The 110,125-nt window shown below is 37.4% G+C and overlaps 6 protein-coding genes across 9 annotated transcripts; 2 read left to right on the top strand and 4 right to left on the bottom strand.

Annotated features, from left to right (window-relative positions):
- Positions 1–4,763: 4,763 nt before the first annotated feature.
- On the bottom strand, positions 4,764–8,043 carry nefla (neurofilament light chain a). The gene is made up of 4 exons (XM_081390902.1): positions 6,870–8,043; positions 6,670–6,794; positions 5,713–6,047; positions 4,764–5,622 (listed from the first exon to the last, which is right to left on the bottom strand). The coding sequence occupies exons 1-4, from the start codon at positions 7,908–7,910 to the stop codon at positions 5,030–5,032; spliced, it is 2,094 nt and encodes a 697-aa protein (XP_081247028.1). The 5' UTR covers positions 7,911–8,043; the 3' UTR covers positions 4,764–5,029.
- Positions 8,044–9,174: 1,131 nt separating this feature from the next.
- Positions 9,175–10,868, top strand: pgam2 (phosphoglycerate mutase 2 (muscle)). The gene is made up of 3 exons (XM_081390903.1): positions 9,175–9,744; positions 9,874–10,054; positions 10,459–10,868. Exons 1-3 carry the CDS (start codon positions 9,328–9,330, stop codon positions 10,626–10,628), a joined length of 768 nt encoding a protein of 255 aa, XP_081247029.1. The 5' UTR covers positions 9,175–9,327; the 3' UTR covers positions 10,629–10,868.
- Positions 10,869–17,390: 6,522 nt separating this feature from the next.
- Positions 17,391–23,046, bottom strand: crkl (v-crk avian sarcoma virus CT10 oncogene homolog-like). Its single transcript, XM_081391537.1, has 3 exons — positions 21,726–23,046; positions 20,451–20,922; positions 17,391–19,059 (listed from the first exon to the last, which is right to left on the bottom strand). Exons 1-3 carry the CDS (start codon positions 22,034–22,036, stop codon positions 18,925–18,927), a joined length of 918 nt encoding a protein of 305 aa, XP_081247663.1. The 5' UTR covers positions 22,037–23,046; the 3' UTR covers positions 17,391–18,924.
- A 3,828-nt stretch (positions 23,047–26,874) lies between these two features.
- On the top strand, positions 26,875–41,724 carry med15 (mediator complex subunit 15). Its single transcript, XM_081390150.1, is given in 19 exon segments — positions 26,875–27,004; positions 27,823–27,910; positions 28,021–28,072; positions 28,171–28,194; positions 28,296–28,454; positions 28,567–28,814; positions 30,616–31,040; positions 31,042–31,111; positions 31,315–31,458; positions 37,175–37,282; positions 37,743–37,861; positions 37,949–38,082; positions 39,670–39,804; positions 39,888–39,951; positions 40,035–40,101; positions 40,203–40,363; positions 40,911–41,077; positions 41,162–41,260; positions 41,404–41,724. Coding segments are annotated over 19 exon segments (2,469 nt in total). The 5' UTR covers positions 26,875–26,936; the 3' UTR covers positions 41,541–41,724.
- On the bottom strand, positions 40,683–47,021 carry ccdc74b (coiled-coil domain containing 74B). Its single transcript, XM_081390151.1, has 7 exons — positions 46,905–47,021; positions 45,574–45,621; positions 45,356–45,470; positions 45,040–45,259; positions 42,773–42,873; positions 42,009–42,065; positions 40,683–41,927 (listed from the first exon to the last, which is right to left on the bottom strand). The coding sequence occupies exons 1-7, from the start codon at positions 47,017–47,019 to the stop codon at positions 41,792–41,794; spliced, it is 792 nt and encodes a 263-aa protein (XP_081246277.1). The 5' UTR covers positions 47,020–47,021; the 3' UTR covers positions 40,683–41,791.
- Positions 47,022–47,335: 314 nt separating this feature from the next.
- Positions 47,336–61,104, bottom strand: smpd4 (sphingomyelin phosphodiesterase 4). 4 transcript variants are annotated; one of them, XM_081390147.1, is made up of 20 exons: positions 60,973–61,087; positions 60,543–60,611; positions 60,369–60,455; positions 59,688–59,824; positions 58,873–58,948; positions 58,581–58,677; positions 58,394–58,446; positions 58,137–58,288; positions 57,922–58,054; positions 57,124–57,195; positions 54,207–54,296; positions 52,653–52,801; positions 52,372–52,462; positions 52,125–52,225; positions 50,492–50,655; positions 50,139–50,344; positions 48,915–49,145; positions 48,260–48,391; positions 48,044–48,172; positions 47,336–47,935 (listed from the first exon to the last, which is right to left on the bottom strand). In XM_081390147.1, exons 2-20 carry the CDS (start codon positions 60,579–60,581, stop codon positions 47,615–47,617), a joined length of 2,460 nt encoding a protein of 819 aa, XP_081246273.1. In that variant the 5' UTR covers positions 60,582–60,611; positions 60,973–61,087; the 3' UTR covers positions 47,336–47,614. The 4 variants fall into 4 exon arrangements, with proteins under 4 accessions (XP_081246273.1, XP_081246272.1, XP_081246275.1 ...); XM_081390146.1 differs by having other exon boundaries at positions 58,873–58,951; positions 60,973–61,084; XM_081390149.1 differs by lacking the exon at positions 54,207–54,296 and having other exon boundaries at positions 60,973–61,104.
- Positions 61,105–110,125: the final 49,021 nt, after the last annotated feature.

Genomic DNA, 110,125 nt, shown 5'->3' with positions numbered 1-110,125 from the left:
AAATAAACGTTTTTCTCCAAAACATGTTGGCCACAATTATTGGCACCCCTAGAATTTTTTATGAGTAAAATATCTCTTAAGTATATTCCCATTAATATTTACCTTTTTTAGCACACCAGGGGGACTAAGAACATGAAATTGTCTAGCTATGACTTCTTGTTTCACAGGAGTATAAATATGAGGAAACACAAAGGCCAAATCCCCTTAATCATCCATCACAATGAGTAAAACCAAAGAATATAGTTCTGATGAGCAGCAAAAGATTGTTGAGCATCACAAAATGGAAAGTGGCTGTAAGAAAATAGCTAAAGCATTGAAAATCCCCATTTCCACCATCAGGGTATAATAATTAAGAAGTTATAATCAACTAAAGATGTTACGAATCTGCCAGGATATGTGTCTATTTTGTCTTAATGGACGGTGAGGAGGAGAGTTTGAGTGGCCAAAGACTCTCCAAGGATCAGAGAAAGAGAATTGCAGAGATTAGTTAAGACTTGGGGTCAGAAAGCCCAATTATTATATTTTTTTAAATCAAACAACCCCTACATCACCACATGTTGTTTGGGAGGGTTTCAAGAAAAATCCTCCTCGCTCATCCACAAACAAACTCCAGCATATTCAGTTGTCAGACTAAAAAACTAAAAAAAAAATAGCTTTTTGGCAGCAAACCCCGAAGCCATCATAAAAATACCCCATGCCCACATTTAAATATAATAACTGTGGGCCTATTCCTGGAAATATTGTTCAGATACATGGTATCAGGGATTCTAGCAAATACCAACAGATAAAAAATCAAAACCTGAAATCCTCTGCTAGAAATCTTATAATGGGCCGTGGTTATTATTGGTTAGCCAATAATTATGGCCAACGTGTGTTGGAGAAAAGCATTTATTTCATAATGTGATTGTGAATTCATAATGAATTTCAATTCATTTACTTCAATGAAAGGTTAGAATTTTGCAAATTTTTGAATGAAATATCAAAAGGTTAAACAATGCAGATTTATTTTTACAGCCATCTTTGATCATATTTATCAGGGGTGCCAATAATTCTGACCACAACTGTATGTATATGTACTGTGTGAACTAATATAACAATTTATTTTACAAAAATAATTTCCAGAGATTAAACAATTATATGGTGGTGGTGTTGTTGTTTATCTTTACCTCATTTGTGTTCTACTTATTGAAGAAGAGTTTTGAGACTTAAAAGGCAGAAGTGAGTGTTAACTTTAATGATTATTCATTGTATGGGTGAATTCATCTGTTTTTTTTACTTGAAGTTTGCTAGTTAATCATTTATTTCTTTATTTGTGGGGTTAGTAGGGAGGTGGGTGCCATTTATTTTGAACTTGACTTTTTCTCCTGTTTATGTTCGCAAAGGAATTAGCTAGGAGTTAACTTTCTTTCATGAAATATTATGTGGTTATTTGGGTTGTTGTGAAACAATTCTGGCTCTGGAAACGGGGTGGCTTCATGCTGTTGCACATTCATTTCACCACCATCCATTTTTGCTGTTGCTTTCCTCCCCTAGGCCAATCAATAAATCGTAACTATGTCTAATTATTTATCACTTCACACATAAGACATCAGCTACACCACAAGCTACTTCCTTTAACTGTTGGACTGGTCAGGTGTTAAATGTGACAGTAATGCTGATTTTTCATGAAACAGGTCATGTTTATTGTTTGTCGCTGTTGTTAAAATCTTGATAGCAAAAAAAAAAAAAAATGTATATGATTATTGTGATTCATCAGATTTTTAGTTTTATTCAAGATCAACAACTTAAAGATCTCCCTAAAATTATTTATATCACTATGTACATTTCGTTGTCATTTTTATTGAATGCTTTATAGAATCATCAGTGTAAGTATCTGCTGTGGTATGCTTTTAAATCAAAGTAATAGGCATAGCAGCTGCGTGTGAGACTTTATAGAGAAAATATTGCATAATGTTGCTGCATTGCAGGCAGAGTGCCTTAACAGAGATACATTTACACATTTGGCAGACACTTTCATCCAAAGCAACTTGCATTTCATGTCAAGGAAGACATTTACGTTCTTATCAGTTCGAACCCATGACCTTGGCATTGCAAGCGCCAACACTCTACTGTTTGAGCTATATGATATATATTACTCACAAACAGTATTGGGGTAACTCATTACAAGTAACTTGAGTTACATAATCAGATTACTTTTTCAAGTAACTAGTAAAGTAACTTTAAAAAATTAAATATCTGAGTTACTTTTTCAAAAAAGTAATGCAAGTTACTTTGTTTTCTCATTTATTGACTGACAGCTCTCTTGTCCCCATGTTGAGACAAATCGAAGTGCAGAGGCATAAATGTTTTTAAATAAAACACAAATTTGTATGCATTTAATCTCACTTTATTGACCAATGTACATGCTTCTGACCTTCGATGATTCAGTTAAACCATGAGCAAAAATTACTAGATTTTTTTTGTTTTTATAGGTAAAGTAAGTGTTAAAGGAACACTCCGACTTTTTGGGACTTTAGCTTATTCACAGTATCCCCCAGAGTTAGATAAGTCCATACATACCTTTTTCATTTCTGTACGTTCTGTAAGTGTTATTTAACGCACCCACCGCTAGCCTAGCTTAGCACAAAGACTGGATGTAAATGGATAAGGTAGCATACTAATCCAAATAAGTGACAAAATAATGCAAACATTTTCCTATTTACATGTTGTGATCTGTATAGTCACAGCGTGTACAAATAACAAGGCTATATGAGACAGACCATTTTTAATCGTATAAATACTGGGAACTATATTCTCACTAGGCGTAGGAGCACAGCTACTTGGGCGGAGTGGCTACTTGGGCGGAGTGATTAGCGCAGCACACGAGACGCCCTGTGGTGAGGAGCAGAGAGTTCGCTCAGAGTCGGAGTGATAGAGTCAGCAATTACTAGATAGTAAATTTATAGTTTACAATCATGGGTGTTCGCTGTATCTTGTCTTACAGCTTCCAAAGTTTGTAACTCCTCGTCTGTGTATTCTGGCTCAAAACTATATGGTTCTGGATCTTGGTTTGATACCCAGTAAAATTCCTCTGACAATTCCTCAAAGTCAGCCATGATCACGAGTCACGTTCGCTACTAGCTAGTTAGTCACGTTTGTTTTGTTTACGGAACCATCAACAGGGCGTCTCGTGTGCTACGCTAATCACTCCACCCAAATAGCTGTGCTCCTACGCCTAGTGAGAATATAGTTCCCAGTATTTATACGATTAAAAATGGTCTCTGTCTCATATAGCCTTGTTATTTGTACACGCTGTGACTATACAGATCACAACATGTAAATAGGAAAATGTTTGCATTATTTTGTCACTTATTGGGATTAGTATGCTACCTTATCCATTTACATCCAGTCTTTGTGCTAAGCTAGGCTAGCGGTGGGTTCGTCAAATAACACTTACAGAACGCACAGAAATTAAAAAGGTATGTATGGACTTATCTAACTCTGGGGGATACTGTGAATAAGCTAAAGTCCCAAAAAGTCGGAGTGTTCCTTTAAACTTTTTTCTCCTACATCCTATTCTTCTGTTATCCAGAATGGCAGCACAGCTGAAAGGTTTGTTTGAGCTGCACCCTCTACTGTGCATTTCCTTCAGCCTGAGGATTATTATTTCACTTTTGGTATGAAAGGGTCTCTACATTTACCAAAAAATATAACTTTTTTGTTATATTTTGTTATAAAAAAACAAGCCCAGACCAGGTGAAAAAAAGGAACGTAAAAGTAACGTAACGCATTACTTTTCTAAAAAGTAACTAAGTAACGCAATTAGTATATTTTTTAAGGGAGTAACGCAATATTGTAATGCACTACTTTTCAAAGTAACTTTCCCCAACATTGCTCACAAATAAATGTGATTTCAATACAACATTCATATTGGACTGCTCAAGGCATTACTTATATAAAATGGGACATGAAATATGGTGTATATCATTCAAAAAAAGTGACAATGCTGTTAAAATCTAAGTGCTTCTGTCTATTCAATAACTTTTACAGAATTATGTATAAAAACAGCTCAGGGTTTAGTTCCCTGATACTGCTAAGGGCTCATTAAAATGTGTGCCTCAAGTACTACAGTAGTTTTTGTACTGTATCTGATTTACTGTTAAATTTAAAGGAAAAATGCTAAATTTAACTGACATTAATGACTATGACTTGCTACATTGAACTTGGTGTCTTCAGAACAGAACCCAGGTTCCCATTTGACATGTTTCTATGTACTATTATTTTATTCTTACTGTCAATTCTATCTCCTGATCTATGTGCATGTTTATGTACATATGTTTTCTGTAAAACACTGTTTTAAAGGATTTACTTTTTTTAGAGGTACTTTTGAAACCTTCTATTGTGTGCAAGAAGGTGTGTAAAAGTGCAATGAACGGTTTAATGATCACATGATGAGTAAGGCTATTAATAAATGTCTCATTGGTGTTTTCAATTTATGAAATTTGCTGCATAATTTAAATTAAAGGCATCCATTAAACTAAACAGACCTAGAGATCTTAATAAATGCTATTTTCTCTTTATGAAGTTTCCCCAAATTAGGCATTCTGCATCTACTTTTTTTCCAATGAAATATAGGCTACCACCTTTTTTGTATAACATTTACAAAAAAAGTCTAAAGGTATTCAGCAAACTAAACAGACATTAGGGTACTTCTGCATAAGGAATCTATTAAAAATGATTACACCCACAAAAAATGTCAATGAAATAAATCAGCAAAACATTTTGATCATCAAGAAGCAAGTTTTTATTGCACTGGCAGCAAAGATTCACTTATTGCATTCTATTTCAAGACTGATGATGCTACATTCAAAAATATAATCTACTTCACAAGCATACATTCACTCAGGTATGTAGATCATCTCAGTAACATCAGACAAATATTAATCTGTTTTAAAAGCTGATAAGTTGACTTTAGTTTCAAACATTGTATTGCATTTTGCTCTGAGCACCATTGGCTATTGGTATTTGTGCAGTTATAGATACAACATTTTTACTTCTTTCCCTTGGGTTTCTCAGTCTCCTCTTTTCCCTTTTCCTGCTTCACACTTTCCTTTTTCTCACTCTTGCCTTTCTCACCATCGTCTTTTACCTTAGGCTTTTCTGACTCTTCCTTTTCCTTTGCTTTTGGTTTCTCAGGCTCTTCCTTGGCTTTATCCTTTGACTCAGGTTCTGGTGCAGGTTCAGTTTTCTCTTTGGCTTTCTCTTTGGCTGGTTCAGGTTCTACTTCCTCTTTGGCTTTTTCAGGTTCTACTTCCTCTTTGGCTTTTTCAGCCTTAGGCTCAACTTTTTCCTTCTCTACCTTGTCTTTTTCTGTCTTAGTGTCTTCCTTGTCCGTCTCAGTCTCCTCTGTGGCCTTATCAGCACTTGTGTCAGCTTTCTCCTCACTTTTCTCTGTCTCAGTATCCTCCTCTGCAGCCACTTCCTCCTCCTCAGCTTTCTCTTCCTCTTTCTGCTCACCCTCTTCCCCGTCTCCCTCTTTTTCGTCACCTTCTTCCCCTTTAGCATCTTCCTTTTCTTCTTCTACCTCATCCCCCTTTTCTTCTTCCTCTGCTGCAGCCTCGCCTTCCTCTTCCTGTTCAACACCTGTTTAAACAGTAATGTAGTTATGCACTTCTTGTCAACATTTAGAATAATAAAAATATTTGTATTTATAATCTTGCATCTGAATCTTACCTTCCGCTTCCTCCTTTGTTTCTTCTTCCGCTTCCTCTTCCACTTCCTCTTCCGCTTCCTCTTCCTTTACCTCCTCCTTTTCTTCTTCCTCTTTCTCCTCTTCTTCTTCTTCCTGGGTTGGACTGGCTGTAGCTTCTTGAGCTTGACTGGATGTGATGGCCTCATCAGCTGAGAGGGATGCACTGACCAGGCGAGAACTAAGCATGTAGGGGACTCCAGAGCTCATGCTGGACATTGAGAACATGGGCCGGGAGTAGACAGGACCAACCGAGTAAGCACCGACCATACCGCCCATACCCACATTGAAGCGAGACTCCTCCCCCTCAAGCAACTTCCTGCAAAAGATTACGTGACAAATCAGAAGCATTAAAGGGATACTTCACCGATTAGCAATAGGCTTTGTATTAGTAGAAACCCAGTAGTATTTTCGAATGACTGTGCTTCCCTCCCTCATGTCCCCCTGAGACGAGAGATTTCTGCATTGTGTGTCTGGAAAAAAAACTCAGATGAAGCAAAAATCGTCATTTTGCTTCATTAGAGGCTTTTTTGGCCAGAGGCTAGAGACAGCCAGTAGTAGGATCTAGTTCCGCATGTTTTCAACCCGCCCATAGAGGTGGGATCTCACGATAAAACGGCGTCTTTTCAGTTTCGAGTCAACTAGTAGCCTAGTTGTATCGTTTCTTCCGATACTGCCCTCTGTAACTGGTAGGCGTGGCTTGGGAGTGGTCTCGTAGGGCAGCGAAACAAGTGCATTCTGGGAGTTGTTGTCTTTCATCCACATGAGCCGAAAATACATTTTCTGGCTTTTCTCAGTCTAGAAGGTACCAACTATTACTATAAATAATTTCACATTTCTACCACATAAATGACCCAATTTAAATACACATTAAACATTCCAGCTGTGAAATATCCCTTTAACATGAATCGAAATGTCTGATGTTATATTAGCAATCATACCTGTAAGCAGCTATCTCAATATCAAGGGCCATCTTGACATTGAGAAGATCCTGGTACTCTTTAAGGTATCTCGCCATTTCACCCTTAGTGGCTCGAAGTTCATCCTCAAGATCACTGATTGTATCCTGCAGGAAAGGATGGATGTTAAAAATATGGTTTGAGAGCATAAGATAACTAAAATAGAGGTTTCTAGTACTAACCTGCATGGCAGCAACCTCTGAACTCTGCTTGTCCTCCACTTCCCTGAGCTGCCTCTCCAGAGACTCATTCAGGCCCTTGCAGGCATCGATCTCAAGGACACATGCCTGAAGCTGGCGGCGATACTCTCCTGCTTCATCCTTGGAGTTCCTCATTGCGTCACTGTGGTGCGCCACGCTCTCCGTCAGGTGGCCCATCTTCCCGCGGAACCATTCTTCAGCTGAATGGATGTTCTTGGCTGCCAGCTTCTCATACTGGGCTCTGATGTCCCGCAGGGCGCTGGACAAATCGGGCTTGACGGTCTCCGCCTCGACGGCGATCTGAGCTCCATATTGAATCTGGGCCTGCAGCTCTGAGATCTCACCCTCATGGATCTTCTTCAGGAACCCCAGCTCATTTAGCAATGTATCAACCTTTTTCTCCAGCTCCACCTGGGCCAGAGTGCTGTCGTCGGCCTCCTTGCGGGCCTCCAGAAGCCTGCCTTCGCTGTCCTCACGGGCAACCACCTCTTCCTCGTAGCTGGCCTGCAGGCTCCTCAAGGCATTTTCCATGCTCTCGCGGTGGCTCAGCGCGGCCTGCCTCTCCATGCGGGCCTCCTCCACGGCGGTTCTCAGAGAGCGGACCTCCTGCTCGTACAGGCCCCTCAGGCGGGATGGCTCAACGTGCCTCTGCCTCAGCATTAGCAGCTCAGTCTCCAGGGCACGGTTCTGCTGCTCTAGTTCATGGACACGCTCAATGTAACCGGCAAAGCGGTCATTGAGCTCTTGCATCTGGGCCTTCTCCTGAGTTCGCACTGTCCGGAATTCGGAGCTTACCTGGGCGGCGTGGCTGATGTCCATTTCCACGGAGCGGCCAGCGCTGCTCAGTAGGAGACCGGCGGAGCTCCGTCCGGGGGAGGCATAGTGGAGGCGAGAGGAGAGAGAAGGGGTATGGGTGGAGAACGTGGTGCGAGAACGACCACGCTGAGATACCCGGGGGCTGCTCTCCACATACCAGCGCTTGTAAGAGGACGAGAAGTAGGGGTCAAACCCGACGGCACTCATGGCTCCAAGGACAAGCTGCTCTGTGCCTCGGTACCACAGTCAGCTCGAACTGCCTTCAAACACTGATCTGCTGCTCCTACTGCAGTCAGTGCAGCTTATATAGCCAGAAAGAAGCTCTGACGCAAGTGATTTTCTAAACTCTGACAATGCAGTATCAATAGCAGCGTGAGAGAGAGAGAGAGAGAGACAGAGAGAGAGAGCTATGCGCAGATGTATGTGAAAGTACAAGTATAAAACGATTTTGTTAATAAATTGAGGTTTTTGCTCTGAAATTATCATACATTTTTATAATTATATGTTTAAGTTCACACTCTGTGACTGCCACCAAGGTCAAGAGGCTAAAATTAAGCAAATTATTATTTGCATTGTGCATCGTCACATTATTTTAACAGAATTTAATTATGAAACAGAGAGGTTAAAAATAAATACAAAAGGCACATGGTTTCCACTGCAGATATAGAGATGAAAGCCGGAGGAAGAGAGGAAAGGGGAGGGGGGAGGGGGGGGGGGGTTTGGAAAAGAGGTGAGGAATGGTTACAGCTCTATTTTCAGTGCTTTACCTGTGGAAACACACCATTGCCTCAGCTGGATTTGAGAGGTATTACACACAATACAAAGAAGTCAATGTTTTTACTTATGCAGACTCAATTGTTTTTTAAATGGCAGTTAAGATCATGGAATGTTTGATTATAAACATACACACGTATGTAAACATTGCATGAACATACATTCATTTCCTTAATTAAAATGTAATTCCAATGCTGAATTACAACAATTAAAAAAGATGCAGAGTTTATATAATATTGATAATATCACAAATAAACAATTGTGTGTGTGTGTATATATATATATATATATATATATACTTTTTTTTTTATAAGTTCATTATAACTAACATTACTTAAATCCTCAGGGGGTATTTCAAGTAAAACATATTTTAAGCCATAGAAAAAGCTTGAAAACTCCTGCTGTACTGTACATTATAGAGCCTCTACATGCTCTCTCTTTACATTTGAGCTACAGTATTTACTGATGGCCTCTTACTAGCCTCTATCTCACCTGACTCTGATCTTTGCACTTTTACTCCACTCCTCTCAGATTAAAAGTCATGTTGCTATTTCGAATCCTTTCATGACCTCTGGCCTTCGAGCAGTATAGATATCCGGTCCGGCCCCTTACACATAAGAGTCAATAGGAATGTTCAGCTGTCATTCTGAGAGTGAAACATTGTGATTGGTTCAGAGCAGGAGAGATATGACATTCATGACGGGCCACATACCAGACTGCTATAAAAAGAGAATAGCACAGGCACGCAGGGCTCACTGTCTGTCACAGAGTGTGTGCACAACAGCAAGGAGGGCTGTGTTTGGTGGGCTTAGTCTGGAAAATACTGTAGTAAAACACAAATTCTTTCAAAATGGCTGCTGCTCATCGTCTAGTGATCGTACGCCACGGCGAGAGCTCCTGGAACCAGGAGAACCGTTTCTGTGGCTGGTTTGATGCAGACCTCAGTGAAAAGGGTCTGGAGGAAGCAAAGCGTGGTGCTCAGGCCATCAAAGATGCAGGCATGAAGTTTGATGTGTGCTACACCTCCGTTCTGAAGCGTGCTATCAAGACTCTTTGGACCATCATGGAGATCACAGACCAGATGTGGCTGCCCGTAGTGCGCACCTGGCGTCTGAATGAACGTCACTATGGTGGTCTGACTGGTCTGAACAAGGCAGAGACAGCAGCCAAGCACGGAGAGGAGCAGGTCAAGATCTGGCGCAGATCATTTGACATTCCCCCTCCTCCTATGGATAAGGACCATTCATACCATAAGATCATCAGTGAGGTAAGACAAAGGAATCAGATTATATATATATATATATATATATGAAACTTTGCTTTTACGTCACTCATGTGAACACCTATGTGGGGATGACTGCAGGTTTGATGATGTTCCATTCCTCTTTTTTACCAGTCAAGGCGCTACAAGGGTCTGAAAGAGGGTGAGCTTCCCATCTGCGAGAGCTTGAAGGACACCATTGCTCGTGCCCTGCCTTTCTGGAATGAGGTTATTGTACCTGAGATCAAGGCCGGCAAAAACGTCATAATCGCAGCCCACGGGAACAGCCTGCGTGGTATCGTCAAGCACTTAGAAGGTGAGTATCATCCCACAAAGCATTTAGTTAAACGACTATTCAGGGACTCAAGTGGGCGAGTGATGTGTTATATAATAGAACTGCATGTTAGCTAAGCATGTCAAGCAACAAGACAGGAACAAGGACATCTAGCATTCAAGACATAGAACGTGTCTGACCACCAGGCTTCAATGATCCCCAATGACACAGAGACTATTTATAGCCCTCATTCACACACAGAAGAGATGAGAAGGGGGTTAGGTTCCTGTTACGGGCACAACCTTTCAGCAGAAAGGTTCTGCATTCTCCCTAGAGAGCTAGAGAGAGATGGACTTTAGAAAGTAAAGGTCACAGAGGTCAGGAAAAGTCAAGGCTTAGAAAACTTCAAGAACTATATTTGACAAGATCTTCACCTGTGTCTACAGGCATGTCAGATGCAGCCATCATGGAGCTCAACCTTCCCACCGGAATTCCCATCGTCTACGAGCTGGATAAGGACCTGAAGCCCATCAAACCCATGCAGTTCCTGGGAGACGAGGAAACAGTGCGCAAAGCCATGGAGGCAGTGGCCGCACAGGGCAAGGTCAAAAAGTGAAGAGCTGACACAAAACCAGAGACTGAAACACTCCAAAACACAAAGGAAAGGAGCGCACTACTGGATCCAAGCCTGTTTGACGACCACCGACTGAATAAAAGTGAACACATGACATGGACATGACTGTCACCCCCCCCCCCCCCCCCCAAACATTCTCACATTACATCACGATTTGTAAACCCCTTGTGTTGGACTGCCCCACTCTGACACAGCAAATAAAAGTGAGCACCATTTTGTGTACCTCCTTTTTCGCTTGAGTCATTCCTCCCCCTCTTCTTCCCTCTCTGCATTAATTCAGGGATTTCAGCAGAACGGTACGCTGCTGTGTAAGCTGACCCAAAGGGCACACCAAAGAGGTTGCTGAGTTCATTTTGGCAGCCGTCCCGCACTGTGGTGCAGTGGCGGCTCAACTAGCCATAGTTCTCAACGAGAGCCCGCTGCACAGACGGCCCATTATGGCTACGGCATCCTGCCAGCACCACAATTAGCAGCAGCTCAGGTTCTCTGGTGACAAAAGGACAGGGGTGTGTGTAGATGTGTGACGGTCTGTGATTGGAAAAGGACGAAGTCAGAACTACACGGTCACAGTACCCCAAAATTGCTCAGGGAGGGACTTATTCATAATCTAGGAAGACTAATTTTAGGTTGAACCTTCAGCACTGACAGCATGGAGTAAGCTATAGCATAACCATCTCTCAAAAAATGTAAACTTATTTTACTAAATATATTACTTAAAAAATACACAAAGTAGGCTAATATTCAAATTTACCAAAGGATTAGTATCCTGTGAGTGTGTGTATACCGTATTTGCATTTATTTAACCTGATTTCGATATTTATGTTGGTTATTATTGCTGGTTTGATCGATCATGTTGCCATGTTGTTCAGCAGTCTTTCTAAATAAGCTGGGTGCCCAACTAATAAGTCTTGAAGGGTCACTATAAGTAGGCTATTTCTTAACACAAATGAGGATATGAGATAAGACACAAATGAGCTATCAGTGAGCCATCAAACTTTTAAATGCATATTTAGCACTTAGTGCCATAAAGGGGAAAGTATAAAGAGCAAATACTACTCTGTTAAACAGTGACAGTGCAATGACACATTTTTTTTTGAGTAGCCTATAGGTAAGTCCGCTTTACTAAATCAACCCAATACTGCCATCTAATGTTTAACATATAGTATTGCACAATATTCTGGACTGCCATAGAAACTACAGACAAAGTAGTAAGTTGATTCTAAATTTTATTTTAAACGTTTTATTCCAAAGTCTTGGTTTATAGCGAGGGCAGTTACACTACTGAGCCCAAACAAACACTAGCAAACGGTGGTTAATTGGCAAGCAACAAGAAGTGGCGTCTACCCAAATACAAAGTCTAGCCTACTTCTGTTTGAGTCTTACGAAACTACATTTGTTAGGCCAAATAATGTTTGTGATTTGTTAAGTACGTAATCCAACACAGTGAGGATGTTTTCGTGGGTTATTGTTTGCATAGAAAACCACAACAGTTCTTACTTCCTCTTGATAAGTTCTTACTTCCAGTCAGTTCTGGCCAAAATATCTTACCGTTCTTGATAGGTGGAGTCATTCATGTTCAGGACATGAATTTTCTCCTCAGGGCTCAGGCACAGAGAGAATTCCAGCTCTGTGGGTCAGGTTGACTGATTTCAGGAGTGGTGACTGGTGAGGTGTTTCTACATGCTCCTCTGCTGAGCTGATTCTTGGAACTCATTCGCTCAGTCCTGTGTGAAAGACAGATATCCTATATATATCAAAAACAAAACAATACTGACTAAAGAACTATTAAAAGGTGCAGTAAGCACAATATTTTTTAGATTACCACACATAACATGTCCAACTTGCATTCCTGCACTACCACTTACTGTACATGATAGCCATGAAGACAGTATTCTGTCATGTTTATTCAATTTAAAGTATTGAAACAAATATCCTGTTCTAATATTGTACTGTTAGAGAGATTTTAATTCACTATAAATTCCAATTATTAAAGTAGCAAAAATATTAATAGAGTGAATTCTTGCAATCATTTAGCACCATTCTATAGACAAATCTTTTGAATAAACTAATAACCAGTAGCCTATTGCTTACCCGATGACAGAGAAGGAGGAGCAATCGAAATGGAAATACAGTAGGCTATAAAAACAGATCATCACGCATGATAGCTTGTATAAAATATCACTGCTAACTGATGTAGTTTACTTTCATTTTTATTTTCTGTTGCTCATGCTCAGTTAAAGAGAAATGCCCCTTATAGCACAAGTACATCTCGGAGACATCTATTTGATGTCTGCATTAACATCTGCAAGAGTGTTTGCTCATCTGCAATACGTCTCTTGGACGTTTCTTGTTAATAGGCATTTAGAAGATGTCTTTAAGATGTTTAAGATTTAGAATGTATGTAAAACTGCCTTTTCTAAGACGTTTATCAGATGTTTTTACACAGCAGATGCTTTCCAGATTAACAGATCTTTAGCAGACATCTGAAAGACATGTGCTATCTGGATAGCTGTAAAAACAGAGAGCCAAATCTTTTCAGGCTATCCTAATAACAGAGAAAGTATCTAGCCTAATATTTTATTTTTATGCCATGGAAAGTAATCGATTGATTATGCCATTGCTGTGGGTGCTTTGGATGATTATTTTGTCTGGGTCATGGTTGCCATGTCCGCGATTTTTCTCCCGCGGGTTAAAGGTTTGACATATTTCATAAATCTTATTTGTCTGAAATGCTTGTATTGAAATATTGTATATTCTGCCCATGATAAAACTGTGCTAGATCACTATATACGAAATAGTGGTTTTCATTTTGCATAACAGTGACTGTAAAATATGTGATTTAGTTAGGCTATGTCAATGGCATGAGTTTTGATATTTGGGATATGGTTATTGGGCTATTTATTTGATTGGCCATTAGGATAATTTTGTTACAGGAGATGAGAGAAGCTGAGCGATGTTGGACGCTCGATGCTTAATATAACTCTTAGGATATGTAACAGAAATTATAGATCCAACCAAATTTTATGATGACAAATCAGATGTGGTGCAAAAATGTTTTAGTCAAAAGAGTTGTAGTAGGCTAATCATGAATGGAGCATGTTAATTTACCAGTAGATGGCGACATTTCTAAAAGATTAGTCAAGCAGTAGAGAAAAATGAAACGTGAAAATAGCACGATTTGTCTGTTTTACCTGTGAGCTGGAAAAATGTTTCTATATATAACATTTTGCTTGACATCTTGAGTTACCCCAGCCAAACTTTGACCCCCTGCTAAAACATTATTCATGCTCTATGACAGGCCTCAAAATCCCATTAAAAACAGTTGGTTATGAAGATGTTAGCATGATTTAGGCCTATTTGTTCATAACTCAAATGTTTTATGATATTTAATAACCAAGGTTAAGTGATTAAATGTTATGTTTAGATTAAGAATTATTTTCAAGATAACAAAGATGTTGTCAGTTATTCTACCACAACTGATGATGCCAGATTGCCAGTTGATCCATCATCAGACTCCCATCAGACTGGGCCTGTTATTTCTCCTGTTGCATACATTATACAGCATTAATGTATATGGTTACTGGCTATCTATGTATTATACTGAATAGTAGATAGCCTAATAGTAGGCTGCAGATTGTGAATTATAATAATAGTGCTTTAAACCTACGCATTTTAGTTTCTTACTAGGTGAGGGCACAGGGTATAGAGAGAAGAATAAAGCCCCGGTTCTGACTCTAAATCTGACCCAGATCCTATAGAGAGCCAGTGGGGAGTCACCATAACTCAACATGGCCTCATTTCCACAGCAGAAGGCAGCGGCGTATGTCCTGTAAATGTTTAATCGTCAGCACCACCAAATGGAGTGTGAAGATTCTGGAAGGGCTCAACACAAAGACAACATTCTGATAACATTTACTCTGCTACAGAAGCAAGATGATGATTTAACATTATACTGTTCAAATGTTTCTCATCATGTGTCAGAAATAGCCGAAGAAGTAAATTATGTTGGTTTGGCAAATGTGTGTCATTTCTGTCCAACTAGCAACAGAATTGCAAACATTTTTCCATAAGTTTGGTATTTTAAAAGTATTTAATAATAAAAAGTAATCAATATAATAACAATAAATGCATATTTTGCAATTTTAGACATTTTCAAGCTTCTACCATCATTTCAGTTAAAATTAGACAATAGCCTACTAGGATGCATATACTTTTTTGGTTGTTCCAATTAAAATGTACAGATGTGGCAAAGGTTCAGCTGACTGAAACTCATCAAAAGACTAAATATAGGAGCATTGCTTCTGGCTTTCTGCACACACAGATTGTTTTTGCAGATTGCCTGTGAGATGAGGTTTACCTTGCAGCAACTGAATAGAAAAGAGAAACTGATGTATTAGAGTGGGTGATTTTAGAACAGATCTTCATGTTTAGTCTTTACATGTTTGAAATGTGCCATTTTTAGCTGATATTTAGGCTGTCACTTTAAGACTGGGCCACCCACTCATTATGGTGGTTCAATCTATAGCAACAGAATTAGCCTTGGGACAAGCTAGTAATGGGCTAAAATAGGCCTGCATTGACCTCTGTTTCAGAAACCCAGTGATTGTTCTCTAAAACAATCCATTTCCATCAGTTCTGACGAGTGGGTATTTAACTTGCAGATGAAGAGGGATCCTCAAGTAAGTGTTGTTGTGGTCAAACTGTATCAAGCTTTTAAGATAAGCTTTCTAAAGCACAGTGAGCATGAGAGTTATAAACATGTTTTCTACAAAATATTCTCTTTGCTGCAAACGAACAGCATTACGTATTACACAAGCAAGAATTGTCAAATCCACAACTAGTGTTGAGAAATGTCCAGCTTTTCCAAATATAATAGTATCAAGCCTTTAACATCACCTGCTCTGACTTAAAACAACTAAAAGTAAATTATATAATACATCTGGTGTCTTAGCTGCAATTTTGGCCATTCAGCAACAACAACAAAAATAATTTAATTTTATGCATTGCTAATTTAATCTTGAAAAAATTAACCTTTGTATCTCTGATTCAACTGACAATATCCAACGGATATCAAAGTGAGCTCCTCTACATTTCTCCCTCTTCAAGCTCCCTAAAATAAATATAAATATCAAAGCCCAGCAACAATTGCGCAATTTGGTTTATTTTTAGCTCCTCGATTGCAGTTTCTGTCAGGTTTCCAAAACGCATACAGTCCTGGGGTAATGGGTTGATGCTGTCAAGCTTATCTGCATCTGTTTGCAAGAATCTTTAGAGACCAACAAAACCATTTAAAAGCCATGAGCAAACGCCTTGCAATTTAGCTGGTTTTGAAGAGTGACTGCATTTGTCATTAGCAAAACCCAGTTTAATACATTTGCATTTGGAAAAATCTCTAAAAAATGTCCGTTTTAAAATTTAATTAAAAATTCAATATATTTTTAGGACTGCTTACATAGTTTAAATGGAGCAAATTGTGCCCATGCACTTCAAAGGTGAAGTATATTTCTGCACCACCATAACATAATTTCATTCCTCCCATATTCCATTGGTCGAGTCAATGTTGTTATGTCCGTCTTGCGTAGTCACTCTTTAGACGATCAGCATCAAGTCTGGTCCAGTTTGCAGCTTATTCAGACTAGGAACATGCGTTTAGAATGAGAAATACAAGATTTGGAATCTCGAACTGTAAATGCGACAGCTTAAAAAGACTGGAGTCCTATTTGTTGCTGCTATAGAGGCACAGAAATGACACACTTTACCTTTAAATAATTATCTGGCCTCCAGGTGATTGTTTACAGACTTCCCCCCAAATATAACCTTGTCACCAATAGCTACAGGCAGCTGAGGCAGACTGTCATGATGAATCCATGCCAACACAGCCTTGATTCACAAATTCTCCCTTTCAGACTTGCAAAATACATGTGAAAAGAACCTGTGCCATGCATGAGGAACCTTTCTTGCACTGAATCACACAACCGTTCTGTTCAAACTGATGGGATAAGTTTATGTTTATGCATGCATTACATCAAGGTCACAGAGCCAAATAACCAAAATGATGGGATCCTGATTTACTGAATTAAAAAAAATGCAAAGCTTGACCTTCATAACTTTCTCTAGGTCATCGTTGCACAGGGTTTCTTTTTTTGGACACTTCATTAAAATTCTTTTAATTATGTCTTCTCTCCAGGGCACAGTCACAATCACAACTGGTGCTAATAAAAAATTCAAGGGAGATGGAGTAACCAACCTCTTGTTCCAGATACTGAACATTGTCTCTAAACAGGGTGTTACATCACTGTTTTATTGAACAAAATGTCTGTTGAAACATGGGCTTCAAAATGACCCACTTTAGGAGTTAGAAGTCTCCAGAATGATATTTGCACTTCCCTTTACAGGGTTCCCATTCTATTTGACTAGTTCATTTAATGAGCAGCCATTTGTGATTTCTAAAGTTTTATTTTAGGAATGACTATAGCAGAAATTGCTGTGGTGGATTTTCATTTGTACGTCATGTACCAATCTTTAAATAGATGTAAACAATAAATCAATTGAGAGTAAAGTAGAACTGGAAAAATTAGTATTCGCTAAAACTCCCAAAACATTTTTAAAATTTTATTAAAATTCATAACTTTTCCAGATCTGGATATATCACAAATTTCAACCCCTAATATTTCCAGGTTTTCTATGACCATGGCACTCCTGCGACTCCTTATACACAGGAAGCTGGTCAAATGCACACAGAGATGTAGACATAAATTTTATTTACTCGTTCTGTACATAATGGGTAATACCAGCAAAGGTGTTAACCATGGGAAATATTATTAACATGTAAATGGCATAAGAAAATAAAAGGCACAAATTTTCATTTTAAACAAACGAGACCACATGGATATTTTGTAATGTAAAACAAACAGTAATACTGTTAGCCAAAACAAAAACAAAAAAGGAAAAAGTATGCATTTGAAACTTAAATTATTTGAGCACTTAAGATACGGGCTGGTCTATTGCTTAATATGATGTTTATCCTTAATTTGCTACGGATGTAAACCAGACAAAAGAGGAGATCATTTCAAAAAGCAGAGAAAAAGAAAAATCGACAGACAAATAAAACATAACATGAAGCAGCATTTAACCTAAGAGGCAAAACCCTCTTGGCCAGAAGGTCATGCACAGAGGCCACCAGCAGGCTTTTTAAATCCCTTTTAAGAAATTGCCAGTTTATTTCAACACACAGTAAATGCTTGATTCAACATCTGGCTAAATTCGAAACAGATTACAGATGGACAAAACCAAAATGTTGTGTGCATGTCAGGTTACTGAATCAGAATTGGGCAGAAACCCTCAAAAGTTGTAGCAGAGACCTTGTGATGTAACAGTCATGTAAAAGAGCAAGATCCAGACTTTACTGTAACCAGAGTAGAAGAGGATGAGGGGACGAGATGAGCTCACGATTGCACAGGTGACATTTCCAGCTTGTCCAATGGAATAGATGAGGTGCGGTTTTACTCCCCAGACCCAATTTTGCATCACAACTGGATGCAAAAAGCTCCACAGGCAAACCCTTCACCATTCAAAAGATCCCCCGAGAGTCGAGTCACAACCATCTAGCTACACTACTACTGCGATTTACAGATAAGTTATTATGGCACAAATAAAAAGGTTACAGTAGACTAGTCCCACATACTAATTGAGTCTGTTTCTAACGTCAATCAGGAGTGGTGCAGTTGTCGCTATTCTAAGATCCTGCAACATCATACCCCTATCTTCAAGTCATAGCTATTACCAAGGGTCAGATCAGTATCATTAGGATTTTGCTGAAATGTAACGAGACACAAAATAAAGACAAATTTTGGACCAAACATGTAAACAATTGGCAATCAAACCAGAGGGTATTATCATTATTTCCCTTTCTTAATATATTTCAGCTAGCAAAAGTCAAAGCTACAGGCAGAAAACTGCAGGAGAGTGGCAGGAAGGCTTAGGTCAATGTAGGAGACCTCATTTCACCTCGTCACAGGAACAGATTGCAGATGTGAGGAATAACAGAATATTAAGGGCAGACAAAAAAAACGAAATAAAAATACTGATTCGCCTGTAACCAGGTGAGGGGGATTAAGAACCGTTTGATTTCGGAGCTGTAAACAGTCAGAAGCCACGCAAATGGTTTTGCTTGAGAAATGCGCCACGGCTGAGCCCCAAGGCAGGCAAGCGTAATACCAGCTGTGACTTGATGGGGCGTCCGGCGAGCTGACGGGGTGCTGACAGAGCATGGTCCAGATCATTCGCTCTCATCTGGGTTTTGGGGGTCCAATATTTTCACATGGGTAAAAGGGAATAAACCTCTCCGGCCATTTACCTCCCCTTCCCACTGACCGCTGATGTTCATCCTAGTCACTTTCACAATGTCACCCACCTGTGAGGAAAAAACAACAACAGGCATTTACTTTCACGTTTAGTATGAGAAAAAATATATTATTGGCTTTTTAAAAAGCACAGTGAAAGCTTTGACATTTAAAAAAAACATAACCTAGAAAATTCAGGGAACGCCTGGGTAAAAGACAATGGCCTGCCCACCAGAAACTAGAATATTTTTCAACGACAAAAATCCTTTGACTGCATTAAGCTGAACAGAGTTACTGGTTTGTTTGTACCCATTAAAATAAAAAAAAATACCACTCATCAAAATCAAAGTTGAAGCATATAAAATCATAGTTCAGGACAAAATCCTCTGCATTAACTGACATGCAGCTTCACTTTCTCAACATTCCTGCAATAGCTGTTCTAAATCAGACTATTTTGCTTTAGGCCACAACAAACTGTGCGTCATAATCCCCGTTTCCACACACAAGCTTCACTCGCATGTAAAATACAGCAGACAGATGGAAAAATACAAAATGGGGCCAAATTACCAAGTAAATCTGCATTCGAACCATGAGTTTCTTTACCTTTTTCTTGTACCTAGCTGAATCAACTGACATTCTCAGGCTGACTAAGAGGTTATGTCATTTTCGTTTTACAAATTGACAAAGCCTTGCATGTAGAAACAAATGCAAGGGGTGCTGGAACTTGCCATGTGGGATGACTAAGTATGGAATTTCATTCTAGACCCTGAACAACCCAATGAACTACACTGAATTAGACACAAAACATGTAAGAGGTCTCTGTGCTTATTTTTCGCTACATCTCTCCTCAAACATTTCTTAAAAAGATATGCGGCACATGCAAATTGCTAACTAGAAAAAAAAAAAAAAAAAGAAGATTGGTCTAATGCTAAAAAACATCCTAAAATACAAGTCAGTGAGCATAAGAATAAACAGAGGAAGTGAGAATATTTATTTTCTCTAATATTCAACCCAAAGCTTTTTTTTTATATATATATACTTACAAATATGTTGATAGGTCTGTCTAGGGAAAGTCCCTCAGAGACATAGGACTGAGCTGACAAGTGTGTCATCAAGAGAAAATATTTGTCATTTTACATTTCCATGCTATCACCACCATCTGACCAAATGTAATGAAGGGTAAAAATCCCTTTAAATGTGTAATCACTAAACCAGTTAAATCTTATAAACCATAGAGAAATAGCTTCATTAAGTGTTTATGGCAACCAGAACTGCATCCTGTGTTCCTAAACATCAACAAAAAATTCAATCTTGTGAACTGAAGGAAATAAACAGATTTTAATGTACATAAGGCTGCCCCATATTATCCCTCATCAATAAAACAACGGAAGCTAGCAGACGTTTCCACGCTGGTGACAAATGCAAATTCTGGTTTATGGGAATCCATCATTTAGCTACCTACCTCCAGTGCTAAGGCAGTCTTGTCATATGCACATGGCACTCGTTTCTGGATAGCCTTGGCCATTACTGGCCCGTTCTGCATGGACGGCAGCGGGTTGATAACAGCGCCGGGTGTGATGGGGGGAATGGGCGATGGAGTCTGAGGCTGGGCATAGGCGTGTGCTGGCTCAGGTATGCCGTAGCTATTGGAATTTCGTGAACCATGGCCAGGCTGACCGGGATGATGCGAAGGTCTCACCAGCTTTTCTACATAAGGAACAGGAATCATGCCTACTCTGCCTTCTTTATTCTTGGCACTCCACCACTGCTCCTCAGGCTTGTCCAGAATAATTAGGACTTCACCCTTCTTGAAAGGAAGGTCTTCAGCATCGCTACCAGTGAAGTCATAAAGAGTTCGCACATACTCCTGGGTCTCATCTCCGAGTCCCCCGGATGGCTGAATAGGACCACTGGGCAGAGGGGTACTGGAGTACCTGTAGGACAATGATAAAAGAGTTTTTAGGATTGACTAATCAACAACAAAATGAAACAGCATATTTAAACAGCATAACTAAGAGGAAATGCTTAAATCCACTTATTGCTAGGCAGTTGGTCTTTTGTAATATCCATTCCACTTCTGGATGTGCACTTTGCACATGTACAGTTAACTTCCTGGTATCTTGAATGCAAATGACTTAATTTCTCTTTACTGCATGGCTCAATGAGAACATACAGGAAGAAAAAAATGAAGGGGAATTACAGATGTGTTTAACTGACCACTCTCACGCCTCACCTTGACAATATTTAACTCCAAGCATAAGAATGAATGTGAACAAGAACCAGCAAAGTTATGGCAAGCGGTTTTAACAGTCACTAATAATTGAAATATTGCTATTATTCCAGTTTTATTATTACTTGTGTATTAGATATCAATACTTAAAGACACTAGCATTTCAACATTTCTTATCTCACTAGTCAAAATTGATATTTACTTGTCAAGTTCGATTAATTGAAAAGTGTCAAGTAACAAAAGTATGTACTAGTAGTAGCTTATAAATCAGTAGGCTACTTGTATCGAACGAATTGTCACTTATACAGACAGATACTCATAATTTATTTGATAACCTGCTAGAAAATAAAGAAAACAACTAACTGTTAGTAACATAAAAACAGACCCTAGTAAGTTGAAATGAATGGATGTTTAAACAGCTTGCCATATCAACGGAGGGGAGGGAAATGCATTAGTGAGAAGAGGGGTGGATGATGTGACGATGTCAAAACTGATGGAAGCTCTTACCTTGATGCTGGCTCTATCAGGGTGGTCGTATCCAGATAATGTATTTTATAGAACTCTAAAAGTCCAGGTAGATTATCAAACTCTTGGTCACCTATCTTGAATCTCTTGTTTGGCAAAGAGTTGATGATATAGTGAGAAACTTTGGAGTTTTCGGACACTGAAAGTACATAATCACCAGGACAGGTGGACGAATCTCGCACCAAAAACACCCCATGTCTCTGTCCCTGAAGCCTATTCTGCGCCTCCTGTCTCGAAACCGGCCCGAAATACCAGCTAGATCGGTCCGAGGAGTCGAACCGTGCAGACGACATGTTTGTTCGAAATACACTTGTAACTGATGTCGAACTCGAAAAGAAAACAGAAACGAGCAATAAATTAAAACAGCAAACGCCTATTCTTACAAGCGAACCGAACGCTTTCTGACCCGACAGTCCTACTGAACCGCAACCTGACGTTTGACCAGACAGGCTGCGACTGGCGTCAACCAACTTTGATGCATTGCTAAATTTTCCACCAACACAAGAATCACGACGGGCGTAGAACAGGTTTAAACAACCCCAAAAGTTCGTAACGAACCCAAAAACGCGTATTTAGAGTCAAAGTTCCCCTTTCCGCTCTCTCTTCCGTGAAAGTAGCTGCAGCTTATGAGACAATATAACGCGTTAGCCAGCTAGCCGTCTTCCGTCACCGTCCGCTGAAGATGAAGCATAATATGTTAATAAATCGCCTTGCATAACGATTCAATGCGACACATATCAGTTGCGTCCAACAGCGAGTTTTTCTTCGTGTATTACACCAAAGTACGGATGAGTTTTGTCTCTTATTTAGACTCCCAACAGACTTTGAAGGCTGTAACAAAAATGGCGGCCCGCAACACGTCTTCACACACAACGAATTCTGAATAATCTCGCAGCAGAAAGTTTCCCACCTTGCTCCCCTATAGGACGCACGACTTTTCCACGCGACAAGACGATCGAAAAGATTTAGAAATTTTTCAGTTTGTTGTGTTTTCTGTTCCTTCCCGGGATTGGTGTAAAAGCTGCTTTAGCTCCCCACACCGTTCGAGAAATGGCGTCTGGAGGGCGGATCTGCGCGCGCTCCCGGTCTGCCTGATCACCCGTCACGAACGCCTCGAGCGGCTGTTACTTAAAAGGAAGAGTAAGATGAGTGGCGTGCAGAGGCGCGGCATTTCAAATGCTCTCAACCGCGATAATGAGGCACATAAGACACTGCTTAGGAAATTGTATAGCCTAGTGCGAGTGGCAAGTTAATGTGAAAGTTGTAAGGTGCTGGTACTAGTGGTCTCATGTCATTTTGGCTCATCTCATCTCTGTTGATGACATGCATATGCTATTGACATGAGTTGTAAAAATACTACTTCACTACTTAAGTGAAATTATGGATATTGTGTAGGCCTAAACATTTTATGCAGTATCTAGCCAAAATGTCTCCAGATTTAATTGTACTTAAGTATTTAAAAGATAGAAGGTCTTGTAAGGAGTAAAAATAGGCTTTTAAAATGTGTGTTAAGTAGCCTACTCAGTCACAACAGAAAGTATTTTAATTCAGTAGAACTTATGTAGGCTACATTATAATTTCTCAATACATAATAAAGTATGATAACAACAATGATACATTTTAGATAAATTATAATAGATCTAATTCTAGGAATAGGGAAGTCCACATCAGAAATAACATCATTAGAATCACTTTTAGGAAGAATTTTTCTTCTTCAATTGATGAATGATATTGACAGCTGATCAGGATCCATCCAACTTTAAAGAGCTCGAGTACTTAAAGCAGTATACATAACAACAGCACTTGAATAAAGAGAATATTATCGTGTTATATTAATATTATCTGGCCTTTGGTCAAGTTCTTTACCCTGGATATGGTCAAATGGATTATGATATTGCACTTCCTGAGGCGTTAACCCCAGTCTGCATGGATAGGTATGTTAAAGACAGCACAAAAGAAGACAAGATTATATTCAGGGCACAAATGCAAGCACTTTTGCCAGACGTGTCTAAGATCAAAGTCAAAACTGCCTTAAAACCCCTGAACTTAAGGCCATATAGCTTTTGCATTGATTAATATAGACCTACTCAAATTCATGAATATTACACACACTCTGGAGATCAGTGCATGGACTTAACCAGACTAAACCAGAGGATACTGAATCATCACACTGATACTATTACATCACATCCTTTACAAGGATGTGCTCATTGGAAAAAAAAATATTTTTTATCATAATCCGACCTCATCAGTCCTCTTGGCAACTTCTGCGTAGCAACAGTTTGTCAAGAATATGATCATAAGAATATAGTCTGTATTGCCATACAACTGTTAAGTCTTAAAGTAGACAATGTCAACTGCATTTATAGTGATGCAAAATGGGGTAAATTATATGAGACATGCCTTTTGTCAAGGCCTTGAATTGCCTGCCATCTACATTAAGCATTACTGATTATGGCCACCAAATAAAATAAGAAAAATTAAAATAATATTACAGTAATTAACTGGTAAATACAGTCAATGAAGAACAATGATGTTTTGGGCAGGAAGCCAACATTTAACCGATGTGTGAAATGCAGAAGCTTTTCATCTGACATGTCACCCATGTCTGCCCAGTAACCACACCCTAGAGCCTATAACACACATCTGAAAATGAAAATAAAAGTCAGTAATGCAATGATAAAGTAACTCTAACTGTTATAAATGTTACTACTATTGAATTCATGTTAGTGTTATTATAATTTAAAATATAATAACCATAAAATAGTTTTTCGGCACTTGAAATAAAATAAATAAGATAAACATTAAATGAAATAAAATAAAATATGTACAAAACTTAAGGTATAACATTTCTCATTTTTCTCATTTAGTTTAACTTGATGTCCTAAAATAACTAAACGGAAATACAAAAAATATATATATTTTCAAAAAAGAAAAAACGAATAAAAAAGACAAAAACACACAACAAAAGGACTAAAAATGTAACCACATTTAAAATGCAAATGGAAAATATACAAATAAACGAATTAAAAACATTTACAATACTAATAACAACTATAATAGTATCTCAATAATCAGTTTTATGACAATTATTCACGTACACATCAATAAAGAAATCAAAATATACTTTAAGCATGATTTAAATTATGGATAGGCCTATAATATAATTGACACATGACAGAAGCATATAGGCCTACATCCTTTAGAGCAGGGGTGGGCAAACTACGGCCCGCGGGCCACATGCGGCCCGTTAGGCTGTTTAATCCGGCCCGCCGAGTATTTAAAAAAATTGTCTTAAGATCGCATTAATTTTGCCTTTTTTCTTGCAATACTTTGCGTTTTATATATATATATATATAGATTGCGATGCATATATTTGACAATCGGAATATCAGATATTGCATGCCATAGCTAACAAATGTAAAAAAGGAAAAATGACATAAAAGCAGATCATCATTCATTCAGCGCTGTTGTGGCTGCGGTGCGTCACGTAACAAGCAATGACGCGTCACCATGGAAACCAAACAGACAGCGACTTAAGCGCATAGACTTGTTGCACGTTAATGTTTTTTCCTTTTTTGGAAACTCAATGAGAAAAAAAATGTTTGGTAACCGCTTGCACACCTTAGTTTTTCCTTTGATTTGTCTGCTATTTAGTTTCTTTCCTCCTCTGGATTTGTGGATGTATCCTGCCCGATTCCGTTTACCGACCTTTATCGCCCGGCTTTCGACTACGCTCCCCTGTCTGCCATGTACAGAACCCGTTTTTTTTTTTTCATTAAATGTTCTGATCTCCCTTTGCCTTTTATGTTTTATTTTATTATTCTTAAAATAAATTTGTATATTCGTTTATTTCCACAAATGTATGACTTTTGGAAGTGCAAATTGCCATTCAGTTTTAATAAAGTTGAATTAACGTAACCTGTAATTTTTACTCTTCTAAGTGTACACTTGCAGATGTTTTGTTTCTAATTTACTGTTAGGCCATTAAATAATAATAAGGATAAACTATATTAAAAAGTATAGGCTATAATTAGCCTATCTAACATCTTTAAAAATTAACATTAAAACATAACATGCTAAATGGGGGATATCTAGCATAAAAAAAATGTATTGTCAGAATGTCGTCTCTCAGTTGTTGAATTTCGCACAGACATTGCCACAACATTGTCTGTTTGCTCAGCCCGATCTTATGAAAGTGTGAATACCACGAATTGTATTTGTAGTGCATAATATGTTTTCGCGTGCATATGATATGCACTTTATGGCGTGTAATAGGCACGCACTCCACACCCCTAATCCTAACCAAGGGGTTTACAGTGTGTAGCATGCACGCAAAAAACAAAACAAAAAAAACAACATTTTTGGCATATAAATGGCACGAGAAATAAAATTTGTGGTATAGATACGCACTTTCATGAGATCGTGCTTCATAATCTGCTACTGGGCCGGCCCTCTGTCAAATTTTTAAAACCCAGTGTGGCCCTTGAGCCAAAAAGTTTGCCCACCCCTGCTTTAGAGGTTTATTTCACTATTAACGTCAAACGAAATTTGTGCGATAATAGTCTACATAAATTACAATAGTACATTACTAATAATAATGAATACCCTTTATATTCCAGATTTGCTAGAGAAGACTTTGAGAATATCCGCAGCAATCCTTTCAGCAGCAGTTTTGATCCAAACCTGGATTAGGGAAATCAGACTCATTTCTGCGAATCGGTTCTTTTGTTTCATTTCTTTCATGTCAATGAACCGTTTCGTTATCATTTGCTGTGTAATAATTCAGTGTGCTGCAGATATTGTTAAATTCAGAAAGGTAAAGTATTTTAAACCTACATATAATTTGCATTTACGTAAAACCTAGGCAACTTTTGATTTAATATACGTTACCTAAAAAGCTGTCACGTTTTAATAAAATAGGCCTACAGTTTACTACAACGAGCTCTCTTGTATGTTTAATAAATCTGACAAGCAATTGAGCCGTAAACTTATATTTCAAGTGGATTTATTCGAATTATTTCTTCGTCTTTACAACAGTTCGTTTATACAGTAGATTCTTGAACGAATCTTTCAGATTGAGCTGGTTCAATCGTTTCCTTGAAAAGATTCGACTCAGTGGAATGATTCATTTGCGAAGCGGACATCGCTAACTGGAAGCTGCTTGTTCAACGTTGTTCAGCAATAACAGTTATGGAGGTCCCAGGTCCTGATAGTGATTGGAGGAGTCCAGCCTTTCGACAGAAAGTAGTGGCGCAAATGTGAGCATCCAAATATTTTTTTGGTTATATACTTATATAAAGGGCATATAAAGTCCCAGAGTCAGCTAGCTAGTTAGCTGCTAACTAGCGGATGTTCAGGCTTGTTATCAGCTCATCTGTTAAACAGTCGAAATTTCAAAATAGGCTGTATTTATATATGATATTTATCTGATCACGATATTATGTTCATTAAGTGAGATTACATTTTCGGTTTAGAGTTTGTTTAGCTATGCGGTTAGCTAATGTAAAGTAAGCCTAATTAAATTCTAGTCAAATATGTTCAAGCGAAATATGTATTAATTATATAAAAATTCTGTTTAACGTTGTAGGCAAAAAAAATAAAAAATAACTTTAAATATTTTATCGTTCTTGTGATCACTTTAGGCTCATTATAATCTCTTCTAATAGTTGCCAAATTCATCACTTTGAAAAAACAATTAACGTTACCAACATATTTTGGAATTGTGTTTATAATGTTTTGGATTTACTTTTCTTTATTGTTAACTTATTTCTTTCTTTAAAGAAGAATTCATAAATGAATTTGCTTGCAATACTCTTATTTGGTGTAATACTTATAAGATAATACACTTTAGTTAATTAAAGAATTTCATGTATTGATTGTAACCCTCTTAGAATATTAAGTTTATTTTTTCTTTGCTCGTAATAGTTTTATTCTTTGTGTCAATAATAAAAAGCTCTTCTAATAGTTCTAAATGTTCTGAGACGTCTCTTAAATGATTGATAGTGTCAGTAAACGATAAGTAACATTTCTTGTGCATCAGTTGTGATAAAATATTCAGACTTCTGCTTTATTGCAGAGATGAAGCCATGAGAAAAGCAGGAACTGCTCACACAAAGTCCAGTACTGACATGGAGAGCCATGTTTTTATCAAAGCAAAGACCAGAGTAAGTACTACTTTTAAATGTACATGTTAATTTGCAGTTTAATGGAAATGTTTAGTGTGATTTGTTTAAATATATTTAATTTTTTATTTTATTTTGGTGGGGGGGAACAGGAGGAGTATTTATCTCTGGTTGCAAGGCTGATAATTCATTTTAGAGACATTCGTAAGTAGGCAATTCACTGTTTACAATGCCTTTTTCTGTCTTACTGCTGTGATGTTTGGATGTGGACCGTGAATTGAAATGATTGTTTTTCATTGCAGATAAAAAGACTCAAGGTGGGCCTGGTAAATTAAAGAGCTATTTAAGATCTTCTTAAGTCTACCATTTATTTAACTGTTTGAAAATATTTTCTGCTGAATTTCAAAGTAATATTGTTTATTTTTAGACCCCATGAATGCCCTGCAGAATTTACCAGGAGTGGGTGGAGGTGGTCCTGGAGTTATTGGCATTGGACCACGCCCCCCTGGTGCACCAATGGGTGGTATAGGGCAAATGCAAATGGGTCAACATGCCATGCAGGGAGTAGCGGGAGGCCAGCAGGCTGGTAAATTCAATAGCTGTCAACTGATTAGAGAGACTGTGTGGCTTTATAATAATCTTATTTGAATTCTCATACATTCCCTCAAAATGACATGATGCAATATCTACCCCAGCAGGAGCTGCAGGGCAGATGCAGATGATACAGCAGCCGCAACAGCAGCAGTCCATGCAGTTCCAGCTGCAGCAGCAGGCAGGCATGCAGCCTCAGCAGCCAGCTATGCAGCAGAATGCCATGCAGCAGCAGTTCCAACAGATAAGGCAACTCCAGCAACTTCAACAGCAGCACCATCAGAATCAGCAATTGCAGCATCAGAATCAGCAACAGCAGCAGGCCCAGACTCAGCAGCAACAACAACAGAACCAGGTAGCTGAGAATCGAAAGATTAATGTTTGCTACTTAAACGGTGGTGATCAGGGATTCAGCAATACCACTTTTTCCAGAATTAGGCCAGAAGTCCGATACCGATACTTTCATTTTTTTTTACTCTCTCTTTTTTGATACCTGTATTTTTATTGCTCTAATTGGTTTAGCAAATATATATTTCATTCAGTTATTCTCATGCTTAATTATGCCTGTTAAAATATTGTACAAGCCTCTGTTACTTTCATTGTTCATTCTATTCCTCTATCATATTTTATCTTTCACATATTTAGAGCTGCTTCAGCGCACATTTTTTTTTCTACTGGCCCGGTTGAGTCGGTGGTTCAAATGTTTAGATATCAGTGAAATATCACAATTCTCTATTACAATTTTGATGCTATTGTAAAAACTAGGCTACTAGCCAAATGAATATAAATGAAAATAAATAAATAAAGACAAGTTAACAGTCAATAATAAATTAAGAACAAATAATCCAATTACAAATAGCACAAATAAATACAATAGAATGAAATAAACTGTGCTTTTCAGGTAGTCCTAACAGTAGTTTTTAGGTACAGAATTTGAATAATCAAATGTAAAACAACACTGCATAGTCTTCACTGTATAAATTAAATGTAGATTAATATTCATTAAAGTTACAAAATTCATTCGATCAAGAGCAGTGACTGATTTATTTGTCCTTTGTTGTTTGATTAACATTAAAACACAGCAGCAGGTTTATTAAGCTGCTGTCACATTAAGACTGAATGCACGGATCCAACATACTGTTACACGTGTTTTATTTATCAACTGTTTACGTTCACTTGAGACATTGCTAACTAAGTTTACTAGGATACTCGCCAAGATGGGCATCTTTACATAATTTTGTGTGAATTCGTCAGTTCAAGCACAAGAAGACATGAAAGAAAATTAAATACAGTATCCAAGGGCTGTCTGAGACGCAGCTTTCTGGGCGCACGCTTCAGATGTTTGTGCACAGTAAACTTCTTGTCCTGTAAACGTCCTGTAATAATGTAGGGAACCACTTGTTATACATAAATCACATAACCGTTCGATTTAGTTTTAATCTAAATGATGCATGTGGGCTGAGTGAACAATCAAGAGCATGCAACAGAAGTCTTGCAACTCTCTCTCTCTCTCTCTCTCTCTCTGTGCCTTGATCTCTCTCCCTCTCTCTCTCTCTCTCTCTCTCTCTCTCTCTCTCTCTCTCTCTCTCTCTCTCTCTCTCTCTCTCTCTCTCTCTCTCTCTCTCTCTCTCTCTCTCTCTCTCTCTCTCTCTCTCTCTCTCTCTCTCTCTCTCTCTCTCTCTCTCTCTCTCTCTCTCTCTCTCTCTCTCTCTCTCTCTCTCTCTCTCTCTCTCTCCCTCTCCCTCTCCCTCTCCCTCTCTCTGTGCCTTGATTTACTTTCTCTGCAATTTACATATCGACCGAACTACAAACTTTCCAGCGATGTCTGTGAAAAAGGGATGCGACAAGCTCATATCTCTGAGCGCTTAATCCACTCCATGTGTTTCGCTTATCAGCTTGCGCACACCAGCTATAAAGGTGTAAATATTTAATTTCTTTAACATTCTATTAATTTGATACAATAACTTCATAGACATCCATCTCTGATACATCCATTCTGCTCTCTGTTTGCTCTGTTGTCGGTGGGTTGGTGAAATCATGGCCAAATAAAAATACTAACTCACAGTATTTGAATTAAAGTGTTAATTTACTTACTGTATTTATAATTTCATAATTTACTCATTGTGTATTTATTATTTTAATGTCTTTAATTCCAGTTGCACCAAACCAGAATTCTGCAGCAACTGCAACAGCAACAACATCAACAACAACAGCAACAACACCAACAACAACAACAGCAACACCAACAACAACAGCAACAACAACAGCAGCAGCAGCAGCAGCAGCAGCAGCAGCAACAACTGGCTCATGCACAGGCTCAGGCTCAAGCCCAAGCTCAAGCCCAAGCCCAAGCCCAGGCCCAGGCTCAAGCTCAAGCACAGGCCCAAGCTCAAGCTCAAGCACAGGCCCACGCTCATGCGCAAGCCCAGAGTATCCAGCAAATGCAGCAGCTTCAAGCCCAGGTACAGGCTCAGGTCCAAGCTCAAGGTCAAGCCCAGGTACAGGCTCAGGGAGTGGCAGGTCAGATGCCCCCTCACTCGCAGCAACAAGTCTTGGTGTCCCAGTCATTACCACAAATGGCTCCAGCATCAACAAATCAGCTCACTCAGCCAACAGCAGCAGCAACATCTGAAGCTCCAGCAGGTAATGCAGGTAAAGATCAGCTGCCCTAACAGGATGAAATCATAATTCAAAATGCATAATAACCACTTTGAGTCTCTGTTTACACCTGTTCTTGACATCCGTCTCTCTTCATCTGAACACAAGTGGTCGGGAGAGGCAAATGATATGCATATTACACCAGCTAGTCTTAGTTTCTGGTATATCTTTCTGTTTACTTCTCTTTAAACAAGCAGGCGAGAGTATTACAGCAGCAGCAACAACAACAACAACAACAACAACAGCAGCAGCAGCAGCAGCAGCAACAACAGCAGCAGCAGCAGCAGCAGCAGGTTCAACAGATGCAGCAGGCGGCCCAGCTCGCAGGAGTCCCTGGCCAGGTAAACCCAGTGCAAGCCGTGGTGAGGATTGAGATAAGAGACTTGAGCGTGAAGTGATTGCATGCTACCAAAATCAATACTTGAATTTCTTTTGGACGTCAGAACTGTTTATTCCTTGCCTGGTGGTGGGCCGTAGTGTAATGCAAAATGCCTAAATAACAACAGAAGGATTATACATCAATATTTTTCTTGTCAATAGAGGTTTAGTTGTGGGCCACAGCGGTGGGCCTTGTTCTCCAATCACAGCTCAATGTTTCTGAACAAATAAGCTACTGACATTTTCACCAGTGTTGGGGAGGCTACTTCACAAGTAGCTTGACAAAACTACAAGCTACTCATAACTAGCAAGCACCACTGTTACTATTACTCATACTTGGGTTTAAGGGTTTTTCCAAACCCCTAATTTAAGTATTAAACTTTCCCACCTAACGCGTATTGTTTGTGCTATCGACATCAAATCTATACTTCAAACTTAAACTATAAATGCTTAAGGTACTTTGAAAAGAAGAACACTTAAAAGAACAATTAAGCAATAATTGGCGTATTTAGACAATTTGTAAGCAAACAGCTGAATAATTCTATGTCTATTTCAAAATAAAATAGGCAACTGAACTTAGTTTTGAAGTTTTAGTAGAAGTTTAAGTAATTAATTTTTTTTTTTTTTTTGAAATATATAATATTTCAATATCACAATTGTAAAAAAGTACAAAACTTGTTGGAAAAAAAAAATTTGTTACTGTAAAATCTGACTAACAAAAACGGCCGATACCGATATTTTTTATTTATTTCTATACCTCTGTGTTAAACATCATTATAAAGAAAAAACAACAAATGAAAGAAAAAATTATGATCATAATCTGACAAAATACTATAATAAACTAGATTAATGGAAAATTCAGCAGCAAAAGTTACTCTAGAAAAATCATGAGTGCACAATAATTGTATTAAATTTAAACATTTAGTGAAAATAAATAAATAAAAGTGAATAAGTGTAGCACTAAATCTGTTAAAATGTTACACATTGCTCTTTGTATTTTTCATTACACTAAAGTATTATAATATGAAAGGCACCAAAACAGAGTGGCACAAACCGCTTATGCTCAGATTCAGAATGATGCGCTTGAAGCAACATCGTAGCGTGCACGTGCAGCGCTTCCCATTGGAAAGTTCAAAGCAAAAAGGAAAGAGATATTGATCCGTAGTATATTACATGAATGCAATAGTTTATTAAGTCGTTTCTTTTAACAGTTTTAAATTTCAGTTACAATTCATAGTGCTCTCTATTCCATTGTTGTGATCTAAAAGACACCCAGGAGAAATATACATGAACAGCGATAAAATCCAGCAAGATAGTCATTTTATGCAAAACTATAGACCTTTATCTACAGATCAAGTATAAAAGGAGGAACATTGAATCATCTTGGAGAGAGTTTCATTATGTTGACTGTCGTAACCAAACGCGACGCGCTGTTTGAGTGCTGAATGGAGCAAGTGGAGGGAAGCACTACGGTTGCTTCATGACCAATTTCAAAGTTCCATGCGACTGCCGCTAGGGGGGCGAAATGCGACAATCGAATGTGAATGTCGTGTGCAGTGGAAAGGCAGCTTTACATGAACTTGAATTTAAAGCAACAACATGGAACTTTTCCTCTGCGGTCGCCCTACAGGTTGGAAGCGGAATTGTCCATTACCGCTGTCGTAAAATGATTTACGGTTACTGTATATGAAGCATGCAGGTTTTTTTCATATGGGCAATGATAATATTATTAATCTTCCCCCTTTCATAATTTATACATGTTTAGTAGACTAAACATTTTAACTCAAACATTTGCGATTTGCATGTCGATTGCAATGCTCAAATCTGAACGAGAATGATAGCGATAGCATCCTAACCATCTAAAACTACCATGTTAGTGTTTACTAGCTACCAGATTGATAATTCGCTCATCTACTAGCTGATTCATGAAGATAAATAAATGGAGGACCAGATAGTTTCCGTAACGTAGCCAGGCAGACAACAGATTAGAAAAACTAAAGATAGTATGCAAGCAATTTACAGTTACTTACTAGTTCAACAGCATGACGGCCAAGTCAGCATCGGTCTGGTAACTCTCCTCCTCCATAAACTAACGCCAGCGAGCAAACGCTCGACCAATATTGATCCTCGTCCTGCCTTTCAGTTTATCACTCTCCCTTTTCCTCTTCCGACTCTACTCCGACAAAACCTTGGACTTCTTACGTTTCGCTGCTGCTTCAGCCATGACGAAAACAGACGTACGAAAACAAACGCGCTGGTTGGCCACATTTGAGGAAGTGGTGGGCAAAGTGACGTATGCCGTAAAGCAGTCGAATTTTGTAGTTCTTTTTGAGCGCTGGTTACTACCCGCACCCCGAAGTTACATAGTGCCAGTAAAAGCGATACAGACCCCGTCAGGCTCTGGCAGACGTCTCATTCAACCTATTGTAAGTCGATGTACTATCACAAGGGTCTTGGAAATATATTATGAAGGTTGAAAAGTTACATGTTGTTACTTTAACGACTTCAATATTCATCTCTATGAAATTGCTTTAGAACACTTATAATATAGTTGACGAAAAGTTGATGGTGCTTTGTTTTTGTTCCTTTTGTGAGACTTGACTAGGGCTGCACGATTAATTGCAATTTCCATGTAATTGCACTTAAATCAAGTTGGTTTATCACGATTTTGAAATCGCTAAGGCTGCAAATTTTTTATTTTTTTTAAAAAAAGTTTTTATTTTTTATTATTTTTATGCGCAGCTTGCCATTGATGTACGGCTCTGTAAACGCTGCACCATCTGAAAGCACTGAGAGTTTGAATCACTTATAACGTGCATTTGAAAAAGCAACACACGTCAAACTGCTTTCCAAACATGACAAGCATTTAATAACCGCTTGTCCAACAAAAGACAACATTGAATAACATTTTACTCCAAACTTTCTTCATAACGGCAGTTGAGCATCCTTCAGTGAGATGATGTGACTTCTTACAGAGAATAAGGCAGTTGTGTGTTTATTAGTCATGTTTAATCAATCAAAGCGTTTCAATCTTCTGTTTATTCAGCTACGGCCATGATGCTTGATGGGGATTTCCTGGAACGAAGGGCGTTATCTACTTTTGTGGCATGGCATATTTGGCATGTCTACACGATAGCGCCCTCTGGCGTTCAGATGGAGCAGCATTTACTACCGATCAGCCGTGCTGCACTGACAAGCTGCACATAAAATAATCGCATTATAGTTTGGAGTGGACCATTGTCAGTGCAGCGCGAGCCGAAGCGTCACTGTTACTACACAGCGCTAAGAGATCCAATAAAGAAAGCATTTGAATTCGCCACAGAAGAAATAACATCGCTGCGAGATCTAGTGAGAAGCATTACATTTTCTCCATTATTAACTGTAGATCTCTATTAGTTCAAACAGCACTGACGTGGAAAACAGGAGAAACAATGTGCCATAAATGAACTAGTTATAGGCTTTAAGTCCACAGATCAGCAACATTCACCATGGATTTAATGTAGTAACACTAACTGTAATGATGAAAGTTTGGCCGGAATAGTAAAATGCTTTCAAGAACGTCACACATCTTTTTCCAGCACTTCAAAACTCAAATATTATCATATTTAAATGTTATTTTTAATGAAATGACCAAAACATTATTTGTTCGTCTTTCAAAGATTACCCCCCATTTATAAAACTACAAGTTTCAAGATGTAGGAAAACTCACACTTAAAAATATTTATTTTTATTTAAAAATAAAAAAGACATTAAATTACCATTGTAACCAGTATGTGGCTGCCATTTCCACTCCCAAATATTACATTTTTAATCGTTTTGCTTTTGAATTATTAATAAAATTGCTGCCCTCAAATATTAATCCGGAGCCTTGCAAACTTGAAATAAAACTGAAATGAAATAAACTAAACATTTGTTTATAACTACTACAATATTACATTCAGTTTTTTTATAAGGAGCTGTTTTTGTTTTATATGCTAAGACACCTCAGAAAATAGATCATGTATAGCTCCATCATTGTTCAAAGTAAAAAAAAAAAGATTTTAATAAATAAATACAATTTAAAAATCAAGGAAATTTCTCTGGTATTTCTTTTTGCTGTATCGAAAACGTACCGAACCGTGAATTTTGTGAACCCGTGAATTTTGAACCGTTACACCCCTAATAAATTATATATATATATATCCTGTTTTTAGTTATGTATGATAAAGATAAGCTCAACTAGATGCCTGTTTTACTTTTCCAAATACATTCAGTCAGATCTCTCCCTAAAGGGTGGCCCTCCCATCTGCAAGCATTCGGTGGATAACATTTTGCTTCATGTTGCTTATATTCACCTTTTCCCATCTGTGTGGCCCTAGTTTATTCTAAAGCCAGAAATCTTTATTCTGTTGCAGAGCTGTGAAATACAGCAGAGCAGTCAGTTTAAGTTTGAGTAGCATTAGTTTTTAATCTCATTTGCATTATGCATGTTTGTGCAGCTAACAGCTAATAGACTGCATGCTTGCCGTTTTAAACCCACAAGCCCTTTCTGCATGCACCTGACAAGAAATGCATTCCTTTTTAGGTTAGCCTGCACAAAGCTTTATAAATTACAGTTTGCCATGATTGTTAACTTACTCTGATATTTTCCTTTGAGCCTTTAAATTATTTCCTTAATGTGTTTCAAGGGAGGTATTGATGGTTGCATTGTATCCGCCCATTTTTTGATCCGAGCTCCCCTCTAAAAGCCATTAGCAGATGGCAAGCTCAACCACAGCTTTAATTTAGAGTCGAAAGGCTTGCTGGAGATGCAAGTACCCATTGCATCTTTCCTTGCCTTGCATGATACTGGTACATGAAAAGAGAGCATGAAATCCATTGGCCTGTGGCTTGCCTTGTCTTAACAATAAGTGTTGTTAAAGGAATATTCCAGGTTCAATACAATTTAAGAACAAACGGCATCATTTTGATTACCACACTCATTACCGTGAGCCGTTTACAGCGTAAATGGGATTTTTTTTGAGTAATTAAAAGCAGAAATGTGATGACAGTTATTTTGCAAAAGCACTTACATTATTTCTTCTGTAAAAGCTTGTATTATTTGAGCTGTAAAAAATCTTTTTGCTATTTTTACAGCCATTTTAGAGGTTAATTCATTTATTTTATCTCTGTTAAATATAAAAAAAATATTAATTATATAACTTTACGCAGAACAGTTAGAAAGCGACTTGTTAACTCACTGTTAATACACGTTGTTTACATCTGGCTGTAGCATTGGATTGAATCGTCCCCATTCACTTCTATTGTAACCGCCTTATTGTATCCCAGATTTTTGCTTTTTTAAAGTAAAAGCAGGAGGGACAAGTCCTTTTTTTATTATTTTACTTTTTATTAATAGTAATCAACATTTTCACAACTTAGTGTAGTCATTTGAGCTTTACTTGTATTAAACCCGGGATATTACTTTATATGCTCTTGGAATGACAGGAAGCTCACTATACTGCCGTGCTGGCACAACTTTTTATTTTTGGACAGCCTTGTTTTGCATAATTGAATGTGACTCTATGTGCATCTGTGCTTGCAGACCTGCTGAATCTATTTCCGTTTGCATTCTTGCATGTGCTTCCTCATGTCCGCTGATGCACTGCATTTATTGTTTTGCTTGTGACATGTCTGTTGTCCCCTCTGTCCTCCTCAAAGATGATGCCCCGTCCTGGGATGCAAATGCCACCCCGGTTGCCCCGCGCCACCCCGAACTCTGCCATTCCTCAAAACCCCGCTGCCATTGGAGGACAGCAAATGCCACAGGTATTTACCGCAGGGCTGAGTGCAGGGTCTCAGCGCTGCAACCCAGTGGGTGCGTACGTCAGTGGCTTTACACTAGAGTGAAGGCTGTCCATAATCCACACTCATCTGCCTCCCTTTCCCCCCCAATCCCACCCCCAACCAGTTTCACAATCAGAAACATTTAGTCAGAAATTACCCAGAAGCACTTAGGCAAGTGAAATTAAAAAGTGTGTGGCACAGGTAAGTGGACTGGATTTTGTTATAAAGTGACATTAGTGAGGAGGCTAATAAGAAGCAATCATCTACTGGTTAAACAGCGCCATCTACTGGTGCTCTACAGTCAAAGCGAACTGATCTTGACTGAACAGTATGTCTGTGATCTCTAGGTAACTGGCTACACCAGTGCTGTGCCCGCTCTCCTCCACTCGTCTATTTACTTTGAACCCACTTTCATTTTCCCTCTCTCCTAACTTTTTCAAAGGGTCAGCAAATGATGTCATCACCCTCCCCAGTTCAGGTGCAGACGCCCCAGTCGATGCCACCTCCCCCACAGCCTCAGCCATCCCCCCAGCCTCCTTCCTCTCAGCCCAACTCTGTCAGGTATAGTAAAATAGTTTTGGTTTTCTCCAGTATGTATTTACTGGTATTAACTGCAGAAGGTTAATTCAACCTTTTTTTTGCCTCTAGCTCTGGTCCGACCCCATCTCCAGGAGGTTTCCAACCCAGTCCCTCTCCCCAGCCATCCCAGAGTCCTGCCTCTGCACGCACCCCCCAGAGTTACCCGCTCCAGGTACCTTCACCTGGACCCCTGAATACACCAGGTACAGAGAAGCTTTCTTGTTTATATATATATATATATATATATATATATATATATATATATATATATATATATATTAGGGCTATCAACATTAACGTATGCGATTAATTTTTGTCCAGTTTAACGTGTTAAAATATTTATATACATTTATAATTTACGCAGTGCAGACTGTTTGATGACTGTATTCAATTTCTGTATATGCCCTACCTGTTAGACAGGAAGGAAGGGCACAGGTAAATATGACATTTATTATGGGTTTATGTGAGGATTGTTTGAAGTTCACTAAAATTAAAAGTTGTCATTTTTTTTTTTAAGCCTAATAAATGTTACAAAAATTGATAGCTTAAAAAAAAAAATGTATCCAGACATCAATAGCTGTATAAGTATCAGTGATACTGACCTTCATTCATAAAAAGATGCCATTAAACAAGTATTTAAAATATACTGTCTTCATGTTGTCTCTACATTAATTTGGTTTTACATTTTATGTTAATTTAGATTACCTGTGAAATTATTAAATGATAAAATATATAAACTAAAATAAACCTATAAAAACGTAAGTGTTTTTAACTGTGATTAATCATGATTAATCACAGAAAAAATTTGATTAATCAAGTTTAAAAAAAAAAGATCGATTGACAGCACTAATATATATACTGTATATAGTGCTTAATAAATTTATAAGACCACCACCCAATGTAAGGTTTGTGCTTCCCTCGACAGTATTGGTAATTACCAAAATATCTTTTTATGTTTCTGTAATGGTTAATCCAGTATGTGTAAGCTCTTCAGTCACAGTTGGCCAAGTCAAAGTCCAGACTTGCATCCTATTGAACAAATTTGGGACTTAGTGGATTCAAAGATATATAGCACAAATGTTTCATCAAAAGCAAGTCTTTGGGAACAACTAGAAACTATTTGGAAGTCAATAACAACAGAGACTGTGGAAAGGTACTACATAAAAACAATGGCAGCAAGAATGCAAGCTATTATCAAGGCCAAAGGACGCCATATATAATAAAATAATTATGTGTGAATAAAGACTATTTAGTTGTTTCAGTTTGTTGTTTGCCTTATAAATTACAATAACATTTTTAGTTTTAAACAAGTTTTTAACAGATTCCTAAAATATTTGTTTTCTCTTTATTATGACAGTTGGTCTAATAAATTTAAGCATTGTATGTCATTTTTTACATGGATAATACAAATTAATATATTGTTTTCTTTTTTACATTTATTGGTATCAGGCAATTTTATATATTGTATATTTAATTGTACATTCTCATTTTCCTGTATTTTTACTTTTCAAACTTTTTTTGAATAAATCAATAACATTGTTAAATGTAGAGATTCATTTTAAGACTATGCATTTTTAGTACTGTACATTATAATCTTGTGATGCCTAAATTTAATTGTAACAATCAATCAAATGATTGATTAACTTTATTTTTTGTTTTATTTATAATTTAATTAGACATTTTCAGCCAGTTATTGGTTATCAGCCCGAACATGAAAATAATTATTTGCTTCTCCGTGGCAACCAGGATTGAATTTCGGTGCAACCCTAATTAAACTTTTTTTACTACAGGGAATCCAGGCTCTGTGATGAGTCCAGCTGGGGCCTCACAGTCTGAGGACCAGCTTTACATGGATAAACTGAAGCAGCTGTCAAAGTATATTGAGCCGCTGCGCAGGATGATTAACAAAATAGACAAAAATGAGGGTATTGGAGACTTTTTATCTTTTGGTGCTGATTTATCTTTTTCCACTTGATTTTAGTGCTCATGCTTTGTTTGGTCTTTACAGACAGGAAGAAGGATTTGAGCAAAATGAAAAGTTTGCTTAACATTTTAACTGACCCCAACACAAGGTAGGAAAGCAGGCACGCTGAACACTCGCTTGTGTTGATTTTTGACTTGTGATTAAGGTTGCATTATTGCTGTCTTCCACTAGGTGTCCACTTAAAACACTACAGAAGTGTGAAATAGCATTGGAGAAACTAAAGAATGACATGGCAGTGGTGAGTAACCTTTTTTTTTCAAGATAGGAAGTCAGTTAAGTTGCTGTTCATTTAAAAGCAGTAACAGATTTCTACAGTGATGTCTTGACTTTTGTTTCCAGCCGACTCCTCCCCCTCCACCAGTGCCCTGTACCAAAAAGCAGTACCTTTGCCAGCCGCTGCTGGATGCTGTTTTGGCCAATATCCGCTCCCCGGTTTTCAACCATTCACTTTACCGCACGTTTGCTCCTGCTATGACAGCAATTCATGGACCCCCAATCACGTAAGATCAACAGCTGAGATGCCGGTTACCAGGGTTGCATTTATTTGATCAAATATATAGTAAACTGTAATATTGTTAAATATTGTTACAATTTAAAAGAACTGTTTTCTATTTGAATATATTTTAAAATGTAAATTAACCTTGTGATGACACACATGATCCTTCAGAATTATAGGCTGATTTGATGCTCAAGATATATTTTATGATTTAGTATTATTTATTTAAAAAAAAAAAAAAAACATACTGACCCCAAACTTTTAAACGGTAATGTATATTATACATTTTATAAATTATATAAACTATACATTTATAACAGAGTATATCACCATGTAGTTTATTTATGTTGTATCTCATTATTAAGATTTAATTATTTTAAAATTGATTGCTGCAAACCAAAAGATAATTGTAACAAATTAAGTATTGCATTAGTGCAAAACAGCTTAACAATATTTATAGTTTTGCATTAAATAAACAATTGAATGGTATATATACCACCCAGCTTTAACTCGTAAATTTACATATTACAAAATATATTCCTTCATTACAGGGGTCCCTCAATTCCTTCCCGTAAACGGAAGCTTGAAGATGACGAGCGCCAGACCATCCCGAACATACTTCAAGGGGAGGTGGCTCGGCTTAATTCCAAATTCCTGGTCAACCTGGACCCGTCCTTTTGCAGCAACAATGGAACGGTGCATCTCATATGTAAACTAGGTCAGTTCAACACTTATGCCCACTATATGCGTCATGTACACTTATACAAATTAAACATTCACTCCCGGCACTGTCTCTGTCTAGATGATAAAAATCTTCCCAGTGTTCCCCCTCTTCAATTGAGCATTCCAGCTGACTATCCCGATCAGAGCCCCCACTGGGAAGATGACGGTCAGCAGTATGGTGAGTCTTCGTGCATTAACTGCCAGCGTGCTATCTTAGGCTGCCTAAGATGCAAACCCTCTTAAGCATCCAGTTTAAATGAAAATACATAGGCCGTGAAACGTATGAACTGAACACGTCCTTACCTTCCTCTCTGTTTTCAGAGGCCAACCCCTTCTTGCAGACTGTGCATAAGAATATGACCTCTAAACTCCTTCAGCTTCCTGACAAGCACTCGGTAACGGCACTGCTGAACACCTGGGCTCAAAGCGTGAGACAGGCTTGCCTTTCAGCTGCTTAGATGTTTTCCCATCAGCACTAGCAGCCCAGTATAATCCTTGCACCTCTATGGAATGATGGCAATATATTAATACTTTCTTTGTCTTTTTTTATCTACATGAATAATCATCGGTTTTCTTTATTCCAATACACTAAAGCCTTAACTGTTTGTGCATTGCTTGATCAATAAAGTCATTTAAACTGCTGTTTCAATCGTAAATGTGTGGCACAGAACTCAAATACATGTAGTTATATAAGCACATGACTGGTCCTTCAGCGCATAGTCCTCTGTAGACGACGTCTCTGCACAGCCAGAGTTCTCCTCTGTCTGTCTGCTATGTTGTTGTTGAGGGACTGTTTGAGGGCAGGGAGGATCACTTTCTCTGCTTTACTAGCCTGAGACATGGGTCTGTAACAGTAACAGAGCAAAGGTTGATATCTCCAAAACAGGCAGGTTAGAAACTAAATAAATTTACACGCATGGACTTACAGTCCTCTAGGCAGGGTTTGGAAAGAAATCTGAGGAAATGTCTCTGAATCTTCAGCTCTGACAAAAAAAAAAAAAGAAAAAAAAAAAAAAGGTGTGTGTATACATTCATTATACATATATAGATATAGATAGCCAGGTCCCACTTTATATGAAGCGTCTTTAACATTTAAATTAATCATTTGATACAATGCACTTGCTTTTACATTCTACTTAAATTTTTTACATTTGTAACATTTTGGTTACACTTTATTTTAAGGTGTCATTGTTACAGTGTAATTATACTGAGTAATAATAATTAACAACATGTACTTACTATAGGGTAAGTGTAGGATTAGGATTTGGTTGAGGGTTAATTGCATGTAATTATGCTTAATTTACTCTTATTACTATGGTAAGTACATATAACCTATGTAACAAGGACACTATAAAATAAAGTGTTACCTTAATTTCTATAATTACACTGTTGACCCTTCCCTTACAATTTAAACTAACCATATCAATAAACCTGTCCCTAATATCCCATTTCAATAGCAGCAAAAGTTTTGCAATCAAATAACATGAACACAATAAGAAAATTGTACCTATCATTTTTTATGGCAGTTAAAGAAACCTAATATAAAGAGGGACGTATATTTTTAATATTTTCAAGACAATTAACTATTTCCATTATATATACATGAAAAAATAAATTTCCTTTGATTTTGGGGTGAAATATGACAAGCTTTTTGAGATCCGGAAATGAAATGTAGTGATAAAAAAATTACCTTTTACCATCAGCAAGAAAAGCCTTGGTCAAAATGTAATTCTCTGCAGTGATTTTCTTGTTGAAAACAATGTCTTTGAGAACAGCCTTCACGCGTAAGATCTGAGAGGAGACAAATTAGAATGCATCATACAGACCCTTTCCAAAAAATTAAAATATCATGGAAAAGTTTATTTATTTCCATAATTCCATTCAAAACGTTAAACTTCCATAGATTATAGATTCAGGGACCACAACTTAAACGATTTCAAGTATTTAGTTGTTTATTTGTACATAATTTGGGCTTCCATCTCATAAAACCCACGAAAACAGGATTACAAAAAATTAGAATATTATTTGAAATCACACAGTAATTACACAGTGATACCATGGTCATTGAACCAGGTTTTGGTTCTTTTGGCAGTGTGGGCAGGTGCAAATCCTGCTGGAAAATGAAGTCAGCATCTCCATAAAGCTTGTCTGCTGAAGGAAGCATGAAGTGCTCTGAAAATGTCCTGGTAGACGGCTGCGTTGAGTGGACAGCACAGTGGACCAACACCAGCCGATGACATGGCTACCCAAACCAACACAGACTGTGGAAACTTCACACTGGACTTCAAGCATCTTGAATTGTGTGCCTCTCCATTCTTCCTCCAGACTCTGGGACCTTGGTTTCCAAATGAGATGCAAAATTTGCTCTCATCAGAAAAGAGGACTTTGGTCCACTGTGCTTTATTAAATCCAGAGTCAACACAGCCGTCTACCAGGACATTTCCAGAGCACTTCATGCTTCCTTCATTTTCCAGCAGGATTTACACCTGCCCACCCTGCCAAAATAACCAAATCACCAGCCCGTTCTCATCCTAGGGCGTCATATATTGACGCTTTTGACATTTCGTCTACATCGAATGCACATGGCACCCTTTTAGCGTCAATATGAGATGCAGATAGAAATGGGCCAAAAGGCGCCTCCTAGCGGTCTAACCCTAACCCTAACCCTACCCCAGACCTAAACCTAGGAGCTGGAAGCCCAAATAGGGTATATGTCGAACGTCGCATGACGAAACCGGAAACCTGGTCTCATCGCATCCGCTTGTCATAGAAAGTGTTAACAGCCGTATGAACTGATGCCGATATCTATGGAATTTTAAGGTAATCAGCTAACCTACCTATCTCACTTTGTTATTGGCTTTTTATTCTATTTAAAGGGGTGGTATAATGCCCTTTTCACAAAATGTAAAATAAGTCTCTGATGTCCCCAGAATGTGTATGTTAAGTTTTAGCTCAAAATTCCCTACAGATATTCTTATATAGCATGTTAAAATTGTCACTTTTTGAGGGTGAACAAAAACGCACCGTTTTTGTGTGTGTCCCTTTAAATGCAAATTAGCTGCTGCTCTCAGCACAGGGGGTGGAGCTTCAAGAGCTCCTGTCCTTTTACCTCACACCGACATGCACTGGAAATGTCAATGTTTATGTTCAAACTGGAGTCAGACAATGATGGAGAGACTCAAGAAGAGGTGACAACATGTAGAAGCAACAGGACGTTTCTGAATGGTTAGTTGATGAATTTATGTAGCTTATGTGTAGTTATCTTCTAGTCAGTGATTAGCATATTCTGTCATGATAATCTATAAATCTTGTTCCCGGGGGCGGGGTTTATGTAAATTTTAGGGTTTGTGATGTCACAAACCCGGGAGGAATGTCCTGTAGTCCCTACCAGCTGTTTGTTGTAGTCCTTAAAAAACGATTTCTTTAAAAGCAAATATCTCCCTTTGCTTTGAACTTTGAGTGTTGTAACTTTGCAGATGTTATTTATGCTCAAACAGCAACATTACACACTAACTAAAGTCAGAAAAGTGAAATCATAATCAACCACCCCTTTAAATATCTAAACGTTAGTGTGAAGATTTTTTTTTTTTTAACTTTTAAATATCGATCTTCACATGCGAGGGACATTGGTTATGATCATCTTTGCTCGCTCCTTTTAAGGTATCTTGAGTAAAACAGTAAAAAAATGCATGAAGCACATACAAAAGACCTGAACTGGAAGCGATGCATTCTGTTTTCCGGTTTCGTAAAGCGCCGTTCGACATATACCCTATTATGTACAAATAAACAACTAAATACTTGAAATTGTTTAAGGTGTGGGCTCTGAATCTATAATCTATGGGAGTTTAACGTTTTGAATGGAATTATGGCAATAAATAAACATATTCAAATTTTTTGGAAAGGGTCTGTATATAGTCTATCTTGTATAGTGAGAGAGATTGAGAAATATGGTCTCACCTCCTGGGACTGCAGGCTATTAGCGCTGTACAGTTGGCGTATGATGACCTCACATTCCTGTAGGGTGGGAGGTCGGGGGGCCTGAAATGGACTACACTGGATCATTAGAGGCTGAAGAGAAGTGATGAATCCTGCTCTGGCTTCTGAAGGACCTTCTATTCTGTCTGCTGCGAGGGTCTCTGAAGAATTTGATCTAGTTTCTCTATAGTTTAAAGAACTGCTGTAGGCAGAATGTATGTTTCCACTTATTAGATCTTTATAATAATAACTATTTAATTAAAAAATATGATTAAATAATAATAATCTTTGCAAGCACCTGATCTCTGTGCTTTGTGATGAGCAGGTGTCCTCCAGCGTTTGCTCCAGATAGTTCATTCGGTCTCTCTGGAATGTGTTGCTTTCTGTGTGACGCCTCTGAATACGGCTGGATCCTGTCATGGGATTTTGGTGCAAGTTACAATATTAATATATAAACTTGAATCAATATATATTTGTCTTATGAAAATGTGTGAGAGAACAGAAGTGTCACTTAACCTTGACTGCTCAACTTTGGAGGCTCCATTATCAGCTTATACTGCAAATCTGTAACACATAATCAGACAAAAAAATACAGAATGGAAAATGATGTTTAATTAATATGTCCAGTTTAATGCATGTATGAATCATGCAGGGAAACCAGACGTAGATTTACTTATAATCTTATATAAGTTATTTAATTAATATATATATATATATAATATTCAATATAAGAGTACTTTTTTTATTTGTAACATATCATTGTATGTAATATATGCGCCTTATGGTTTAATGTAATGGCCTTTCAGAAAACGTGAACAATAAATCAATTATGAAAAACAAAAATCATGAAATGGAAAATATCTAGGCTAAATATCGATTTACCCAACATAAAACAATGAAAGAAGGCTATAAAATTAGAACAGATAAAACTAGTAACAACTTGTCCCAAACTGACATTTATGAAAAATACACCAAAGTGTTTCATTGTTGACCCAAGAGCAAAAACTAAAAATATGAAATTGCATTTACAATATTTGACTCAAATATCGCATCTGTGACAACTAGTACCGGTCTCACATAGCCAACTAGTATCAGCAAACATTTATTTCTCGTGTATTTCTTTCACCCGGCCGTTTGGTGTAAGCAAAATACCTTTACATTTGACCAAACAAATCTCCTTTTGACAGTCAGAAACAAAACACCAAAACGTTTGTCTGTAAACTGATACTTTGCCACCCACAGCGGTTACAAACGCCATTCTTTCATTCTCTTCATTCTGCAGCTCGACGTCACCAGGCAACCTGTAGCTACTGACGTATCACCACTGACACCCCTGCCCGGACAGCGGGTGCCCGACTGTCCGTCCTCATTAAAGACACACTTCACCTGAAAATTAACATTCTGTCATCATCATTTACTCGCCCTCATGTTGTCCTAAATCTGCATGATAACTCAGCTCACTTTCATTGCAACTTTCCTTACAGTGAGAGTGAATGGTGACTGATGCTGCTGTCATTCCACCTAACAACATCTTTGTATTTCACAAGAAAATCATAGACAACATGAGTGAGTAAATGATGACAGAATTGGGTGAACTATCCCTTAAACTCACAGGCAAGCAAGCAGAGATTATTATAACCACACAGGCATCATTACTTATTAACGGTACAGGTTCTCGTCATATTTTCAGTAAATTACGCCAATTAAAATAAAAAATATTACATTTTGTTGTTAAGTGTACGGACAACTATCCATTTCCCCACTTACTTACAAGTAAATGTATTGTTCATGAAAAGGCCAAAACATTATTTCTGCAATATACAGAAGGAAATTTAACATAAGTTTACCTTTATTTTGCCGTTTTAAACTATCTATTTCACCATGTAATTTCTCCAGAGTTTCCCTGTGGTGCTTTTGTAGGAAGTCAATATTCCTCCGCAGCGAGTCGACTCGCGTATCCATTTCACTGTGAAACAAGTTTGATTCCCACAACGACCTTTGCGTCACGTGCGTCTAATCAAGCGGATGACGTTTCGCTGCCACGTTGCGTCATAACTTATGCTTTACCAAATACTCCTCCTGCTAATACATGTTTCAAAAACGGTACACTCCTCTCGCACTGGAAAGTTTAATCTTGAAGTGGCTGCTATGGTAACAGCACTACTTCCTCCAATACAGCTGGGAAATAACAGATTTAACAATGGCATTGCATTACTTCTTTAAGTGGAGATCTGATACATATCTATGTTTATACAGCAATGAAAATCCAGTACACAAATGATACACATTATGTTTAATGAAATGCAGATTGTTCTGACAACCACATTGGCAAAACACCATTATAAATGAACTCAAAGGCTGATAAACTGGATTAACCACATTTCATAACAATAAAATAAAAAACGTGTATTGGATAGAACATTTCTGGTTCAATTTGTCATTAAATGTAACAATACACTTTCAGTGCAAATACTGTATATAAAAACCTTCATGTACTTTTGCTTGAAGTTTTGTATCGACATAAAAAAAAAAAAAAAAAGGCATGATGAACCTCCATCTACTGAGTCTTTAGCTTTTCATTAAAGAAATTCAAGAGGAGCTCATAGAGAAAGCTGACGATGAGAATGAGTCCAGTGCTGGAGAGAACACCGAATGATAGTAGTGCCAACAGCATGTAGAGCAGGAGGAGAACGAGGAGGGTGCGATAGCTGGCCAGAACCCGCAGGCTGAGACGGACTCGCTGAGGACGTTCCCTCATCTGCCGCGTCACCGGACTCTTCCGCCGTTGCTCCACAACCGAGGTACTGCTCAGGTAGTGTCGTCCTAGTCTGCCCAGGAGGTCCTGTCGAGAACACAGCGCTTCCATGTGGTCTCCCAACTACGAGACACAAACAATATGGTCACATCTGACTGAAATTAAATGCAAAGCAAGACCATAATAATGTTTAATTTTGGATTACATTGCAGGCTAAAGCAATATTCTTACTCTTGCATTCATAAAGGTTGAGATCTGAAACAGCAGTCGAACCAAAAATGCATTTTCGTAGCTCCTGATAGGTTGAAGCTCTGGGTCTCCTTGATATTCGATTTCAAATCGGCGAAGACCATTGATGATCTGTAAAAAAAGGAAATTATATAGGTAGAAAATCATTAGGATTTGCTAAATGAATATGTTAAAGAAATTCGCCATTCTCAAACTCACCTGCAACCTGCCCAGGTCTGTTAGCACAAGGCCATTCTCACTCGGGATGCAGTCTGGCAGTTGTTTAGATGCTCCTTCATTGTCTACAGACGCTACATTGACAATCAGCTGAGACAGCTGCCCAGCATTTAACTGAACAACATAAGAACCAAAATCAACTCTTTCACCTTTCATTTTATGTAATTAACTACGTAAAATAAATGTATGCACCGCCGTTCAAAAGTTTGTGGTCTCTAAGAATTCCCTAAGAATAATTTTATTCAGCAAGGACACAATATATTATTTAAAAGTGACAGTAAAGACATTTATAATGTTACAGAAGATTTCTATTTCAAATGAAAGTGCTTCTTTTAAAAACTTATTTTTTTTATAAACAATTACCACAAAAATATTAAGCTGCACAACATTAATAAGAAATGTTTGCTGAGCAGCAAATCAGCACACATATATATATATATATATATATATATATATATATATATATATATATATATATATATATATATATATATATATATATATATATATATATATATATATATATATATATATATATATATATATATATATATATAATTTTTTTTTTTTTTTTTTACAAATTTACAGACCCCAAACTTTTGACGTACATCCTAAATAAAAGCAGGAATAGACTGACTCTGAATATTTGACAGAGATAGTCCAGGGCTTTGTCCAGGAACTCGTGAGTTTTCTTCACACCCTCTCCCAAATCGTCCATCTCTCCTCCACTGAAGGTGTTGTTGTGATCTAAGGAGCCGACGCCAAACCACGAGAAAAAAGAGCTGTTTGCTGCCATTTCCGTAGAATGATCCGATATCCGTTTGGCAGTCTGTCGGGCTTGGGCAATAATCTGGATGAGCTTTAACACCTGCAATTGACAGAAGGAATCATGGTATATAACCCCTTAAGCCCTGAAGGCATTTTTAGAGTTGTTTTTTAGAGTGACACACAAAACTAAAGACTCATAACTCCAAAAATATAGCAAGGAGAGTCAAAAGGTAGGTATCGTTTGATAGAACACTTTTCAAATTTTACAATACATTTGGACATTCTCATGCCGAGAAACTGCTGATAAAAGACAAAAAAATATATATAATTTTTGCATATCTTTCTTGTTTGACATCCAATAACTCAGGAAAGAAATACGGTAGAGGTTAATTCTTCTTTGGTGAAGTTCCCCTAAATGTGAGCTGCATCTGGATCAAATTTTGTGGTGATTGCATAAAGTAATCCAAAGTTACAGCATTTGGAACCAAGATAGCCTTTTTGTTCAGCCCTTGACGCCCCCTAATGGGCATTTTTAAAATTGTTCCTCCATGATCAACGCAATAATGTTAATTTTGGGCTCATTTTAATTGTAATAATATGCTGTAAAAAATGATGTTCCATTTCCAATGATCTGCGAATGTATCATGAGCTGTATGATGATTTTGACTCATTGCAGTTCATAGTACAAAACATTTTATAGATTATGAAAAAATAAATTCTATTTATCAGCAAATAACTCAGCACTACTTAGGAGTAAATCAAATTGGCTACATTCATTGTAAAGTTCAGACTCTAAACTTTCAAATTACACCTATTTTGTGTTGATCAAGGCAGTAGTTTTGAAAAATATAAAAAAAATTGCAGCTAGGTGGCGACCGCGGGCGGTACACTCCATTTTACAGGGACTACTTGGCACTCATTAATAGTTGATCAAAGCACCGCCGGCGGTACACTTCGGGTTTAAGGGGATACTATTCCTTTCTGTGGTAACACCATTCATGAAGAGCTGACTGCTTATTGTATGCATTTATCACTGATTTTGCAAGAAACACCAACTCTTTTTTAGCACATGTAGAATTAATTGTTAGCTTACAGTTTTCCGTAGATCCGGACCAAACATCAGGTTGTACTGGCAGTCCTGCCCTTCCAGGCTATAAACATGACTTTTGACCTTGAAGACGCTGTCCGTCCCCATTGGCTGGCGGGAAGAAAGGAAGCTGCCACCATGTGAAGGTGTCAGGAAGACACGGTTCTGTCGTTGGAGAATGGCATGCTCCGGCTCCAAGAACAACTGTTCACCTGGAGATATAACCTCATTAATTTGCTCATAAAAACAAAACAAAAAACAGAATCATATCATAATAAAAATCCATGGGGTGTTGTTTAAAATATAAAATAATATAAAACACCACTCAAAATTCCATTCATTCATATTTCCCAAAATACCTTTCTGGATCATCTCTGACAGATTTGGTTGAACAAAGACTTTGGCGACCCTAAAGATCATCAGGGCGTTTTTGGCATTGACCAAGTCTGTGCGCATGGCTCGATTCAAGAAGACCTGGAAAAGCTTTGTGTACATAAGCAGATTCTCCTGGACAAATGAGGCCCTGTAAATGACAAAGACCAAAAATTATTTTGGTAAACTGATCTGAAGGTCGCATCAACTGCTCTCTGTGAAATATCGTACAATACCATTAAAAAGATTGGGGTAGAGTTTTTGAAAGAAGTCTCTTATGCTCACCAAAGCTGTATTTGATCAAAATACAGTAAAAACAGTAATATTGTTGAATATTATTACAATTTAAAAATGTGTATTTTAACATATTTTAAAACGTAATTTACTCTTCAGTGTCACATGATCCTTCAGAATTCATTCTAATATGCTGATTTGGTGCTCAAATAAAACATATACATATATATATATATATATACATATATATATATATATATATATATATATATATATATATATATATATATATATATATATATATATATATATATATATATATACATACATATATATACAGTACCAGTCAAAAGTTTGGAAACGTTACTATTTTTAATGTTTTTGAAAGAAGTCTCTTATGCTCATCAAGCCTGCAGTTAAAAAAAAAACAAAAACAAAAACAGTAATATTTTGAAATATTATTACAATTTAAAATAATGGTTCTCTTTTTTAATATACTTTAAATTTAATTTATTTTTGTGATGCAAAGCTGAATTTTCATCAGCAAGTACTCCAGTCTTTGGTGTCTTATGATCCTTCAGAAATCATTCTAATATGATGATTTATGATCAATGTTGGAAACAGTTGTGCTGCTTATTATTTTTTTTTATAACCTGAGATACTTTTTTCAGGATTATTTGATGAATAAAAAGTTGAAAAGAACTGTATTTATTTAGAATAGAAATCTTTTGTAACAATATACACTACCGTTCAAAAGTTTGGGAACAATAACTATTTTTTTTAAAGAAATTAGTACTTTAATTCAACAAGGATGCGTTAAATTGATAAAAGGTGATGGTAACGATTTATATTGTTAGAAATGTTTTTATTTTGAATAAATGCTGTTTTTATGAATAAATGCTGTTAACGTTTTACTCATCAATGAATCCTGAAAAAAGTATTCCAAAAAAATATATTAAACAGCACAACTGTTTCCATCATTGATAATAACTGAGTATCAAATCATCATATTAGAATGATTTCTGAAGGATCATAAGACACCAAAGACTGGAGTACTTGCTGATGAAAATTCAGCTTTGCATCACAAAAATAAATTACATTTTAAAATATATTAAAAAAAAGAGAACCATTATTTTAAATTGTAATAATATTTCATAATATTACTGTTTTTTGTTTCGTTTTTAACTGCAGGCTTGATGAGCATAAGAGACTTCTTTCAAAAACATTAAAAATAGTAATGTTTCCAAACTTTTGACTGGTACTATATATATATATATATATAAAATATACATACATACACACACACACACACACACACACACACACACACACCGTTTGAACAGTAGTGTATGTAATCCTTTAACAAGCACCCAACATTATAAATACCATTTATCGGGAACAGTTCTGTTCTGGCCATCTGCTTGAGTGTTGTTTTTTTCTCCAGTGTATCTCCAGGGCTGGATGTAACTAAGCCACGTTTCTAGTATCTAAAACAACAAAATAAACACATTGAATTACATTTAATGCATTTCTTTAGCATCATGGCCCTCACTATGATTTGAACAGCACATAATGTTTATTGCCAACATATAAAGTAGGCTCCAAATGTCAGTGAGCACTCAAGGACATTTACCGCTCTGAATGAGGCGTCCAAAGGCCAATGACCAAAGCAGTGTTGTAGAAAGACATACAGCTTTTGCTGGACAAACCTCTGCACCACTACACTGTGGGAGACAGAGAGTGGAGGCTTATTGACAGAGCAGTAAAACAGAAGACAGTTCAATCAAGTCCGCGGCACCTGATCGGGTGAATAGCTCCTCTTTACGACATGCCACCTTAGATTTACAGATGTTTTAGTTCTATAGCCTGAACCTCAGGACAAGCTGACAGATGCTAGCAAGCTGTAAAACCCACCGCTTGAGCTCCTCCAGAGGACTGCTGTGGGAGTGTGCAGAGGGCGAGGAGGAGATCGACTCCGGTTTCAGGCTGCTGGAGAAAGCGTGCAGATGCTTGACTAGGAGACGCACAACAAGGACGTGCTCCTCCGTAGGTGTGAAGGGCTCCTAAGACATCATCCAAACAACACAAACACAAGTCAGACTTTTAAGATTATAAAAAAAATTGAGACCCCATTTATACCTGGTATTAACTGGTTTGACTGACATTTACTTGCAGTGACAGATTATTTGAAGGGCACACATCTTAAGTTAATTTAAGGAGCTCGATTAAATTCATTAATTGTTTTTATAAATTCCATATAACAATGTATTCTCATAAAAATGTGTAAAAAATGTCCTTGCATCACACTGGTTTTGCTAAAGTTCAAGTATAATTTGTGTTATTAATTTGTTTTTCATTTTTAAAAGTTGTAAGTGTAGTAGTAATATGTGAAACTAAAAGTTTGGACATGCAGTCATTAACGAGAAGCTATTAATCAGATACAGTTTTGAAATCACTCAAAAAGTTACGACTGCATTTTATGCTTATATTCGACAGAACTATTATATATGTTACCGGCAAAGTGTGAAATCCCGGTATTGTATAGAATGCTTAGGCAATTTATAGAATGCCTGATGGTTTTTGGCAAAAATACATGACCTAATTCTATACATTACCTAGGCATTCTATAGAATGCCTGATTACACATTTTGCCGGTAACATATATATTAGGTCAGAAGTCAGAACTAATTCAGAAATCCGAAAATAATCTGAAGCTTTTTTGTGCATTATAAGGGTTAAAATAAGAGCTTTCTGCTTGAAATATTACATAAATAAAAAAATAAAAAAATACTTTTATTTGAATAAAATTTAAAATTTAAAAAGAAAAATTGTAAAGAAAATGTACTCTTAAGCTAAAAGTGGTAACAAACATGCCGAAAAACGAGCTCCCTGAATCAATAACAAGTGGTCACAGTAAATGCAATAGAAACATTTGTTACTACCGGGTGTAAATGTGATCAGTCATTTGTCCAGTTGCGATCAGATCATCTGAGATGAATGTCAATACCATGTGTCCACATGTATTGTGGATGTACCATGCATCATCCACAGTGTAATACTTTCTCGAAACCATCAGACCAGAGGCTTCACACATTCAGTTGAAACAAGGTATTTTACAAAACAAAAGATATCTGGGCAATTTGGTCTGGATATTCTGTGTGGTGTAGTAGCGTTTGCACACTTCAAGGCATAAGAACAACCACGCCAAATAAAAGAAAATTACACCAAATAAAAAGAGCAGATCACATAAAATGTAAATAAACATCACAATATATCCTAATTATTTAAGAGATCACAAGACAAGTTAGTAGTCACATTAATTCAATCACACATTATAATCAGACCAAATCTCCCAACCTACAAACTGGGCTTAAACCTTAGTGTTAAAACCAACCCCTAGTCTAACTCCTATCTAATCTGAGGTTACCTCCAGAAAGCCCGTGGAACTGAATGAAAAGGTAAAAGTACTTGGTATGTGTGGAGGGTCCCAGAGCCTGGTGGGGCGGGGGGTTGGCACAGCATGCTGGACATACTGAGGCGATACTGCAACAACGCCAGCTGAAGGACTCATCACAAACGGGTGGAGGAGAGGGGGAAAGAGAGGAACACGGTGGGGGGGGGGGAAAGGAAGAAAAAGGGGAGAGGAGCAGGGCAGTGAACATGAGAATAGAAAGGAAAAAGGAGAGAGTGCAATCCGAGAAAATAGTTGGATATAGTCAGGACCGAAATGGGGGTGTACAAAAGGAAAGAAAGAGACAAATCGATATTGACCACAAAAGACACAAATGCAATGAACATGAAGATGATGCAGTTGTCCTTTTCGTACCAAGGCAAACCTCTAGCGTAAGGCTGAGAGGCATTTAAAGATTTTCTAACTATGCAAGTTTGATGAAATATGGCCAAGTGGACATACTCTTATTAAAATTACACAGAAATTGTGACTAACATTTTCCAAAAGGCAAAACAAATTGAGGAATGCTGCTAACTAGAGAATAAACTATGGCATAAACTAAATAGAAGTGTTTGCCTCAGAAAGCCTGCAACTGTAGTCAAGGCAACCAAGGAAGATTATTTGTAATGTAGGCCTTGATTCTCAAGAGAAGTGTCTGTTTGATGAAGTGTTATATTGCCTTCAGCTTTGTCTAATCTCTATAATTCCAAATAAAACCGAATGGATCTTATGAGAGCAGAAAAGGAGACACTGCATCTTTAAAGTTTTCACCATTAAATATACCAATAAAAGTCACCAATTTACTCTCTGACAAAGTTAGTTCATTTTTGCTAAATAAATTCAGGCCATGCAAACAGAATTATATCTTTACAGTGCAGATTTTTTTACTCACTAGAGTTTAACAGTTCACCCCAATTAATGGAAATTCTGTCAGTTTATTCATTTCATTCCAAATCCATATAGTTATTTTTTTCCATGGAGAAGAAAATCTTAGATCACAGATATTTACATTTTTATGTAATGTGTTTACAGTTAAACACACACACACACACACACACCCGTTCAACTATTTAAATCAGCATATTAGAATAATTTCTGATATATCATGTGACACTGAATCATGTAGTAATTACTACCGAAAATTCAGCTTTGCTAACAAGAATAAAATACATTAAAAAAAGAAAATAATTATTTTGAGTTATAATATTATTTCACAATTTTATTTTTTTTTAACTTTTGATCAAATAAATGCAGCCTTAAGAAACTTCTTTCAAAAACACTTACATTTTTATCAAACCCTACACTTTTGAACAGTAGTATATGAAATGTAATATTACATAAAAAAGAAAAAACAATTGTGTTACATATGAACAAAATAACAGCATACAGGTTCAGAACAACATGAGTATGATTAAATGATTGAATTTTCTAATTGGGTGAACTATTACTTTCATTTTCAGTAAACTGGTGACTTTCAGTTCATAATCTCCAGCACAAAGACGTTAAATAAATGATGCCACACTTAATATGATCTGGGCTGACTGGAGGGAGACTTACACTGATATACTGACTGTAAATAACGCACGGACAGGGAAATAGACTCGGAAGCCAAAGACACCAAAAGATTACATACATCCCACAGCCAAAGAACAAAGACGGAAGACATATCAAGAAGCCAGCGGGCTGCATCATGCGGACTCGAACATGAAGCAAAAATTCTACTACTTCAATCACATGCCAAATATGTAATGTGCTAGAGTGCTTATTCTGCCCAAATCATCAAGCAACAGAGACCACAGTAAATATGAATTAAAGAACTGTATTTCTCTTTTATTCCCTTCTATTTCCAGCAGTCATGTGACTTTGGGTTGATTTTAACAGGCAAGTCATTGAGGAAATAAAACAGTTCAAGGGAGATTGATGTTCTACACAAAAACTTGTCAACGACAGAAACCACTAGGGGTCCCCAGTAAACTACCAGAGAGCTTTACAAGATGGCCAAAATCACATGAAATGCATCAGCAATATGCTTAAAACAGCCAGCTACAAAAGACACAATTGTTCAGCTAACATTTTTAAATCAACAGCTTGATCTGAAATGAAGCCGATTAGTTAGAAAACTACCATATGATCATCAATTAAAGAGATAACCAAAAAAAAAAAAAAAAAAGGAATATTCATTTTTCATGAACTTCTTATAGAAGGGAGGTATATATATTACATAATATACTACAACCAATCTGTAGTGCATAATGTAATATATACCCTTCATACTCATGTATTGCACAATAAAAATGATATTTTGTTTGCAAATTTTGTAAGAGCAAAAACAAATGTTTTAAAGAATGGAATAAGCTGGGTCAACTGCAATGTCAAACTCTGACTTGAATAAATAAAATATTTTATATACAAAATAAATATAGAAATAGTTATTTCATGTTGATTTAAGCAAAATGTTAATTTTAAAGTGGTGTAAAATGTTAATTTTAATGTAAACCCATTTAGTATTAAAGTCCTTTAAAGACAAAACCACAAAAGGGAGTTCTGTGGTTTTTAGCCAATCTCCGTTTAGCCATACATTAAGATCATCTATATGCTAGTATACTCATAAAAGTAAAAATAAAAAAAAAGTAGCGTGCCGTGGATAAAACCGGATATACATGACATTAGATCAGTCGGAATGACTGTGATGATGAACAGGAATCCCCCCCTCTAAAAATGCTTACAAAAATATAGGATATATCTGTAAACAGAGCACATGTGTGTCATTCACAGAGGGAGAGGAAGCGCATACATCAGGGTGGGTGTCGTGCAGCAGTCCCTATGCAGTGAAGGGGTGAAGCATTGGAGGGTGGTGGTGTTCAGCCAGCCAGCCAGCCGTGCGCAGTGGAAGAAGGGAGTGCGTAGGTTTAATGGCCTGTATCTTGTTCTTACCTTCACCTGAGGAGACTGCAGCTTCTGGTACATCTCCAGAGAATAGTGATGGAGCCACATTTCCACAAACACCTTTAGAAACACACAACTTTATGCATGAGTACACACTAGGGGTGTGCAAAGCAGCCGGTATTTGTATCTGTATTTGTATTTGTTGAGGGGGGAAAAGTATTTGTATTTGTATTCGAGTAAAATTAGATAGTTATCCAGCCAAGAATAAGCCTAGAACTGCTTTTCTGACGGACTGATATTAATGACGGCTTTTTATTTCATTTCTCATCTCCATAAATATATCTAAAGCTAATGCAAAGGCTAGAAATCAATTAATTCTTTGCTGATACTTCCTCGTCATCACGGAGAGCGCAGTTAGCACCGCTTTCTCCTTTCCACAAGCATTGCTCTCTCGTGGCGTCTGTCGTTGCTATGCGCCTGGAAAAACAAGCGCTCTGCTCGCTTGCCGCGCGCCTACATTTGAAATCTGAACGCGCAAAAAACGCGCTATGTGAACGAAATATTTACATATGTGGCTCTTTCCTCCTTTCTTATCAACAAGTGGATTTACAGCCACCACATCAGCAGCGCCGCCGGTCGCCATGTCTCATGAGGAAACGCAGCTTTTTGATATAGAGTTTTTCTTGTTCACGAATACAAATATTTTTTAAAGTATTTGTTCGAAATAAGTATTCGTAAAAAACACACTATTTGTGCCTTTCCGAATACCGTATTCGGGTTCGGCTCCACCCCTAGTACACACCAAATCGTTAAGTAAACTCATGAATTAAGAACATGTTTTCCTACCTGCAGAAGCGTCTCTGACCTCCAGATCTCTTGAGCGGCAGGGTCAGCGTTGACTGAGGGTTGATGGGTAATATGACGTTTTAACAGACCGGTGCTGTAACCACCCTTTCCAACATAAGGCACATTGGGAGACCTGAGAGAAAAAGCATATAAAAGCTTAGAAAACTAGAGTTTATTTGCTGAGAAAACGATCTTTAAAAATGACATTGTGATACCTCGGAGCAGGAGAGGCCACAGTGCCCCTGGTGTCTGAGAAAGGTGATGGAGGCACATTTCCCTCTGTAGGAAGGAAGTACTTGAGGTAGGTGTCAACAAGCACAAAGTACGCACTGTCTGAGCAACTCCCATGCTGCCCTGGAGGGTAGTTCTGAAAAAATGATTAAACAACATTTCAACGTTCAGTCAATAAAATTGTGTAACGCTTATAATTATTCTATATAATATATTTTATAAAAATGACTGCAGCACTTACCTTTGGAGCCATGAGACTGGAGGCAAAGTTGAACATATAATATTCAAAAGGATCTGTGAAAGATTAAGAACAGATATGTGAAAGAAAGATGTAGAGTGATGAAACAGCCTTGTAACTGTTACAGAAGGTTATACAACATATTTTATTGTAAAACACAAAAGTGAGGGTGAAAAGAGCTAAGACGTACTGAGGAATAGAAGGCCTGACATGGGGAATTGAATTTTATTGTGAAACAGAGGGCAATCCGGCAGAACCCCTGCCTGAATGGACAACTTTATAGGACCCTGTACATACAGAACAAATAAATGCAAATATGGTTGATATATTAACGCTGTGAAAATAACTTAACTTATACTTTGAAATAAATCAGGGATGATGCGCCAAAACCTAAATGAATACCGGCTCTGAACATAAACATAATTAATGAACATTAAAAACATAAACAAACTTTTTTCAGTTAATGTGTAGAGCACACTTACCGGCAGATAACTGACTGGAAACTCATACTTGTATTCCTCAGCTTGTAGTTTGTACACCAATTTCATCATAGGACCACTGCTTGAATAAATATTAAAAAAATATATATTACAACAGGGCTACATTTTAATATTTACACTACTGTTCAAAAGTTTGTTTAATGTTTTTGATGGAAGTCTTACACAGATTTATTTGATCAAACATACAGTAAAATTGTAATATATATATATATATATATATATATATATATATATATATATATATATATATATATATATATATATATATATATATTCTATTATATTATATATATATATCCACATAAATAACTTTTTTTATATATATTTTAAAACACATTTTATTCCTGAGGTGGCAAAGCTGAATTTTCAGCATCATTACTCCAGTCTTCAGTGTCACATGATCCTTCAGTAATCATTATAATCTGCTTTTTTTTGTGCTCAAGTAACATTTCTTGTTATTGTTGAGCTGTTTAATTTTTTTTTGGAATCAGTCAAACCCCTTTTTTCAGGATTTTTTAATAAACAGAAAGATTCAAAGAACGATATTTATTTGAAATACAAATATTTTGTAACATTATAAATGTCTTTACTGTCACTTTTGATCGATTTAATTCAATTTAATGAATTCTTGCTGAATAATTGATTTCATTTCTTTCCAAAAAAAAACAAATAAAAACTTGTAAACAGTAGTATATATCAGATTTGTACTCAGTGGTAATATCAGTCATACATACAAAAACACACAGAATACCATAAAAATAAAAGTAAACAAAAATTACAAACAAAATAAAAAGAACCTAGGGTACAGGAAGTCCATGGCGATGTTGTACTCTGCTGCACGAGCCTGCAGAAACCGAAGATTCAAGCCAGTAAGGATTCCATCCAGGCTACCGAAAACGCTCTCCACCAACCAGGGAAAGATCGCATGCAGATCCTAATCAAACATGTATGTCATAAACACAAACAAGACTTTTCGTGACTTTCTTGAAAGAGCAGGGACGCATGCGTGCCACCCTTTAAATAATCCAAATAAACAGAAGAGCCGACAAATGAAGCCAGAGAACAGGCATGTGCCAACCAACGCTCAAATGAATCTGAGAAACGGGGTCACAGAGTTCAGTACTAAACAAAAATCATTCATTCCGACAGCACAGAGTTAAGTCAGGGTGAGGGTAAAGTGGCAGCAGCAGGACAGCAGCTGGTCCAGTGCCATGTGCCAAGCAGATGACACTGCATTTAATCTCTAATACATGGGCAACGGCACAGCTGCCTTAATGGATTCCTCTGATGAATCCAAAAAATAAATAAAATAAAAACAGGCTTTGCTGGCTTTTTGGGTTTAAAAAGCCTGCAACGGATCCTCCATGTTAAACTATAAAAGTGTATCACAACACTGTAAATGGTAACATTAATAATAAATGTACAAATAAAAAGGGGTATTTCAACATTGTCATATGCAATAAATCAGAAAACTGTACCTTTGCAGGGTAATCGTCTATAATTTTGCACAGCTCATGACATCTTTGATGAAGAGGTTTATTAGTCCAGTCTGCCTTTAAATTGGCCTGAGGACATCAAGCCACAAAGGTTAGAAAGAACGAACACACACACACACACACACACACACACACACACACACATCTAGTACTAACCAGAAGATAACTGGGCTGTTGCAGGGCAGGTACAGCCATGGAAACTCAGACCACAGGTCAACACCAAACCTGAAATAAATGGCAGTAATATAATACAATGACATTTCAAAACATTCAGCATAACTAGTGAGGTAATGTTACTTCTAGCACTCCCTAAAGTGCCAGTGACCGTTATCAATGAAAACCTGCATATTACATGCTTCTTAAATAACCACTGTCAGACTATTCTTAAACACAACATTTTAATTTGTCAAAATATATTTTTCGCTAATATTACCGCTTAGAAGTTAGCCAGCTAGCTCCACTATCAGCTAACTGTGTAGCCTGCACATTACTGAGTTTACCCTGTAAAACAACTAAACGCTCCATCGGGTTCATGTTCACTTAAAACAGATATTAAACGTGTCAAATAAGTTTTTGAGTACATTACCTCACACGCAAGAGAGAGAGAAAAAATATATTTCTAGTAAATTCCAATAGACCGCGCTTAGACCCAAGAAGAGTCAAAAACGCTTGTTATGATGTCATGTCCGCCGACTAGCACTGTAACAGCGCCATCTATAGGTTGAGAGCTGAGAATGACATCACAAATAGAAATGAATAGAAATGATCTCCCTGATGTAAATTTATAGATGCCATATCCAAACAGTTTTGGTCTGACCATGGCTCTCAAAGATTCCGCAAATGCTACACACTCTTTTAGCTTAAAATAGCTTACATTATAACTTTTTTCGAAATAGTTAGGGTGTTTTTAATATTATTATTATTATTTTTGAAACGAATGATATGAACATATACCTCTTAAATATAATGTTATTGTATTCCCAAATATTTACATGCAAATTATGCATCTCGCATAAACTATGAATTTGTAAAACCTTAAATCTTTTATTAGGTTTTTCAGAGAAAATGTGCTTGATGAACCACAGGCCCACGAGGGAGGATTCAAAGGAACATCAGACTATCAGTCATATCCCCCCAAATTTGTATGCAAATGAATATATACTATTTGTGATTGTATGAAATTCAGAGTAATAAAGGCAAGACTATGGAAAACATCTGTCAAAGTAGATAGACTTCAAAAAGAACCTGAGGCAGAGTAGCACCGATAGCACAAACAAAACAGCAGCCTAATGCAATAAAAGTGTGTCACGTCCAACAGCCGTAAGGGTGTGTGTAGATATTTCTGCACATCTGCACAGTCAAACATATGCATATATTTAGTTTGAGTATTTTGCTACTTAGGATACATAGTGGCAATCTGGATATGTAACAGCAATATTACAAAAAACAATAATCAGTAATTTTTTTTAATCTGTTAAAATTGTATTATATGAGCTCTCAAATTTGCTCAGTGCTTGAAATACATGTTAATCTCACCCCAGCAAAACTCAGAAATAACAAAGAGCTCATCTCTAATTTAAAAAGCAGCCATGTCTGTACCAAGTGAATGTGGTTAATAATTACTTTTATATAAGGCTCATCTTGTATTTGAAATACAACAAAATAATGAGGTCTGTATTGAAACAATGTCACTAATGTGAAGAAAATGTATCTCACTCGGTTTCATTCATTATTGTTTGAGTCTTGAGATGAATTTGTTAATCATTCCAAGGGAACTTGCATTTAAAGGAGATTGCTTTTTGAGTTGTAAAAGTATTCAAAATGTGTATTAAAATGAGAGCCACATAATTCAGAAGCAGTTACTGATCTTTCTTCTTTCTTACACCATTCTTATAAGAAGTATGTCTTAGTCTATCCTCATCATGCTCAGTCAACACATTTAACATTACAGAGAAAATATCAAGTGCAAAAGTTTCAGTTGTCATTTCCATCTCCATCTGAGAAATCTGCAAACTCTGAATGTAAGCCATGGACCAGATTTTCCCCTCAAAAAGGGAACCAATCACAGAACGGGGAGGGAGCAGCAAGACGATGACGATGTCTATGCGACACACCGAAGCAGTTTGTTTATATCTATGGATCCAACATGGCATCAGACGTGAAGTTACCTTTCGATGCAGCCTTATAGTGTTCTAAGTAGTTTAGAACACAAGTTTATTTCGTCTTCTTCCTCGTCGAATTTCTGTCGCTCTACATACGTCATCTGGTATAATTGAAACGATTGGCTATGAGCTACGTGCAGGCGCATTTGATAGACATTCGTAGCGCCCAATAAACGGCTCTGGGCATTCGTAAACCACGCCTCAAATACGAGAAAATGAACATGTGGTTCCCAGACCACGTCTCAATGAGAAGAGGTCTGACGTTAGCCAGGCTATATAGAGATGGCATTTATTTCCCTTAAAGTGGTCATGTAGCCTACTGCATTTTTTTTTTTGACAGTTACAGATTTGAAAAACAAAAAGGCGGGAGCAGAGAACCCTAAACTCCAACACAAAGAACCATTTCAGCATATAAATGGTTCTTCAGGACACTACAGTTCTAAATAGAACCGTTACTACTTGTAAAGCACCTTTAAAGAACCATCTTTTTTAGAGTATACGATTGGGTAACCATTTAGCATATTAACATATTTTCAACATCCCCACCATTACACTTGTGGAACTGTTTTGAAAACTTCCGATGTTGAAAATGGCAATGGGTGAAATTCAGCCATACATGTTTGAGCCAGAGTCTGATCCTGAATCAAAAGACAAACCTTATACCAAGGACACTCCATGCGACAGAGCAGTCATTTATCCCATATGTAGACTATTTGTGAGGTAGTTATTACATTATACATTCGTTTTTTAAACAAAGACAGAAAGGTGTTTCTCTCATTATATATTTGAAACATTTGCCAAATGTGAAGCATTTATGCATATTACATAAGCTTTATAAGTCTTGGTTGTGGCAAATAAAGTTTAAGTACTGAGTTACCACAGTTAGCCTAAAGTTGACAAAAGATAATTTAGGGTGTTTTGTGTAACGAATTATGAGTTTGTTGCTCTGTCGTTCTTATATTCTTAAAAAGATAAAGTTTATCCATGCTTTTTTAATGTTAGGATCACAAGGAAGGCGATGCAAAGACTGTTTTTCCACACTTTGACACTGCAAAACGTCTTGTAGGCTAATCCTCTATTGTTTTGTTGCTTGGGTAATCCTTTGCGTCTGTCTTGTAGGCTATTTACTACTACGTGACGTGTGAATTGGTGGGCGGTGATGTAGAAGAAGGCCTTGATTTCTCTTGCAGAGGAGGTCTTTTGTCGACCTATGACAAATTAAATTTGAATAAAAAGCACATTAATTTTCAAAATACCTGTTTTTGAACGTAACAACGTGTCACCATGTAAATGACCGCTTACACTGTTACACTCCTTCAAACAAAAGCATTGTGTGTGAAATATTCTCAGTCAGTTGAAAGCTTTGTCATACCAATCAAAACACTGTGACTTTTCTTTCATTCTGACTCTATACATTATTTTTACTCTCTTTTGCCACTTTTTTTCTTCACTTTGAATTGTGGTCTAGATAAATAAAGGCAACTGCTGCAGTTTCATCCCCATTGCCCCTAAAGTAAATTGGCCCTTTATCAACAGCAGGCCTCATCTATCAGTGCAAAGACGGGTATTGAAATTGCTCTGCTGGCCACAAATCAGGCCAATGGATCAGTCCCTTATCTGGAACAAGGCCGTCATCACTCTCCAGTGGGAAAAAGAGGAAGAACCCTGGCACGAGGACCTTTTTCGTTGCTGGACTGATGGATGTGACCCCCCTTGACCCTTGGATGACTATGATCACCTGGTGTGAAGTCACATCAGGGGCTGGTAATCAGGGCCATTCTCTATCTCTTTTTTAACTTCATCTTCAGCGGGTCAATGCAAATAGATAAAATAAAAGTCATTCAGGACGAAGAGCAGGAAATAGCCTGTTCAAATCGGACTGGAAAAATGAAGGCCACTGTTTTAATCAAACTGGTTCCTATAGTTTCATCGTTGAGTTTTGATTTATACGCTTGATTTTCTCTTCTGATGGACATTTGACACCATCATATATAAAAGTATACAAATAAAGCAACTGGAAAAATAATTTTCACCATAAAAATTGATCAGGATTGATGAAATGCCATCGATCATGTCATGATAAATAACACCCTGAAATCATGGTGTTGAAAACTCATTCATCAAAATGAACACCCAAGGTCAATCTTTGCAGAGAAAATAACCATTTAAGTTTGAATTCCTTCTCATAATAATTTTATGAGCTCAACAAGTAAGTGAACTCAGCAAGTAAAAATGATCAGAAAAAGCTTATGTAGTACTCTCTGATTCATGAAAATCAATGGTTTTATGATGCAAAACCAAGCCAACAGGACTTCTATGAAGCACACATCTTTATTGTAAATTACTTGCAAAAAAAGTGGTTGATCATGGAGGAAAGAGGGCTTAAAAATGACCAAATAAATACAAAAGGGCAATTGTGTGAAGCTGTAGCTATTTCCTCCACTCAGTGTGTGGCGTTATCAGTCCCTCAGGACAGGAAGAGGACCTTTCCCCTGTTCAGTCTAAATAAAATGTATGAGCCAGATTTTGAGTGGCAGTGAATGCCCCCAGAGAGTTAACAGTGAGGTGACTCAGAAAGAGGGCTCTTAAATGAGAGCATAGACAAAAATATATCTATTTTTTCATTCTCTTATCGGCTAGTGTGGTGCTGTTAAAATATTCTGGAGAGAGCTTGAAAAATGGCCCTGGGTTCTCCCATTGAATTGAAAAAAGTGCAAATAGTGAAACAATAATTTTAGATTCCCATCAACACATAGAAAAAGTTTTAATCTTGTATGGAAATAAAAAGTTCTTTTTCATTGTATGGCTCTTTTTATTGGTCAATCTGAGAATTCAGCGTTCAGATCGTTGCCCTCAAACTATTCACTATATTTAAAGGGATAGTTCACCCAAAAATGAAAATTCTGTCATCATAGACTCACCCTCAAGTTGTTTCAAACCTGTATGAATTTCTTTTTACTGCTGAACACAAAAGAAGATATTTTGAAAAATGTCTGTAACCAAACAGTTAATGTGTCCATTTACTTCCATAGTATTTTTTTTTTCCTACTATGGAAGTAAATGAACACGTCAACTGTTTGGTTACAGACATTTTTCAAAATATCTTCTTTTCATGTCTATTTCTTTTATGTTTTTGGTTGCAAAATAAACCAAATGTACATTATGGCTTATGTACTGAATTTAAAGTGTAGTTTAGCATAATATAGGCCTATGGGTACACTAAAAAGGCTATTATTAATAGTGGTTAGGAATTTTCCATATGAATTTTTCAGAGGTGTTTCTTTAATTATACGCATTGCATTGTGTTGTGTTTTAGGGTTAAAGGAAATGTCAGTAAACTTAATGGAAAATGTCCTGGCAGAAAATTACAAGTACCTTTTCTGTTTTTGCACAGATTCTTTTTTCTTAGTGTATTTTGATCTGTTCATTGTACTGGTACCTTTAAACTTTAAAATGAATCTTGCTTAGTTCCTTGAATTCTCTTGCACATCTGAAATATGTCAATAATGCATGAGATGCTTAATTTGACGAAAGAGCAGTCAGCCGTATTTATACTCAATCACGGTTCACTGCAATAATCGCATCAAAATGTGATGACACAACAATCTGTTCTCAACAGCCATGACAGCAAGTCAATGAAATGCATGTTTTACAACGTCTAGCTGAGATAACTGTCTGTGCACAATATTCAAATAACTATGAGAAGGTATGGGAAGGTTTTTACACCATCCAGCAAACAAATCAAATCAAATTCAAAGCATAACAAATATTTCACTTCCCAAGGAAAATAAACGCATTGATCCACAGCTAAATTAAAAGATTATTTAACATTAAGAGAGAAATTAGGTCTTTGTTCCAGGGGTGGGGGACTGGTAATGTGGATCTATTGGGACAGAAGAGGTCTTGGACAGAACAGGCAGTCCATCTTCTCTTTCTAATGATTACTTTAGCAGCTGAAGGCTGTGATGGGGCCGGATGTCACAGTGAGTTTTGAGTCTGCTGAGTTTTAGAGTCACTGGCCCTTGGTTGTGTGTTGGCAGGACTGTACTTTTAATGAAAACAAACTTTAGCCGCATGTCTATGATGGTAAAATCAAGACTGATGACCAGTGGACATCATCACCTCAGGTAAAATGAAGTGAATTTATTATTTTTTGTAATGGAGAAAATGTACAGATTAGATTAGGGTTAGATGATGTTTTACTTCTTATTATGCAAATAAAATGACTTGAAGATGTATTTTGTTCTACAGAAGAAAATGTAAATTTGGAAGCTCCTACAGGTTTGGGATAACTTACTTGTTTAAAGTGTCCATATTTTAAAGGTTCCTTTTGTTTTGAAGGTCTCCCACAGTAGGTTTGCAAGCATTTAATGTAAAAAAATTATAATATACACTGCAGCATCGCCTCTCTTGCAGAGTCTGAAACGGTTCGATAAATGATACAGTCTCTAAACCCCTCCTTCCCAAAAGTCTACTCTGCTCTGATTGGTCAAATGGCCCAGTCTGTTGTGATTGGTCTGCCACTTATGCGTGACAGAAATGAAACAACCATTACCATATCTGAATTTCAACTTTGGAGGCTTCCTCAGCACTTGTACACACAGTGATAACAGTAACAATGGCGTCGGCTTTACCGTATCAATTTGAGCGCGAGTCCTCATCCTTTAGAAATCGATGCAAAGTGGATTTGCTTACGCAGCGCAGATAACAACGCCTTCTCAACATGTCGACAACATGAACCAAACTCTTCCAGGCCTCAGCTACAACTACAGTCTTTGAGGGTGGGTCAAAGTAGACGCTGTTTGCGGCGGCCAATTAAGACCATATGCATTTGGAAAAAGACTGCAATTACTGATGACTCGTCTCAGGCAGTTCAGAATCAGATCCTTTTTTTGGTAGATAATAACTCCATTTATCATGCACTTTGATATTTGAAATTTTGCAGACCTTTTACATTCACAAATAGCTATATTACACACTGCATGAAAGGTAATATCTGAAATAGCATAATAGGGACACTCTGTGATTACTTTGACATCAGAACAAACCGGTTAACAAACACTATAACTAGAGTAAACTTTTTGATAACAATTTTCAGTATTTTTTTGAGATTTTTAAATGCATTCAAGCATATATTTGGGGGAGGTTCACAAAATAATCCCCCACAAGTCTCTTGTCAATAATAAACACTAAAAAGACCACTGAAAATGACTGAGAGAGAATGAACTTTTGCAGTTACAGAAGGTCATCTCATCACCTTTGGATCTCTAGACAGGCAAACAAAGCAGGGCCAGGCCTGAGGGACATTATGAGTAAACAGCCCCTGTAATGGGCTCTTAATCGGACTGGGCAATCTGGAGAGGGGGGCCCGGAGCTGTGCTGGACCGACAGAGAGCTGGAGGTAACTATGTGGCAGTTATTATTAGCGCTATCATTGATCAGAAAGGGAGAGTGCCGCAGATGAAGTGGAATGATGGATTTCATGGCTCAAGCCCACTCTTGCTGCCTGTGCTGAGCAATGAAAGAGGGAAAGAGCAGGCAAAAGAGACCACAGAGAAGATGGACTGTTGCAAAAACTGCTGCAAAATGAATTTGCAGCAGCTCTAAACTCATTTGAATGTTCACTCGTTCATTTTCTGTTTTATATAGCACACACACACACACGCACGCACGCACGCACACACGCACGCACACACGCACACACACACACACACACACACACACACACACACACACACACACACACACACACACACACACAACTATATAATACTATAAATAATATAGTATATTCATCTTTTTCACTCTCTATCTTCTACCCCTCCTTATGAGATATTCCTTAAAGGGACACCCAAAAACACTTACAATCTTGTTGTTCCAAACCCATATGACTTTCTTTCTTCTACGGAACACAAAAGAAGCTAAACACCCAGAACACCCAAGGTACTTTTTCCACACACACGCACAAAAAAAAAAAAAAACAATAGAAGAGATAATTTGAGTCTATCATGCTAAAAAATGGTTTGAAACGCCATGATATTTTTCTTTAACCTTAAATGAGTCCAATTTCTGCTCACTGTGTCTTTAAGAGAAGGCTCTGCAATTATAAAAGGCACAGACAGAATTATGGCATGATGGGATACGGCTAAATTATCTTATATCATGTCATGTCAGCAATTCATTGTGGAGAGCTGCCTCTAAAATAACTGCTTTGCTCACTCTGTCTCTGAATGTCAGCTTAAATTCCTGCCAGATGATCAGACTGAGGAAAGCATACTGACATGATTTATGAGGCAGCTGAAGACAAATGTACATCTTAATGAAAACACCAGTAAATCTGATGTTAGTGTTTTTTTTTTTTTGTTCTTAATACATCATACCTAAAATAACTGTGGGCATAAGCTTGCATAAAATGCTAGAAATCACAATTTCCAACTTCCTTTTAATATTTCATAATTTTCCATGTCTGCAATTCATCAGGATCATGAAAACATGAAAAATGCAACACATTTACATAAATGTTGGGACATTTTGTACAATGCAGTAAAATCAAGAATATGTGATTTGTTCATTCTCTCTGACCTTTATATAACTGTTAAAAGTACAAATAAAATATTTCCAATGTTTTCACTGACCAACATAATTGTATTTTGTAAATATAAACAAATTTGATATCGATGACTGCAATACACTCCAAAAAAGTTGGGACAGAGGCAAAACAAAAGTGAAAAGATTACCCATATTAAACAGTCCACAATTAGCAGGTGAATAGGTGAGGGTAACTTGTTTGGGTATAACCAGAAGATCCACCAAAGGCTTGGTTTTTGCAAGCAAATATGGGCACCACTTCCTGCCAAATTTCATGAGAGAATTGTCAAACAATTCAAAAATCACATTTTTAAATGCAAGAGTGCAAAGGATTTAATCCTTTCACCACATACCATATTGTGAAAAGATTCAGGGAATCCAGAGAAATTCTCTGTTGGAAACCTCTGTTGAATGTGTGTGACCTTCGAGCCCTCAGATGGCATTGCATGAGAAACCATCAATGCTATGTTAAATATAGCCACATGGGCTCAAGTAGTACTTTGTAAAACCATTGTCAACTGGTGCATCAAGAAATGCAACTTGATGTTATAGGAGAAAGCTCAATTTTTTGCAGATATGCTGCCAAGTTCTCTGGACCCGTTATCATCAGATGGTCTAAAGACAGTGGAAATGTGTGCTTATAGGTCAGAGAAGTCCACGTTAAGCTTGTTTTTGGGGAAAACGGACATTAAGTTCTTAGTCCCGAAGATTAAAGGGACCATCCGGACTTTCATCAGCAACAGGTGCAAAAGCAAACATCTGTCATGGTATGGGGTGCATCAGTGCAGACAGCATGAATGACTTGCATATGAAGTTACTATATATAGTAGTTGTATTTTGGGATTGCACAGAGACATAAACTGCCATTAAGATGACATCTTGGGAAGCAAGACAATGCCAATGCTCATTCTGCATGTGGTACAAGAGAGTGGTTTCATAGCCATTCTACACCGTGGAGTTCTGGAGTTCAGATCTGTCTCTTATTGAAAATGTCTGGCCAATTGAAAAGGAGACTCAGACAATGACGAACAAGGACTGTTGAGTAGCTGTCCTTTATCAGGCAAGATTGAGCAAAAATTCCACTTGCAATACTGCAAGTTAGTATCCTCAATTCCCAACTGATTCAAAAATGTAATTAAAAGGACGTGACACAGTGGTGAACATGCCTATGTCCCAACTTTTCTGGAGTGTGTTGCAGCCTTCAAAATCAAAATTTGTTTTATATTTACAAAATACAATGTTGTTGGTCAGCCAAAACATTGGAAATCTTTTCTTTGTCAGTGAATAAAGGTTAAAGAGAATGAACAAATCACAGATTCTTGATTTTATTGCATTTTAACAAAATGTCCCAACTTTTCTGGAAATGGGGTCCACGAACATCACTGAGAACAGTAAACAAAAGACATTGACATTTAATGCAGAAGTAAAACATATCCTATGAATTTCTGCATTGTAGCCTAGTTAGAATTATAAATAAGAAAAAAGAAGTTGTCAGATCATGCCGGCTCAGTATAGTGGAATATTGAGCAAATGTATTTTCAGAGGAAAAAGGTTTTACTTCAGTTACATTTATTTCTGCAATCAAATAATTTCTTTCATCCTGATTGCGTCTTTAAGTCAAGTCAAGTCACCTTTATTTAGTGCTTTATACAATACAGATTGTTTCAAAGCAGCTTTACAGTGATAACAGGAAAATTATGCATTTTGGCTGTTGTTCAGCTGAAGTCAGTTCAGTGTTGATTCAGTTCCATTGTAAAGATAATCAATTATTAAATTAGTTAATTTCATCTAAAGCAGTTCTGCAAAAAAAATGTCATCATCCAGCTCAGTTCAGTTCTCATACAACAGCGTCAGTAGTAGGCTACAGTCAATAATATTGTTGAATATACATGTCCCAAACAGAGGCGACAGTGGCAAGGAACCCAAACTCCATCAGGTGAAAGAATGGAGAAAAAAAACCTTGGAAGAAAGCAGGCTAGTCGGGGTACCAGTCCTCTGGCCAACTAACGAACACGGTGTGATTATGATTCAGGCTGCATCACAAGTCAGAATTCAGATTAGGATCTATAGCAATGGCTGCAACGCATTCTCATCCTAGGGCGTCATATACTGACGCTTTTGACATTTCGTCTACATCGAACGCACATGGCACCCTTTAGCGTCAATATGACACGCACAGAGCTTTGTTCGGCTATGGGTAGGTTTAGGTCTGGGGTAGGGTTAGGGTTAGACCGCTAGGAGGCGCCTTCTGGCCCATTTCTATCTGCATCTCATATTGACGCCAAAGGGTGCCATGTGCGTTCGATGTAGACGAAATGTATATGACGCCTTGGGATGAGATTCATCCAGTTCTTTTGACTGAATCGGATTAATCACGCCAGTATATGGAGCTGAAGCTGTCCATAGGTTCTGTAACTGACTTCTTAACTTGTTTGTTGTGAGATAAAGAAGATATACAAAGACGGCTTCTGTCTGTTTAACATTTATGAGCTGAAACTACCAATTCACAGCAGAGCCACAGGCATGGATTAATTCACATTAACTCAGTTTGATAGGTCTGATATAAATCTAACAGGATTTTGCAAGAGAGGATTTCATGAGGGTACGGTCAGTGAACAGGCTAGTTTCAATTCCATGTATGCTTTGATTGTTTTCATTAATTGTACATTCCACAAATTCATTAAAAACAAGATTGATCAGGCCTTGTGATTCAGACAGTCTTAGGCAAAGCTTTACTTTGCATCTTTGTTAGAACTGGCCAGGTTCTAAATTGTCCTCGTTTCTAGCAATATTTCTTGGAGATTTAAACAATTTCTTATAGGGGTGATTCACACTATTAATCATTTTTCATTTAAAAAAGTGAGACGCAGGGGAGTGGAATGAATAGAGACACTATTTTTAAAAAGTTAAAATACAAACCTGATATGCTTAACTCAATCTGCTTGCAATCACATCGTTCTTTGTAGGGCACAGCTGATTGGCTTCTGCTGTATCAGCAGCCAATGAGCTTGTTGCTCAACTTTCAAATACTTGGTCAGTATTTGCTATATAAGTTGCAGCACACTTTTAGAACCTCTCCACCTCCACCTATATAGGTCTGCTATGGGTAATTCATGTATATTGTACAGCAGCAGCGTAGCAGATCTATTCCCCCAAGACCAAACATTAACATTGTCATATCCATTACCATGCCAAACACTCAGAGAGTTGTCTTGACAGAACTATTTTTAACTTACTTGAGTTCCATGCTTGAATGGCATGTAATGGGAGAGATGCTGCAAAAGATGTGAGCGCAAGAAGACAAAAGATGTCCATCTAGTGCATGTTTAAAAACAATGGAAAAGCAGTGGAATGCAAAAAACTATTTCTGTGTGAAAGGCCCCTACTGCACTACTTTTCCATTGTTTTTGGAATGGACAGAATTATTTTTTCTGTTTAAAAACACAAGAAAACACAATATGCAGGGCAGTGGAATGAAAAAAAAATATATATATATAGTTTTTGAAAATTTTCAAAATCAGTTTTAGAACACTGTTATGCTGCAAAAAAGGTGCAAGACACAAGAGCAATGGTCAAACAGGTCTGTCTAGCGCATCTTTATAGAAAAACAACTGAAATGCAAAAATGCCTTTTATATGAACTGCATACTTAATGCATACTTCAATGAGAAGTGTAGTTCCGAAAAGAATTCGGTCTGACACGGACTGAGACTTCAGAGTACAATAAAAATGCTTAAAAGTACAGGCTGATGTAAAAAGGAACTGTTATTGAAACAGATTTTATTTGCATGCAATTTCCATTCTGAAGCGTGCATTACCATTTTCTCTAAGGCTTCCTCGTGTCTTTCAGGGGAAGAGAATTAGAACCTTAATTACATGCATTATGAAGCAAATAAATCATAAGACACAATAAATCATGCATTGAATGGATATCTGCAGACATTTGAACAATAGGAGTGATTGCCTCAGCATTCTAATAGCTATAAGGCCATTACTGTAAACATGATGCCAGATATGATTGCTGGTGCACACATCTCTCTGGGACATGATGAATTAACACAGGCATGAGCTGAAAGAAATAAAAAATAATAAAATAAAGAAGATTGTTTAAACTATAAATTAAAGAATTATTGTGAATGGGGACAGGGACAAAAAAAAGAAAAGAAAAAAAAAACACCATAAAAGTATTATAAAAGTGACCAAATGACTCATCTTCCAAGTTTTCAGAAGCCATATGATGTTTTTTTTGTAAAAAAAAAAAAAAAAAAAAAATAATTAATGAACCAATCATGCAGCTCCATGCTGGAGCTCTTAAATCAAACATGGTGGGTTAAGCCCTATTCGGACGGGACTAGTTCTCAGGGGGACATTAGAGAAATTTGTGTTTCACAGACTAATTTGTGATTTTAATCTCGTCTAAATTGGCCATGTCTGTGTTTTTCTTAGACAACCTCAGTAAAAATTCCAGGGCAAATTACCTACAGTTACCTACTCTGCAGGAAACTCAACGATCCTCTGGGAAATCTAATCCCGTCTGAATGCAGATCAAATGTTTGTGATTGTTTTTTGACTGCCCATTTTAATGTCAGTGTCAGGTAAGACGGCTACTTGTCTAGATGTCTCTGCTCGCTTATGTGGGTTCATTATTAACAGCCACTTCTATGAAGTTTACCTAAATAGGAAAACGTCTAGAAAACACACACCCCCACCTCTGTAATGAACACAGTTATGCTAGTCTCTAATGCTTCTGTTTCTCAAAAAAAGCTGTTGTAGAGCTTCAGAAGACCTATATTTATACTGCACAAGTCGTATGGTCCACTTTTACAATACCTTTGAGGCTTTATACTGATTTTGGAGCCTCAGCCACTTTCATTATATAAAAAAGCAGGCAGAATTCTTAAAAGCCCCAGAGATGAGTTAGCTTATAGACCTTATGTAGCCCTGCGCTTGTTTCTCTGGTGCATAAGGTCTATACAAGTTAATTTTAAAATTACATCTTTAATTTTCTAATTAGATATTTCTTTATTGATTGATTGATTAATTTTGAAAGTTACTAATCTGCTGGGGCATGTGGGCATGAAGCTGGATCCCCATATCAACTAAATCACCAGAATGGCACACCAGGGCAATTTGAGTAATCTATTAAACTTTGCTAAATTGTTTTTGAAAATGAGCAAGAAGATGCATTCTGTAATCAGGTAAATTGTGATGCTGCAATGACTCTCAATAAACACTGTTGAAGAAAAGGATTAAAAACTTGGTCTCTTGAACACTTGAAGGATGGTATTTTCTTGGCAAATTTGATTAGCCAGGCAGGAGTTTATTACCCTCTGTAAAACATTCAGCCGCTTAATGTGCAATAGACTTCCTTCTTTATGCTCTGCAGCAGTTTTCTCTGCTCATTATAAACATGCAAACCCTGCAATTCAACACCCGTTGGCTTCCCTGCCATTCCCTCAGCTCACAGGGGTTAAGCACTTTCATATTTCACACTGACAGTGGCGAGGACCAATGGGTAAACTCTTATGGGTAAACTTTCCTCCACACTAAGCTTCCTAGGATACATAGTTCTAATGAAGTTTATTGTGCATTTTTTTTTGTGGTTTTCAAGGATGAATGAATATTTAGAGAGAAAATAACAGAAGAACATACCATCCCTGGGCGAAGAAATTAGTTAATCATGCTTTGAATAAAAAAAAAATAAATCCATAATATGCTGAAACAATGTGAGTGAATTAAGAATGAAAAGGCTGCTGTATATATATATTTTTTCAGAATCTAACTAGTTTTAGCTTATCTTAGGGATAGTTAAACACCCCCCTCCCCCCAAAAATGTCCTAATTTCTTTTCTGCAGACCACACAAAAGAATATATTCAAAAAAAGTCCAAAAAAGTCCAAAAAAAAAATAAAATAAATGAACATCACTGACTTTCTTTGTATGAAAATATTTTTTTATATATATGTGTGTGTATATTTCTTGGCAAAATTTACAGACTTTCGGCTGTTTGCAATTAAGAAATCAAACAAAAGTAATTGAAATAGCTCAACATAACAAATGTTTCAAGTGGTTTCCCCAAATCCAACTGAAAATGCAACTTTTAACGACTTTTCTCAAAATTCTCAAAGTCTCAAAATTATTCAACCCCTTCACGGCAAGCATCTTTAGCACTGTTTGACCTGCTGCAAACGAGATGTATAGCCAGACACAGACGAGTTTCTGAGGAATATTATCCCATTCCTCATGAGCAAAGGCCTCCAGTTCATTAATATTCTTGGGTTTGCGTGCTGCAACCACCTTCTTCAAATCCCACCAGAGATTTTCTATGGGGTTCAAGTCAAGTGACTGTGCTGACCACCGAAGAATCTTCCACGACTTGGTGGAATTTGAGGTATGCTTGGGATCATTGTCCATTTAGAAGGTCCAATGACGCTCAAGCTTCAGCTTGCTCATTGACGGCAAGACATTTTCTCCTAACATTTCCTGATATACAAAACTGAATCCATCTTGCTTTCCACACGCTGCAGGTTTCCAGTGCCAGAGGATGCAAAGCAGCCACAGAGCATCACCGAGCCACCAGCATGCTTAACTGCAGACAGAGTGTTCTTTTCCGCACATGCTTCATTCTTCTTCCTCCAGACATACCGCTGATCCACAGGGACAAAAAGAATAGTGTAAACACTGTTCCTTTAACTTTGAACTTGCAAACTATGCTTCCAACAGTGCCTCTAGGAACATTTATTGCCTTCGCTATCTTTTTGGATCCTGTTCCTTGTTTGTGAAGGGCGATGATATCTTGTCTTAACTTTTTTAAACACTCTTTTGACTTGATCCATATTTCTCACATGCAGTTAAACGTGAAACGCAACAATCCCCTCGCCAGTTCAGATATTTCATGTGTTCTAGATCAAACTAAGCTCTAACTAATGAAGCCCTTGATTAGTTGCATCAGACGCATCAGTGTGCTTGAGACAACACTTGTTTTTACAGATTTGTGCTGTTGTGAGGGATTCTATTCAGGGGGTTGAATGATTCCTCAGAAATGTGTCTGTGTCTGGTTATACATCTCGTTTGCAGCAGGTCAAACAGTACTAAAGATGTTTGCTATGAAGGGGTTGAATAATTATGAGACTGCAGAAGTCATTAAAAGTTGCATTTTCAGTTGAATTTGGGGAAACCACTTGAAACATTTGTTGTGTTGAGCTATTTCAATTACTTTGATTTCTTCATTGCAAACAGATGAAAGTCTGTAAATTTTGCCAATAAACCTGATTTGCAATAGGGTTGAATAATTTTTAAACTCTCTATACATAATAGAAAATATTAATATATATAAAAAATTCTTCTAACAAAATATATTCTATTCACAGAAGCAAGAAAGTCAAATAGGTTTGGAATGACATGAAGGTAAGGAAATGGTGACAAAATATTTATTTGGGGTAAAGCTTCCTGTTGGTAAAATTACACAAAAATGTACAGTCTTCTTTTTTTCCATTTTTTTTCCCAATTCCACCCTTTTAAGCACCTGACTGACATGAACTGATATGGTTTAGCAGATGTTGGCTGTCTACCCTAAGTGTCACTGATTAGGTTGGAGAGGAGAGATTTAAAATGTGGGCCAGGGCTACACAGGGCACAATACAATCTATTTGTGTCCATCTTGGTTACTTTTGAGAAGGACTGTATACTTCACGGGTGAAAAGCTTTTGTGGCTCACAGTGCCAGTAGTTCAGATTGGAGAGAGCCGTAATCCACTCCCGTACCTTTTAACACTGCAGTAAAAAAGTAAGCACTGGTGCTAACTCTGCAGTTGAAGAGAAAGGGAGACCATATTCATTCTGTCAAATGCAATACATATTTCCCTTTCTAGTGACCCGTTTGTCAAATGGGTCAATTAAAATGCGATTTAATCACTAACTTTACATCCAGGGTCTAAAAGGTTCCGTGACAGAACTCACATGTGTGAAAATCACTGCACCTGAGAGGCTTGTCTGCACCCAAACATATTTATTTTATAACATGTTTTCATATTTATGATCCTCAGGTAATACGTGCATGTTTTACCCGCATTGGATGTCTGCGTTGTTGACATACAGCGTAATAAACAGAGAACATAAACTCCCCTGAACTATTAATTATTACTTGTCTTATAATTCGAGTCATAAACTGTTCCCAGAGGCATCACATTAATTGGCTTGTGCAACTTCTGGGACAAAAACGGGACTTTAGGCGAGCATGTAAACCTAGAATAAATGACCACACCAATTAGCTTCTGTCATTAAGGTTATCTATTTTTACATGACACTAATAAAATAAACAGATTTAAATCCCAGCCAACACAGAAATCTCAATTAAGTCTTCGAGCTTCGTTCCATCAAAATTAACAGACACCCAAGGGAAATTTGACCGATGACTGTAGCCAATAAAAACTGATGACAAAAACAACTGTTATAATTAATAATATTATATGGTTATTTCAATCATTGCAGGATTAATGGCTATGCATTCAAGAATAAAAGCTTGTCTGAGTCACAGAAAACATTGTATACACAATTCTTAAACATCGTATGGCATGCTCTACAAACAGATATACAAATTTATAAAATTATTAAAAGATAAAATACAAAAGACAAGCAGTATTATCATACACAACACACTTAAACTGCAAGTGAATTCCTTCCTTCTCTAAATTCTTTTTTTTCTTCAGTAAAGAACGCAGTTCTGTTATAAATTAGTTCATTACACTCTTGAAAATAAAGGTTCTTTATTGCATGATGATCCATAAAGAACCTTTAACACCAATGAAACCTTTACATTGCAAAATGTTCTCTATAGTGGAAAAAGGTTCTTTGGATTATTAAAATGTTCTTCTCACTGAGAAAAAGTTGAATAGTTCTTCATTGGCAAACCCTGTGAAAACCCTTTTTTCAACCTTTATTTTTTTTAAAGTCCTGTTCTTTGCCCTCACATGTAGTAACAAAGTGAATCTGACACTTTTACATTTTTAGAAAAACCCAAATTACAAATAAAAATATTACATTATTGTTGTATGTTTAAAACATGTTCACCACTTTAAAGTCAATGTGAAATGACATTTTACATATGTAATGTGATAGCATTCAAAGGTTTGGATCAGCAAGTAAAAAAAAAAAAAAGAAATAGAAATCAATACATTTATTCAGCAAGAATTTGTTCAATTAAAGGTACAGTATGTAAGAATTGTGCATCAAAATATCCAAAAACCAGTTGCACAGTGTTATATATTTTTTTCAATTATGTACTAAATGTTTCCAAGAATTTGTAAATTCAGAGAAATTCACAATTTTAAATAGTGCCCGTCCCTTGTCGCCTGTCAATGACGTAATATCCGCGTTATCCCTGGTTTCCGATTGTACTGCCATAGTAACCGTGGCGACAGATGTGGACAACTGCGTAACGTCTAGCGGCACGCTGTTGTTGTTTCGTTCAAACATTATGGATCATGGCAAGCAGACTTTGGGACAAAAGGAGAACTAAAACGAGGATCAATATCGGCGTGGCGTTTTCAAGATGCCGAGAGCTTCGCGGCAAACTTCGACTTGACAGAGCTTCTCGACTTGACAGAGATGCCACTCTTGCATGTGCTTTATTAGACAGGTGAGCAAATGTACATAAAACAAATCAATGTTATATAGCTCAACATGATGAAATGTTAGAATATGATCAGTATGTAATTCCTAGCTTACTGCTAGTCTCATACAGCCAACAAACTATAGAATACCATTATTTCAACACACTCAAATGCATTTTAGGTTGATAATGTAGACTAAGTGAACGCTGCGTTACCCCACAAGTTTAATTCGTCAAATACTGACCTGTGTGATTAGTAATTCAACACTTGCCGGTAGTTCTGTAGAATTAAATGTCCTCATTCCTTTATATCTGTGGGACTAGCCTGTGGCACTGATATCTGTCTCTCATAAGCAATCATGCCCTGCTTCATACCACAGTCATGTTAAAAACAATGTATTCACTCATCCATAAACATTATTAGATCCATCAGCATGACGGCAAGTTCCATGATTCCACTTATCACTGCGTCATCAACCTACGCCTTTGAAAAAAATTACATATTGTAACCTAGCTGTAATCAACAGTGAAGAAGAAATATATTTCAACTAAATGCTGCAAAGTTTCTATTCATTAAAGAAAAGTTTCTATTCATTAAAGAATCCTGAATCCTGTATCAGGGTTTCAACAAAAATATTTAGCAGTACAATTCTTTTAAACACTGATAATAATAAAAAATGTACCTGAGCACCAAATCAGCATATATGATTCTGAAGGATCATGTGATTACATGATCATAATAAGAATTAGTTATCTTAAATTGTAATATTGTTTCATAATGCTGTTTTTCCATGGCTGGCTTTCAAGACTTTCTATTTTCAAGACCAGGAACATGTGTTAAGAAAGTAAACAGTGCCAAATATGTTTTCATGTTGCCTTTAGCTTCACAGCAGTTGTTCCCATAACACTCCGCACTATCACTGCATGAAGTTGTGTGAAGCTCCTAATAGAGCATAAAAGAAACATGCAGCTGGCTATATGAATAATAAATTACGGCAGGCATCACAGGCTAAACCATCATGACATGTACTGACATGTGAATGTGTTGAAACCAGTAATGAGAAAAACGTTGTCAAAGAGCAAAGAGCTGCTAAAAGAGCAGGCCAGTTGAAACGTCTCCTCTGGAGAAAGGTCTTGCCCAGAGACTGATAAATGTTAATCACCTGACATGGGTCAAGGCAATCAACCTGATGAATACACTGAAATGACAGAGAAGATATGGCACTGAGTGCAAATGGAGAGAGTGTAAATGGGGTCAGTACTCACTTAATTTCTTTGCAGTGGTACTCTATGTGAATGTTCTGTTTGTGTTAGCGGTTTGGTATGTTTTCTACTTCACAGTTTATTACAGGTGTCACATTGCAGCCAATTACAAAAGACTCTTTGTGAGCATGGTTGGAAAACTTTCAATACCCTGCCTAGAATTTGGCAAAGCAATTAATGTGTTTGCTAATTGGATGCCTGTGCATGTGGGTCTTCCTAAATGCCTCTTTCTTTACAAATCAACACACATCTTCCCTCTGTGAACTGACAGTAATTGCTGACTTGAGCGGTAGGGGAGTCATCAGCTACTATTTCTGTCGATATCTCTATTCAGCATGGTGTGAGTGAGTACAAGGTTAAAGCCAGACCTCACAGTGGGCCACATTAAATTTCCAACCTGTAGGAAGAAAAGTGTGTTTGATGGACTATTCGGTTACTCCAAGATGAGAATGATTGTAAAACATTTTGATTAATTTTAGGATAGTAACTATAGGGTGCCAAAACAGAATAACGTCAGTGGCAATCCTTAAACCAAACCTTAATGATGGAATATTTAAATACATATTTGAATGTTTAAACATGTTTTTAATGTAATTTTAATGCATTTAGTGCTACGGAATGTTCCAACGAGTATTTTAGCAAAAGACAACCAATCACAAGCTGCCTCAACGCTTGCCTCATTAAACATTCATAAACTTTGCACACACAGACGCAGAAACTTTCAAACTGTTTGGTTTCAGGTCTCCATCCTTTCATGGCTGAGGGAAACAATTCAAAATGTCGGACAGCGACGACATACGAGTTGAGTGACGAATAAACACAATTTTATTTATATGCACAACCAAAGCGGATCTATGTGTCGACATTTCGACAACGCTTTAAAGCTTTAAAGTATTGTGTTTGGGGGTAATATGGGTGTACGTGCATGTGAAACTTAATGTTGTGTAGGCCTATGTAACGAGCAAGGTAAATTTCTCTATAGAGACCATTAGAGAAATTATTAATAATATTAATATTAATAATAACAACAATTAACCCCTTAAGACGATACGTATTCGCCTACCTTACATACAAAATATGATAGATCCCAGTAAACACTTGTTACACACCAAATCTTGCAAAAAAGAAAAAGAAAAAGCGCCTTTTGCAGCACGCTTTACGTCGCAACATCAGCATAATGCCATGCCACGCATGGGAAAATCCCAATAATAGAGTTTCACCGCTAGAGGGCACTGTAACGCTTGTTGAAGCAAATGCAGTACAATAGGGTCCAATCACTCACAAACTACATCAACACCTGCATCATCACTCTTATTATAATATAACCATAACTCACTGCAATGGGATAGAATCATTTGTTAAATATACTTATAATACCCTCCATCTTTAGGACCAAGGCTCCCCGTTCCGCAAATTTTAGACATGGGCCATATTGATCGATTCATCTACTCCAGATTAACCATTCACAACAGGTGTATTAAAGTAGTTATTTCTTTGTTTGCAATGCATGCATCCACACGTACACATCGCTAGCAAACTATTCATAACAGTTCGAAAGAAGTTGACTCGTTCATCTTATTTTATTGTAGGCTACATTATATTTTGAAGTTTAAATTGAAATTCTAAAGCCGCCCTCACAGTTCAGCAGTATTTGCCAGTCAGAGAGAGAGAGAGAGAGAGAGAGAGAGAGAGAGAGAGAGAGAGAGAGAGAGAGAGAGAGAGAGAGAGAGAGTGTATTTCATGACTCACTGTGCTTGTCGCTGCGGAACCCAAAGAGCAGACGAAAGCACAAGGAATATCCACTGTGGACTTCATGGGTGAGAGAAAGAAGGAGCATTTTCACAGAATGATTTTTATTATTCTTTCCATACATTGTTGAAGTTTATGACTTGCTTTTCGGCTTCAAAACTGTGACGGGCGATACATGCACCGACAGGAGGACTACAATTTCATTTCTTAAAGTGTATTAATAACTGTGGAAGCTCGGAGTAGCCTATATATTGCCGTCATATTTTCTAAATGAGGACTTGTTTATGTAAAAGCACCTAATTGGTTCTTAATTACTGACATTTTCTTTTAAAAGTGACTTTATTCGTTAACGCGTGGACGCCTCGCGCCTTCTGGAATTACAGTGGATTTTTTTACATCATAACGAAGCGTTGCCGAGCCTCACAAGCGATGTTCAACTTTCCTTTGAGATTCTCCACCACACAGCTGTGTGAACTGAGGCTTATTTAGACGGATCACACATTCGCGACCACCGTACTGCTGTTAACGACAGACACTTGTAGCACTGCACTACAAATTTGGGACTTTTCAAGGGATATATTTTTAGTGTTTAATGTGCTCCTCAGACACTTCAGAAGACATTTAAAACCCACGAAACAGATCATGGCTGTCAAGATGTCAACATATAGTAACTGCACCTCAGGAGAGACTCGTGTCGAGATGCTCGTAGGGGGAAACATCTAACCGATACTCTGTTTCTTGCTTGTAAAGAGATGAAGGCTGTGTGTACCGTCCTGTAGACCTTAAGGAAGATTTGTGGGTGGGAAAAAACTGACCCGTTCCCTTCTCCTTCCCCGACCAACTTCAGAGGAACTGAAGATGCTGCGTCTCAGCCTAGCTGGGCTCGTATTGTTCATGCTTAGCAGAGGTGAGTGTCAGAGCGCATCAGCAGTAACAGGTGAAGCATGCTGGATCCGTGTCTTTTATTTTCCAAGCTAATTTCTTTCATCACCATATAAATGGTAATAAATGCACCAGCTCACATATTCATCACATACAGTAGCGTAAAAGGTGCTACTTCATGGTGTGTGAATCAATATGATTACAGATTGCTAGAGGTGCTCTTGACATGTTATTGATGACCGGTTATAAAGCAGTTGAAGGTGGGTTCCAAATGACCATGGTTAAATGTGCTGAATATACAATTACCATATGATTTTTTGAACTAGAAGAGTGATGCAAAACTAATAATACTGTTCAGAAATTAAGAATACGCTGCATAGACACACCTCACAAACACTTTAGCGCCTATCCATTTGTTTTTACATTACAGTTTGTCTTTAAGTATTCCTTTAGGGATTTGAGCATTTGAAAATTCTTGAATCATTTACTCACCCTCATGTCATTCCACACCTGTATTACTTTCATTCTTCTGTAAAACACAATCTAAGATATATATATAAAAAATGTTTTGATTCATACAATGTAAGTCAGCTTTCCTCCAAATAACTCATATAGGTTTGGAATGACTCAAGGGTGAGTAAACGACAATTATATTGTATAAAAATTATATAAAAATATTTTTGTGTTAACTGTTCCTTTAAATAAGTTTTGTCATTGAGACTAGTTTGTTCTAAAACTGTTTTTTTCTGAAACTGTAACATAACCTGTTCATATAATCCTTGAATGTAGTGTAGTTAGAGAGACTTGTCATGCTCGCCAGAACTACTTAATTTATTATACATACAGAAATCAATATATTTGAGTTTCCAGAGTCGTCAGAGTGAGGCAAGCAGCTGTTTATACTGCATCATGATTAGATGAACTAGCTCTTCCTGAACCCTCATTTAGAACTCCATTACTCTTCTAGAAGAGATGATTCAGGTCAAAAGGGCAGGAAAATGTCACATATAATCACACATAAAAATAGTTTATTGCGTTCAGTGAGAGGAAAGATGCATTTCCTTGGACATTATCATTGCTTTTCTCAAAATTAAAAGGGTGAATCATTTTTCTGAGAGAATGAATCACTCTAATTCTCATGAGTGTGTATTTCCCGTGTCGTGTACACTCTGTGCATTGGGTTTGATTTGTCTGGCACGCCGAACAGGCTTGACAAACGCGGCACTGACTATGCCAACATCATTCAAATGCGCTTTAGGTTAGACGCTCAGTCTTGTTCAGGTCACAAAATCAAACAGAGAAGTATATAAAACAACAAGACGTTGATGCCGAAAGAACAAGAGGGTTCACGTCATTAATTTAGCAAAAAGCACTTTGAGCTATTATGAGAAACTTTATGAGGATCATAACATAGAGATGGAGGCCATAAACATGGAATCCTGAGATAGTTGAAGTCATTACAGTGATTGGTCCACTTTAGATCAATGCATGGTCATTAGATCCAATGAGAAGCTTAAAAAAATAGACTGTAATCTTTATTTTTTTCTATTAACTGGCTAGGAACCTCACAGAGGCACCTGTTGTGGTGCCAGTGGAAGGCAATGAGACGATGAAACAATAGTGGGTCCCCTGTGAGCCCATGCTGAAGTGCCAGCATCATTACCACGCACACTCACACAAACAACAAGACTATTAAGTGTGATTACAAGAGCTGTCTTTCTCGGTCTCACTGATCTTTGGCTATGGAGAGAGCGAGAGAGGGGCTGTAATCACCTTCCTCATAATTCAGGGTGGCTGCCAGCAGCCGTATGCTGCTTCCTGCTCGACATCAATAAAAATAAACTGTGTTTTGTTGAACACGGTCCAAATAAATAAGTGTCAATCTGACAACCTCGGCTCTAGGACGGCAATTTAGACCTCCAAAATGATTAGATGGAGTATTATAATCATTGCCATGAACGTCTATGTTGATAAATTTTTTGAGAAAATTCTTGACATTCTTGACAACCTCTAATTTTGTTCTTTCATATGCGTATGCGTTGCATGCAAAATAAGATGTTGGTTCTGTATTAAAACCTGGATTTTATTTCACTGAGCTTGTCACCATGCATTGAATAGATAGCAAAGATCAGATATGCACCATATGTAAATACACAGGTGTGCTTTTATGTGTAGAAAGCAATCTGTATTGCGAGCTCTGAAAAAAATCCACCCAAAAATGAAGTGAATGAAAAGTCCAACCAGCACGAAGCGAGAAAAATGTTGAGTGTAAATATAAAGGTGTGGTCACATTTACCGTAGCTCTGCAAAATTTCTTGGGCAAAATCCAATCATTTCAACTGAAATGTACATGATTGAGAGTTTCACATAAGGGCGAAAAAAGTTCCACATGCAGCTTTCGCTCATGTTTAAGTCATTCAACCTAAAGCTGCTTGGTTTGAAATGTACTTCTGTGTGAGTGGTGCTTCATGCATCGCTACATTGACAAACTACTTTTTTCTGACAAATTTAATTAATGTGCCTGCACCTTTATTCATTCTATTCTTTAAAAAAATGGTTAATCTAAATGATATACCATTTTGCCCAATATTTGTGTGTGCTGTGTTTTTATGCTTATTAGAGTATCGGGACCTTAATCAGCACGCCAACTCTATTGAAATCAGTTCTGAATCAAGTTTGTTGCACATTTCGCATGAGGAATGCTATTGGCATGGTACTTTTTATCAGTATCCATGCTGCATTAGAAGGCAGCAATAGGTAATAGGCAGCAAGGCAGTTCACTCGATTCCAGTGGGGGTTGCAAAAGAGAACTATGCACTGTAATGTTTGATTCTGAACCATTTTCCTTTCACGCTGCCGGTTGGGGTTTCCTGTGGCACTAAACAAGACATTTCTATTCTAATCTCTGGAGATACAACAACAGATGTTTGTGTTCTTCAGATCACAATTTACAGTTTGCATTATATTAAATCAGAGTTTAGCTTTGGTCATAACTTCCAATTTGTGCGGTTTGACTAAGGAGAACATTTGTGGCAACCTTGCAAAAAATATCTGCAAACTCTCATGTGAACGAAAACACAAGGGCTTGCATCTAGCGGTGTAAAGCAGCAGAAAAAAATGCATACATTATCATGAAAGCCAGAGCAGACTCCCGCCAGCTTGCTGTTAGCAGTGGGAGTATCGCACGCGCCTCCCCAGAATAGGGCTGAGAGTGCTGGGCTCATGCAACGAGCACACATCACTACTACAAGACAATATCAGAGCCAGAGAGATGGGTGCAACTCAGTAGGTGGTCTGGACACATTAGCTAACAGAGCATTAGTCAAACAACTCACCCGCCATCTCGCTCTCCCTCCAAACTCAGCAAGAAGGAGTGAGGGATCAGATCACACCTCTTCCTCCCCCTGACAGCTTCGTTCTCTCTCGCTTCTCGCATGATTCTCGCTTCTTTTTCCAAGTGTCTTGTTGCATGAGGGTCTTGGCGATCGTTGTGCTGTTGATGGGATGACAAACATCTCAGCAGCCTTAAAGGGTACATAATTACTTAGACAGAGAGCCCCAAGCATTGGCATTTGGAATGGAATGAATTGATGCAAATGATGCATCTTAAAAAATAATAATAATAATTGAAACTAATTTAGCATGAGAGTAAAATGAGCGCTGAGTGCTTCAGGCTTTTTGTTAGAGAAGTTTCTAGTCATGCAGGTGACGATGAACTTTTAATGATTGCTCATCAATGCTCAAAGACAGTTTCTGAAATTAATAAACAGAATATGAAATGAATCACTGAATCACAGCATGTAAAAACAAAGGACTGAATATTACCTATCAGTGTCTGTATATAAACAAACACTATCACTATCACTAAATTCTTATAACTGCAAATTTTAACAGGAAAACCAAACTTTTCAACCCAAATGTTGACAAAGCTTTACAAATCCTTATTTGAAAAAAAAGAAGTTTTAAAAGCCTTGAAATTTGAATGTTTATAGGCATATAGATGGATGGATTATAGATAGATAGATGGAGACAGACAGACAGACAGATAGAAAGTGAGAAGTTAACATATCCAGCAATGGGTTATAGAATTTGAAATGTTTTCTTTTGGGAATTAAGCAAAGATATTTTTAAAAGCAGTTCTCATCCTCAGTAAGAGGCTTATCAAAAATCTCCCCAATCAGACGATACATTTCAAAAGGAGAAACCACTTTTAAAGTTCGGCTGCAATTACATGTCTGGCCTCAGATGTCAAAAATATTGACTATGACTAGTGCAAAGATAATTGTAAAACCAATATGTTCAAAAATGTTTTTTTGAACAAAATCAAACCATCCAAGTTTTCTCATGGTTCTAAGCCATTTGCCAATTTTCGGCAACGTGGCCTCAGGGAAATTAATTGTACCTAAGGCTTCTCCAATTTCAGCTGTAGAATTGAGATTTTTCTCTTTCAGCTTTTAGAAGTCATTCACCCCCAAAATGGATAATCCTCTGCAAACTGAATTCAGGAATAAAATGTTTAGACCCTTTTAGAGACGTCAGTTGCCGTAAACGGTGATAATTTTGCAATCCATTTATTATGGTAATAGCAACAGGAGTTTCAAAGCACTTTCAGCTGAATTCTCATGCAATTTCTACATCCATTCAAATTTTAGAAAATGCTCAAGGTACAGAGCTATTTGATTCAGATTTTTTCCAGCCCACCTTTAACTTAAGATAATCTGTCATCTCAGCACTCTTTTCAAACTGTGAAATATAAAAATAAATAATTTTATATCCTGCTTAAAATGAATTATGACAAGTAATTAAATGCAAGCAGGTTGTTACATGTACACAACCAAAGCTCGGTGAGAATATTATATTTCCACCTTTCATAGTTTTTCTTACAGATGTACTGCAATTAAGCTCACCATATGGAATTAATACATCAACATTCTATGAATTTAAATTCAAAATCAAATGTCATGTCTTAATTTGCATGCTTGTGCACTATTCTATTGGCATTTAGTGGAAGTGTGTTCACACTGAAAATTCCAAATAGAAAAAGTCCAGATAATGCGCTTAATTAAAGGTATAGCGGAGGATCTTTCCGAATTTTAGATAAGACCCGCCCTCTCCACTTTTTGAAAAGTTTGATTGATTCACCAGAATGATTGACAATTAGGAGGACCAATAGTATAGGTGATCCACCCGGAAGTAAAAAATCCTCCGCTATACCTTTAACTGAAGTGTGGAATGTTGGACACACAGCGGTGGGTGGGGGGAGATATCAGACTAAATAACCGTATAAAATTCATACACTACAGGTTGAGAACTTAGTGCATAACTACATAGTGTATAAGAGCACAGTATGGTGGTGCTTCATTTTGGACACAACTAAAGTGTGTGTTTTCATCAAACTGCATTTTTAAAGTCTCATTTGTTTTGTAACTGAAGCTCAAGCTCTGAATTTATGATTTGACATGGATAAGTACAGTCTAGCAATTATCTTTACACCATTATCCTCTCTCTCCCAATGTTTCTGTATTAAGTTAACACTTGTGCCAGCAGGGGGGCAGGAAAACTTGCTGACCTCTGCTTCATTTACATTATTATTTGCCAAAGCATGGTCTCTGCTCCTCGATAAGATCATTCTAGCTTCCCCTCTTCTCGTCTTGCATCCTACTCTGACCCTCCTTTTTGCCCTTCACCTCGCTTTCAGATTTAATTAACAGCACTAAACAGGGTTCACTTGGGTTCAGGCAGCCTAAATCTAAATGGAAGCGAATTGCTTCTCTACTTCTGTGCTTCCTCCACCTTCAACTCCTATATTACTGCCCACAGATAAAGCAACACCCTCCATACTCATCTCATATGGCACCAACTAGGCAATTACCTTTCCCAGCTGCTCCCCTCTGGTTCCTCCTGGTTAGTGTACCATGGTTCCCTTTTCAAAGTCAATCTTTAATCCGAAATAGCCACCAAGATCGGAGTGTTACTCCAATATGACCAATCATTTTTTTCAGTGTTAGGGAATCTATTTTAAAACTTTAGCTTGTCAAGCTACTCGTAGTATACAGTCATGCTACAAAAAAGAAAAGAAAAATCCAAACAAAAAGTAGCTAAATTTATTTAAGGGGCAAAATCATTGAATATTTACAGCTATAACATTTATTTTTGTGCAGATAATATAATATGTAATTTAATCAGAGCAGTATTTCGTTGTCTTAAAAATTTAATTTGTTTTTTGAATTAAATTTGGGATTTGGGTGGCTGGATTAAACTTTAAAAAATAAAATAAATAAAGAAATAATTCGCTATATATATATATATGTTTATGCATGTATATGTATGCTATATGTCGCACTACTGAAAAGTTATTGCCTCACTCTTTTTAGTTAACTGTTCACAAACACTGATTTCTCCTGTTCTTGCAGTGCTATGAAGTCTGGCTTCCGTGAGCCTTTCAATGTAATAATACATTCAATTTTTAATACAGGATTTAATACATCAAACTTTTTTCTTTTTTCATCAAACTCCCTGGTTCTCTGATTTACCCACCCAGCAAAAAATGGGTATTTCTCTGCAGCACCATCTCTGTATTCAGACAACCTCATTAAACCCTACACTATCACTGGAGAACCCTCAGAACCATCACTAAGCATCGGGCTGGTGCCTCCACTGGTCCGCTTTACAGTGTACCGATAAATCCGATTTTAAAAAGGCCCACATGGGGAACCGGAGACCAGGCCAAAGCCTGCAGATTAAAATTGAGCTGTAAAATCACTTTGTTTCGCTGTGGGCTGCCATGGGTTTTGGCTCCACGCAGTACATTTGCTGTAGGTAATTGGGCTCTCTCCGCCACTGTATGTAATCTCCATAAACACAGTGCTTTTGCCCCTCAGGAAGAAGGCGGGTCTTTTTTGTTGTTGCTGGAGGAGAAGGTGCTGTGTCTCTATGCAGGGCTAACTGATGTGGAGGACAGTCTGCTTTGCTTGATTGCCTCTTGTCTTTGATTGTGCGGTATGAAGTGGCTTTTGGCTTAATTGCTATAGAGTTAGCTGAGCTTGTTTTTTCCTGCGTTGAAGTCAAATTTTTTAGACCTGAAAGGAAAAGGAAAATTACAACGTTCCTTCACAACTCAGCCTCCTGTGCAGTTCCTTTCACTCGTTTGCTATGATTTTTACATTATTGAGTATCACAATTGAAAGAATGATGAGATAGATTTTGTTTAAGGGTCTCAAAACAGCTCTGTTAGTTTAAAAAAACTTGTTTCAGCATCGACATGAAGAGCATTCAGCATGCCACAGAAAAAAAGGCTGAACTGAATTTGAGCTTTTTTCGATTTGACTACCTTTGCAAGTGAGAAAAACAGCGTAAATTCCATTTGAAATAAACGGAAAGCTAGGTTTTTTTTGTCACAGGTTGTATCGAATTTAATTATTTTGCACGTCTAAGAGAATCATTACCCTCCTTTCTCATTCTATTGTTATAGATTTTTTTATCAACTTTTACATGCTAATCTGATTAATATGCCAAATGAATTTTGCATTTGGTGCAGATTGACCATCCATGTTATGAGCCTCTTAATTAAGATGAATGTGATAATCTAATAATCTTATAAATTATATGGATTTGGCATGTTAATCAAAACAAGGAGTTGTTTTTTTTCTTTACTGCCTGTTATTCTCCACTGGCATTTGTTTCTGTAATTTCAAGGTGGAAAAGTAGATTAGATATTTGACTACCAGCTAGAATTTTATGGCATGATATAAAGCTAACCTCAGGTGCAGTTTAGTAATATTTTCCCTTATTAAAAATGTTTTGCACGCAACAAAATTAATCATATTTCTGACAAATATGTTTAAAATGATGGACACTCACATGAGATCGAGACTCTAGGCAAATCTGTGGTCTAGAAGAAGCAGGTTTTTTTGTTTCTTCTTGGATGGAATGATGTAATCACATGACTAGCTGGCAGTGGCCTCTTGAAATTATACAAATAAATTTATTTACTACAATTTATATTAAATGGGTTCAATTAACAATATACTAACAAAAAATCTACACATCAAAGATATAAAACAATATAGATGGAGTTGTTTAGTTGAACAGCCCAGCACAAAATCAGCGCTAATCTGAACATTAGTGTTGCGAAGAAAAGAGCTAACAATTTTACTTAAAGGTACACTATGTAACTTTTGGCCCTCTAGTTAAAAAACAAAACTGCATGCGTGTTGTGGAAGAACATTGGGTCTCATTCACTAAGCATGAGCACACACAAATTTGTGCGTGAAATCTACGTACTAACGTTTTCACGAACAAATCATGATTCACAAAAAACGTTTGCACTAAAATTTATTCGAAATTTACGACAAAAAGTAGGAACAACTTATATTATATTACATTATATTAGGGGTGTGCGATATGACGATTTTTAATCGTGGATGATTAAAATGTCTCCACGATCTGCTTTTTAAGAAATATCGTAGTATCGTGCATCTACCAGTTGCTGTTCTGGTGCCTCTGTCCCACTGAACAATGCGACGTATATTCACATAAAAAGTTTACGCAGCGGAACGGGACACTGCAGTTCACAAAAGTTCTTAATTTGCATGTTTAATAATGACTTTAATTCGCGTGCTGATGCGCGTTTCTCAGTGAGTGCGTACGTTAAATTACATGCACTAAAAGCCTGTCTTACGACAGCCTTAAGCCTGGATACTGGACTAAGTTATCTTTTGAGTCTTATTGTGCTAATACTGTCAAATACACACAAGGTTTACATAAAGTTGGTTCTGTCTAAAGTGAAAGCAAACTTGAGAAAATTGAGAGAAAATCTGCTTGTCAAATGCGTGTATATTAGACGCGTCGCGTGCAGCTCTTAAAGAGACAGTAGCTGAATAGTAAACACGCTGCCGCTTGTCCTTAAAGGGATAGTTCACCCAAAAATAAAAATTATCTCATTATTTATGCACTCTAATGTTGTTCCAAACCTGTATTAATTTCCTTCTAATATTTTCCAAATATTCATATTTTATATTAAATTGTGTATGTGTAATGTGTATCTTTGATCTTAATATTTAATAACAGAAAATAATGACGAATATTTTTATCTTCGCCCCTTTCTGACATTCTTTTTTATTTTATATTTTGTTACCTAAGGCTTTGTTTTTAAAATATGGATATTAGTTTGGCTGTAATGCTCAGTCAGAAAATAGTAAAACCAACATAAAAAAAGAATCGTGATAAAATCGTGAATCGTAATTTTTCTGAAAAAAATCGTGATATGATATTTTTGCCATTTTGCCCACCCCTACATTATATTCAGGGTTTGACCGTCACTACGCAACAAATAACGGCGCACGCTTGTTCATTTGCATTGAAACAATAGCAAAGATTAAAAAGCATTTGGCTAACAGAAAACACATTGTTATTTTCCAACATTCTACAATTTTAGCAGACCCTGGCTTATCCTGAGACCACAGGTTTGTTTTGTTCCGCGTGGTGTTTGATGTGCATTGTATTGTATTGATCTGTCCACCTAAAATACATTTTTTGGTGAAAAGGATGAGAATGGCTGGATGACAGGATGATGTGTCAGGGCACGGAAAACCCCTTAACTGTTAAAACCACAAGATATTGCAGCGGATCGACTTTCAAACAGATTTTTACGTATATAGGACTGACCTGATGGAAAATGCTATATCTACTGTTCAGGCAACGATACACTAGCTTACTCGATCTTTCACAATACTCTACTCTATAAGCTGCAATGAACATTATCAATGATAACTATGTTTACTAGAAATTCAGACGTGGGGGGGTCATTTCTAAATCACACGAGGTCCCCAGATAATACTAATCCCGTGCGAACAGTACTAATGAGAACTAAGAGTGGTTGCTAGGGGTGTTGTGTAGTGATACAGAGTGATAGATCGGTATAAAAAAAAAATTATAAATAATTGTTATAAATAAAAGATATCTGCGTGCACGCGCATGTCCCGATAAATCATAATCCCCAGCTGATCCATAAAGGCATAGTTCATCCAAAAATGAAATTTCTGTCATCATTAAAGGGATACTCCACTTTAAAATGAAAATTCTGTCATCATATACTCACCCTCATGTTGTTTCAAACCTGTATGAATTTCTTTCTTCTGCTGAACAGAAAGGAAGATATTTAGAAGAATGTCAGTAACCAGACAGTTTCTGGTACCATTGACTTCCATAGTATATTTTTTTTCCTACTATGGAAGTCAATGGTACCAGAAACTGTCTGGTTACTGACATTCTTCTAAATATCTTCCTTTCTGTTCAGCAGAAGAAAGAAATTCATACAGGTTTGAAACAACATGAGGGTGAGTATATGATGACATAATTTTCATTTTAAAGTGGAGTATCCCTTTAACTTGGCCTCAAGTTGTTCCAAACCTTGTACGAATTTCTTTCTTCTACTGAACACGAAAGAAGATATTTTGAAGAATGTTGATACAGCGGTGGGTGGGGGGAGATATCAGACTAAATAACCGTATAAAATTCATACACTACAGGTTGAGAACTTAGTGCATAACTATATAGTGTATAAGAGCACAGTATGGTGCTTCATTTTGGACACAACTAAAGTGTGTTTTCACCAAACTGCATTTTTAAAGTCTCATTTGTTTTGTAACTGAAGCTCAAGCTCTGAATTTATGATTTGACATGGATAAGTACAGTCTAGCAATTATCTTTACACCATTATCCTCTCTCTCCCAATGTTTCTGTATTAAGTTAACACTTGTGCCAGCAGGGGGGCAGGAAAACTTGCTGACCTCTGCTTCATTTACATTATTATTTGCCAAAGCATGGTCTCTGCTCCTCGATAAGATCATTCTAGCTTCCCCTCTTCTCGTCTTGCATCCTACTATACTATATATAGTATATTTTTTTTCCTACTATGGAAGTCAATGGTACCAGAAACTGTCTGGTTACTGACATTCTTCTAAATATCTTCCTTTCTGTTCAGCAGAAGAAAGAAATTCATACAGGTTTGAAACAACATGAGGGTGAGTATATGATGACAGAATTTTCATTTTAAAGTGGAGTATCCCTTTAACTTGGCCTCAAGTTGTTCCAAACCTTGTACGAATTTCTTTCTTCTACTGAACACGAAAGAAGATATTTTGAAGAATGTTGATAACCAAACAGTTGATGGTCCTTTTTGACTTCCATATAGCATTTACCGCCACCGTAAGTTACTGGGGCCCATCAACGGTTTGGTTACCCATATTCTTCAAAATATATTTTGTGTTCAGCATAAGAAAGAAATTAATACAGGTTTGGAACAGTGTGAGTAAATGATTATTCATTTCTCACGTCTGTCTGCGGTTTATTTCAGAATGCTCTGAAGAAATAAAAAAAAGTTTTTTCAACAGCGCCAAGCAAACGGTATTTAAATAAAAAATCATAATATTATAATAGACAAAGCAGCAGCATAATGCATCCATACATTTTAATATATAATGTAAGATACATTCTAAGAGCATGAATAATAGCCAGACAAAAATAAACAAGACATATCTATGGGGATATCACGTCAGGTGTCGCCGATTTGCCAAGCACGAGCCCAGTAGGCCTATAATGATAAATCCTCTGGCGAGCGAGAGTACAGTATACCAAGTAACCTGATAACATTTCCCTCAAAATATTTCAGCAACTACGTCGTGTCTCGTTTTCTCGCGCCTGTTTAGAATCAGAACAAGCGATGATCACTTTTGTGAGTCAGTTCTTTTCCACGATTCGATCAAACATGTTATTGGTTCAAGATCAGTCTGAATCGTTCCGAGTCTTTCTTAATCGTTTGGTGCAGTTTCTCACTACGTAAAACAATAACGTTATACTTTTTAACAGAGAAAAAAAGAGCACTGGATTATGTGGATATTGACCTATAACCATTCGGAACAAACAGCATAAGCGCCCTATCGTGATGAAAAAGGTAAATCAACTACTGCACATGCACCTTTCCAATGACGTAGGTAAAGACATTTCCCATTAAAACATAGCATTAATAGCCTGGGAAAACCCAGACGACTTCCGGCGAATTTTAATTCTCTCTTCAGGATAGTCTGGAGAAGAGCCCATTCAAACTCATTACTGTGCCGCTGAAATCGCGGCACCAATCAGAAACGTTTGGGGAGGGATTTACATGCAACGCATTCTCATCCTAGGGCGTCATAATACTGACGCTTTTGAAATTTCTTTAATATCCGACGCAAAGGGCACCCTTTAGCGTCAACATGTGACGCCGGTTGCCGCCGTGAAACATCACTCGTTTGAATCATAGACAGTATATAAACGAATCAATTATCGCGTCTGTTTTGAGCGATTTAAACTTACCGTTTTCGTTAAAACCCGAGCAAAGAACAACACTCGAAGCATACGTCATCCACTTCATCGATCTGATTGGTTTTAAGACTATACAATTGCGCCCAGATGATTTTGAGCTACGTCAGTTGGTGACGCCCCTTTGGAAATGATTTGTATACATAGCTTCCCCAGACCCTATACTCAGTTTCAACTGAGAAGGGTCTGGTTTTAACCAGGCTATAGCATTAACACAAAAACACTAAATGTACCATCCATGGCATTACCATATGTTTTTTGGAGTACCATGTAAATGAATATGTTAATATCCTAATAACCTTGTATTTCGAAACCATATTTCAACTTAAATCTATTAGTTAGCTTCTTCTTTTTGACAGGGGATTTGGAGATTCTTCTGAAATGTATTCAGTGGTTTACATATTTCTTCAGAAGATGTGCTCTTTTTGTTTTATTTTTATTTTGTATTTATTTTTTAGAGTGTTTATTTCTGTTCATAGCCATTCATGATTCCCATACCATGCACTTTGCATATTTCCCCAGCATTCATGTTAATGTAGGTTTAAATTGCTTTCTATTTTTGCACATTTTTTTTTTTAGAATTTGCTTAATGGAGCATTACTGGCATGGATTTCAAATGCTGTAGTGCTTGTTATAAAGAAAATATTTAGATTATCAATAATCTCAATTGTTGATTGTTTGTTACACTACAGATGAATTGACAGCTATGGATAGGAGCTAAACACTGAGTACACCTTGCAGCGTCCTCTTGATGATGAATGGTGATAGCTGGCATGCTGTTGACATTTCGAATCGGCGCAGACATTGAACGCGTGTCTGTTTTGTTTTGTGAAGACATCTACACCGACTCTGTTAGCAGTGAAAAGGCCACTGAAGGCATTGAAATGGATCAGACAGCCCGAGAGTGGAGGATGAGGAGGGAGGAAAAACTGAAAGGTAGTCCCGGAGGGACCAGGGCCCATTGCAGTGGCCCCCACAGTGAGGGAAGGATTGAAAGGATGCAGCTCAGGAAACTGTGACTCAAAGTGTGAGGAAATGCACCATGAGTGAGTGCTGTCAGAATCAGGCAGGGAATTACAGACGCATGGAGCATAACTCTAAACACAACTCAGTATTACAGAGTCCCATAGTGTGGGACTTGTGTTAATAAGGTCTTAGCAAATGATTGAGCATTATTATCACTGATTACAGTTTTCACGCTCTCGGGTTGGTGAGTTTCAAGGCCCGTCAGTAAGTTGTTAATGGTGCCGAGCAACGGCTGTCAACACAAGAGAAAGAACAGCTGTGAGACGCCATTAGAGGTTTCTGACGTGGTGACGGAGAACATCTAGTTTCCTTATTGTTGTGCAGCTTGTGTGTGTTATTCGTGCCATTGATTTTTCCCCACAAAGAAATCTGTGTCAGGCTTACAATTTTCCTCTGCCGGAATGATATAAAGTATTTTGGATAGCCTACTAAACAACCATGTCAGCATGTGATTGTTAAGGGTTGATAGTTTAGTTAGTCTTTTTGTTTTACCACATTGAGGACGGTGGAAAACAGATGGACTTTTATATCCCAGATGTGAAAAATAAGCTTGTCCTTATTCCTTGACCCAGAGATCGATTGTTACGAGTGCTTTTGCTGATATCTGAATGAAAATAAACAAGCAAGCGAACAAACCAAAAACAAACAGCAGAAACAATTAAACACAATTGTAACGCCAAACAAAACACAGGCATTTTTTCATCTCGCTGTAATTATATTTCAATCATGCAAATGAGTCAGTTTTGGTAGTTAGGGGGTTGCTCGTGTGTGTAATTGAAAGCGGGAATATTGTCTCGCATCAAAATCTCAGCAAATGCATTTTCTGGCTCCTAATCAGAGCAACCACCATGAGCAGCTTGGGCTCAATCGCAACTCAATCTTTGCTGAATTGAATCGTTTTATCTTAATTAACTGTGTAGAATCCATCCAGGTCTCAAGCTCGCCAATTTCAGCCCCCTGCATACAGCAAATTCTACCCCCCCCCCCCCCACCACCACTTTTTTAATAAACATGTCTCAGGCTCTCTAGGATATCGACTCGAGGCAGTGATCGACTGATGGACAGCAGCACGGTCCAGTGTATAAGCTCTATCTAAAATACATTATCTTCTCCTGTCAGCTGAAGGGATGGAAACCACAGGGCTGTTTTCCTTTACTGCATCGTGTACCTTTCAGAAAGGCTGTACATCGAAATTCCTTTCAGGCAGAACACATTGCATTGCTTTTCTCTAGAAATACGGGTCTATCCAACCTGCACAGGTGAACACCGTTTTGTTTTTCAAACTTAGAATATTTATTTTTCAAGTTCACGGAAGGAAAGATTTGGATAGATAGAATAACCCAGACATTTCTTTACTCATCCCATGTTATAGAAGTCATCGTGAAGACGACATAATATATTTTCTTACTGTTCGGACTTTTTAAAACTTTTGCTTTGTTTGCTGCTTTTATGTCCTTCTTTTTCATTCACCCTCAGTACCATCTAGAAGTGGAAACTATAAAACTATAAACTATAATAACAAATTCAAGTTTATTGTCTTGTAACCAGTTGGACAAAAAGTCACGAGGAGCAAAATATGATGTAACAATAATTTAATTTTATTAACTTAGGCATTAGATTTCCTGCCAAGTGCCCAGGATTATTTTCTTGATAATGGTTGCCAATTATACTAATCGTGTTTTTAGAATGTCTCTGGTTGCAAATGCATGCCACCCTTATAATTACTATTTAATCACTGTTAGATCTATACTGTTCAATAGAACTGGTGGGAGCATTTGTATTCTACAGTTGCTCACATTGTTTTCACTTTATTTGTTCTGTGCATTAGGTAGTTCATTATGCAACCGTTTGTTTGCTGTCAATGCAGATAAGTGACTGTAAGATCAGTCAGTATCTGCCAGATTGCTCTGACACTGCCATACAAAACAAGTCAGCATTTGTGCATTGCTTATACAGTATTTGTGTTTGTGAGGCGGGGTAAATACTTTGGCTGGTAACTGAAATGTTGCAGGTTATTAACCATCACCATTGTCCATATCACCTTTTAATGTTGCACAATTTGAATGCATTTTATACTATCCCAGATAGAGCTGTAATACTCCTACTCTGAAATATGTTACGTTTTTAATAATAAATAAGAAATAATACATTCCATATATGAAAAGTACCAGTTTATTTTATTGATTTTTATTTATTTGCATATTCCTGATTTTATTAATCAAGTCAAGTCATCTTTATTTATATAGCGCTTTATACAATACAGATAATTTTTTACTTTTTTATTAAAAGTTTGTTTAAAACTAGTTTAAAGACGCATCTCTTCAGCCAGGCATTCATATAATATTTTTAATCTTACAGTTAAATCCGGCCTCTAGTTCATAAACGCCAGAGGAGAACTGGCCCCGGACTGAGCCTGGGTTCTCCCAAGGTTTTTTTTTTTTCTCCATTAGGTCACCTGATGGAGTTTTAGGACACCATTAGGTCACTTGATGGAGTTTTTCGGTTCCTTGCCACTGTTGCCGTTGGCTTGCTCAGTTGGGGATATTTAATTTAATTTAATCAATCAATAATACTATTGATCAGCCTTACCAAACGTGGACGTTTTTTTCCATTAGAAACAAACCTTGTTGTGTTATTTTGATTTAATACTGTGAAGCTGCTTTGATACAATCTGTATTGTGAAAAGCGCTATACTTGACTTGACTTGACTTTTTTATCTGAAATTGTTTTTAAAATAAAGTTAACCATGAACATGAAACGTGCAAACAGGTTTTACACACGCATTTATGGATGCGCATGTATACATACAGTCAGGGACTGAGAAGTGTTAGTGATAGCGATGGCCTGTGCAAACCTCTCACACAAGCTTTAAGGGATCCATCTTTGAGCTGAAAAGGCTTCATCAGACCTCCACTCCACAATGTCTTCTTGGCTGAACCTGTGAGTTTGTCTGCATCTGAGTTGGGTGTGCGGATGTGAGCGTGTGGCGATACTTTTGAGGATCTCTGACACAGGAATCATTTAGCTCAACTACTCACCAGTGCTTCAGGCCAGAATCTCCAGTACGGCAGCATGCTCCTTTCATTTTTAATGGTCTCAGATCAGCCAACGAGCACACGAGGAAAGAGAACTTCAGAACATCTTGTGAATCAAAAGCTGCTGGCTCTAGAGGCTTGTGCATCTCTTGATGCTGGCAGAGTAACTTCAGTTATTTGAAGCTCCGTTGGGCCGTCTGGATTCATTCTTGCACTTCAATCACCCCTAAATGAAAGACGATGTATGCAATTAGCCAAGCAGACGGTAGTTGCAAATGGTTGACTTTGGCTTCTGGCTCACTACTCTGACATCCTGTAAATAATGACTGGAGGTGATTGGGGAAATGTGACAGTGGCTGTGGATTTGGCTGGAGCTCATGCATGTTTGTGTATGTGTGCGAAGTGTTGAGCTGTTCTGTTTAATGCATGATTATGATACAAACTGATATCTAGACAACATGCATGTGTGTACTACCCAGAGGAAGATTCTGTTCCTCTTTCATTGCTCAGAATGCTTAGTGGAGTTCTCAGTTATGTTTCTTTGAAATACTCTGTATCAAATGTTTCTCCTTAAATTTCTTGGCCAGATTTAACGATAATGATGACGACCTGCTGGCCAGGTGCCAGAGTGAGAGAATTTTGGGCCAGATATAAGAACTGTCACTTGCCCTTTCGGGTCAGTGCTGCGTTGAATTCGACATTTTGATGCAAATCCTGCTGATTAGTCACCTAGATAATGTTATCTACCAGGATGACATAGATGAGGTTTTGCAGATAGCATAAAAGAGGCTTGTGATAGTCTTAAGAATATGTTGAAAACTTTAAATCATTAATGTTTCGCTACGAATGCCCCCTTTATTTAGGCAAAAGTGTGTTTGTGAATTTACGCAAGTACATTATAGCTGTAATTTTAATCTTGTTGCACTTTTTGTATAAAGAAAAAAAAAAAGATAAAAAATGTTTGCAAATACACCTTAACATGTAGTAAAAACATATTTCTAGAAATTCTGAAAATACATTATAAAGCAAAATTATTTTGTGGTTGGGCCAGTGAAAATGTTGGTAGGGCAAAAAAAACCAAGCGTAGCGGGTCACGTTAGTCAAGCTCGCGTCAGCTGACTTCTCAGCTGATCCACATCTACCTATAGAAATACGATGCCTATCACTATTAATATATAAGCTCCTTCAGTATTATCAATAGCTATCGCATTACTCATGAGCTAATTACCCTCCTCCATCCCCAGCTCCTCCTCTCGTCAGTCAGGATTTGGCATTCTGATTCCCCCTGAATCAGATTACAATTCTCTAATATCTGCAATACATTCATGTTGGTTCTGTTCTGTTTACCCTAAGGGGGGTTATTGCTGCTCTCCCTGCTCTTATCCATGCTAGGCTGCGTGGATGCGCAGGGAGTTCTTGCCCAGAACAGAACCATCCCGCCAATCCAAACTGTATGCTAATTGTCAATCGTATTTGATGAAAGTGGTCCTGACAGAAAAGAAGTTTGCATTCATATTGAGATCTTTAAACTTTTGAGTGCAGTTTGGTATCTTGGCAAATCTGATCACAGTCTGATACATTGTGAGCATCTCTTTCGAAATTCAAGAGGAAAAACATGTTTTTTCTCGGGATAAACATCTGAGAGGCAGAAGTCTTAATTTAAGCTCTATTTAATCTCATTGCTGAGCTCACATTTGCGATTCTTCTTTTCTGACGGTACATATTTAGCGCATAGTAGCGAGACTAGATGCAAGTATTTTCATAAGAAGCCACTTAAGGTGCAGTGGATATGAGCTGTTTCTGGTTGATGTGTGTGTTAGATGTGTGGCAGCAGCACACAGTTTGAAGGTGCTGTGGATCACTGCAGTAGTGCTTTGGTCTTTGCTGTCTTGCTGTACTTTTTTAAGAAGCAAGCATGTGACATGTACAGTAGTTGTCACCCACACATATACAGAGTGGGAGGTTATATTTGTATGTTGTTTATGCCACCCCATCTGTGAAAACAGTATGTTTTGTGTAAGTGAGCATATGTGCGTTTGCAAATGAAGTGTCTTTGTTCTCACAAAGGCTGCATTTATTTGGTCAAAAAAACAGTTAAAGCGGTAATATTGTGAAATATTATTACAATTTAAAATAACTTTTATATTTTATTCTAATTTATTTATGTGATTGCAAAGATTAATTTTCAGGCATCATTACTCCAGTCTTCAGTCACATAATCCTTCAGAAATCATTCTTCAGTAATTTGGTGGTCAAGAAACATTTTATATTGTCATCAATGTTAAAAACAGTTGTGCTGCTAATATTTTTTTGTGGAAAACGTGATTTTTTTCAGGATTCTTTAATGAATGAAAAGTTAAAAAGTGTAACATTCATTTGAAATAGTAATTTTTGTAACAATATAAATCTTTACTGGCACTTTTAAACTAGATTTTTTTTAATGTTCAAACGATAGTTTTTGTGTTTCACATACAAAGACGTGTCAATCTCATATGCTAACAATTTTGAAGAATCTGTTCAGAAACTGTAATATCTACTTGTGGCAAGCAGAGTGTGGCTGAGAGCCGTGGGGACGCAGCGAGGCCGGTGGCGCGCACTGGTTTTGAGTCCCACGGAGGAGCTCCAGAAGGATAAAAGGAGGAGTGTCGACTGAGGACCAGGCCTGGGACTTTTTGTTGTTGTTTTTAGTTTATGAGGCAGTCGTCCATGAGTTTCAAATTGAATTCTCTTTACTTCTTGCACTGGAATGGTTTAAAATCACTTGAATGTGTAACACATGCAAATGATAAACTTTCTCTCTCTACGTAAAGGATAATGTATAGCGAGGCGGTTGTTATAGCGAATAACAACCCCGACAGGCTGAACGGGACCCCGACGCGAAGTGGTGCGCTATTCAACTATTTCAAATGAATGTTACATAATCCCGCTTATTACATGGCTACCTACAAAATAAATAAATAATTTGACACAAAATATTGATTTAAAAAGGAGTTTATTGATTTAAAAACTATTGTATTGCTTCCGCTAAAGAAAATAGTCTGTTCCGCGTCCATAGCAACGCTCTGTTTTTCATGGCAACAGTGTGTTATACTTCGCAGCGGTCTGTTATCAAGAAATAACAGACCGCATTCTACATTGGAATTCAACCAAGCCATGTAATAAGATGGTTTAACGTTGCAAGTAATCTGCAAATCACATGCGTGCCGAACCTTTGGGCCTGGTCGGTACGGATCAGCTACGATCTTTTACACCCTTAATTTGCCTGTTACTGAAAAAGCTGCAATGTTTTGAAAAGACAGGAGAAAAAAATCCTGAAAAATGTTAGTGGTGTCACTACTAACTCCCCAACAATGCATGCTGACAGCATATACTTGCAGTACACCGTGTCTGTGGTTGTGTTATATTGAGGGAGAACATCCCCAACATGTTCTTAGCATTAGAACTGGGATCAGTCAGAGCTGTCATCCTTGTGCCAGAGAGGCATCGGCTCCTATAATTCTCTGTTGTACAGGCCCTGCAGCTCACACTAGTAGGGGAGGGTTCACACACAGATTTGCATGCTGCTCACACTGTGTTTGTGACAACAAACCCCAGCCACGGCAACACAGTCTCCTTCAAACCTATTACATCCCTCCTGGAGCTGCTGGCTGGCTGAAAAGAGCAGAGATGGCAAAGTCAGTGGTTGGAGGATGGAAAGAGAGGACCCAGCAGTTGGCCGGGATAATGGAGCCTCTTGTGGAATGGTGCGAGTGGCCACCAAGCAGAGAACAAAGGAGAAGGGGAAACTAGAAGTCCGCTGTTTGGCGGAGTCTCGCTGAGTTTGGTATGCAATCTCCATCAAAGTACCAGAAACTTTACGAATAGACAGTGCATCGACAAACCAAAATAATCTAAATGTTGAAGTTTATTGTTAACTTTTAAAAATCAAATCAAATGGTGTTTCTGGAGGTCAGGGTGCTTTAAAAACTATTATCTTGGTTATAAAGGATTTGACACTTTTTAATGGATTTGTTGCAGCAAAACCTCTTTTTGTCAGATCGATGTAAGCATAAACACAAAGAGGTTTTTGCAAGGTGTTATTTAGAACCGCTCATTAAATCGGAGTAGAGAGATTAATTGCGTGTTGTGTTTGGGTTGAGATGATAAGAGGCTTAGGTATTGATCCAATTCTTCAGACCTTTAAAGGATAAGTTGTGCCAAACCCCCATGATTTGGAGCCAAGGGAATAAACTGTCCACTGAAAGCCACTGAAAAGAGAAAGACAACAAAATCAAAATGGCTCGATACTTTGTTGTTACCATTTAGTAATCTACCACTGCTGCCATTCAGCATGCACTTTTATACAAAGCAATTCATTAGCGTATACTGTAGCCAACTTGGTGTTAAGTGGATCACCCGTTGCTGAATTTGAACCTGCAATCTTTTAATTACAAACCCAGATTTTTTTTTTTTTACTTGCCTTTGTTTCATTGTTTTCAGCCGTTTCAGCCAAAAAACTAAATTACTTTTACAAGTAGTGAAGTAAACAGTCAGTTTTAAAGAAAGAAATATTTTATATTATTAAGAGTATTCATATTATGAATAAAAATATTAGTCTTATTATGTGATTAATATATGCATGCCTAATTAGATTCATATTTTTACACACATCGGATGTTTTTGCTCCACCGGTTCATATTAACTGAATTCAGAGCGTTCAAAAGCATGGGAATGATTTATTTATTTATTTGTTTAATTTTCAATCCCGGCATCCCTAGTCAGAGCCAGATGTGGTCAGCTAGGTAGCAAGTGAAGTGAAACCAATAGGTGTGTGATGTGGCACTCTTTGGCTGGATGAAGACAGCAATCTGTTGCATTTTGGATAATCCGTAGTGGCTTAATCATAGGGCTGCACAATTTGAGGGAAAAAAGTGTTTTCTGATCAAAATTAATAAAAGCTTTCTGATAAAATTGCGATTTTGAGGGAAACATTTTTTATATATATTTTTTTTTTAAAGAGCTCTAGGTTTGCTGTTGGCCTGCACCGTTTGACCAAAAATTTTGTAATTACATATCAAAGTAATATAAATCAATAATTATTTTGTTTCAACAGAATAGTGGAGAAACAACAAGAAAATACAGGGAGACAAAAGGGAACAGCACTGCGTCCCCAATAGCAAAACAGCTCTATATATCTGTGCCACAGCTCCGATACCAACCCAGATCTTTACCCACTTGGTTACACCACCACCTTGAAATAAGACTGTGGTTTTGTGGATTAGCTCTTTTGTTATTTGTCTTATAAAGTCTTTTGAAGGCAGATTGAAAGGTTTGCTACCCCCTAGATTCTCACCACCTGAGCTACACAGGACTCAGTACTGGGCCCGGTGCAATTTTCCATTATCACATAACATGGTCTATCTCATCACTGACATGCCATCAACACTATATCTCATACCCAATTCCGGTCTCCTGCTCTGTTCTCGCCAAAACGATCTCAACTTGTCACTTGACATTTGAACTTGATGGCTACTCATCACCTCAGGCTCAATCTCGACAAGACTAAATTCTTCCTCCCTCCTTTCCAGGACCTCCCACAGATAATTTCCCTCCGTTTCGGTTGAAGGTCAAACAGTCATCACCTTGCTGTGGATGAAAAGCCTGGGAGTTGTTCCAGATGATTTTCACAAATCACACCGTGGTCGCTACTTCATGCTCCACAGCATTACGACTGTTTTCGTTAGTAAAACAGATTATGTCAGATCACTCCTTGGCTGCTGTGCTTGCACGTGCAGTAAAATTTGACAGGCACATTCAAAATACTGCTTGCTGAATGATTTGTTAGAAAATTCAGTATTCAGTGATCTAGGTGTGTTCATAACATATAAAAATCTAGTTTAAAGGTCCCATGACATGCTACTTTTTGTAGGCTTTAATATAGGTCTTAGTGGTCCCTAGTACTGTATCTGAAATCTCTTTCCAAAAATTCAGCCTCGGTGCAGAATTATAGCCACTACAAGCCAGTCCCAGAATGAGCTTCCTTCAGAAAGGCCGTTTCGGTGTCTGTAGCCTTAAATGATAATGAGGAGGAGAAAGGCGGCGCAAGGTGGAGGGTGGGTGTGGCCTTGACCACACTGTAAAAAGTTTAACTATTATTTACTCAATTTTATTGGTGAAACATTTTTACACTCAAAAAAATTGAGTAAATTTTAAAGCTGTGAAATCAATGAAATATACTGTATGAATTGAGTAAATGCAAGTAAAAAAATTAAGTAAATCTGAGTAACTGCATCTGGTACATTAACAAATAAAATTGAGTAGAAATAATGTAACATTTAAACATTAAAAAAACAATATTTATGAGTAATATTAACTGTTTTTATTAATGAGTAATATTAACTTTTTTATTTTCTCTAAACCTTTGTAAAATAGTACTCCAGACAACCACCATTATACATTACATTTGCCTTTATTTTCAATGAGTACAGCAATACAGCACATTTTAGACTGTTTTTAACATGTATACAATATTGCCTGCATTTAAACTTATTTAACAAGTAAAAATGAAATATTTAAACATTCAGGTAGCCTAATTCAAGTGTAATCAACCACTCTGTTATCCAATATCCACCGAATCTGCGCTGGTCCTCGTGCCGGAGACAGACTCGTGCTCTGCGGGTGAACTTTGAACTTCATACCGCCGTCCTGCTTCACTCACAGTCGAGGCACAGCCGAAATATACTGCGAGCGACTGACATAACCTGCCAATAAACAAAAAGTGATAGTTCTGAGGACATTTTATCATCCAAATGATAATAATTATATTCATTATCATTATGAAAGTCAGTCATGTGTTTATGCAAAGCGTTTCAATCACGCAAAAAGACAAACGCGGCTCTCGTCTCGTTTAGGTGTCGAATTACGCCTCTGTAGGCTATGTTGTTTTGCATTAAATATGATTTAAAGCACAGTAATGATTTTATAGATAAAATAAAACATACACCAACCTGAATTTCACAGTGAAAATGCACCAAATCTGCGACGCTGAGAAGAGAGCTGTTGTTCTGGAGACTGGAGAGTTCAACCACGCTCACTCCAACCGTCGAGTTTTCGTCACGTCAGAGGGTGGGGGAGGGGGGGCATTGTTTTAATTGAGTAAACTTACTCAATTTTAAGAGCGTGTTAAATATATTAATAATATTGATTTGAATTAAGTATTTTTTTTGTTTCTTGAAACAGATCAGTTTAATTAAACATTCTCAAATATTTTGATAGAAATTTCACATATATATTAAGTATATTATAAAGAAATAATTGGTTAGTCAAATACTAAATTATTTTATTGAAAAAAACTTAAATATATCTGTAAATTTTAGATAAAATTAACTGTTGGATTTTTACTCAATTATTTTGGTATGTTTAACTCAAACAATCAAGTAAACAATATACAGAGATTTTATTAAGTTAATAAAGTTAAAAATTTCTGTAATATTTACTAAGCCACAGAATAATTTTTTACAGTGCATCTTGCGCAACGGTACCGTGGCGTGCATGTTTACGTTGGATATAGCAATGGCACGAAGACACGCAGTCTTTCAAGCATTTCAGTTTGACACAGAATCTGATCCGGATGGAGAAGCAACGGATGAAGAAGTTGCAACTCAGCGGCTCCAGCAGGACGTTTCCGAATGGTTAGTTTAAAATATTATGTCTGGATACGGTACTTTATTCGGATGGTTTACAGTTATTATCATGTAGCTAACGCTAACCTACTGTTGCCTTTTCATGAGAGATCTGTAACGTCTGTATTTATCTTATTACAATTACATCAAGCTCTGCGATCTTGAAATGCGGATATCGCGCGCGCCATTTAACCAACAGGAAAACGGTTATCCAAATAACAAAGAAGTGTACAACACTCGCGTTACAGTGTGTGTATTCACACACATAAGCTGCATAGCTAATGTTACAGCCACATTCTACGTGTAACAATCTAGGTAACCATAAACAGTAAAGCAACACACTTATATATCATTAGTTGACTTACTTGTCCGAGGTGTGTATCTGAGCCAAAGAGAGTTGGTACTGATCCAGACTTTAGTTTCAGACGTTCCGCAAGCCCAGCTCTGTATTGACCCTTCGGTGTTCATTTGTACATCCAATTATTGAGCAATTGTTATGCTTCGCTCGCTCAAAAGCCATAATATCTCTCGTGGACAAACTAAAATCGCGCGCGCGCGTTCCTACTTCCTAGCACATTTTCTCATGGGCGGAAAATATTCTCTGGGCGGGCAAAGCAGAGACAGGGGAGGTAACATTTCCTCCTTATGACGTCATAAAGAGGAGATTCAAGATCAGCGCGTATGAGCCTCCATTTTCTCAAAGGCAGAGAAAGATAGCAAAAGCTCGATTTACACCGATTGAAATTTCTAGAAACTTGGGGACCATATACAGGCTAGGGGAACTCATATTAATGTTAAAAAACCTCAGAAAGTGAAAATTTCATGTCATGGGACCTTTAAAAACTTGTGCCAAGAAATGTACTCTTTTTACTCATGTTGGTTTCATATGGGTTTGAGAAAAATATATATACTTAAAAACATAATGAAAAATTCAATGATTTTTTTTTATTTGTATCATGAATTATTTACTTTAATGCCCCTAAATATATCTAATTTATTTAAATTTTTTTACAGAAATGAAAAACATGCGAATTGCTTATAATAGAAAAGGTGTATTCAAACATTGTATGCGTGAATTGCATTTTTAATGTACTTTTTGAATAATTTCATAGCGTCATGTCATTGACCCTGTTAACTTCACACTATGATCCAATAAGAAATCCCAGGCCGACTGCTGGTCAGTAAGAAAACATTTTCCAGGAATATCAAATGCAAGGTAGAGCATTAGAGTTCAGTTCTGTTTTTGACTGTTGACTGGTTGTGTTAACTGTTGGACTCTCCTCCTGTATTTGTTCACGGCTCTCCTCTTTAGTTCTGTGTGGTAGGTGAAGGGGTTTTAGTTCTTATAGCCTTCCTTCTCTCTGCTCCTGACAGAAATGGAATAAAGGCAGCCTATTGTGGGTTGAGCTTTTACCTGATAACAGGCTGTCATTTTAAAACCATTTTGAAGTCATTTGCCGCTCTTTGTAGTGCTATTGTAGTACCACTTGCGTTCCCACTCAGCCCTCCCTCGGTTTCCCCTGTCGCATGCAATCCTTCCCTGCTCTCCCGCCAAAGTCAGCTCCTTATAACTGATTAAGATAAGTACTCTATCACCGTCAATTAGAGCTGAATAGCTGAATCTGCATCTAGTTTTTTAAAAGTCCCCCTGTGGTGCAGAAAAAAAGCTTTTAATGTTGTTTATATCTCTATGTGGTGTTTTTAATGTGCTTTAAGACAAACTTTAAGATGTGCAAATTCATAAGTCAACACCATTGCTGAGTATTTTCTCCTTAAAACGGTAGTGAAAAAAAGACTTTGAAATCGCTGGTGTTTCTGATGTCACAAACTACCTTGTAACAAACCAATCAAGTCAACGTGCCGGCAGGCTTTAGCATATATAACTGCTGTGAAGCAGGGGAGTCTCAAGAGAAGCCAAGTTATCCCGGTATATTTTTCTGTTGATATAACTGCAATATAGCGGTTGTATAATGTATAATATGATGTTATGATGAACTATATGCCAGAAGGAAGACTGAGATAGCGAACCGGAACATAGTTTGTGTAACATTAGCAACACATTAGCTGTTTGATAACATAGTCAGAGAAAAGGCAAATAGTATCAATTACCATTATGTGTCCGACATTGTAAAGAGCGATACCATTGCGCAGCGTTTACCTCAGTAAGTTGGCCGAGTGAATCTGTGAGCTGGCGTGAGAGAAGGCGGGGCTACTTAGCATATTCATGGATCTACATGAAGCAAGGGTGTAGACTTACATTCAAGCTATTTTAAGGCATGAAGAATTCTTTTTCACAGAAAACTTTAAATATGTCATTTTGGTGATCAAAGATGAGTTTTAAGGGATACAATTATTGACTACAGTGAGACTTTAAAACCTACTCAGAACTAAGAAATTAAGTTTAGAGATTGAACATTTCTTTGAGCAAATGAAGAAAATGTTACTCACTTTAGAACATCATGAATTTTTACATTTAATCAGTGAACAAAGGTCAGCTTTTTTTGGACAGCTACAGGCAGCAAGTGAAGCCAAACCGATAGGTGTGTGACTTGGGCACTCTTTGTTTGGCTGAAGACCAGCAAACGATTGCATTCTGGATCATCTGTAAAGGCTTAATTGTGTTGCCTTGATGGCCAGCAAAATGAGCAGTGTGGAAGCCCAATCTTAAGATGACAAGAACAGGAACTACTTAGCCCATTCAGATAGGTAGGGCCTGGTTTTCTGATGTTGTTAATCTCAAATCTCAAATAACTGGTCCTTAAACACTTCCCCCAAGTTCCTGGCTGACTTATTTGGTGCCTCTTATAGCTAAAGTGAAATGAGATTTTTATGTGTAAAAAGATGGTGAAACATCCTGCAGGGTTGCTGACATATGACTCTTTGTTGGATCTCAAGTTAATGAAAAACAACTATATTTGCCAAGAGATTTGTCTGTTTTTTTTAAGTGAACATTTAAGGGTGCAAGTCAAATAAACAAATTTCTCCCCCAAGCTTTTTCATGTGGATTTTAAGGGCTGCATTTGATGCTTTCGTAAGCCGGCGCTTTCATTAAACGGATATTTGTTTGACTTTGTATACGTTTTATGAAAGTATCTCATTAAAATAGAAAAACACATTTTAAGTCGATTTCTTGTTGGTTCCAATAGCCCATCAGGCTCTCTGTATGACAAATAAAACTCACTGTTTGTACACCATGATGTTTTCCTAATCTTTCCCTGAGGTAAATTTCCTTGTACCAAACAGATAAATCCTCCCATAATCCGTTGCAATTGCAGTGCGCATCAACACATTCTGACAAATTCTATAGCCTACACTAGTGACCACAAATATTCTTTTTGATGACGATATAATGTTTCATATCGTTCGGTATCGAATTATTGACATTTTTTATAACCTTTTTTTTTTT

Source organism: Scardinius erythrophthalmus (assembly GCF_964197995.2).
Source record: "Scardinius erythrophthalmus genome assembly, chromosome: 17".
Classification (NCBI taxonomy): Eukaryota; Metazoa; Chordata; class Actinopteri; order Cypriniformes; family Leuciscidae; genus Scardinius; species Scardinius erythrophthalmus.
The sequence above is the reverse complement of the archived record's forward strand: the minus strand, read 5'-3'. Positions and strand labels throughout refer to the sequence as shown.

Coding starts and splice junctions, on each gene's coding strand:
- nefla (XM_081390902.1), bottom strand. CDS start 7,910: ATGAGTGCCGTCGGGTTTGACCCCTACTTCTCGTCCTCTTACAAGCGC. Junction 6,795..6,869: donor CAGAGGTTGCTGCCATGCAG/GTTAGTACTAGA, acceptor CCTTTCCTGCAG/GATACAATCAGTGATCTTGA. Junction 6,048..6,669: donor ATTGAGATAGCTGCTTACAG/GTATGATTGCTA, acceptor AATCTTTTGCAG/GAAGTTGCTTGAGGGGGAGG.
- pgam2 (XM_081390903.1), top strand. CDS start 9,328: ATGGCTGCTGCTCATCGTCTAGTGATCGTACGCCACGGCGAGAGCTCC. Junction 9,745..9,873: donor ACCATAAGATCATCAGTGAG/GTAAGACAAAGG, acceptor CTTTTTTACCAG/TCAAGGCGCTACAAGGGTCT. Junction 10,055..10,458: donor TATCGTCAAGCACTTAGAAG/GTGAGTATCATC, acceptor CTGTGTCTACAG/GCATGTCAGATGCAGCCATC.
- crkl (XM_081391537.1), bottom strand. CDS start 22,036: ATGTCGTCTGCACGGTTCGACTCCTCGGACCGATCTAGCTGGTATTTC. Junction 20,923..21,725: donor CTGATAGAGCCAGCATCAAG/GTAAGAGCTTCC, acceptor ATTGTCCTACAG/GTACTCCAGTACCCCTCTGC. Junction 19,060..20,450: donor AGACTGCCTTAGCACTGGAG/GTAGGTAGCTAA, acceptor TTTTCCTCACAG/GTGGGTGACATTGTGAAAGT.
- ccdc74b (XM_081390151.1), bottom strand. CDS start 47,019: ATGGATACGCGAGTCGACTCGCTGCGGAGGAATATTGACTTCCTACAA. Junction 42,874..45,039: donor ATAGCCTGCAGTCCCAGGAG/GTGAGACCATAT, acceptor GTCTCCTCTCAG/ATCTTACGCGTGAAGGCTGT. Junction 41,928..42,008: donor CAAACCCTGCCTAGAGGACT/GTAAGTCCATGC, acceptor TTACTGTTACAG/ACCCATGTCTCAGGCTAGTA.
- smpd4 (XM_081390146.1), bottom strand. CDS start 60,581: ATGGCTGTACCTGCCCTGCAACAGCCCAGTTATCTTCTG. Junction 49,146..50,138: donor GTCCGGATCTACGGAAAACT/GTAAGCTAACAA, acceptor TGTCAATTGCAG/GTGTTAAAGCTCATCCAGAT. Junction 48,173..48,259: donor CAGACCTGGGCAGGTTGCAG/GTGAGTTTGAGA, acceptor CTTTTTTTACAG/ATCATCAATGGTCTTCGCCG.